This window comes from Magnolia sinica, chromosome 5 (genome assembly GCF_029962835.1).
Source record: "Magnolia sinica isolate HGM2019 chromosome 5, MsV1, whole genome shotgun sequence".
NCBI classification, from domain to species: domain Eukaryota; kingdom Viridiplantae; phylum Streptophyta; class Magnoliopsida; order Magnoliales; family Magnoliaceae; genus Magnolia; species Magnolia sinica.
In genome coordinates this window covers 99,653,150-99,797,328 of record NC_080577.1, presented here as the reverse complement: position 1 = coordinate 99,797,328, position 144,179 = coordinate 99,653,150, and the positions used below count along the sequence as shown (strand labels likewise).

At 42.1% G+C, this 144,179-nt stretch overlaps 1 protein-coding gene across 2 annotated transcripts; it reads right to left on the bottom strand.

The window, feature by feature from the left end:
* Positions 1 to 77,277: 77,277 nt before the first annotated feature.
* LOC131246421 (isopentenyl-diphosphate Delta-isomerase I) lies at positions 77,278 to 140,406 on the bottom strand. Of its 2 annotated transcripts, XM_058246532.1 has the most exons (6): positions 140,110 to 140,406; positions 108,449 to 108,504; positions 87,215 to 87,306; positions 80,725 to 80,827; positions 79,892 to 80,029; positions 77,278 to 77,831 (listed from the first exon to the last, which is right to left on the bottom strand). In XM_058246532.1, exons 1-6 carry the CDS (start codon positions 140,169 to 140,171, stop codon positions 77,578 to 77,580), a joined length of 705 nt encoding a protein of 234 aa, XP_058102515.1. In that variant the 5' UTR covers positions 140,172 to 140,406; the 3' UTR covers positions 77,278 to 77,577. The 2 variants fall into 2 exon arrangements, with proteins under 2 accessions (XP_058102515.1, XP_058102514.1); XM_058246531.1 differs by lacking the exons at positions 87,215 to 87,306; positions 108,449 to 108,504; positions 140,110 to 140,406 and adding an exon at positions 82,557 to 82,642.
* Between the last annotated feature and the right edge of the window lie 3,773 nt (positions 140,407 to 144,179).

The following is a 144,179-nucleotide window of genomic DNA, read 5'->3' as shown; positions in this document are numbered from 1 at the left end:
CTGTCACGCCCCAAATTCGGAAAACGGGCTCACAAAATTCCCGATCGCCGAATCCGGTGCCGACAGCCTCCGTAGCATCCCATTCTCGGCTCCCAGCGCCCATACGCCAGATTCCGATCCTGGAATCCTACAAGGAGGATTTTCAGTATGATTTTTTTTTTGTAATGGAGCATAACCACAAGCATAACCAAGTCACACAAAATAACAACACCACATATCCACTATAACAAAAACTTTAAGTACAAAGCGTAAGAAAGGGAAATACAATATAATGAAAGTAAAAGAAACTCCAGAAGCTCGGCTGCACGCTCCAAGCTCAACGCTGCTGCAACCTAACGCCACCTGCACGCATCTATCGTGCATAAGCTTATAGAAAGCTTAGAGGGTGGTGAAAGTGTGTGTAAGGCGAGTGCCAAGTGTATAATATCAGAGTAATGCGGAAATATGCGGTAAGTCCATGAATGCTATCATCTATATCAAAGCTATGTGATGCAAGGCATGAATGCTATCGGCCATACCAAGGCCATGCGATGCAAGGCCTATGTAGCCAAATGTCATATGCGAGATGCAAAACAAGCGTGCGAGTACTCATCAAGTACCCATATCAATACAGTTCCTCTCTGGATATCACCGGGGTCTAATACACCTCACACTGACTGCCTCCTCCCTAGCTGCACAGTCAAGCAAGTGGAAGAGACCACACTATCCGCCTAACCAGTAGTCTGCCAATACCTACCCGGCTCGTCGATAGCGGACTCATTTACGAGCTGGTCAAACTCAGCCTAGCTTATAGCCCCCTCACTCGGGCGGATAAGGCCACACCCCCTTCCAACCGACCACGAAACAGTGGGAGACGCGGCCTCTCGGTATTCGGCACTCGGGCGCTCGTGTATCCACTCGGCCTAGACGTTAGAGCATCTCCCGGTACCAAAAGGTTACGGGACTTTCACCCAAGGACATCCTAAGTGCCCACAGTGCTAGAACCAAGCATTTCCGGTATCCGATACGGCCATCCACGATGTGTCTGTGGAGCTACGGCCCTGATGTCGCTAGGGCGTGCAGTGATCAAGTCACACATATGCAAGATGCATGAGTCACACCGTACAATCATGCAGCAATCTCATGCGTACCACGCAATCATGTGGGGCACTCCGTCTCATAAGGAGTCCCGTAAATGTCTCAGCCCAACGGCTTATATTATGATCAAGCATTCCTCATATCAAGCATACATATGATGCATATGGGCATGTATCATGGAGCTATACTAAGCATGTTATAAAGTCAGGACTATCAACAAGTATGGGCCTATCAATGGGCCTTAAGGAGAGTTACAATGCGGACATTTAACCAACATTGTATTTACAATGTGGACGTCAAACCAACATCGCTCCCAAGGCATGGCTCGCCATAAAATACCATTACACAAACCATATGGAATCACACATTGCAATGGACCCTAAGGACATCCCATTGGGCCTCGACCCATGGGCCTTAGACACATTAAATGGGCCGTATCACATGGGCCTTACATTCGTCAAATGGGCCGCATTAATGGGCCTTACCAACGGGCCTTATGTACATTGCAAGGGGTTATAACCCACGTGCCTTAGAATATATCAGAATGGGCCTAATTACATGGGTTTTACATTCATCAAATGAGCCACATTAATGGGCCTTACTAACGGGCCTTATGTACATTGCAATGGGCTATATCCCACGGGCCTTAGAATATATCACAATGGGCCTTGTAACATGGGCCTCAAATACATTGAATGGGCCCCATCACATGGGCCGTACATGTATACCAAGGTGGGCCATACCAAAACACAAGCGGTGATGATGATTCCCACCATTAAAATCCCTAAGGCCCACCAAAAAAATGTATATAATATAATATAATATATAATGTATACAATATAACATATATAATACAATATATATATATATATATATAAATATATATATATATACATATATATATATATATACATAGATAATAATATATATATTAATATACACACACCACACGCACGCACGCACACAGCACGCACGCACACACACGCACGCACGCACGCGCACAGGGGGGGTCCCACCGTCCAGGGAGGACGGTGCGGACGAACACATACAACAAGGTAGGCCCCACCGTCTGTCTGGACGGTGGCTACAACACATACATCACTGTGGGTCCCATGTGGGGCCCACCATAATATTTATATGGCATCCAATCCGTCCATAAGGTCACTGAGACCTATATGAAGAGTATAAACAAATTTCAGCTTGATCCGAAAACTGCCGTGGACCCAAAAAGGGTTTTAATGGTATACATTCAATCCACTGTTTCCTTTGGTGTGGGCCAACTAAGTCTTGGATCTGGCTGATTTTTGGAGGGGACCCACCTCAAGGGGTGGTCCACCTCATGGACGGCGTGGATACAAAAACATGAGGGGCCGTGGGTCCCTGCACGGACGCTGCTACGCGCAGGCAGCGCCTGCGCCTCTGGCGCTGTCAGCGGCAGCAGGGCTGCTGCCCTTAATATATATTTTTTTTTTTTTTTTTTTTTTGAAAACTGGTTTTTCAATGGTTTTTCATACATGGGGCCCGCATCAGGTAGATCTACCCCAGCCATTGGTCTCTACAGACCATAACAAATCCATCGAGTCCAATGTTGGATATTTTTTGGCATGAAACAAAGGTTCAAGTTAATTTAAACGGTGAAAACCACTGTTTTGAAAGGTATGGCCCACCAGCTGCTTGGATCGGCTTCATCTTTTAGCTCAATGCCTAAAATGATTTGAGAAATGAAATGGACGGTGTGGATTAGTCCCAAACATCAAGGTGGGGCCTAAACAAGTGGGCCACCAAGAAGCTTGTGAACCAAGCTTATATTTGCTGATATTTGTGCTTTCATTTCAGTCCAGGGACGGCCTGTGCACACGGCATGCACAAGGTGGGCCTTGCTCCTGTGGGCCACCAAATGGATGAATGGTAAGGGTAAAACATATATTAAGGTGGGGCCCATCCAAGTGGGTCACATGGCCACCCCATCACACACAAGGATAAATAAATAAATAAATAAAAGAGAATGAGAGAGAGAGATAGAGAGAGAAATGGGACACGCATGATGGAGGGCTCCGCCACTATGAGCCCTCCCTTACAAGCAATCATACATTGAGTGGGTCCCATTGCATGTGGGCCCACCAAATCAAGGATCAACGGTGGAGATCCCTTCTCCACCAAAATGAAAGGTCTAGATGACCCTTTTCAAGCTAGAAAATAAACATCATGATGGGGTTCATAGAGAATGGCCCCATCACGGAATGATCATGAAGATCAAGGTGGGCCATCGACCACATCTTAAGGTCCCAAGTGAGATCCATACCATTGATCGGTAGGCCTCACTTGGTCCATCATGAAAACCTATCCTATAAGGCACCCACCGGTCGATCTTCTCGGTCCGTTGGAATGCCGGCCTCCTTGAGCTTCACTTTAACGGTGGAAGATGGTGAATGAAAGGCTAGGATGGAGGGTTTGGGATGGGAAAGTGGACCACACACATGCACTCTCTCACATGGAGAAGCTTGGACGAGAGCTCTCTCCTTGGTTGCTTGGAGTTGAGTTGAGAAATGAGAAAGAGAGAGGGAGAGATGGGATGTAAAGAGAGAGAGTGATGGATGTGAGTGATGGGTGAGGTGATGTGTACTTGACTAGCATGGGTATGTAAGAGAGAGGGTGAGAAAGGGTTGACTTTGGAGAGAGAAAGCATGGGTTGCTTGTACTTGACATGAGGTGATGGATGGGATTGATTGATGGGATTGATTTGACATATTGTAGAGATTCTCTTGGGATTGCAAACGCGCGGCGTTTTCTTCGAAATAAACGCCGGCTCACATCTTCCTGCCAGGGTATCGGATCGGTGCGAGAGACGCGGCGTCGGAACCGCGGCGACGGTGCGGTCGCAAAGGTACAAGTCTTGAATTAAGCCGACTCAAATCTACAACATACGACTTAGGGTCGATCGCAACGTTGATTATACGTCACAGGATGCCGAAATTCGACAGGAAGGATCGCGGGATTTGACGGAACAGTATAGACTAGGATACGGGTCTTACAATTCCCTTCACTTCATGGTCATTTCCTCGCATTTCACGGTCAATTCGCTTCACTTCACAGTCATTTCCTGCATTTCAGGGTCATTCTTAGCATGGAAATGACCGTGAATTAACATAGAATCGCCGGGAATAACTGTGAAATGTATGAAAATGACCGTGAAATTCGTGGAAATGACCGTGAAGTGAAGGGAATTGACCGTGAAATGCATATAAATGACCGTGAATCAACACAGAATCACCGGGAATGACCGTGAAATGCATGGAAATGACTATGAAGTGAAGCGAATTGACCGTGAAATTCGTGGAAATGACTGTGAAGTGAAGGGAATTGACCGTGAAATGCATGGAAATGACCCTGAAGTGAAGGGAATTGACCGTGAAATGCCTAGAAATGACCGTGAATCAATACGGAATCGACGGGAATGACCATGAAATGCATGAAAATGACCGTGATGTGAAGTGAATTGACCGTGAAATGCGTGGAAATCATCATGAATCAACACGGAATCACCGAGAATGACCTTGAAATGCATAGAAATAACCGTGAAGTGAAGCGAATTGACCTTGAAATGCATGGAAATGACCGTGAAGTGAAGGGAATTGACCGTGAAATGCTTGGAAATGACTATGAATCAACACGGAATCACTGGGAATGACCGTGAAGTGAAGCGAATTGACCGTGAAATGCGTGGAAATGACCGTGAAGTGAAGGGAATTGACCGTGAAATGCATAGAAATGGCCGTGAAGTGTAGGGAAATGACTGTGAAATGCATAAAAATGACCGTGAAGTGAAGGGAATTGACCGTGAAATGCATGGAATTGATCACCAAGTACATGAAATGAATGAAATTGACCTCTAAGTGAATGAAATGGATTTTCGACCATCGACCTGATGAAATCTTGGAAAATAACAAGGTTGGTTGGTTAAAGTAGCTTCTCCTACCCCAAAATCATATAGGGTAGATCAAGTAACTAATTTTAGTTTAGAAGTTATTCTTGTTAAATTAATAAAGAAAGAAAATGAGAAAAGAGAGAAATTTTTTTAATATGCTTATATATACATATTTATATAAATATGTGTTAAAGAAATTTATAGGTAGAATAAAGTTCTATATGTAAAAAAAAATAATAATAATAAATAAATATGCACATACTGTCATCACGGTAGTCCGTTTATGGCTACGGTTATAATCCATAGCCATAGCGGCCACAGATGGGTGTGGCCCCGCCGGATAGGCTAGCAACTGGCGCGGGGGCCGCTAGTTCGGCGAGCCCACCCCGGATAGGCTTCTATGGCTACAGATTAGGGTATCTATGGCTACGGTTATAAACCATAAAAGGATTTCAACCATTTCCGATGTGGGACAAAGCACACACCGCACTTTTGGATTTGAAATTTTCGGAAAAGTGTTTTGGCGGCAAAATCCTGAAATTTTGAAAATTTAGACTTTTCTCTTTTTATTTTTGAAAAACCACTAATTTTCAACAATTCTGACCACCTATACGCACCTACGAGGACTTTTCCTCATGATGAAATGGGTCTCTAGAACCAAGGGTGAAGGAAAAGGGGGTATTCAAGTCTCAAAGCAAAAATGAACGTAAACTTGTCTCAAGAATACCATTTTTCTTGCTTTCAAATATTTTCTCAAACATCTCTCTCTCTCTCTCTCTCTCTCTCTCTCTCTTATAGATGTACATGAACCAAGCTAGCTCGGTTAGCTCGCTCGACTAGACTTAAAAAAGCTCGATTCCACTCGGATCGAAGTTGAGTTCGAGTTAGCCCTAGCTCGACTCAACTCGGATCGAATCCAGCTCGAATCGAACTCAAATTGAACCAGTTCGGTGAAACAAATATCCTTTTTTCTGGGTTTTATGTTGCTTAGAAGGTGTTTGATAAAATACCTGTAAAACCATTGTTCTGTTTTATATATAGTGGGATTTTAAAGATGCATTCCAGGTGTTTGTGGAAATGCTGTACAAGGGAACTCGGCTCGATCTTGGCTCGAACTCGGCTCGAACCGGCCCGAGCAGCTGACCGAACCGAGCTGAGCTAGCCAGTCAAGCTCGAGGACCGAACCGAGCCGAGTTTGAGCTGAGGTTAGCTAGTGGCCGAATCGAGTCGAGCTGAGGCCAGCTCGACTCGATGTACACCCCTAATCTCTCTCTCTCTCTCTCTCTCTCCTCATCTTTGATTTTTTTTTCTTTCTTTTCTTTCCCTTTTCTTATCCTTGTTATAAAATTACTTCTTTTATTTTATTTTTTTCTTCGAGACAACTCTTGGGACAAGGGGATTTAGGCCATCTAACCATTTAAAAAAAAAATAAAAAAAAATCAAGTCCTAGGCACCTAAAAGTGGGCTAAACACTGCTTTTTAAGGAATGCTTGCTTCAAGCTCAAAATATTGGCGCAAGGGATTTCAATGGTGGTTAAGTGCGTTCAGTGGCCTCCCATTTTTGGTACCCTCTAGTAATCAGCTAGCCCTACTTTAAATGTTTGTGGGTTAATTGGTAATCATGTGACTTAGATTAACCATGAAAAATCTTAACATACTTGACATTGATAGGCTCATAGAATTCTAACCCACCCCTCTTGTCACAACTAAGGGTGTTGTATAAAAAATACATGTAATAGTATATATTGAAATTGTGGATATCACACCGATACTATTAAGATAGGGGTTTAGGATTATGACTAAGTCTTTAGGGGGGGGGGGGGGGAGGGGGTAGGATCATTTAAAATATTTACCAATGTAATCAAGTTAAGCCACAAGGTGAAATGGGTAAATAATCATAAACTATTAAAAATACAATTATATATGCAAATTATTGTATCATGTGAAATAAAGATATCTAGTGTGTGCAATGAAATAAACACCTAGCATACAATCTATTCATGCATTAATTCATAAAATAAACAAGTCAAATCACAAGTATAAATAAAATTGCATACACATATCAATAATTTCAAACAAAATGATATATACTGGTTCGGCTACTTGGCTACTCTACTCCCAAAGGATGAACTCAAACTTGAGTTTTTTTTTTTTAAATAATTTAATATCTCACATAGTTTTAAGATTCACCACTAATCTTTACAATCCCACACAAGGACCCACGTACACACCTGTTGGTGGCTTATACAATGTCTTACTCGATTAGTCTTACACAAGAACTAATGTACATACACACTCGCTGGTGGTCTACACAAGGACTTACACATATGCACTCGTTGGCAGCCTACACAAGGACTTACACGTTTACACTCGTCGGTGGCCTACACAAGGACTTAATTAAGTTTGGGTCTCAAAGTCTCAAATGGTTCTACACCAGAACCAAACACATACACGCTTGTCGATGGCCTATACAAGGACTTGACTTTAAATAAATGGACTCTAAATAAAAACGCTTAAAAGTTTGGATGAGCCACTTGAAGAACACAAATCTTGAGATGCTCCTACACTCTTGATGCAACTTCTCTTTAACTCCCACAATCTTAACCATAATCTTCTTCAGCTTTACGATCAACTACCTTACATTGAACCTTCCTATGAGTGTGCCAAGATAAATGAGAGAGTAGGATGTTAGTCGAATCTACTAAAACTAGGGTATAGTTGGTTCTAAAAGGGGATTCACCTATATGGATATTCCAGAGGGTATTAGATAATGGATTTTCCTGTGGAACAAGGTCTGACCTCTAGAGAATGCAAGAGAACATGCTTTTCTTCAAATGGAGCTTGGAATGCTCAAAGAGTAATCAAACACAAGGAAGATAGCATGAACTCATTGGATTAGATCCTAAGTAGAGAATTAAAGAATTGTTTGTCTAAAGGCTCTCTCACCTTAGAAAAAATTTCATCACATTTGTAAAGGTCCGAATGCCCAATTTATAGAAAATCTACTCCAACGGATAGAAAATGGCCAGTCTTCGATCGAACAGATGAGTCTGTTGATTCGATCAATTCGAATTGATAAAATTGTTGATTCGATTAGCAGGTCTTGATTTCTGTCATTTTGGTTGATGGACACTTTTCAGCACTTTCGATTGAATCAACATGAGTTGTCGATTGGATCAACTCGAATCGACTTAAGTCGATGAATTTGTCAATTCAATCGATGAGCCTCTGATTTATGCTGATTCGATTTCTAACCATTAGAGGCTCTGAACCTTTATAAGCCTTATAATATGTCGAGCCCAATAGAAATCTGAAGGTCTTGGATGATTAACCATTGATTTTCTTATGAATATGGATCATTTAGAGGTAAATTATTTTGAAACTAAAGGGGTTTAGGGCTAGGTTCACCAAGGCACATTAATTTACCTGAATCTTTGCGCCTTGATGTTGCAAATGTTTAAGTCTCCTAACATCTTTTTCTTTCAATGGGGCTCAACTGACTCAAAGACACACAAACACATGTTATTAAAAAAGCGAGGTACTTACACATATAGCCCAACCCATTCTCATGGATCTGGGGCTAGTCAGGGGTGGGTTTGCATACTTTTGGGGCTTCCCTTGTTAATCTGTTTCATATATGTGGGTTCCCTTGTGCGAACACCCAGGGTTACTACTTCTCCTTGTCTGTTCCTTCATTAGCTGTCATGATATCATCGCACAATGGTTTGAAATGAATCTTTTAGATTTATAAATTTATGTCATCATTTCAATTAACCTCGGTCATCTAGGATGTTATACATATGATTAAAAAAAAACATCATCACAAGGAAACAACAGTCCTATCATGAACATTCAATAAAAACCATTAAAACATTTAATTTTCATCATAGCCATTCAAAATCACATCATCAACCATTAGATCCAAACCCATTAAATATCGAAGATCAATATCGCTTATCATACATGAATTTCACTTTGATTAACACGTATCCATATTAGTCATGATCAAGAGTGTGTTCAAATTGACTGTAGGTGATGCATCAATTTAAATGGATCAAATCTCCTAATCCGAATACCCGTTTGTGCTCAACTTTTAGGTGGTGGTTCCTCGTTGAGTATATTACCATCTGTATGGTCAGAATGATGAACAAACAATGGTAATATCACATCAAATTTAGAAATTAATATTTATTGAGAAATGGCACTACTTGTTATATTTTTAATGAAAATGCAACAGAATTTAAAAGTATTTTAAAATTTTCATTTTCTAATTAACCATAAGATCTTCCATCCTTGATAACATTAGATTTCTATACTTCTAAAAAACTATATGAGGAATAGTTCATATCACACCTTGGCTAGATGGAATCATAGTGAAGCTTTTTCTAATTTGTCGACAATGCAGATCCTCTAACCTAGGAGGTCTCTCCCCTTGGGATTCAACGGTTGGCTAGGATGGCAAAATTTGGCATGAATCCAAGGCTTTAACAACACTACGCCTCGAACACGACTTTCACTTAAATCCAGATAGTGCTATGGGAAGGGCTCCAAAACCCAAGCCAAGATGAGAAGCTACTAGCTGGTTGTGATCCGTAAAAGTTCATGAAATCTAAAGAAGCGAGATCTGGCTCCGATCTCCCACTCACAATCAATCTCTCTCTAAACCCTAAGTCTTGTAAGGAATGATAGAAAGAAAGGGCTGGGGTGTATTTATAACCCCAAATATTTTCCCAAAATCGCAACTTAATGTGAGTTGTCTGTCGGACCAACGATAGTTGTTGGTCAAACTGACAGATAATTGGTCGATCAGACTGACAAATGTTAAATCCGTCCTACTTTTGGGATAGTTAGGTTGTTTGAACTGACGGGACCCAAATTGTCCTGTATCGGAATAGTTTATTGATCTGAAGTCCTAAGGGTTTAGTAAGGTTCATCATTGATCCTAGACTTGGGAATTTTAGTCTTTGGTAAGATCGAGTGAATGTTCAACTGTTTGGACGTTGGATACCGATTGAATGTATTACATTAATCAATATTTGATTTAAATATTCAATTTGATGTGTTTTTGGGTAAGTTTTACCTAATCAAACATCTGGGCTAATGGACTAGAGATATGGGGATTAGGGTCCCACAACTAGTCCTGTACTTTCGGTGAGTTATGAGTGAACTTCACTTAAGTTCGGAGTCCTAGGTTTAGGATCAATGCTATGGCATGGGCTCTTGCTTGTGTGTGCTTGTGCACGTGCATGTGCGGACACTTCGCTAAATCGAAAGATTTTCTATGTAACACGCAATGATATCTAATACCCGAGTGTTGGAGGGTTAGGGTGTCACAAATCTGTTACCAATTTCAAATTAATGAAATTAAACTCAACTTTAATCATTTAGTCCTCTACTTTTTGGATATTATGAAAGATGTTACCAATGTTGTTAACAGATGTGTTAAATTTGAGGAAATTCGACTAGCCCGAGAAAGTTCGGCTGAAAGTCTAGTAACGATGTATTTTGAAACTTCAGAGAGATTTGACCAGTCAGAGGACATGTTCGACTAATCGAAGTGCCCTTCAACTATCCCGAGCTCTGGTTTGACTAGTCAGAGGTTACGCAGATTGTGCGCTTCGACTAGCCCAAGCTCTAGTTCGACTAGTAGGAGATTACACAGATTGTGCGCGGACTGCGTAAATTTGAGGCAGTTTCTGGATTATTCCAAGTCGATGTGAAAGTTGGAGTTTCCCAACTATAAATAGGAGTTCCTAGGGTGCTCCTAAGGTCATTTTAAGATATTCCAAGGGTTCTAGGGTTTGCAAAGGGTGTAACAAGGGTGAGATTCGAAGTTGTTCGAATTAATTAAGTCTTTTCTCTTTGTAATTTTTGCTTTTATAGTGAAGATTTGTCGCTTTGTGCCGTAGTTTTTTTCCGAAAGGGTTTTTCATGTTAAATATTTGTGTTTGCTTTGTTCTCTTGGATTGCTATCTTAGATCCATCTGTGTGATTCCGCAGAACAATTCCCAACAAGTGGTATCAAAGCAATCGTTGGGACACAGATTTGAATATGTAGGATTAGCATAAATGGAAAGCACTAGGTATGATATTGAAAAGTACTCAGGGAAAAATAACTTTGAGTTATAGAAGATCAAGATGATCAGTTCCTTAACCAAGCAAGGTGAGGATGATGCTCTTGAGGAGAGAAAGTCTACTACGACTAATGATGAATGGAATACTCTTGATAAGAGGGCCTTATCCTTGATCCATTTATGTCTCACGGATGAGGTCCTCTATAATGTCTTGAGGGAAAAAATTACAGCTGGTTTATGAGCGAAGTTGGAGGATATTTATGCTAAAAAATCTACTGAGAATCGCCTACACTTGAAGCTACAGTTGTTCACCTTCAGATTGACAGAGGATGGAGATGTGGAGGCCCACATCAGTAATTTTAATAAACTAATTTGCAAATTACTGGACATGGAGGAAGTAATCAAAGATGAAGATCAGGCATGTATATTGTTGAATACTCTACAGTCATCGTATGAGTCATTTAGAGACTCATTGTGCGCCAAAAATAAAATCCTAAGTGTGGACACCGTTATCTCAACCCTTTATGGGAAGGTCATGAGAAAGATGAACAGTGGCTTGGGGTCATCTTTTGATGTCATCTTCTGATGCACTATTTACAAGGGGAAGAAATACTAAGTGATCGAGGTACAGGATCTTCAAGACCTAGATCCAAATCTAAAGACAAGGGTAAAAGAAAACTAAAGTGTTAGAACCATGGGATGAATGGACACATAAAGAAGGATTGCACAAATCTTAAAGTGAAGAAAGAAAATTTGGAGGCTTCTTCTAAGGAGGCCAATGTTGTCACATCTGATGAAGAAACAAGTGGAGGTGATGTTCTGTTTGTGTCTATGGTCGGACACTTGCATAACAATCTTAGAGATGAGTGGATCCTTGAAACAGGAGTATCATATCATATGACTTCTCATCAGAGTTGGTTCGCTAGTTGTAAGAAATGTGATGGTGGACAGGTCTTTATGGGCAATGACAATGCCTGTAATCTTGTGGCTATTGGTACGGTAAGCATCAAGATGTTTAATGAGTGGAGCGTACCTTGACTGATGTCAGGCACTTTCTGATATGAAGAAAAGTTTGATTTCTCTCGGTGCACTCGAGGTTGTAGGGTGCAAGTTCACTGATATTGATGGTGTCCTTAAAGTTTCAAAAGGGACACTCATGGTTATGAGAGCACAAAGGTACAGAAACCTTTACAGGTTGATCGGGATAACTTCAGCAGGTGGAGTGGCAGCAGCTATTACAGATTCAATGTTTGTACGTATATATAACATGCTCGTCTGGGCCACATGAGCGAGTAGGGCGTGAAGGTACTATCTGATCGTTATTTGATTCCATCTTTTAAGAATTTTAATTTAGATATATGTGAGCATTGTATATATAGTAAACAATCTAGATTATCATTTAAATTTGAAAAAGATGAATGTAAGATATTCGCACCGGTGGTTAAACAAGTATCCATCAGATTCGTGTCGGTGCTGATTGCCCAATATGATCTCGAGATGGAAACTGATGGATGTCAAGATTGCATTCCTGCAAGGGGAGTTGGAAGAACAGATCTATATGAAGCAATTAAAGGGCTACGAAGTTAAATGAAAGAGAAAATTTTTTATAGGTTAATGAGGTCGTTGTACGGCCTGAAACAGTAGCCTAGGCAGTGGTATAAGAAATTTAATTATTTTATATTGAGTTAGAAGTTTACTCGGAGTGAATACGATCACTATGTCTATTACAAGACACTTAGGGATGGCAAGTTCATCATCCTAGTATTGTATGTTGATGATATATTGATCGCCAGTCATGATATGTCTGAAATCAACGTACTGAAGACTCGGTTATCAGGGACATTCGAGATGAAAGATCTAGAGGCTGCAAAGAGGGTTCTTGGCATAGATATTCATAGAGACAGGAAGAGTATCAGGCTTCGGTTATCACAGGCAAAATACATTGAAAATGTTTTGATCAAGTATGGGATGGACCAGGCAAAGCTGGTGAGCATTCCCCAAGCGGCTCACTTCAAGCTTTCCTCATAACAATGTCCTAAATCGAATGAGAAAAAGTAGGTTGTCTCATGTGCTTTATTCGAATGTAATTGACAGTTTAATGTATGCTATGGTTTGTACGAGACTAAATATTTCACAGGCAGTTGGTGTTGTAAGCAAATACATGTCAAACCCCAACAAGCAACATTGGGAAGCGGTGAAATGGCTACTTCGATATATTTGAGGTACAAAAGACTACGTCTTAACTTTTGAGAAGACAGAATTAAAGTTTATACGGTATGTGTATTCAGATTACGCAGGCAGTGTGGATTCTAGAAAGTCGACTTCTGGTTACTCGTTTATACCAGCGGGTGGAGCAATTAGCTGGATTATGAAGCTTCAATCCATGGTGGCTCTTTCCATGAATGGAAATGTTTAATGAAGGTATTTGGTTAAAAGGTATGATAAATCAGTTGAGACTTCAACAGGAGGCTGTGCTGGTTATTTGTGATAGCGAGAGCATTATTAATTTGGCTAAAAATATTGTTTATCACTCACATACTAAACACATTGATGTTCGTCACCATTTTATCCAACAGGTGCTTGAGGAAGGAAGTGTAACACTGGAGAAGATTCACACCAGTATGAATCCGGTAGACATGCTCACCAAGGTCGTTCCTATAGAGAAGTTCAAGTTCTGTGTAACTTTTCTAGGCTTGACGATGGTGTAAAAGAAGGATGGAGTGTGCACGAGAAGCATTGATTGAAGCTATGATATGATACAGAGAAAAGAAAAGAGGACAAGAAACTACACGTTTGAAGATTGAAGATATGGTGGAGATTGTTGTTAACAGGTGTCTTAAATCTGAGAAAATTCGACTAGCCCAAGAAAGTTCGGCTAAAAGTCCAGCAACAATGTATTTTGGAACTTTCAAGAAATTTGACCAGTCGAAGGACAGGTTTGACTAGTTAAAGTGCCATTTGACTAGCCCAAGCTCTAGTTTGACTAGTCGGAGGTTACGCAGATTGTGCGCTTTAACTAGCCCGAGCATTGGTTCGACTAGTCAGAGGTTACACAGATTGTGCACTTCGACTAGCCCAAGCTTTGGTTCGACTAGTCGGAGATTACGCAAATTGTGCATGGACTACGTAAATTTGAAGTGGTTTCCGGATTATTCTAAGTCGGTCCGAAAGTTAGAGTTTCCCGACTATAAATAGGAGTTCCTAGGGTGCTCCTAAGGTCATTCTAAGATATTCCAAGGGTTCTAGAGTTTGCAATAGCTAGGTGTAACAAGGGTAAGATTCGAGGTTGTTCAAATTGAGTAAGTCTTCTCTCTTTGTAATTTCTGCTTTCATAGTAAAGATGTGTCGCTTTGTGCCGTGGTTTTTTTTCCCGAAAGGGTTTTTCACGTTAAATCTTCGTGTTCTTTTATGTTTGTTTGGTGCTCTTGGATTGCTATCCTAGATCCATCTCTATTGGATTTCGCAGAACAATTCCCAACATCCAAATGTGGACTTGCTCTAAGCTCGTGGCACCACCTTCACAACTTCATCTTTAAAAATAACTTCAGCATAGGAGAAGCCACAATATCCATATGTTTTGCTGATGTGTAGTAGTGGGAACCAAGACTGGTATTTATATAAAAAGGCTTGAAGTAATTGATCCCATCACAACTACTCCCTTCTCTCCACATAGGGTAGAGTTCATGTGCACTTGAATATTGTCGATAGGTAACATGTTAATCCAAGCGTACCCAGCCCAGACCTTTATAGTGATCACAACTACTGTGGGGCCTACAGTTATCCATATAATTCAATGATTAGATCATCTAAATCCACGAGCATGTGGGTCCACCTAATAGAACTCTTACATCATTTCTCATACTTGAAAAAGAGTGAAATCGAGGACAATTCAGTTTCAGAAAATTACATGACCAACAACAAAATAGATTTTTCACTTACAATTTACATTCAATAAACTACATCTCTCTCTCTCTCTCTCTCTCTCTCTCTCTCTCTCTCTCTCAATCGGAGATCACTTCCGTTGGAAGCTCCACTTCCACTCCTTGTTCTTAAAAAATTCCCTCAAGCGGTCAGAAATGATGACCTTGGCAACTAACGATCTTGATGCAGGAGAAGCTTCAGGAGTGTTTGTTTCACCATCCTTGATCATGGGTCGAGATTTAAGCATGTCGAACCCCCCCTCGTTGTTCATCATCATTATATTTGATGGTATCCTCTCTGCGAAAAATTCTCTCTCCTTCCGGTGGTGTCTGCAATAACGCACGCAAGTTTATTATCTACATTCACTGCTACTTATCTGCCTTCACTTCTTTTTGCTTACATACACATGCATGGGAGCCCACATACGTACGTAGGTGAATGGATGATCACATGCATACATCTTCACAAGAGACCTTTTTGACTGTTTGCATTTGGCTTCAAGATCAATGGCGAGGATCATTTCATCAGCATGAGACGGTTCCAAGATTTTTTTCTCCACCATCTGGGATTACGCGTCCAATCAAACATAAAAACGGGACCATCCCAATAGTGTGGTCTAGGGTGGATTGATCATGTTGAGAAGATAACACTGATCAGATCATTCTAAACATCTGATCTGAATCAGCAGCCCAGATTCATTGGTTGAAATCAGATTGTAAGAGTTCAATCAGCTTGAACTTAGTTCTATGCTCCATTACACACAGTGGAGCCCATGATTTGGACGGTCTTGGTTGTCATGCATGCATCTTACGTGTACAGTGAAGGAAACATTGTACAAAATAGTGGTTAATCAGGGGTCGTTTGGATGCATGGACTAGGGTTTCCACAAAGATATCCTGGACATAGAGTCGAGATTTTGTGTTGGAAGGGTCCCTCCTTGATGTCCTTTTTCATTAATAGTGTAATCAAAGCATATATTGAAGAGGTGAGCTATGTGAAATATGTGATCACATCCAAACACACGTACATAGGATCCATATAACCCCATTATAAGTAGGTCCAAAAATGTGAATATCTCAAAATAAAATCCATTTACAGCTTGTTTGGATAGAATACAAATTGCAAAATGTAGTTAGTTTATTTCGAAAGAAGGGATGCTTTGACAAAGAGTTTCATTTGCTTTTCCCTCATCAATAAGTTCCAACCTTTCTTTCAAAAAGTTAAATGGCAAAGAAATGCATTGGCCATGGGTGTGAAGTTTTTGGTATGACAATTTGAAGGAAGAAAGGCTTTCCTTTGTGAAATTTGATCTAGACAATTGAAAATGCAAGGAAAACCGTTTTCCAAGTCTTTTTTGTGATAAAATAAACAGGTGGAGAGGGTTTACTTTCCTTAAAGCTGATGTCATTTTACTCTTATTTATGCCATATTTTTGTTTTTCCTTACTTTCCTTTTCCTTCAGGGGTGTTTGTTTTTCAACTCACCATGGCCAATACTCCTGGTAAATACGTTCATTTTACTCCTATGTAAGTCATGTCTTTGCTTTTCTTTATTTTTCTCCTAAGGTTGTTTGTTTTTCACTTCATCATGGTAAACACTTGTAAACATATAATAATTATTTACTAATGTAATTCTAACACTATTCTCAATGTGAGGTAAGGTTTTGCTTTTTTTAACATTAAAATGAAGAGGGGTGTGAATTTCGTGTGGGGCCCACCGTGATGTATATGTTTTATACATGTCGTCCATCCGTTCTACGATTTCATGACCCCCAAAATAAGGAAACTGATTGGCTGGTATACCACACACCAGCTATATAGCCGGTGCAGATACGTACGTGTTGTGCGAGAGCACGGACGCCAAGCTCTGAGTTGTACGAATGGTTTGAAGGAGATCAAAGTTACATGGGTCCCACAATGATGTATTTATTATATCCACACCCTTCATCCATTTTTCGAGATCGTTTTAGAGTATTAGACAAAAAATGAATCATATCCAAGCTCAATTGAACCACACCAAAAAGAGCAGCAAGGATAATGATTTTCACCCTTAAAAAATTCATAGGGCCCACCAAAACGTTTATTTTCCATTCTATCTGTTAATTATGTCAAAAATATATGAATGAAGAGGAAAAAAAAATTTCATATTGATCTGAAACTTCTGTGACCCCCAAAAGGGTTCGATTCCCTATTGCTTTTTGCAGTGTGGTCCAATTGATCTTTAGATCTGTCTTATTTTTTTGCTCAAGCATTAAGACAAGCTCACCAAATATGGATGGGCGGTTTGGATATAACACATACCTCATGATGAGACCCACATAGCTTGCTGATGTCAATACACCAGCTATATAGATGATGTGTAGTACACCAGCAAATCAGCTTCCCAAAAATAAGGCATATATAATGTTCAAGTGGACCACACCATAGGAAATAATGGGGATTGAATGCCTATCATTAAAAACCTAAGAGTTTTGGATCAAGCTGGTATTTGTGTTTTTCTCTTACCCTGTGTAACCGTATGAATGGATTTAGATGACAAATAAACAATCTTGTAAGCCTTGATGAAAATAACTTCCAATGGTGAAAGTTTTACTACCATTGTTTCCGGTGATGTAGTCCACTCAAGCCTTCAATCTAACTCAATTTTGTAGATAATGTCATAAAATTAACTGTCAAAATGGATAGAGGGCGTGGATAAAATGTATATATCATGGTGGGCCCCACAGCCCCTAGGTCCTAGTGGGAGTAAGTACCTAATCGGCGCCCGAGTTGTCCAGGCGTCCAAACGATCGACCCCTGTGTTTCTCCATACTCTCTCTCATCCGTCAAACTGGATTGGTGGCCTAACTACATATATCAAGCTGTAGGGTCCACGTACCTGTCAAACACCACCCACGTGGCATGGAGGCTAGTAGTGTGCTCCAGGACCACCAGCCGCAATGGGAAACCCATGGCAATCTTCATGTATGGCACCACCTGCATATCATTCATGTACGGCTCTTAAGAAGAGTGAGGAACCTTCCTATTCATATCATCTTCTTTAAGTCATGGTTTGTTGCAATTCTAAGTGCATGCATGCCGATGAATCCAGACCATCAAACTAGTGGGTCCTAGACCCAGTAATACAAAATCATTCCAATGGAATCATACTAGCATCTGATTGGTATATGTTCCCTTTTTGAATCTGGGCACTAGGGCCACCGGATGGACGGTCCATACTGGAAATTAGAAATGAGGAGTTGTGTAGAATTTACATTACCCCGAATTTGTCGCAAAGCTCGATTATCCCTCGAATTTTCTGGTATTTGGTGTCATTCTTCCACTCGCTCTGCTCCTTTAACTCGCTCAACGCAAACAAACCGTCGAGGTTGATCGTCCAAATATCCAACCATGTCTTGCATGAGACTGAAAATTCATGTAAAACAACCAAGCGGCTGAGTTTTCAATCCTACCTGCGTGTCTGTTTCTCATTTTGATACAAACACTCATGTATGCGTATGCTAATTAGGGCTGAAAGTCGGGCGGGTTTAACCCGACCGGCCCGTGACCGACCCGATCGACATTGGGTTAGGCTCGGGTAGGATGTATCAGGTTCAATCTCGGGCTTGGACTATACAAACACCAACCTGATCAAGAGCTTGGTAGCCCAACCCAACCCAAACCAGATTGATATATAAGTTATAAATTATTAATGAGAGTGGACCATCTGTGTAGAAGGTACAGAAAATTCCAGTGCCATCAAGTCTCATTGGTACATATCATTTAGGATGACTCAAGCTAACAAGATATGCTAGATTTCTCTCTCCTAAATAGTGTTACACAATACAACTTTTAAAGGAATAGTTGTCCTATATTTTAATTAACTTGTTTGTTTAGATTTTTAAAAAAAAGTTCTTTGCAATAAATTATATATATATATATATAATCATAAGTACAAAAAATAAGATGTGGAACTGACATATACATCATGATGGCATCCATATTGGAAGTTCCATATGTTAGCACCTCTGGTTTTCTTCTATCCACGGCATGGGCTGCACCAGACAGCTAATGGAATTTCTTGACGTATAAGATTTACGTGGGCCCTATCATGATGTATTTATCCAAACTGTCCATCCATTTTTTCCTTCTTGGGCTTACAGAACGCATTGATCAAGCTAATATTTGTGTTTCCTCTTCATTCAGGTCTTTGTGACACTATGCACAAATTAGATGGCAAATAAACCTCAAGGTTAGCCTTACGAAGGTTTCAATGGCAGTTCGATAAAATCCCCACTGATTTTTATGGTGTGATCCACTTGAGCTTTGGATGTATTTAGTTTTTGGGCTCATGCTTTGGATTAGAGCTGGGCATTGAGTTGAGTAGGACCAAGTTAGGATTCACCCGATTTGACCCGATTTTGAAATATTGACTCGGAAACCAGTCCAACATGCCTAACCTTATCTGAGTCCAGGTCTCGCCTGGACTAATCTAGACCAAGTCCACCTCGATCACGGGTACCGACTTGGGTCGAGTCAACATTGAGTCAGGTCGGTTGCGATAGGTATCCACGAGAAATCACATCTCAAAACCTAAGTGCACCTGCCGGAATTGTAGCCTCTCCATCAGATACATGGCATCTCAGATATGAAACGTTAAATCTGAAATCTTTTTTATGTACCAGTTGGGTTTCGGATCAAGTTGAGTCAAGTTACTGGGTGACTCCAACTCGACTCGGTTTGAGTTCGAATTGTACTTAGAATTCAGGTCGAATTATCGGTTTGGAAGAGTCGGATGAGTTGAGTCTACCAAGTCGAGTCGTGCCCAGCTCTACTCTAGACTCATCTGGAAAAACTAATGAACAGTATGGATATAACAAATAAATTATGATAGTCTCGTAAAGTTTCACACATTATGTGTGTGTGTGTGTGTTTGTGTAGACTAACGGAGATATGCATTGACAGGTCCGTTTCGGCCTCTTATGAAAAAACGGTGCAATTGCTGCACGACAGGTTTAGATGATATCATCAATGGTTGTGTTCCAGTTAATTTTTTGTGGGATGCGAAGAGGACATGACGGCTCTCACTGCCTGATCACCCAGCACTACGTAGCTCTGGACTCTGTGGGGTCCACCGTGATATATGTTTTAATCCATGCCGTTCATCTGTTTTGCAGCTCATTTTAGATTCTGAAGCATATCCAAAGCTCAAGAGGACTTGAACAAAGGAAACAATATGGATAAGGGATGAAAGGAAAACCCAACTATCAGCTTGATCCAAAACTTCCGTGGCCGTAAGAAGTTTTAATGGTAGGCGTTCAATCCCCACTGTTTTCTCTGGTGTGGTCCACTTGAGATTTGGATGTACTTCAGTTTTGACCTCATGCTCTAAAGCGAGTTAAAAAAAATGAATGGACGGTGTGGTAAAATATATACATAACGTTGGCTCCGCAGAATCCTGACAGCACGTAGCTAAGTCGCAGTATTGGGTCACCACACAATCCGCGTCCGACAGGAGTCTTCTCGTGCATAAATAGGGACGCGGCTTCGATGCATCTCTGAATGTGGGGCCCACTGTGATGTACGTATCTCTATCCTCCCTTTACATCGATTTTGTCAGATTATTTTAAGCTATTATCCAAAAAAAAATTTAAAAAATTTAAAAAATTGCAGTAGATCCAAATCTCAAGTGGACACGACAGAGAGCAGTGGTAATTGACTATTAAGAACTTCTTATGGGCCATAAAAGCTTTGGATCAATCTGATATTATGTTATCCCATCATCCAGGCCTTTGTGACCTTATCAAAAGGTTGGATGGAAATTAAACATTCCAATGGTCCCCAAGAAGTTCTTAACGGTGAGCATTCAATCACCACAGCTTCATGTGGTGTGGTTCACCTAATATTTGAATCTTCTGCGTTTTTTGTCTCATGCCCTAAAATAATCTGGCGAAATGGATGGACGGCGTGGATATAAGAAAAATACATCACCATGGACCCCACAGTCAGGGTAAGTTTGATGAGGCATATGAGATGCTTACGTGGAACATTGAGCCAGGGCATGACCCCAAGGAGCGTGACAACATATCCAGGTTTGATGACATTCAGCAAGGCCCACTCCAAAGGTTCCATGGAAAACTCTTCCATTGCATCCATGACTATTACTACATGTTTGGTAGGAGATGAAGAGCTTGGTGACTCTCTATAGGTCTGATCATCGATTAGTGAGCTCCTCCCGATTGGGAAGACCCGACCTTGCTGCCCTTCACAATCATCCTCTTCTTTCTTTGAACTGTTATCAATCATCTCATTAGGTAGCAGGCTACTGCCTGAATGATTATTGAGCCTTGTAAGACCTATGTTCTTGCGAAAGCTCATGCTCTTTAGAAGGCCCGTGTTCTTGCCAAGGTTAGGCCAGTATCGACTCCATGAATTCAACGTGTTAGCTGACATCTTTTTAGAGAGAGAGAGAGAGAGAGAGAGAGAGAGAGAGAGAGAGAGTATGAGGTTTGTAAGGAATTTGTTCGAGGCTCCCTTTGCTGCTTAAATAAAGACAGAGAGAGAGAGAAAGGAGAAAAGGATAAAATGGTATGACGAAAACAAGGTAAAACATAGTTAATTTGTTTGTCCCAAGGGTTTTGCAATCAAATGCGTCCAAAGTGTGGAAAAACTGATGACTCTTTGAGTTATATGACCAATGAACGGAGCCACCTAGACACTTTATCCTAAGAGGTTTCTAGCCATTGGATCTCGGTTCCATAACCCTTAAATCATAGGCCTCACCATCGAAGAGAATAATATCTTAGATCGGAATATTCCAACATTTTGATCATTATTTAGTAGCCTCTCTCTTGTCGGCCGTTGATAGGTTCTTCCAATCTTTAAGAGATTTTATATGTCGCCCATTAAAGTGGCCATTACTTAGAACTCTTTCGATCATTGAAATACGACCTAAACCATCATCAATCTAAGCTTCATGACAACTAATTGGGGTGGGCTACATAAATCTTTTTCCACCATTCTAACTTTAATTAGACCATAGGTCATTAAGTATTTTCTTATTATCTTTATAATCTATGCTCTTTTCAGCCTTTTCCTTATTTAGAGCCTTGAGCATGTACTATTGATGGGATCGATTTGGTCAAACTCGCACGTGATATCTGTTTTTCTCTAAGTCCAAATATGAAATCCTAACCCAAGATCTCCTGAATACGTTCGTTTACAATTTCTCGAATCAAACAACTAACTTGAGAAAGTCGTCAGATCATACTTTAATGTGACGATATCTGTTGATGCAATACTGATAATGGTCATCCAAACTAGGAGGCCTCTTCTCGATCTATTCTAGTACCAAAGATATCTAGACAGCCCAAGAAATATTATTTGGTAGGTGCCAATGAATCCCACAACCATGCATAAGGATGAACTACATAGATATGGAAAAAATTATGAAAAACTTCTCTCTCTCTCTTTCTAAATTTTTTTCTTTTTGTTACTCTCGGTTTCACACACCCAAGGGGAAAGTTGTCTAGGGCTTCTTGTATCTACTCATTTGAGATATGATCAATCAAATAAGAAGGAAGCAACGATTTTAGAGAAATACCAGTATGATACTCTACCACCCTACATGCAACTTTGTAACATACTGTGAGGGAAGTGCGTCAATTCACCTTATCTATGCATATGCTCATGATCTAATCCCTCCACTACCATGGTCATCCACTCATGACCATATCATACGCCAATCAGAAGTGGACCATTAAATTATTATTAAGTGTGATCAAAGTAATTTCAACGATTAAAATAAAACTTCACAATTAAAAACCTTTGAAAACTAGATTAAAACAATCAAAGTACTGGACCCAATAAAAAATCACTTGATGAGTTCTTGATATATCCATATCAAAGCCATAAACATATTCTTAATCAAACCAGCGAATCCTTTATTGTATTGTGTAAGAATCAACGGTTCCTGATGGAAGTACCTAGCTATATCTACTTTATTGATCCCTACATAGACTTCGTAAGAAGATCTAAAGTCGATTAATCAAGATTGTGACCCTTACACATTCTCAGTTCTAATGATTAATCATCTTCATGCATCATTAAGTCCTCATTTCATGATCATAGTCTGGGATAATGAACCCCTAGACTGTTGACTTGATCTCGATCTACCAATGTCAGTGACCAAGGGTCCAAACCTAAATCCTTTGTTTATGGCACACTCACACTTTTGTGTAGGGTAAGGGTAAGGCATACATCGACACCAATTCGGTTCCCGATGGTGGAGACTGTTTATCTTGACTCAAGTCAATCCCCTCACACAAGATGACCATACTTCTCATGAACTAATGTCCAAAAGTGTGTCTCATGCACTTATGATGGTTGTTGTAAACAGATGTCTAAAATCTTGTATCTTACTGCGCTGCTCGACCGATCGAGGTTCGCTCGACTCAAAGTCCAGCAACATTGTTTTTTGGAGTTCCGGGCCGCTCGACTAGTCAAGGGGCTAGCTCGACCAGTCAAGGGTGCCCATCGACCAGTCGAGGCCCTGACTCAACTAGTCAAAGGTTACACAGCCGGTGGGCGGATTGAGTAAATTTGAGGCGGTTTTCGGACTATTCCAAGACGCTGCGTAAGTGAAGTTTCCTAAACTATAAATAGGGGTCCCTAGGGCTATTCTAAGGTATGGTTAAGGCTTCTTAGAGGTATTCTAAAGGGTTTTAGGGTTATTAAAGAGTGTAGCAAGGGTGAGATTCGAGGTTGTTCGAATTAGGTAAGTCCTTTCTCTTGGTAATTTCTGTTTTCATAGTGGAATTCTATCGCTTTGTGCCGTGGTTTTTTCCCACAAAGATTTTCCACGTTAAATCTGTGTGTTCTCTTGTGTATGCTTGGTGTCGTTGGATTGCCATCTTAGATCCAGATCTGTGTGATTCCACAGAAAAAATCCCCAACAAGTGGTTCTCAAAGCAATCATTGGGGCACAAATCTGAATCTGAGGGATTAGCATCAATGGAAAGCACTAAGTATGAGATTGAGAAGTACTCAGGGAAAAATAATTTTGAGTTATGGAAGATCAAGATGATCAGTTCCTTAATAAAGCAAGGCGAAGATGGTACTCTTGAGGAGCAAAAGTCTACAATGACTGATAATGATTGGAATACTCTTAATAAAATGGCCTTATCTTCGATCCATTTATGTCTCACAAATGAGGTTCTCTACAATGTCATGAGAGAGAAAACTACGGCTAAATTATGGGCAAAGTTAGAGGATGTCTACGTGAAATAATTCTTTGAAAATTGCCTATACTTGAAACAGCAGTGGTATAACTTTAAGTTGGCAGAGGGTGGAGATTTGGAGGCTCAAATCGGCAACTTTAATAAATTGGTTTGCAAATTGCTGAATATGGAAGAAGTGATGAAAGATAAAGAACAAGCATGTATGTTGTTGAATTCTCTTCCAGCATCTTATGAGTCATTCAAGGACACAATGTGCTCCATGAATAAAGCCCTGAGTGTCGACACTGTTATCTCAGCCCTTCAAGCGAAGGCTATGAGAAAACTTAACGTCGACATGGGGATATCTTCTGATGCACTACTTACAAAGGGTAGGAATTCTGAAGAAGGTATAGGTTCTTCAGGTTCTAGGTCCAAATTCAATGGCAAGCAAAGGCAAAGGAAAGGTAAAGTGTTGGAACTGTGGGATGGAAGGACATGTGAAGAAGGATTGTACAAATCCTAAATCTAAGAGAGAAGGCTTTGAGGCTTCGTACAGGGAGGCCAATGCTTCCACGTTAGATGGATCGAGTGGATGTGATGGTGATATTTTGTTTGTGTCTATGATCAGATGCCCATACGATAATCGTAATGGCGAGTGGATTCTAGACACAGGGGTATCTTTTCACATGACTCCTCATCAGAGTTGGTTCACTAACTACAGGGAGTCCGATGGTGGATATGTGTTTATGGGTAATGGCAGTGCCTGTAATATTATGGCTATTGGTACGGTGCGTATCAAGGTATTTGATGGGACAGAGCGTACCCTGACTGGAGTGAGACATGTTCCTGACATGAAGAAGAGCCTAATTTCTCTCGGTGCACTCGAGGCTATAGGGTGCAGGTTCACAAGTATTGATGGTGTCCTTAAAGTATCTAAGGGGGCACAGGTGATTATGAAAGTGCAATGACTCGATAACATGTACAGGTTGATCGGGAGTACTTCAAAAGGTGGAGCTGCAATGGCTGTAGTGGATTCCACCTCTACACGTGTGTGGCATGAAGGGCATGGCCATGCACATGAGTGAGAAGGGCATGAAGGCTGAGACGCGCAGACAGAGATACAAATCAGGTGGAGCAGCCACCTGTAAGAAGAATCACACGGCATAATTGCAGGATATCGGCGAGGTACGTAGACGACTCTAATGTCGCAGGGGATTCGTCTTCCATTCAGATGGCTCTAGGTGAGTCTAGTGCTGAGAAGTGGAAGGTGACTATGGGTAATGTGATGGACTCATTGTACCAGATCGACACATGGGAGCCAGTGGAGCTTCCAGTGGGCCGAGAAGTGGTTGGATACAGGTGAATCTTCAGGAGGATACAACATAGATACAAAGCGAGGTTGGTAATGAAAGGTTACGCTCAGATAGAAGGGATCTACTTCTCAGAGATATTCGTACCGACGGTATAGCAGGTGTTTATTAGACCCATGATTGGCGCTGTTTGGCCAATACGGTCTTAAGCTGGAAGGATAGATGTGGAGCCTACACTTCTGTATGAAAAATTGGAAGAGCAGATATACATGAAGCAACTAGAGTGGTTTGAAGTTAAAGGGGCTGAGGAAAAAAAAAACTTTGCAGGAGGTCGTGGTATAGCCTGTCTCCTAGGCAGTAGTTTGATTCATTCATGTTGGGTCAGGTATTGTATATGTTGATGACATGTAGATCGTCAATTACATGGTGGGTAAAGTAGTATAGGTCTAACAAGGTATTGAAATCCATAGACTATGACTCTCTTAAGTCAATGACCATCATGTCCAATCTCAAGTTCCCAAGAACTATCAAATGAATCACTCCTCTATAAACCTATAATAAAGATTCAAGACAATATTATACACTGAGGATCAATGGGATGTTCACCAAGGACTCATGGTCATCATGATCTAAGGCTGGAATCGCCCTAACCACATCCACATGATTTATAGCTTAGAGCTCACATTGGTTTTCCATGGCATTGGCTCCAACACTAACTCACTCTTAATAGGCACAATTTTTTATCTTCATTGCATATGACTAACCATCTAAGTCTACTTTCCCTAATCTTATTACCCACTAGTGCTATTCCTAAATTTCCTTAAATAATTTCTAATTATCCTTCTTTGTCTTGTCACTCATCCATCTCAACATCCTCATTTTCGATACACTCATCTTATGAACATGTTGTTCCTTTTTTTTTTCTTTCAAAACTTCATTTCATATATCAAAAGGATTTACAAAAGATTACCACATTTATCAAAAGGATTTCCCTGAAAATGTTGTTCCTTAACTGTCCTACATTTTGTCTGTAAAGCATGACTAGTTTTGTAGTCATCCTATAAATCCCTTTCAATTTAAGTGGTATACAACTCTAGAGACATGTCTTCATTTTTCCACCCTACTTGAATTCTTACGGAATATTCTTCTCAATCTCTGCACTCTTATGAATTATCGGCTCAAGATATTAAATGTGGTAATCTTTTGGAAGCTTCTTGGTTAGCAATTTTTACTAATTCATCGTTTCCACTCATTTTGTTACTACACAATTGTATTCCAAACAATTTTTTTTTTATAATCCAACTAATTTTAAATCATTTAAGTTCTACAACACCTCTCTAAAAATTTAGTTTTGTTTTTACACCTTTCCTCGTTTTCTCAATCAAAACTATGTCATCTGCAAACAGCATACACTATGGTATCTCTTCCTGCAAAAGCCTTGCTAGCTCGTTCATAACTAATGTGAAAAGGTATGGGCTCAATATCGACCCTTGGTGCAATCATACAGTAATTGAAAACTCACTTGTTTCTCCGTCAGTAGTCATCACATTTGTCGTTGCTCCCTCATACATACCTTAATCTTGTTAATATATCCTCTTAAAAATCCTCTCTCCCAACGCTTACCTAATTAACTCTCTGAGGACCCTATCGTAAGCTTTCTCTAAGTTAATAAATATCATATGGTGATATTTCTTTATCTCCTTATATTTCTCTATCAATTTCAAAGTAAGAAAATAACTTCGATAGTAGACCTCCTAGTATGAAACCAAACTAATTTTTTTATGCATTCGTCACATACTGTGATCTTTGCTCGTCACGCCCTAAACTCGAAAACCAGGCTCACAAAATTTCTGATCACCGAATCCGGTGCCGATAACCTCCATAGTACCCAATTCTCGGCTCCCAGCGTCCATACGCTAGATTCTGATCCTCAGATCCTACGAGGATTTTTCAACGTACATTTAACTCGTAATAAGCATAACCACAAGTTTACCCAAATCACAAATGCAACATTATCATCACATATCCACTAATATAAACAGTTGAATACAATGCTAAAAGGGAAATACATATATCAAAAATCAAAGCTCCAGAAAATAGCTGCACGCTCCAAGCTCAACGCTACTGCAACCTAACGTCACCTACACACATCTATCGTGCATAAGCTTATAGAAAGCTTAGAGAGTGGTGTAAGTGTCTGCGCAAGGTAAGTGCCAAGTATGTAATATCAGAGCAATGCGGAAACATGCCGGTAAGTTCATAAATACCATCAGTGTTATCCAAGCTATGCAATGTAAAAATATAATAAGACAATATCATATACTAAGGAAGCAATATAGATCAACTATACAATGCGGAGACATAGTGTAACGCCCTAAAAATCGGGGGCCGAGTATAGACTCTACTCCCGAGTTCCAATGCATCACTTATGCAACATAGATAATAATGATTAAATGTTGTCTGTGTTAGTGCCTTAAACATGAATGAGATTATACCAAAACAGCAAATCATACTCCAGAGGTAATTAAAGTACGCTAGCGGAAGACTATGATATGTATATAAACTGTGCAAAAATAATAGCAAGCCCTCCGAGTATGAATGTCACTAGGTTAAATAATTGCAAGTTTAATTCAAAATATATAAAATCAGAATGTGTAATGTTCTCTATCCAAAACCTTGCAGCCCTGTCAACGCAACTCCAGGTCTACATAGACCCGCCAGAGAGTTGCATATAGGAGAACTCCTCCTCGTCATCGAAATAATCCGGTGCTACCTCATAAGCATCGCCATCACCTGCAGCTAAGACAAAGTCTAGTTGGTGTTTAAAACACCCTCCCAGAACGTGGGAGTGAGTGATCAACTCAGTGGAGCTATAAGGCAAAGGTTAATATGTTATTAATTCAATCAAGTAGTAATGATAAAGCAACACAATCAAGCATCCCTAAGTACTCTGGTTAATGCAAACATGATACGTATTAATGATGCATGCCCTCGCCTGCACTCCCTCTGCGATCTTCCTCTTACGGTCGTGGCATGCACCCCTTCTTCTGTGCACTTCCTCGTCAAAGCACCGTGCAATGCGATGCATGGTCGTGTTAGCCAAGTTCTTAATTAGACATATTCATATAGTAGGATTGGGAAGCTAAGACACCTCCCTTTACATCATAATCCAAACATTGATCCATCTAGGGTCGTCAATCCTAGTAGTCACATACGATAAATGGTTTCCAGGTCACTACGGAGAGGCTCGTCACCGTCAGCGTAGGCCTGGTTTATACTCTAGTTTACTATGAAAAGGCTCGTCACCTCAACGTAGTTTCTAGTGTATGCTCGAGGTCACTATAAGTTCGTCACCTGATTGTAGGCTGACAGCTTGAATACAGTGTCCCATACACCACCATATTCGGCTCATGAGTTTGGGTTGCTCATTGGTCACTACGGGGAGGCTCGTCACCCCAGCGTAGGCCGACAGCTCAACCACAGTGTCCCATACACCACCATGTCCGGCTCATGAGTCTTAGCGGATTGAGGTACCAAGGTTAAATGGGTTTGGCACTGGTAAGTTGGTACCTTAGATTCAAACAGTAATGTCCATACATAGTGAACATATATTGGGCCAATCGGGTTACTTGACAAGCTCGACTAGTACGAGCGTACGTCGACTTAATCGACATGAAATGCATAAGCATTCCACATGGCCTAACCACTGCCGTCAAACGACGTACGACTAGGATTCGTCGAACATATCCGTCATGACTAAATCAATTCGGCCACCGATCGTAAACCATTACCGATTGCCTGGGCTACATTGTAACCCTAATCACACTTCAAACATTAACATTCACATGTAACAACCAAAGCCAGCATGTAACAACCAAATCTGAATATAAATCTTATTTAAGCATTTCAACATAACACATACTACACATGTTACAATACATAGGCAGTTCATCCATCAATCACATAGTAGTAAGATAGGTTACATAAAGAAACTATAACCATAGATAAGGGGATTGAGAATCCTATCTCAACACCCTCATTACATACATTTAAACCAGTATTTTCTCATTCAGGCATTTTATCAAACACTTAGTCTACACATATTACATACATGTAATAAATCAGTTAAAACACATGTTATAGCAAATCCTCCTACATAGGAGTTTTCACATGCACAACGATCATGTATTAGCAATCAACAATCATAGCAAATACAAAACATAATTCTATATTCATTCAAACATTTTAACAAACACTTAAAACGCATTCGAAATAGCCTAACCTACATATATATGTAATATGTCGAAACATCATAACTACGCATATGTGATAGCACTCAAGTCAGTCATAAATTATTAACTGACATTGAAAGCCTTGAAATCCATAACCTAAACGTTTATAGTCTGCACCTTTCATTGATAGACTCATAACGAACTCAGTTTAAACACTAAGTCATCGCCTACGGCACAACGGCAACCTATATCATGGAATAGGTTAGCTACTTCAGCATTCCCTCTACTTGTATCCCTAAAACAGATTAGGGTTAGGATTCCTTACCTACAAACAGAGTCAGAATCGCTGGAATAGCGATACAGACGAGGTGGTAAAGCACGTGGAGCAGCAAGATTGAATCCCAGGAATAAACGCCAATTCTCTCTCACTTTCTCTCTCTTTCCTTCTCTTTTCTCTCTTAGGGTTTTCCAAATTCGTATGGAATGAGAGAGAGAGAGGGTTTAAGGGACTTATATAGGCCCAAAACTGAATTCAATGGCCCCAGGGCCATGGTATACTTAGGTTATAACCAAATAGTGGCCGTTTCGGTCCAACGGAGCTGTTCTAGAGGCCCATTTTCTACATAGGGTCGAACTTAAACTCCTTGACATTGGATCTAGGTCAGGCTAAGTTTTCAGTCCGATTGAATTTATGGATCGACAGTGGCAGACCAGTTTCAGTTCAACGGTCACCGGTACTCGATCAGGGTCACAAGTGCACTGACATGTGTTAGAAATTTTTCCTGATCCGAGCATGTATTTAGGTCAGAATCTGATGGTCTGAATCCTTAGATTCGGCCTGCAAGTGAACGGCTTAATTCACTTAAGTTCCAGTTTATTTCCTAGAGATATTTACATTTCTCACACACTTCGCTCCGGCTCATGTTATGCGTTTCTGGATACCTTTAGGACTTGATTTTCGAGATGGTTGCCAAGTCCAGCAAGGTGGTCATAACTGTATAGATTTGGGGAAATCGGACTTTCGACGCGTGGTCCAAGTTCGATACGGAGTTTCGATGCACTCCCAGGAGCTACTGGGTTTTGAGATGGATCCTAAGTTTTTAAGCAATGTAGCATTAACGGTTCTACTCGTTTTGGGTCTTACAGATCATATTTAAAGTGATTAGTGTTAATTTCATAGATAATCTAGTTTAGCACCTAATTAATCCACATCTAATTTCTAAAGGGATTTGGTCCTTAGTGATTTCTGCCTGAGGTAGTACTCAGTTCTTTGTACGAATTTTTTCGAGACGTTATAATCTGCCTCCTTGAAAGAAAAATTTTATCCTCGAAATTGGTACCTTTTCGTACTCCTCGAGAATCTGAGGGTAGTTCTTTCGGACCTCGGCTTCTGTTTCCTAAGTAACCTCTTCCTCAGTGTGGTGTGTCCACAGAACCTTCACAAGTGGAATCACCTTACTACGCAACACCTGCTCCTTCCTATCCAGAATACGCATCGGTTGCAGTATATAAGTAGCATCTTCACTCAACTGTACCTGCTCCTACTTGATAATGTGGGAAGGGTCAGGAACGTATTTCTTCAACATCGATACATGAAATACGTTGTGCACGCCTACGAGTGGTGTGGGCAAAGCCAGGCGGTACGCTACCACCCCCACTCGATCCAGTATCTAGAATGGGCCAATAAATCTCGGCGTAAGCTTTCCCTTCTTGCCAAATCGAAGAACTCCCTTCATCGGGGAAACTTTCAAGAATATGTGGTCCTTGACCTCGAACTCTAGCAGCAGCCGCCTCATATCGGCGTAGCTCTTCTGCCTACTTTGTGCTGCCAGGAGTTGACGCCTGATAATGTTAATATTATTTGAAGTCACCTGAACTAACTCTGGGCCAATCAAGCTCTTCTCACCAACCTCGAATTGTGAGCGGCTTTGAGGACTTCTTTTCTCAAGTCATAAAGATTTGGCACGTATAGGCGGCCACGATAACGTAAGCCTCCATCCATACCAACTCTGCACTCAGAGTCTTCTTCGTCACTAGCTCGCCTCCTCATCTTCACTAACCATTTATCCTCCCCCTGAGCCACTATGATTCGGTCATCGATAAGTGGCTGCGCACGAACATGAGCGACACCCTCGAACGGCTCATCAACAGTAAGCTTCAGCTCGAAGTCTCGCACAAATTTCACCATGTTCCACTCGCCTATCATCAGCGGAGCCACAAATGTTATAGCCTTCTTGCGGCTCAACGCGTCTGCCACAAGGTTAGCCTTACCAGGATGGTAGGAGACCTCGAACTTGAAGTCCCTCAAGATTTCCATCCATCGTTGTTGCCTCATATTCAGGTCCCTCTGTGTGAATATGTACTTGAGGCTCTTGTGGTCGCAAAAGAGCTCGAACTCCTCTCTATAAAGGTAATGTCTCCAGAGCTTCAATACAAAGATGACGGCCGCTAACTCTAGGTCTTGTGTAGGGTAGTTTTCCTCGTGTTTCCTTAACTGTCGCGATGTATAGGCAATAACTTTGTCCTTCTACATCAGAACGCAACCCAAACCAACATGAGAAGCATCAATGTATATTGTATACTTGACCCCTTACTCTAGCAATACTAGCACAGGGGCGAACGTCAACTTGTCCTTCAGCTCCTGAAAAGCTGCTTCTGCTTTCTCATTCCAGGCGAACTTAAGATCTTTCCAAGTCAGCTGAGACAACGGTCTGGCTATCTTGGAAAAATCCCTAATGAATCGTTGGTAGTAACTTACTAAGCCCAGAAAACTCCTCACCTCAGTAACTGAACCGGGCTGCTCCCAGTCCTGAACTGTGGCTACCTTAGCAAGGTCCACAGCCATGTGGACACCACATGTCCCAGGAACTTGACTTCTTCTTTCTAGAAGTCGCACTTCTTATACTGTGCAAACAACTGGTTCTTCCTGAGAGTATTGAAGACTGCTCGCAGGTGTTTCTCATGCTCCTCCCGACTTTTGGAGTATATCAAGATGTCATCTATAAATACGATGATAAATTGGTATGAGTACGGCTGAAACAACCTGTTCATCAGATCCATGAATACGGCTAGTGCATTCGTGAGTCCAAACGACATCACCAGGAACTCGTAATGCCTAAAACTGGTCTTGAAAGCTGTTTTCTGCACGTCCTCTTGCCTGGCGCACAACTGGTGGTACCCTGATTGCATATCAACCTTCAAAAAATATTGTTCTCCCCTCAACTGATTGAACAAATCATCAATCCTGGGCAAAGGGTACTTGTACTTCACCGTCACTTGTTTCAACCTGCGATAATTAATACACAATCGCAGAGATCCATCTTTCTTCTTTACAAACAACACAGGTGCTCCCCAAGGAGACACACTCGGACGTATGAAGCCCGCATCCAACAGATCATCGATTTGTTTCCTCAGCTCCTCCATCTCACATGGAGGCATGCGATAAGTCGGAAGAGATATAGGTGTCGCACTAGGCACTAGATCGATGGTAAAATCAATCTCGCGCTGAGGGGGAAATCCAGGTATCTTTATGAATACGTCTGAGAACTCTTGGACTATAGGGGTGTCCTCAAGTGCTCGACCATTAATGTCCTCTAGTAATGAAGCATAACAACTAATGCGATAGGGCCAACTGACCTGCACTGGAAATGTAAAGGTCATGCCCTCTGGTCCATGGGCTGTCACCACTCTAGTATCGCAGTCGATCTCTGCCTTCACCTCCGTGAGCCAATCCATACCAAGAATGATGTCATAATGGTGCAACGGAGAGACAATCAGGTCAATGCGCACTATTCTGCTCCCTAAGTCTATTGAACAACCTTTACACATCCTGGTATCGTCTAAGAAAGTCCCTGTAGCGGTAAAGATTCTCACTCCAACTATAGGACTAGTTTCCAACCCCAGTCACTTGACTACTGCGTATGATATTATAGAGATAGTGGACCTGGCGTCCACTAATAAGAAGACTACTGTACCTTGAATATGCGCAGTGACTTCAAAAGCCAGTGGTACTGCGGTTGATGTCGAAAATGCATGGGACCCACCTCGGATCCCATCGAAAGTTAGTGCATGGCCCCCCGCACTCGTTTGAGACACATTCGAGCCTCATCTTGTGAGTATTCACGCCTTTGGCGTGTTTTACGCGTGGGATTGACTGAATTGACGTCCATACTCATCAATTGACGGACTAGAAGGAGATTAGGATCGTTTTACACGGTCAAAGGTGCCTACGGGGTGAACTACGATAGTCCGTTTCATCTATGAATGATCAGTGACAGGAGAAACTTGGAAATCCTAGGACTGTTCATACGTTCATCATACCCTCCTAAGTCAAAGTACGTCAGTGGGCGTCGTGTGACTATAACCCAGGTCCAGTTTAATCCAAATCATGCTCCGATACCACTTGTAACGCCCTGAAAATCGAAAGTCGAGTATAGACTCAACTCCCGAGTTCCAATGCATCACTTATGCAACATAGATAATAATGATTAAATGTTGTCCATATTAGTGCCTTAAACATGAATGAGGTTATACCAAAACAGCATATCATACTCCAGAGGTAATTAAAGTACGCTAACGGAAGACTATGATATATATATAAACTGTGCAAAAATAATAGCAAGCCCTCCGAGTATGAATGTCACTAGGTTAAATAATTACAAGTTTAATTCAAAATATACAAAATCAGAATGTGTAATGTTCTCTATCCAAAATCCTGTAGCCCCATCAGCGCAACTCCAGGTCTACATAGACCCGCCAGAGAGTTGCATATAGGAGAACTCCTCATCATCGAAATACTCTAGCTCTGCCTCATAAGTATCGCCATTACCTGCAGCTAAAATAGAGTCTGGTTGGTGTTTAAAATACCGTCCCAGAACGTGGGAGTGAGTGATCAACTCAGTGAAGCTATAAGGCAAAGGTTGACATGTTATCAATTCAATTAAGCATAATGATAAAGCAACACAATCAAGCATCCATAAGTACTCTAGTTAATGCAAACATGATATGTATTAATGATGCATGCCCTCGCTTGCACTCCCTCTGCGATCTTCCTCTTACGGTCGCGGCATGCACCCCTTCCTCTGTGCACTTCCTCGCCAAAGCACCGTGCAATGCGATGCATGGTCGTGTTAGCCAAGTTCTTAATTAGACATATTCATACAGCAGTATTGGGAAGCTAAGACACCTCCCTTTACATCATAACCCAAACATTGATCCATCTAGTGTCGTCAATCCTAGTAGTCACATACGATAGATGGTTTTCAGGTCGCTACAGAGAGGCTCATCACTGTCAGTGTGTGCCTGGTTTATACTCTAGTTTACTACGGAAAGGCTCGTCACCTCATTGTAGTTTCTAGTGTATGCTCGAGGTCACTACGGGCTCGTCACCTGATCGTAGGCCGACAGCTCGAATACAGTATCTCATACAGTACCATATTCGGCTCATGAGTTTGGGTTGCTCACTGGTCACTACAGGGAGGCTCGTCACCCCAGCGTATTACCTGTCCATATGATTTGACTACCCCTTCAATAGCCACCGGGAACCAGGCGTGAGAGGGTATGTGTAACACCCCATACTTTCAGTACTCGAGTGTCACCACGTAGATCCAAATTAGCTTACATATATGCAATTACCCACATAATTTACCTTACATGTCACTATCCAACAACTCTCAATCTATATATCCATCTTAAACCCTTAGATTTTAGACTATGACAACTCACAACATCATAATAAGATTTGGAATCAATCTGTCCATTTGACTATCACAAGTTAAACTGTATTTAAATAAATGAAAATCTTATTTGTATAATCTTAAGTGTGATGACATCTCATCATACACCTATTTAGTACAATCGATCTGTATGAAACCAATGTAGGGATCAAAATCACAAGATCCACCATTCATCAGTTTACAACGCCCCGTAGAAAGATCCTTTCTATTCAACTCCCAAATCTCACCTAAAACATTCATTAGGACCCCTAGGGTTATCAATAATAAAATACTAGGCAATCCAATCGTTGGATTGGTTTATAATGGTCCTAACTCCTAATGACCTACAGTGTGGCCCACATCATGAATTATATATATAGTGTGCAGACAATAATAATAATAAATATAAAAATGATATAAATACATGTATACACATAACAAAATAAATGAAATAAAATAAAATTATAAGTATTATATGGGCAGTAAGAAATCTTGAAGAGGTAGACAACTCATAGGGCCACTTTAACTGTTGACGATTGATATGGGGTAAATCTGACCACCAGAACAATTATAATCATCCGTTAAGGGTCAAGATCTGGTTGGCACGGCCCACCTGGGTCTCACCATTGACCTGAAATAGGCCAGGGTCACTATGAAGGGTTCCCAATGAGAATGGACGGTATGGATTATTATACTGACATCTCAGCGGGCCCCTACATGGTGCATGTGCACTAAGGACGTTGGTACACGAGCCACACTGGGACCAAGCCCTTTTGCAAATAAGAAATATCTCCCGCCTTTCTCTCTCTGTTTTAAACCGACCTACTTCAACCCTATAAGTGGGCCACCCTGATCGCTTTCTGAGCTTTGTAAACCGTTCAAATCCTTCATGGGACCCACACAATTAAAACGGTATAGCCGTTTGACCATTTGTAAACGGACGAAGGAGATTGAATGCCACCGTCCATTTGAGCCTATAAATCGCCCGACCAAGAACCTGCAGTGAGAGAGAGAGAGAGAGAAACCGACTTCCCCTTTGGGAAGGGCTAAGCTCGGCCGTCCATGATAAGGACGATCACAGCCGTCCATCTCTCTCTCGCTGACTATAAAATAAGGTTAGTGTATCCCTTGAATTCGCACCAAGTGAGAAGGAGAGAGTGTAGGAGAAACAGGGAGTTGGGAGCTGAGAATGTGAGAAGGTGAGATAGGCTACAACCATTCCGGGGGGAAAACATTTTTGTCTTGTCCATTTCTCATTTCCTGATAGCTTTTCCTTAGGTTGTTTCTCATTTTTTTCTCCTTTGTAGCATTAGCTAGTAGTGGTGCACACCTGGAATCGAACGATGGCTGTAACTCGGGTCAGAGATTAGCCAAGTAATGGCTAAAATCATACCAAGAGATAGGCTAGAAGACAACCCAGTCTCAGACCCTGATATAACCAATCAATGGCTGTGTAACGGTCTGAGGAAATAGTGATGTTGGGTCTCTGTTTTGAACTAGGAACTGAGCTAACCCACGGCCCTGTTCCGGGCTGAAATCCAACCCAACTGAAACCCTGTTTCAAGCAGGAACTAGGCCAATCAATGGCCTTGGTTCTGAGCTAAAACCACGACCAAATGTTAGTCATGCGGAGCTCTGTTTTGGAACAGGAAGCGTGCTTCAAACAGGTCCATTTGGAGCTTTATTTTGAGCTCTCTGTAGAGCTTCGAAACTAGCTCGGGTTCGGGTTGGAGACCAGCCATTCAATGGTTGTGAAACAGTTAAGAAAAATAATAGGATTGGTCTCTGCTTTGGGCTGAAGACAGGCCTCATGGCGACCCTGTTCGGGAGCTGAAAACGGCCAAACAATGGTTGGGTTTCAGACAGACTACGGGCCTTGATGGCAGTGGAGAATGAAACCTAGCAAGAGCCCTGGTTGTGTGAAGACAAGCCAAGCAATGGTTGTCTTCCCAATTGAGCAATCATGGCTCGTCAATGGTGGTGAAGATGGACTAGAACCAGCTCTTTCAGCTGCTGTCGAGTTGCATTCCAGATAAGGTTTTCATCAGGCCCTGCTTGAGGTCGATCCACGACCCAAATGGTCCCAGCTTGGGATTAAATAACGGTCAAGATCGGACCACGTTCATGCTGAAAATCAGGGCTAGGAACCACTCCAACAACATGCAGTTGGAAGACAGTTTCCACGTTTGAAGGCTGTTGGGCTGTCTGGCGTTGGGCCCTGCAAATTGCAGGTGGGCCTCACCCAAAATGACAGTGGGCTGCACCAACCAGGGGCCCTATGCTGACTGTAGGCCCCACCAATGTATTGATGGCTTGCACTGGTCATAAACCCACCCTGAGGTCAGGATCCACCCCAACCGTCCATCAAGGGCATTGCAAAGATCCCTGGGCTGGACGTCCCTCAAAAAGCCCACCTGTGAAGTGCATAAGTGGTGTGCGTGCACCAGAACGTGGAAGCAGAGGACGCCGAACGCTCCTCTGCCAATCAGTTCACGTAAACTGATTTGCAAAAAGTTGAGATCTCATCAGCTATGATGAGTCTGGGAAATCCGAATGGTCCACATGAAGCAGCACCTCATAAAACCCCTTGGTTTCAAAATTTATTTTAAACCGAAACTTCGGTGGGCCACAAGGAATGAAAACAGTTTCTTCCTTTAAATTGAAATTATTCTTGCTATGGCCCACCAGAATCTTGGGTCATGGTGAAAACTCACGCCCTGAGGTTTCTTGGGATTCTACATCTTATGGACCGTTCGGATTTGACACCCATGTTTACGCAGTACCCACACGTGAAGTGAATTGGCTGTGCATGCATGCGCCAGGGAGTGAAGATACGTAAGTTCACGTAAGCCACTGCAAAATTTCGAGATCTCCCCATGGCTGATGAATCTGGAAAATCTGAATGGTCCACTTGGAGCAGAACCTCATAAAACCCCCTGGTTCCCATTTTTACGTTGAACCGAAACTTAGGTGGGCCATGGTTAATGCAAACAGTTTCTTCCCTTGAAAGTGCATTTATCTTTGCTATGGCCCACCAGAATCTTAGATCAGGATGAAAATTTACCTCCCAGGGTTTCTTGGGATTCCACATCTTATGGACCGTTCGGATTCAGAACCCATGTCACAAGTGTGAAGGAACGCACGTATATTTATATTTGCATGGTGAGTCTTACATGTGTGGGACCCACTTTTATGCACGCTGGATACAGACCATCCCGGGGTCTGAATGTGGTGTGCCTGGACACACATCCACACCGTCCACATAGAACTCGTGTGATACATGTATAATACACATATATATGTACGTACGTACTGTAGGTTTCAATATCAAATACATAACGGATATAGGGATACATCGTGTGATGCATATGTACTGTATACAGTGTGTACATGTATACCACGTGAGATGTTATGTATGTGGTGTATACATTATATGCCATCGATACATACCTCGGATATATAAGGTATGTATATATATATATATATATATATGTATATATATGCTATGTGCTACGTATGTAATGTATACATGTATACTGCATGATGCAAATATATTGTACATAATGTATACACAGATATACTATGGGATGTATATAGTGGGCAAGCTCATCTATATGGCAGTGGGCCACATATGGGGGTCCCTCCATGATATAAATGCTTATCTGCCCGTCTTGAAATGGACCCCACCAACTAGGTAACTGTATCTTGTGCCCACTTATTGGGACAAGTATTATTAGGCTTGTACCCTCCCAAATAAAACACCAAACCATCATGATTTGGGCCATTCGACCAACTAGGGCGTCCTAGAATCTTAGAACTTATTAGCTAATGCAAGGGATTTCTCTAGGAATCTGTTCAAGTGACGCAGAGACGCTAGCTTCTCGAGAGGGCTCACACCAAAGGATGCCCTACAACTTGTCTGGTGATGATTCTTCCCTTTGAGCTTTCCATCTTCTCATTAGCTTAAGTTATAGTTGTTATTTAAGTTCATAATTAATATCTCTCTTTATAATCACATGTGTTAACTAGTGAAAATTGAATTGTTGTATTATATACTTTATGATTATCCTGTATAATTGTTCATGCTTGTGGATTGCTTATGGAACTTAAACTGGTACATTAGTGGGAAATTCCCACATATGAATGTACACCCATACTTGGGATGTAACTTGACAAGTTGTGATCGTAATGGACCTTCGACTTGGTGGTTATTGAGCGGTGGTCTAGATGGACCATTGATGTGGGCCTACCATCTAAGGTTGTTGTGTCCAATGGCTTTCAAGGATGGTCTTTTATCGCACAGTTCTAATACTCGCCCTATGTGGCCTACTTTGATATCGCCCTATGTGGCTTTGTTCTAGTATTTCCCTATATGGGTTCGATGTTTTATTCTGTGCAACCATGCGATGGTAAGCCCCATATATTGTAATGTGATTGGTCACTAGTCGATGGGGTTCCATTAAACATCCTAAGGTGGTAGTCTTATGGGTCGGGGATGGTGGCAATGGGACACTATGCCCGAGCCGTCGGCCTACGCTGGGCCATGTGCTCCCCATAGTGACCTTTGAGCTTACCTAAATTGGCTGGTTGTAAATGGATTAATAATGACTTGGCTAATCATGCATACATGGCATATTTCGATGACTTGGATCACTCTGCCCTGCGATTACGCTGAATGTTGCGCTTATGACCAGTCATTCGATGACGATATTGACTTGGATCACTTTGCCCTGCGATTACGCTGAATGTTGCGCTTATGACCAATCATTCGTTGATGATATTGACTCGGATTATCATGCCCTGCGATTACGCTGAATGTTGCGCTGATGACCAGTCTTATCCCTTGGTGACGACCCCAATGTCCGTCCGGATGTTTTTCCCGGGACATTGCCTGTCTGGATGTGACCCCAATGTCCGTCCGGATGTTTTTCCCGGGACATTGCCTGTCTGGATGTTTTACCCAGGGCACAGACCGTCTGGATGTTTTACCCGAGTCGATCATTACATTCATGCATCCATGCATCTAACAAGACTGCATTTACTCTATTTTGGTTGTCTGTATGTTTTATACTATTTCTTACCTAATGCGGTGGTGTGTAATCTTGAGGGGAATTCACACTGAGTTGGCCACTCATCCATCAAATATAAAACCGTACAGGTAGTACAGGTGGCTTAAGTGATATGCATGTTCAGACTTGATAAGGAGCAGGGTACGATCACCAGGAATGCGTGACTGTATGCTTGGAGGAGTTGTGTGATCTTGCGGGTTATATTTATATGCTTACTATTATTTCTCATGTATTAGATCATGTAATTCTTGTATTTGTTAATTTTGGAGACATTGGTTTGTATAAGTCATTTTGGGCAGCACTTGTATATTCTAAATGAAATTTGAAATTTCCCTTTATGCTACTTGTCCACTCTACGCTCATCTGCTTACTCTGATAAAAGAAAAATATTATACCTGACCATCCTTTAAGGTTAACACTCGGGTTTTCGGGACACGGGTCATGTACTCGGGTCTTGAAAAGTCGGGGCGTTACACAAGGTTAAACGGGTTTGGCACTGGTAAGTTGGTACCTTAGATTCAAACAGTAACGTCCATACATGGTGAACATACATCGGGCCAATCGGGTTACTTGACAAGCTCAACTAGTATGAGCGTACGTCGACTTAATCGACATGAAATGATAAGCATTCCGCGTGGCCTAACCACTGCCGTCAAATAACGTACGACTCAGATTCGTCAAATGTATCCGTCGTGGCTAAATCAATTTGGCCACTGATCGTAAACCGTTGCCGATTGCCTGGGCTACGTTGTAGCCCCAATTATACTTCAAACATTAACATTCATGTGTAACAACCAAAGCCAGCATATGACAACCAAATCTGAATATAAATCTTATCTGAGCATTTCAACATAATAAATACTACACATGTTACAATACATAGGCAGTTCATCCATCAATCACATAGTAGTAAGGTAGGTTACATAAAGAAACTGTAACCATAGATAAGGGAATTGAGAATCTTATCTCAGCACCCTCATTTCATACATTTAAACCAGCATTTTCTCATTCAAGCATTTTATCAAACACTTAGTCTACACATATTACATACATGTAATAAATCAGTTAAAACGCGTGTTATAGCAAATCCTCCTACATAGGAGTTTCCACACGCACAACGATCATCATGTATTAGCAATCAACAATCATAGCAAGTACAAAACATAATTCTATATTCATTTAAACATTTTAACAAACACTTAGAATGCATTTGAAATAGCCTAACCTATATATATATGTAATATGTTGAAACATCCTAACTACGTATATGTGATATCACTCAAGTCAGTCATAAATCATCAACTGACATTAAAAGCCTTAAAATCCATAACCGAAACATTTTTAGTCCGCACCTTTCGCCAGTAGACTCGTAACAAACTCAGTTTAAACACTAAGTCCTTGCCTACGGCACAACGGCAACCTATATCATGGAATAGGTTAGCTACTTTAGCATTCCCTCTACTTGTATCCCTAAAACAGATTAGGGTTAGGATTCCTTACCTACGAACGGAGTCAGAATTGCCAAAATAGCGATACATATGAGGTGGTAAAGCACGTGGAGCGACAGGATTGAATCCCAGGAACAAACGTCAATTCTCTCTCTCACTTTCTCTCTCTTTCCTTCTCTTTTCTCTCTTAGGGTTTTCCAAATTCGTATGAAATGAGAGAGAGAGAGAGAGGGTTTAAGGGACTTATATAAGCCCAAAACTGAACTCAATGGCCCCAGGGCCATGTATACTTAGGTTATAACCAAATAGTGGCCGTTTCGATCCAATAGATCTGTTCTGGAAGCCCCTTTTCTACATACGGTCGAACTTAAGCTCCCTAACATTGGATCTAGGTCAGGCTAAGTTTTCAGTTTGATCGAATTTATGGATCGACAGTTGTAACGCCCTAAAAATCAGGGGTCGAGTAGAAGTCCAACTCCCGAGTTCCAACGCATCACTTATGCAACATATTTAATGATGATTAAATGTTGTCTGTATTAGTGCATAAAACATGAATAAGATTAAGCCAAATCAGCAATACATAATCCAGGGACAGTTGTAATACGCAAGTGGAAGACTTACTCAAATATGTATAGCGTTATAACTCAGTATAGGTCCCCAAAGTATGTATGCATTGCCAGGTCAATAATTACATGTATTGTTTCAAGTTACAAAATGTCAAAATATAATACTCCACTATAAGTATAACCCTGAAGCCCCGCCGATCAAAACGGTCTATACGAACCCGCTTGAAAACTACATATATGAGAAGGCATCCTCATCATCGACAAAGTCCGCCTCCGCCTCCTCAGTCGGGTCTCCATCTGCAGCTAAGACAGAGTCTGATTGATGTGTACAACATCATCCCGTAATGTAGGAGTGAGTGATCAACTCAGTGGAACAATAAAGCAAAGGTTAACATATTATCAATTCAGTCAAGCAGTAATGATAAGGCAATACAATCAAATATTCCTAAGTACTCTGATTAATGCAAGAATGGTATGAATAAATGATGCATGCCCTCGCCTACACTCCCTCTGCGATCTTCATCTAACGGTCGCGCATGTCAGTCACTTCCTCGGTGCTTTGCCCAATGCCAAACGACACATGTAGTGTGGTGCATGAACGTGATTACCAAGTTCTTATTAGTCATTTTCATACAGCAGGATTGGGAAGCTAAGGTACCTCCCTTATATCAATTCCCAAACGATGATCCAATCTAGGGTCGTCAATCCTAGTAAATCTCATACGATGATATGGTTCTAGGTCGCTGCAAAGGGCCTGTCACCTTATTAATGCAGGCCTAGTGTACTCCTGTTGCTACGTAAGGGCTCATCGCCTCTACGCAGTCTTAGCGTATGCTCGAGGTCACTACAAAAGACTCGTCACCTTATCAGTGTAGGCCGATAGCTCAAATACAATGTCCCATACCACCGTATTCGGCTCACGAGTCTGGGTTGCTCACTGGTCACTACGGGGAGGCTCATCACCCCAGCGTAGGCCGACAACTCGACCACGGTGTCCCATACCACCATGCCCGGCTCATGAGTCTTAGCGGATCGAGGTACCAAGGTTTAAAGGTGTTTTCATTGGTGAGTTTGGTACCTTAGATTCAAGCAGTAGCGTCCAAACATGGTGAACATATATCGGGTTAATCGGGTTACTTGACGAGCTTGACTAGTACGAGCGCACGTTGAGTTAATCGACATGAAGTATGTAAGCACTCCATGTGGCTTAACCACTGCCAACATCCCAAGTACGGCTCAGATTCATCGATCACGTCCTATGTGACGAAACAACCTCAGCCACCTATTCAGTGCCTATTACCGATTACCTGGACTATTTCGTAGTCCCAAACACATTTAATTATAACAGATAATCATACAAGCTAATCAGAACAGTGATGGATCAACAATTCCAATCATACAAACATGTGAGCATGTGATGGATTTCAACTTAAACATGAATTTACACATATGCAGTGTCTAAGTAAAACAGACAAAGAATATAAGTTACATGGAGGAAATCATACACATTGTGAAGGTATTTGAGAATCTCTTCTCAACGCCCATATAAAGTACAATTTATTACACGTTTGTTCATTCAGACATTTCTACAAATACTTAGATTACATATTCCAACATACATGATGTATGTTGGTGATAGCATGCCTTAGGGCAAATTCTTTCACCAAGGAGTTGTTACACATACAACTAGCATAACCACATGACAATTAATCATGGCAAACACACGTTCAAATTCCATATGTATACGACCCTTTATACAAATACATGAAATACCCTAAACTCCATATAGTTCATATATATCTGAAACGCGAAACAAACATCGCATTTGGCATGTGAAATAGCACCCACATCAGTAATGAACCATTAACCGGCATTAAAAGCCTTGAAAACCATAACCTATACGTTTATAGTCCGCACCTTTCACCGGTAGACTCGTAACGAACTTAGTTTTAAAGCTAAGTCTTTGTCTATAGCAGATTGGCAACCTACAGCATAAATTAGGTTAGTTATTTCATAACTTACACTATCTGAAACCCTAAAACAGATTAGGATTAGATTTTCTTACCTAAGAACGGAATCGGAATCGCCTGTATAGCGATACAGGAGTGGCGGTTGAATGCGTGGAGTAGTGGGATCGAATCCCAGGAAGTATCTCCAACTCTCACTCTCACTTTCTCTCTTTTCTCTTCTCTCTCTCCTAGGGTTTCTCAAATTCGTATGAGGTGAGAGAGTGAGGGTTTAAGGTCCTTATATAGGCCCAAGTTTGATGGTAATGGCCCCAGGGCCAAGGTATACTTAGGTTATATCAAATACGGACCGTTCCGGTCCAATGGAGCACTTCTGGTGGCCCCTTTTCCACTTGCGGTCAGACTTAAGCTCCCTGACTATGGATCTAGGTCAGGCTGAGTTTTCATTCCAATCGAATTTACAGATCGACCGTGGCGGACCAGTTTCAGTTCAACGGTCACGGTCACTCGATCAAGGTCACAAGTACACCGACATGTGTGGGACATTTCTCCTGATCCGAGGGTGTATTTGGGTCAAATTCTGACGGTCTAAATCCTTATATTTGACCCGCAAGGGACACGACTCAGATTACTTAAATTTAGATTTTATTTCTAAATATTTTCACGTTTCTCACATACTTTACTCCGGGCTCAAGTTGTGCATTTCTAGACATAATTAGGACTTGATTTCTGAAGGGGTTGTCAAGTCCAGTAATGTGGTCATATCCGTATAGTTTCGGGGTAATCGGACTTTCGACGTGCGGTCTAGGTCCGATACGGAGTTTCGGTGTGCTCCCGAGAGCAACCGGGTTTAGGGATGGATTCTAGATTTCAGGATAATGTAGCGTCAATGATTCTGCACGTTTTGGGTCTTGCAGATCATATTTAAAGTGATTAGTGCTAATTTCATAAGCACTCTAGTTTAGCACTTGCTAATATTAACTTAATTTCTAAAGGATTTAGTCCTGGGTGATTTCTGCCTGAGGTGGTACTCGGGTCCTTGTACGGATTTTTCCAAGACATTACAATCTACCCCCCTTAAAGAAAAATTTCATCCTCGAAATTAGTACCTTTTCGTACTCCTCGAGAATCTGAGGGTAGTTCTTTTAAACCTCGGCTTCCGTCTCCCAAGTAGCCTCTTCTTCCGTGTGATGTGTCCACAGCATTTTCACAAGTGGAATAACTTTGCTACGCAGCACTTGCTCCCTCCTGTCTAGGATACGCGTCGGTCGCAGTACATAAGTAGCGTCCTCGCTTAACTGCACCTGCTCCCATTTGATAATGTGGGAAGGATCAGGAACGTATTTCTTCAGCATAGAAACATGAAATACGTTATGCACACCCGTAAGTGGAGTGGGCAAAGCAAGGCGGTACGCTACCGCACCCACTCGATCAAGTATCTGCAATGAGCTAATGAATCAAGGCGTAAGCTTCCCCTTCTTGTCAAACCGAATGACTCCCTTCATAGGGAAAACCTGGAGGAACACATGGTCTCCGACCTCGAACTCTAGTGGTCGGCGCCTCGTATTGGTGTAGCTCTTCTGTTTGCTCTGCGCTGTCAGAAGTCGGTGCCTGATAATGTCGACCTTCTCTGAAGTCGCCTGAACTAACTCCGAGCTAATCAAGCTCTTCTCGCCAACCTCTGCCCAGTAATGTGGTGCCCTTCACGGACGCCCATACAGTGCCTCGTAAGGAGCCATGCCAATACTTGCCTGGAAGCTGTTGTCATAGGCGAACTCTGCATAAGGAAGACACTCATCCCAACTGTCCTTGAAATCCACCACATAGGCCCGCAACATATCTTCCAGAATCTGATTCACTCGTTCCGTCTGCCCATCAGTCTGTGGGTGGAACGCGGTACTGAACTTCAACTTCACACCCATTGCTTCTTGGATGCGAGTCCAAAAAATAGATGTAAATCGCGTGTCTCGGTCCGACACGATCTCCAAAGGAACCCCATGCAGACGTATGATCTCCTTGATGTACAGCCTGGCCAACTCGTCTGCAGAGTTTGAAACTCTGATAGGGAGGAAATTAGCCAATTTCATCAATCGGTCCATGATCACCCAAATGGAATCATGCCCCTTCCTCGTCTTCGGTAGACCTGATATGAAATCCATAGAGATGAAGTCTCACTTCCATTCAGCTATGGGCATGGGCTGAAGCAAACCAGGAGGTCGGCGATGCTCTGCCTTGACCTGCTGGCACGTGAGACAACAGGATACATAATCTGCTACGTGAGCCTTCATATTGTCCCACCAGTACGACCTCTTCATGTCACGATACATCTCCGTACTGCCTGAATGCATAGCCATCTGAAAATTGTGAGCGGCCTCAAGAACTTCTTTCCTCAAGTCAGGGAGGTTCAGGACGCATATGCGGCCACGGTAACGTAAGCCGCCATCCGTACTAACGCTCCACTCTGAATCTTCATCTGCACTAACCTGCCCTCTCATCTTCGCCAATTGCTCATCGTCTGCCTGAGCTGCGATAATCCTGTCATCAATGAGGAGCTGTACTCGAATATGTACGATGCCCTCACACGGCTCATCCACCGTGAGTTTCTGCTCAAAGTCTCGCACAAACTCTACCATGTCCCACTCTGATATCATCAACGGAGCCACAAACGCCAATGCCTTCTTACAGCTCAGCGCATCTGCCACAAGGTTGGCCTTACCGGGATGGTAAGAGACCTCGAACTTGAAGTCCTTCAAGGTTTCCATCCATCACCGCTGCCTCATATTCAGGTCCCGCTAAGTGAATATGTATCTGAGGCTCTTGTGGTCGCAAAAGAGCTCGAACTCCTCTCCGTAGAGGTAATGTCTCCAGAGCTTCAGTGCGAAGATGACGGCTGCCAACTTCAGGTCGTGCGTCGGGTAATTCTCCTCGTGTTTCCTCAACTGTCTCGAGGCATATGCAATCACCCTGTCCTTTTGCATAAGGACACAACCCAAACAGACACGAGACATGTCTGTATATATAACATACTTGACCCCTTGCTCTGGCAATACTAGCACAGGGGCGGACGTCAACCTGTCCTTCAGCTCTTGAAAAGATGCTTCTGCCTTTTCATTCCAAGTGAACTTCAGGTCTTTCCGCGTCAACTGAGACAAAGGTCTGGCTATCTTCAAAAAATTCTAAATGAATCGTCGATAGTAACCTGTTAGACCAAGAAAACTTCTCACCTTGGTAATCGAACCGGGCTGCTCCCAGTCTTGAACTGCGGCTACCTTAGCAAGGTCCACAGTTATCCCTTCCTTGGACACCACATGTCCCAGGAACTTAACTTTTTCTTTCTAGAAGTCGCACTTCTTGTACTGTGCAAACAACTGGTTCTTCCTCAGAGTATCCAAGACTACTCGCAGGTGTCCCTCGTGCTCTTCTCGACTCTTGGAGTATATCAGGATGTCATTAATAAACACAATGACGAATCGGTAAAGGAACGGCCGAAATACCCTGTTCATCAAGTCCATGAACACAGCCGGAGCGTTCGTAAGGCCGAACGACATCACGAGAAACTCGTAGTGCCCAAAACTGGTCCTGAAAGTCGTCTTCTACACGTCCTCATCCTTGACGCGTAACTGATGATACCCTAACTGTAGATCGATCTTCGAAAAATACTGCGCCCCTTTCAACTGATCAAACAGATCATCTATCCTGGGCAAGGGATACTTGTTCTTCACCATCACTTGGTTCAACCTGCGATAATCAATACACAATCGCAGTGAACCGTCCTTCTTCTTCACAAATAATACGGGTGCTTCCCAAGGAGACACACTCGGCCGTATAAAGCTAGCATCTAATAGATCGTCAATCTGGTTCCTCAGTTCCTCCATCTCACATGGAGCCATGCGATAAGTCAGAAGAGATATTGGTGTCGCATCAGGCACAAGGTCGATTGTGAAGTCGATCTCGCGCCGAGGAGGTAGTCCAAGTATCTTACTGAACACATCCTCAAACTCTCGAACCACTAGTGTGCTTTCAAGTACCGGGCCGTCAACATTCTTCAGTAAGGAAGCATAACAAAGGACTTGAAAAGGGCAACTGACCTGCACGGGGAACGTAAAGGGCGTGCCCTCAGGCCCATGAGTTGTCACCAATTGGGTCTCGCAGTCAATCTCGGCCCTCACTTTAGTCAGCCAATCTATACCAAGGATGATGTCAAAATGGTATATCGTAGTGACAATCAAGTCAATGCATATCGTCTTGCTCCCTAGATCTATCAAGCAACCCTTACACATTTTCGTGGCATCTGTAAAAGTCCCTGGTGCTGCGATAACTCACACCCCAACCATCAGAGTCATCTTCAGCTCTAAGCACTGGACTGCAGAACATGATATCACAGATATAGTGGATCTCGTATCCACTAATAAAAATATAGGGGTACCTTCAATGTGGGCGGTGAGCTCGAAGGCCAAAGGTACGGTAGCCGTAGAATAAAGCGCCTTCACTGTAAGTGCACAGACGCGCGCTTGTTGAGACCGGTTGGGCTGAGGAGCCATAGGTCGCTGGGGTAGCGTAGATCGAGGTACATGTGGCCGAAAAGATGGATGGGCTGGTGCCGTGCGTAGAGGTGGTGCCGATATAACCTGGGAAAGCGGGCGGTTGACCCTTTAGGACGGTGAGAAACCGCTATCCCTCATCCTGGTGAAGCAATTCACCTCTGTGTGGCCCGGCCTCTTGCAGTAGGCACACCACACGTCAGGTCACCTCACAGGGGCAGGTGAAGCCGTCAGCCTCGGCGATGAATCTGCCCGTGGCCTCTTCCCGAGGAATGGTCTGCTCTAAATCTCTGGTCGCAGCCTAGGAGCCATCGGTGTTCACATACGAGACTGTCTGTCCTCGTCCTGCTCAGCTCTCATGGGCATGCGCTCACTAGCTCAGAATAGCTAGGCATGCTAGTGCAGCACATCTTCGAGCAGATATCTGGTTACAAGCCCTCAAAAAAATGCCGCATATGCATCGGCTCATCTGCCAGAATCAACGGGGGGTACCTGCCCAACTCGGTAAACCTGTTCTCATACTCTGCCACTGACATCCCTCCTGTCGAAGGCGAAGGAACTCACTGTCCTTCTCATGGCGATAGGTGATAGGATAGTATTTCTTATGGAAGTGGATCTCAAAATCTGCCCACGTCCATACATGTCCAACCGCAATAGTACGGAGGACACTATCCCACCATAAGCTGGCCTCCTTCTCGAACATGAAGGTGACCAACTCCACCTACTCGGGCTCTATGCAGTGCAGCAGCTTTAGCATCTTAGAGATGCAGTCAAGCCAATACTCGGCCTCCTCGGGTCTATGAGTACCCGCAAAGGTAGGGGGCCGTAAGCGCTGGAATCGCTCAAAATGGTCGCTGGCACCTCCATTCCCAGTAAGGGGTGTAAATGGAGCAGGCGAAGCCACACCCATGCTCTGGGCAAAATTCTCCCCATGGTGGCCAAAAACTGCTGCTACTACTATGCTTGTTGCTGTTACTGCTGCTGCTGTACCTGCTGCTGCTGCATCAACAACATCATCTGCTCCAACCTATCAGTAGGGGGAGTCGACGGAGGTACAGATGGCGTCAAGGAGGACGAGCGGTTCTGCTCTGGAACCGGTGGCACAACAGGTGTAGGCCCATTGATGGGGCCAGTGGCGGGCTGAGAGTCCGGCATGGTGTCAGAGGGAGACGGGCCCGAACTGGGGTGCCCTATTAAATGAATCGCCAAGAGTGAGACGTACCGTACTCCGTGTGGCCTTAGGTGGCATTCCCTATATACAACATAGGGTGCAACCCAGGTCAGATTCAACATGCCCACAACCTCAACCACACAGCATTTACCACAGTTTAAAGAAACTTCATGCATTTCATTTACCAAAATTGTCACAATACATGAAATATGACATTACATGAACCATGACAGGAAACGCATATGAGCCATTATAAGTAAAGCTGCAAACATTAAGACAACTAACAAACACAAACACACCATTTACCTACGATACTACTAAACCCTTAAACATTGAAACACAGACATTCTAAGACAGCAATAAAGCAAACTACTGGGCAATGACATGGATGACTAGACATCCGAGTCTAGAGACGGAGGAGGGGCACCCTTATCCTGCAGGCAACACAGGATAGTTTTCAAGGTGCGGGTCACCTTCTTAAACTTGTGCTTCACAAGGGCCCGGACATCGATAATCTCCTATCGCAAGGCAGCCTGGCCCTCCTCAAGTCGAGCTAAGCGGGCTTCCCTAGCAGCCCGATCAAGGTCATGCTCCGTTGTCATAGGAGGGGAGCTCTCATCCGTGTCCTGAGTCTCCATTTCTTCCTCCTGTTGTTCTTCTATTTCCTCTCTGCTTTCCTCTTCGCTATCATACTCTTCACTAGCCGTCTCATCCTCACTGTCATCGAGGCGGGCTTGTCGCTGCCGTGGCCCAATTTTCATCTGGTTAAGAGTAGTCTCGTTGATGTAATGGGTCGGCACCGGCACTTCCGCCCTAAGTCTATAGCCAAACTCCCGTGTAATCTTGTATATGAGTCGGCCAAATGGGAGCGAATCAGACGCTCTAGTGGAGCGTGCGGTAAGGACTATTTGTTATAGAACGTGCGTAGGTACGCACAATTTCTCTTCCTGCCCTACTTGGTATAGGAAATCTACCATCAGACGGCTGCACTCGCTGCGGTTGCTCCACCTAGGGTACACGTTGTACGTGAAGATGTGGTGGAGTAGGCAGAAGTTATCAGTTATGTTAGTTGCTAGGAGATTGTTGTTCAGATTCCAGCGAGCTAGTTGTCCACAAAGGAATCACGTGCGGTGATCCCTTTCACGTGCACTCCTCAAGTTCTTCTAGCTTGCATGCACTTCCCCAAGCGACATCTTCATAAGCCGAGCTATCAGCCCAGCATCAATTGTGGCCTCCCGTTCTCTACCAACGGGGATCTTGAACTACAAGGGCTCTAACATAGGCTCTCGAATGTGGGCGTAGAAGGCTCAGACTGTGCTCGCATTTGCGTGGTACTCACCCTCGAACACAGGACCCCACCCGGCTTCGACCAGGCGGTCCATTACCAGATATTGCCCGAAGAGCTTCTCATCCACATGAGCTTCAAAGAGGACCCTGCGACCTTGAAATCTCCCATGAGACATATCCGTCACGAGGATCCATTCGAAGGGAGCCTAGGGATCAAGCTCCCGCTTGGTCGGTATCTCCTGATCAACATTGACACTTGTAGTAGCACCTCTAGGCCTCCTTGAACGAGTAGGGCGACTAGGCTCGGCCTCATCCGTAGGAGTCCTCTTCTTCCTCATGAGAGAAAGAAGCATGAAAATCGAGAAAATGACCATCACAAGCTCGAACAAGGCCATGAAAAAGAGAAGATATGTGGAAAAAGGAGGGGTTGTTGAACTTGAAGGTATGTGGGACGCAAATGAGGGATTTGTACTCTCAAATCAAAGGAAAAGAGAGAGATAAGAGAGGGTTTTGATGAAAAACGGTGGGAGGGTGTATGTGTTGAAGAAAAATGATGAAATGGGTGAATAGAAGAGAGATTTGAGAGAGAACCAAAGAGTTTTGAAGAAAAAGTGAAGCTTGGAGGGGTAGATTATGAAGGGGAGGTATGTTTGGGGGATTTTAAATTGACCCAACATGCATCAGTGGGCCACACAGCACCCTAGGGGCGTTGGCCCGAATCGGCCTACCCGGCCAGGCCCGCCAGCCGACGAGGCCTAGCGGAACCGGCGAGGTCCTCGCCGACCTCTGGACTGTCCGGCGATGCCTCACCGGTGGGGCGAGGTCCTCCTGTCCCCTGGACCCTAAACATGTGTGGGACCCACCCTGGGTCCCCCTGAAAATATTCTGTTTGGCCCCCAACTCCGTTTTGAGTCGTTTCGGATCATTTCGAGTAATTTCTGATGTAACCTCGTACTTTCTCGATTGTTGAAGGCTGGGATTGGGTAAATCATGGTCTAAACTCATCGATTGATGGTCTAGGGATGATCCGGGGTCGTCTCAAGCGATCACGGACGTGTACGAACCCGATCTCAGCGATCGTTTTCGGTAAATTTTGCCAATTGGCGAAACTGGACAACCTAAGTTTGTTTCTACACTTTTCTCGTACCCACCTAGGTCTAAATGCGTCAGCATATGTTGTATGACCATAACCCAGGTCCGGTTTAATCCAAATCAAGCTCTGATACCAACTTGTAACGCCCTGAAAATCGGGGGTCAAATAGAAGTCCAACTCCCAAGTTCCAATGCATCACTTATGCAACATATTTAATGATGATTAAATGTTGTCTGTATTAGTGCATAAAACATGAATAAGATTAAGTCAAATCAGCAATACATAATCCAGGGACAGTTGTAATACGCAAGTGGAAGACTTACTCAAATATGTATAGCGTTATAACTCAGTATAGGTCCCCAAAGTATGTATGCATTGCTAGGTCAATAATTACATGTATTGTTTCAAGTTACAAAATGTTAAAATATAATACTCCACTATAAGTATAACCCTGAAGCCCCGCCAATTAGAACGGTCTATACGAACCCGCCTGAAAACTACATATATGAGAAGGCATGCTCATCATCGAAAAAGTCTACCTCCGCCTCCTTAGTTGGGTCTCCATCTGCAGCTAAGACAGAGTCTGATTGATGTGTACAACATCATCCCGTAATGTAGGAGTGAGTGATCAGCTCAGTGGAACAATAAAATAAAGGTTAAAATGTTATCAATTCAGTCAAGCAGTAATGATAAGGCAATACAATCAAACATTCCTAAGTACTCTGATTAATGCAAGAATGGTATGAATAAATGATGCATGCCCTCGCCAGTACTCCCTCTACGATCTTTATCTAACGGTCACGCATGTCAGTCACTTCCTCAGTGCTCTGCCTAACGCCAAACGGCACATGCAGTGCGGTGCATGAACGTGATTACCAAGTTCTTATTAGTCCTTTTTCATATAGCAGGATTGGGAAGCTAAGGTACCTCATATCAATTCTCAAATGATGATCCAATCTAGGGTCGTCAATCCTATTAAATCTCATACAATGATATGGTTTTAGGTCGCTGCAAAGGGCTCGTCACCTTATCAATGTAGGCCCAGTGTACTCCTGTTGCTACGTAAGGGCTCGTCGCCTCTACGCAGTCTTAGCATACACTCGAAGTCACTACAAAGGGCTCGTCACCTTATCAGTGTAGGCCGACAGCTCGAATATAGTGTCCCATACCACCATATTCGGCTCACGAGTCTGGGTTGCTCACTGGTCACTATGGGGAGGCTCGTCACCCCAGCGTAGGCCGACAACTCGACCACGGTGTCCCATACCACCATGCCCAGCTCATGAGTCTTAGCGGATCAAGGTACCAAGGTTTAAAGGAGTTTTCACTGGTGAGTTTGGTACCTTAGATTCAAGCAGAGCGTCCAAACATGGTGAACATATATCGGGTCAATCAGGTTACTTGACGAGCTCGACTAGTACGAGCGCACGTTGAGTTAATCAACATGAAGTACGTAAGCACTCTGTGTGGCCTAACCACTGCCAACATCCCAAGTACGGATCGGATTCATCGATCACGTCATATGTGGTGAAACAACCTCAACCACCTATTCAGTGCCTGTTACCGATTGCCTGGACTATTCCGTAGTCCCAAACACATTCAATTATAACAGATAATCATACAAGCTAATCAAAACAGTGATGAATCAACAATTCCAATCATACAAACATGTGAGCTTGTGATGGATTTCAAATTAAACATGAATTTACACATATGCAGTGTCTAAGTAAAACAGACAAAGAATATAAGTTACATGGAGGAAATCATACACATCATTAAGGTAGTTGAGAATCTCTTCTCAACGCCCATATAAAGTACAATTTATTACACATTTTTTCATTCAGATATTTCTACAAACACTTAAACTACATATTTCAACATACATGATGTATGTTGGTGATAGCACGTCTTAGGACAAATCCTTTCGCCAAGGAGTTGTTACACATACAACTAGCATAACCACACGACAATTAATCATGGCAAATATATGTTCAAATTCCATACATATACGACCCTTTCTACAAATACATGGAATACCCTAAACTCCATATAGTTCATATATATCTGAAACGCGAAACAAACATCGCATTTGGCATGTGAAATAGCACCCACATCAGTAATAAACTATTAACCGGCATTGAAAGCCTTAAAAACCATAACCTATACATTTATAGTCCGCACCTTTCACCGGTTGACTCGTAATGAACTTAGTTTTAAAGCTAAGTCTTTGTCTACAGCAAATTGGCAACCTATAGCATAAATTAGGTTAGTTATTTCATAACTTATACTATCTGAAACCCTAAAACAGATTAAGGTTAGGTTTTCTTACCTAAGAATGAAATCGAAATCGCCTATATAGTGATACAGGAGTGGCAGTTGAATGCGTGGAGTAGCGGGATCAAATCCCAGGAAGTATCTCCAACTCTCACTCTCACTTTCTCTCTTTTCTCTTCTCTCTCTCCTAGGGTTTCTCAAATTCGTATGAGGTGAGAGAGTGAGGGTTTAAGGTCCTTATATAGGCCCAGGTTTGATGGAAATGGCCCCAGGGCCAAGGTATACTTAGGTTATATCCAAATACAAACCGTTCCGGTCCAACGGAGCACTTCTGGTGGCCCCTTTTTCACATGCTGTCGGACTTAAGCTCCCTGACCATGGATCTAGGTCAGGCTGAGTTTTTGTTCTGATCGAATTTACAGATCGACCGTGGCGGACCAGTTTCAGTTCAACGGTCACGGTTACTCGATCAGAGTCACAAGTACACCGACATGTGTGGGACATTTCTCTTGATTCGAGGGTGTATTTGGGTCAGATTCTGACGGTCTAAATCTTTATATTTGACCCGCAAGCGACACGACTCAGATTACTTAAATTTGAATTTTATTTCTAAATATTTTCACGTTTCTCACACACTTTGCTCCGGGCTCAAGTTGTGCATTTCTAGACACAATTAGGACTTGATTTTCGAAGGGGTTGTCAAGTCCAGTAATGCGGTCATATCCGTATAGTTTCGGGGTAATCGGACTTTCGACGTGCGGTCCAGGTCTGATATAGAGTTTCGGTGTGCTCCCGAGAGCAACCGGGTTTATGGATGGATTCTAGATTTCAGGGTAATGTAGCGTCAATGATTCTGCACGTTTTGGGTCTTACAGATCATATTTAAAGTGATTAGTGCTAATTTCATAAGCACTCTAGTTTAGCACTTACTAATATTAACCTAATTTCTAAAGGATTTGGTCCTGGGTGATTTCTGCCTGAGGTGGTACTCGGGTCCTTGTATGGATTTTTTCGAGACGTTACAACAGTGGCGAACCAGTTTCAGTTCAACGGTCATCGGTACTCGATCAGGGTCACAAGTGTACTGACATGTGTGGAAATTTTTTTCTGATCCGAGGGTGTATTTGGGTCAGAATATGATGGTCTAAATCCTTAGATTTGGCCTACAAGTGAACGGCTCAATTCACTTAAGTTCCAGTTCATTTCATAGAGATATTCGCGTTTCTCACACACTTCGCTCCGGCTCATGTTATGCATTTCTGGATACCTTTAGGACTTGATTTGTACTCGATCAGGGTCACAAGTGTACTGACATGTGTTGAAAATTTTTCCTGATCCGAGGGTGTATTTGGGTCAGAATATGATGGTCTGAATCCTTAGATTCGACCTACAAGCGAATGGCTTAATTCACTTAAGTTCCAGTTCATTTCACAGAGATATTCGCATTTCTCACACACTTCGCTCCGACTCATGTTATGCGCTTCTAGATACTTTTAGGACTTGATTTCCGAGATGGTTGCCAAGTCCAGCAAGGCGGTCATAACTGTATAGATTTGGGAAAATCGGACTTTCGACGCACGGTCCAAGTCCGATACGGAGTTTCGATGCGCTCCTAAGAGCAACTGGTTTTTGAGATGGATCCTAATTTTTTAGGCAAGATAGCGTTAACTGTTTTACTCGTTTTGGGTCTTGCAGATCGTATTTAAAGTGATTTGTGCTAATTTCACAGATAATCTAGTTTAACACCTAATTAATCCACATCTGATTTCTAAAGAGATTTGGTCCTTAGTGATTTCTGCCTGAGGTGGTACTCGGTTCTTTGTACGAATTTTTTCGAAACGTTACACATAGTAAGTCAAATATCATATACCGAGGATACAACGCAACATGTAAATCCTGACAAGTCCACAAATACCGTCAACTTTATTAAGGCCATATAAATGCAGAAATATAGCGACCCAAAATGTCGTATGCCGCAGATGTAATGCAATATGCGGTGCAAATGAAATGACCAAGCTGAAGTGTGAAGTCGAAATGATAGTACGTAGTATTGCAGGCTACGGGGTCCATCACAAGCGACTTCTATCCAAACCAGTCTCATACCTAAATTTAGATAGATATACTTAATGTGGTAAACTCCTGGTCTCAGGTTGGTCACGCGCCTCAACCAAAATCCTGACCATTGTAAAGGTACACATAATAATTAGCTGCGCACCATCAGCCCAAGTGGGTAGTGAATGAATGAATGAATGAGAAAAATGTTGAATATGAAACTCATACTCAATAAGTTCACATATTAGTACCGTACATCTCTGGGATCATCACCGGGGTTTATTACACTCTACGCCAGCTTGCCGCCCCTATCCGAACGCACAACTAGGTAAGTGGAAGAGACCTCATTATCCACCTGCCAATATCACACCTCGCTCGTCGATAGCGAACTCATTCCTCAAACTGGTCAAACTCAACCTAGATATTACCTCCTCACTCAGGTGGGTAAGGTCACACCCCTTTCCAACCGACTACGACAGAGTGGGGGACGCGACCTACTAGTATACGACCCTCGTGCATTCATGTATCCACTCGGTCTTGACGTTGGAGCGTCCCTTGGCCTCAGGGGTTTAGGAATTTTCACCCAGGAACATATATGGCGCCCGTATGCTAGAACCAAACATTTTTGATGTCCCATCTGGCCATTCACGACATGCCTATGGGGGTCACGACCCTAATGTCGCTAGGGCGTATAATGGTCATATCACAAAATGCAAGATGCAAGAGTCATACCATCTAGTCATACAACAATCCTGCACATACTGTGCGCTCATGTGGGCAACTCCTCCTATCAGGGAGTCCCACAATAATCCACCCTATGACATATACAGTAGTCAACCACATCTCATAACAAACATGCAGATGATGCGTATGGGCATGTATCATGATACTATGCTGTCACATACTCATATATAATCGGTATCGATAACTGGCACTGATAATCGGCATCGAGAATTGGTCTTAATAATCGACATCGATAATCGGCATATATGCAAGATGGGGTCCGTAGATGAACAGTCGATCTAAACCATAATATAAGGATCGGCCCTCGGCTGTGGATATGCCAAATTTAGTAGCACGGAGTCATCCATCTACGGCGATGATGGACCATGCAACATCAATGGGGCCCACATATTTGGGTTAACCCATTTAGAGAATGATGAGAATGGACCTAACAAGGCCTAAGGGAAGGTCACAATGTGGACATTTAACCATCATTGTCCATCAATGTGGAAATTTAACCAACATTGCTCCCAATGAGTGGCCCACATAGAGCCTAACATATAGTGGGCCCATGGCCTCATATACAATCACAATGGGCCTCATCACATCACAATTGGGCCACATTACATAGGCCTCATTACATGGGCCTTACACATCGCAATGGGCCGCATCTCATGAGCCTCTTACATCGCAATGGGCGGCATTACATGGTCCTCATATACATCAAGTGGGCCACAGCCCATAGGCCTCAAATACATCACAATGGGCCACAACCCATGGGCCTCAAACACAGGCCGCATATACATCACAATGGGCCGCAACAATGGGCCTCATATACATCAAGATGGGCCGCATAAATGGGCCTCATATACGTCAAGATAGGCCACAATAATGGGCCTCATATACATCAAGTGGGCCACAACAATGGGCCTACATATACATCAAGATGGGCCGCAACAATGGGCCTCATATACGTCAAGATAGGCCACAACAATGGGCCTCATATACATCTAGTGGGCCACAATAATGGGCCTACATATACATCAAGTGGGTCACATCACATGGGTCTAATACATATCACAATGGGCTCATTACATCACATCGGGCCTTGCCAAATGAGCCTTATACACATTAGATTGGGTCGTTTGGATTAGACATATACATCGTGGGGGCCCATGTCCCATGTGGACAATGTGGATATGCATCATATGACCTCACGGATGCATGGTGTGGATTTAACTCATATATCACGGTGGGCCACGGACGTACAACGTATATATAAAATACATATATCGAGGTGGACCACACACAGATGGAAGGTGTGGTATACAACACATCATCTAGGTAGGGGCCCACACAGCCCAAAACGGACGGACAGTGTGGATGTAAGCCGCATACATCAGGGTCGGTTCCATAGAACAACAGATGGACGGCGTGGCTATAGAATACATATATCAAGGTAGGCCCCACCCCACACATGTGGGTGGGTCCCACTGTCCTGCAGGAATGGGCGGACGGCATGGAGAAACACATACATCACGGTGCATCCCACAGCACCGTCCAGAGATGGACGGTGGGGATATAACTCATACAATCAAGGTGGGACCCACCAAATGGACGACAGGGATGAAACATATACATCAAGGCATGCTCCACTCATGTGGATGCGCGGCCTCTCCAGCAACGTGGATGAACGGTTGGATATAACTCAACAGACCCATAGCCTGCTGACGTCATTTACAGCAGTTATATAGCTATGTGAGGAACACTAGCCAATCCGTTATCCACACCAGGTGGGTCCCATGTGGGGCCCACCATAATATAATATTATATTATATAATAACATATTATATTTATATGAAATGCATCATGTGGGCTACACCTACCACCGTCCAAGTACAGACGGTGTGGATATAAAACACTTATATCAAGGTGGGTCCCGCTGTTTGGACGAATGGTGTGGGCATACAACACATATAGCTGGTGGTCCCCACGTATCAGGGTAGGCCACACCATCCACACATCTGGACGGTGGGTGGATGATTTGGATACAACACATACCTGTGATCAGACTCAGAGAACTTGCAGACGTCATTGCAGTAGCTATATAGCTGTTGTACACCAGCCAATCCGTTGCACAGTGGGTCCCACGTGGGGCCCACCATAACGTTTATTTTCCATCCCGTCTGTTTATAAGGTCACAAAGACTTGAATTAAAACAAATTTCATATTTATCCAAAACTTCTATGACCCAAAAGGGTTTCAATGGTAGACGTTCAATCCCCTGCTGCTTTGTAATGTGGACCACCTGAGTTCCGTGTACGGCTGATTTTTTAGGGTGACCCATTTCTAAAGGGGACCCATCAAATGCACGGTGTAGATGACCGACTTACATCATGGTGGGGCCTATGGTGGGGCCCACGGTCCCAGCCATGTCCAGCATTAGGATGTTGTAGCGTCCTCTGGACGCTGAACGTCAGCATCAATGGGCTTCCAGCCCCTCTACTACATACATACATAGATATATATATATATATAGTTTTATGATGGTTTTTCATAGGTGGGGGCCACGTCAAGAGGATCCACTCCTTTGGTTGGATTCCCGGGCTCGGGACAGTTCCAATGAGTCCAATATTGGACATGTTCTGATACACAGAAACATCACAGCGAGCCCTAACAATTTATATCACCCAAAACTACTACTTTCTACAATATGGCTTGCCAAAGATTCAGATTGGCTTCATTTTTTAGCTCAACACCTAAAATGAGCTGGGAAATAGGGTGGACGGTGTGGGTCGGATACATACATCAAAGGAGGGGGCTTGCTGTGGTCCCACAACCCCTCTCTATACTACCACAAGCTGGACGTGGCTTGCTGTAGAGTTCTCTGGACGCTGGCAGCAGCGTCCACCACAAACCATCAACACTCACGCTGTAGTGGGATTTCACCACCTATGTAGGCCCACTTGGTGGATGGCCTAGATGGACAGCGTGGATCAAGTACATATGTCAAGGGTGGACCATCGTTAGGGAAAAAGAGAGATAGAGAGGAAGAGAGGAAAAATGAGTGATGGAGGGCTCCGCCACTATGAGTCATCCTAGCATAATATATACATCAAGATGGGTCCCAAATGGGATCCATACCATCAATCGGTAGGCCCCACTTGGTTCATCACAAAAATTGTAATCTAAACCTATAAAACACCCACCTATATCACTCTTTCTTTAGCTCCTTGGAATCCTTGGCCCCTAAGCTCTCTCTTCAAGGGTTGATGATGAAGTTTTGATGGTTGGATGGGAAGATTAGGTGGTAGGGAGTGGGCCACACCTAGCTTCTTCTCTCCCTTGGACGTTTCCTCTCTTGGTAGCTTGAAATGCAGTGAGAAATGAGAGAGAGAGAGAGAGGAGTGGTGTTGTAAGGAGGGATGACATGGAGGGTATTGTGCTTATTGACTTGTTGGTAAGAAAGGAATGGGATAGGTATGGGTGTTGTTGACTTTTGGGTGAGAGAGGGATGGGTGAGTGATGGATTGTGATGGGATCTACTTGACTTGATTGATTTGATGTTGGGTAGAGATTCCCTCAGAATTCACAATGCGTGGCATTTTTCTTGAGATAAACGCGAGCCCACAACTCCTAGCCTGGGTATCGCATCGGTGCGCAAGACGCGGCATTGCAACCGCGGTCGTAATGGTACAAGTCTCGGGTCGAGTCGACTGAGATCGACAGGATGCGACTCAGGGTCGTGTGCAAATGCTATATATGCGTCGCGGGTCATCGAAATTCGACCAAGAGAATCACAGGAGTCTAAGAAACAGTACGAACTAGGATACGGGCCTCACAACTCTCCCCTCCTAATAAAAATTTCATCTTCAAAATTTGCACCATTACGTATCTAGACATAACTCATAAGGGATGGGAGGAGAAATCATAGCATCATACATATATTGGAAACAAAATACGATCGAATAGTACTTGCGAATCTCAAGCTCTTGCTCCCAAGACGCCTCACCTACACTATGATGACCCTACTGATCCTCGGATCCCAATCAGAAACTCGAGACTGGAATAGTATATAACCTCACAATTTCAACGGTAGGGAGCTATATCAAAAAATCTCTAAGTTATTCGAACTCGGGAATCTAATCATTCTAAGTTCTCAACAATCATAGGGTGTAGGGTAGTTATCGGCAAATATGTGATGTTATCCTCAGGTATTCCCAAGTTATACTCTGATACCAACTTCTATCATGCCACAAACTCGGAAATCGAGCCCACAAAAATTCTGATCTCCGAATTCGGTGCCGATAGCCTCCGTAGTACCCCATTCTCTGCTCCCAACCAGATTTCATTCCTGCGATCCTACAAGAAGGATTTTCCAACGTACATTTAACTCGTAATAAACATAACTACAAGTTTACCCAAATCACAAATGCAGCATCATCATCACATATCCACTAATATAAACAGTTGAATACAGTGCTAAAAGGGAAATACATATATTAAAAATCAAAGCTCCAAAAGACAGTTGCATGCTCCAAGCTCAATGCTGCTACAACCTAACGCTACCTACAAGCATCTATCGTGCATAAGCTTATAGAAAGCTTAGAGGGTGGTGTAAGTGTGTGTGCAAGGTAAGTGTCAAGTATGCAATATTAGAGTAATGTGGAAACATGCCGGTAAGTCCATAAATACCATTAGTGTTATCCAGGCTACGTGATACAAAAATATAATATCATATATTGAGAAAATAATGTAGATCAACTATACAATGCGGAGACATAGTAAGCCAAATATCATATACTGAGAATACAATGCAACATGCAAATCCTAACGAGTCCACGAATACCGTCAACCTCATCAAGGCCATATAAATGCAGAAACATAGCAACCCAAAATGTTGTATGCCATAGATGTAATGTAATATGCAGTGCAAATAAAATGACCAAGTTAAAGTGTGAAGTCGGGATGATAGTACGTAGTATCACAGGCTACGGGGTCCATCACAAGGGACTTCTATCCAAACCAGTCTCATACCTAAATTTGGAAAGATAGACTCATTATGGTAAACTCCTAGTCTCAAGTTGGTCACGCGCCCCAACTGAAATCCTGGCCATTGCGAAGGTACATATAATAATTAGTTGCGCATCACCAGCCCGAGTGGGTAGAGAATGAATGAATAAATGAGAAAAATGCTGAGTATGCAACTCTTACTCAATAAGTCCACATATCAGTACCATATATCTCTAGAATCATCACCGGGGTCTATTACACTCTATACCAGCTTGCCGCCCCTATCCGAACGCATAACTGGGTAAGTGGGAGGACCTCATTATCCGCCTGCTAATATCGGGTCCGGCTCGTCGATAGCAAACCCATTCCTCAAGCTGGTCAAACTCAACCTAGATATTGCCCCCTCACTAAGGCGGGTAAGGTCACACCCCTTTCCAACTGACCATGAGACAGTAGGAGACACAGCCTACTGGTATACGGCCCTCGTGTGCTCATGTATCCACTCGGTCTCGACGTTGGAGTGTCCCCTGACCTCGGGGGTTTAGGGACACCCAGGGACATCTATGGCGCCCGTATGCTAGAATCAAATATTTTCAATGTCCCATCTGGCCATCTACGACATGCCTATGGAGGTCACGGCTCTGATGTCTTTAAGGCTTACGGTGGTCATATCACAAAATACGAGATGCATGAATCATACCATCTAGTCATGCAGTAATCCTACGCATATCGTGCGCTCATGTGGGCAACTTCTCCTATCATGGAGTCCCATAATAATCTGTCATATGGCATATGCAATGGTCAACCACATCTCATAACAAACATGCAGATGATACGTATAGGCATGTATATGATGCTATGCTTTCACATACTCATAATCGGTATCAATAACCGACACTAATAATCGGCATTGATAATCGGCATCGATAATCGGCATTGATAATTGGCCTCGATAATCGGCCTATATGCAAGGCAGGGTCCGTAGATGAACAGCCGATCTAAACCATAATATAAAGATCGGCCCTCGACTGTGGATATGTCAAATCCGATAGCACGGAGACATCTATCCACGGCCATGATGGACCATGTAACATCAATGGGGCCCATAGATTTGAGTTAACCCACTTAGAGAATGATGAGAATGGGCCTAACAAGGTCTAAGGGAAGGTCACAATGTGGACATTTAACCAACATTACTCCCAAGGAGTGGCCCACATAGAGCCTAACATATAGTGGGCCCATGGCCTCACATAAGGGCCTCACAATCACAATGGGCCTTATCACATGAGCCTCATCACATCACAATTGGGCCACATTACATGGGCCTCATCACATGGGCCTTACACATCGCAATGGGCCGCATCTCATAAGCCTCTTACATCGCAATGGGCCGCATTACATGGTCCTCATATACATCAAGTGGGCCACAGCCCATGGGCCTCGAATACATCACAATGGGCCGCAACAATGGGCCTCATATACATCAAGATGGGCCGCAACAATGGGCCTCATATACGTCAAGATGGGCCACAACAATGGGCCTCATATACATCAAGATGGGCCATAACAATGGGCCTACATATACATCAAGATGGGCCGCAACAATAGGCCTCATATACGTCAAGATGGGCCACAACAATGGGCCTCATATACATCAAATGGGCTGCAATAATGGGCCTATATATATCAAGTGGGTCGCATCACATGAGCCTAATACATATCACAATGGGTTCATTACATCACATCAAGCCTTGCCAAATGAGCCTTATATATACACATTAGATTGGGCCGTTTGGATCAAACATGTACATCACGTGGGGGCCCACGTCCCATGTGGACGGTGTGGATATACATCATATGACCTCACGGATGCACAGTGTGGATTTAACTCATATATCATGGTGGGCCACGAACGTACAGCGTATATATAAAATACATATATCGAGGTGGACCACACACAGATGGAAGGCGTGGTATACAACACATCATCTAGGTAGGGGCCCACACAGCCCAAAACGGACGAACAGCGTGGATGTAAGCTACATACATCAGGGTCAGTTCCATACAGCAGCAGATGAACGGAGTGGCTATAGAATACATATATCAGGGTAGGCCCCACCCCACATGTGCAGCACATCATGGGTGGACGGCATGGAGAAACACATACGTCACGGTGCATCCCACAGCACCGTCCAGAGATTGACGGTGGGGATATAACTCATACAATCAAGGTGGGACCCACTAAATGGTCGGTAGGGATGAAACATATACATCAAGGCATGCTCCAACCGTGTGGATGCACTGTCTCTCCAGCAGTGTGGATGAACGATTGGATATAACTCAACAGACCCCCCCACAGCCTAATGACATCATTTACAGCAGTTATATACTGTGTGATGAACACTAGCCAATACATTATCCACATCGGGTGGGTCCCATGTGGGGCCCACCATAATATAATATTATATTATATTATAACATATTATATTTTTATGAAATGCATCATGTGGGCTACACCTACCACCATCCAAGTATGGACAGTGTGGATATAAAACACTTACATCAAGGTGGGTCCCGTTGTCTGGACGAATGGCGTGGGCATACAACACATATAGTTAGTGGTCTCCACGTATCAGGGTAGGCCCCACCATCCACGCATCTGGACGGTGGGTGGATGATTTGGATACAACACATACCTATGATCAGACTCAGAGAACTTGCAGACGTCATTGCAGCAGCTATATAACTATTGTACACTAGCCAATCCGTTGCACAGTGGGTCCCACGTGGGGCCCACCATAACGTTTATTTTCCATCCCGTCTGTTTATAAGGTCACAAAGACTTGAATTTTCATATTTATCCAAAACTTCTATGACCCAAAAGGGTTTCAATGGTAGACGTTCAATCCCCTGCTGCTTTGTAATGTGGACCACCTGAGTTCCGTGTACGGCTGATTTTTTAGGGTGACCCATTTCTAAAGGGGACCCATCAAATGCACGGTGTAGATGACCGACTTACATCATGGTGGGGCCTATGGTGGGGCCCATGATCCCAGCCATGTCCAGCATCAGGATATTGTAGCGTCCTCTGGACGCTGGACTTCAGCATCAATGGGCTTCCAGCCCCTCTACTACATACATACATAGATATATATATATATATATATATATATATATATATATATATATATATATATATATATATATAGTTTTATGATGGTTTTTCATAGGTGGGGGCCACGTCAAAAGGATCCACTCCTTTGGTTGGATTCCCGGGCTCGGGACAGTTCCAATGAGTCCAATATTGGACATGTTTTGACGGACAGAAACATCACAGCGGGCCCTAACAATTTATATCACCCAAAACTACTACTTTCTACAATATGACCCGCCAGAGATTCAGATTGGCTTCATTTTTTAGCTCAATGCCTAAAATGAGCTGGGAAATAGGGTGGACGATGTGGGTCGGATACATACATCAAGAGAGGGGGCCTGCTATGGTCCCACAGCCCCTCTCTACTACAACAAGCTGGACGCTGCTTGCTGTAGCGTTCTTTGGACGCTGGCAGCAGCATCCACCACACACCATCAACACTCACGCTGTAGTGGGATTTCACCACCTATGTGGGCCCACTTGGTGGATGGCTTGGATGGTCCACTGGATGGACAACGTGGATCAAATACATATGTCAAGGGTGGGCCATCGTTAGGGACAAAGAGAGATAGAGAGGAAGAGAGGAAAAACGAGTAATGGAGGGCTCTGCCACTATGAGCCCTCCTAGCATAATACATACATCAAGTTGGGTCCTAAATGGGATCCATACCATCATTCGGTAGGCCCCACTTGGTTCATCACAAAAATTGTAATCTAAACCTACAAAACACCCACCTATATCACTCCTTCTTTAGCTCCTTGGAATCCTTGGCCCCTAAGCTCTCTCTTCAAGGGTTGATGATGAAGTTTTGATGGTTGGATGGGAAGATTGGGTGGTAGGGTGTAGGCCACACCCAGCTTCTCCTCTCCCTTAGACATTTCCTCTCTCGGTAGCTTGGAATGCAGTGAGAAATGAGAGAGAGAGAGAGAGAGAGAGGAGTGGTGTTGTAAGGAGGGATGACATGGAGGGTATGGTGCTTGTTGACTTATTGGTAAGAAAGGAATGTGATAGGTATGGGTGTTGTTGACTTTTGGGTGAGAGAGGGATGGGTGAGTGATGGGTTGTGATGGGATCTACTTGACTTGATTGATTTGATGTTGGGTAGAGATTTCCTCAGAATTCACAATGCCCGGTGTTTTCCTCGAGATAAACGCGGGCCCACAACTCCTAGCCTGGGTATCGCATTGGTGCGTAAGACGCGGCGTTGCAACCGCGGCGACGGCGCAGTCGCAATGGTACAAGTATCGGGTCGAGTCGACTCAGATCGAGAGGATGTGACTCAGGGTTATGCGCAAATGTTTTCTACGCGTCACGGGTCGCCGGAATTCGACCGAGAGGACCGCGAAAGTCTAAGGAACGGTACGGACTAGGATACATGCCTCACACTGCTCAATCATTATTTCCTAAAGTTTCATAGTTTGGCTCTTAAATTTAATTTCATAATAGTTATTGCAGCTACGTATGTCTCTTTTATTGTCATAAATACTATGGTATTTTCATCCATTTTTTGGTATTTTCTTCAATCTTACAATCTTATTATAATTAGGCAATTTTATCATCCAAAATAACCCAATATCTCCATTCACTTCCAAACCTTTATTGGTATACCACCCAGTCGGAGGACCTTTTCATTTTTGTCTTTCTCAAAGCTTCTTTCACTTTAAATGCCCTAGTCTTACGGAAATATTATGGATTCCAACATTATTTAAGTTTATGATTCCTTCTACCTTTATGCTCATAGGGTGATTGTCATTTAGCAAATTCTAAAAATAGCTTTTCCGCCTTTCATTGATGTCGTTGTCATTGACTAGTACCATTAGTCAAAACCCTTAATCTATCCAACATAATATAAGTCTCTAATCTTCCTCTTTCTCATTTTTGCAAGTTTTAAGACATTTTATCACTTCTCTAATCTCTAATATATTATAAAGATCATTATAAAAAAATTTAGTTTATCCTTACATTTTTTTTGGCATTTATATATTGTTCAAGATTTTCATTGTTTGTAGTCTCTTGTTAGGCTTTGAAATATGCACGTTTCTTGTTAATAGCTTTTTGTACATCATTATTTCACCATGACGTTTTCCCATATGATTGGCTTTTTCCTTTAAAGCCTATATGATTTTCTAAATCCTTAGTAAATACCTGGTAAATAACTAATTGTTACATTTTCACTTTGTTTGAAAATACACTAGTATTTATGCTTTGAAAATTGGTCCAAAATGACTAGTTTGAATTTGTGGGCCCCACCGTGATATATATGATATAGCTGCACCATCCATCCTTTTTAGCAAAACATTTTGAGCCTTGAGCCAAAAAAGAAGAAGAAGAAGAAGAAGAAGAAGAAGAAGAGACAAATCCAACAATGAAGTGGCCCACACTAAAGGAAACAGTAACCCTAAGAAGTTTTTAATGATAGGTGTTCAATTACCTTTTTTATGTGATGTGGTCCACTTCAGCTTTGGATCTGTCTCATTTTTTGGCTTATGCCCTAAATTCAGCTGGGATAACAGATGGGCGGTGTGTATAAGCCACATACATCACGATGGGCCCCACATATATTTCGCACCTTCTCGATTTTAGTTTTAAAAAAGTAGGCCCGCTAAATCAAGCATGGGAACCATGCTATAATTACTCAAGGAAATAATCATTACCATTTGCAAGGTATTTACGGCCTCTTAGAAAATCAAAAAGGGCCTTAGTTATTCCTAAAGCATATTTTGTCACTTTTCAAATGCACTTAGCTATCTAACTCCCCTTTAGTTCTCCCGTCAATTTATTTATTTTTGAATAACACTATTTTTTCGATATTTATTAATTTCATTCCATTTCTTCCATCTCTTAACGTAAATATCCATGACGGTCATTGACCTATGTTGTGTGGTGAATTCTCTTCAAGTATAACGCAGGGAAGGGCGTGGAAAAATGAAGAGGAAGAACAATGTGTCCTCTAAAGGTATGGACCTTGAATCCGCAACGTGCAATGGCTCTTGAATCTAAAGAAAAATTCGAAGTATTTTATTAAACACAAACTCTAATTAAGAGTCCAAACTCAACTAAGGAAATCTATTTGACTAGTAAATCTACTTTTGAAACATTACACAGTCGCACGTTTAAAAAAAAAAAAAAAGATAATTAGTGGAAATGTATGGCAGTGAGTTTTCATGGTATTATGTTTGGAGCCCTACTAAGTGCACTCCAGCAGGAACTTGCTGTTCACACTAATAAGGTGGCACACGTGTGAGAGATCCAAGCTGCAGGCTTATCATGTTCCAACTGGCAAGATATCTTAGTACAAAAATCAGGTCGTTCTGCTCGATATATGATCCGCAGATGCAGTGAAAGAAACTGACCAATGGCCTACATTCAACATGCATATGTGGCCTACCAGATCATGAAAGGACCAATCTTGTTTCTATTTTATTTTGGAGCCGGAAAGGTGGCAGGCCTGATTTTCAACTGCTTTTACCGGGCGTACCAGTCAGCCAGCCCTATTCAAAATCTAACTTTTTATCAGTTGGAGGGACCCACCCTTTGCCAGCCTTTCTGGGTCCCGCCTGATGAGTGACGTGTCACAACTGTTCTCCTAGGGAGCCTATGCCACAAAAAAATCCATACGGCCCACTGTAATGTATGTGCGCTCCCATACCATCAGGGTGATATATACACACACACACACAAAAGGTTATACGGCTGATTTTTTAAATATCCCATAAACTAAAGGGGATCATCAAATGCACGGTGTTGATGTTCAACACATATCACGGTGGGCCCCACACAGCTCGACCTCATGGGAACTACCTCATAGTGATATGTGTTGAACATCAACACCATGCATTTGATGTATTCAAGATTCAAATGGGCCACGCGATAGAAAACAACGGGAATTGAACAACTACCCCTGAAGCAACGCCCGTGTCGGTAGCAAATTACGTGCGGCCCCACCCAAGTCGGTGTAGCTTTACCATGGGCCCACCTAGATGTATGTATTCTATATCCACACTCCCCATCCGGTGTTATATATCATTTTAGGATATGAATCTGAAACTAAAATAGATCCAATTCTCAGGTGGACCGTATCATGGGAAACCGTAGTGATGAACAATTAATGGGTCATGTAAGTTTTGATCAAGCTGATATTTATTTTTTCAGTTCATCCAAGTTTTTATGACCTTATCAAATAAGCGTTAACTAAACATTATTATGAGCCTAGGAAGTTTTTAATGGTAAAGCATTCAATCACCACTGTTTCCGTATAGTCCACCTGAGCTTTAGATCTTCATCATTTTTGGGCTCATGTCCTGAAATGATCTTCCAAAATGGATGGATGGCATGAATATAAAATACATAAATCAAGTTGAGCCTCGCTATAACGGCCAGTCAGTGTCCAAAGCCGAATGTCTGTGTGTGGTACAGTTACCAAGTTTTGTGGACCATAACATGATGTAAATGTCAAATCCACACCATCCATTCATTTGGCAAGATAATTTTAGGGCTGCCTAAAATTATATAGATTCAAACCTAAAGTGGACTACAACATAGAAAGCAGTAGGGATTAATTGCTTATCATCAAGAATTTTTTGGGGCCCACAAAAGTTTTGGATCAAGCTGATATTTGTTTTACCCCTTCGTACAGATATGTGTGACATTATGAACAGGTTGTATGGATGAAAAAAAAAAAAACCATCATGGTGGGCCCTCGGAATGTTTCAATGGTGGGCATCATTGTCCCCACTACTTTCTCAGGTGTGGTGCATTTAAGCCGTGGATCTGCCTAAAGTTTTGGGCTCATGTCCTAAAATGATTTTTCCAAATGGATAAATGGTATAGATACAACATATACACATCTTGGTGAGTTCACAGAACTTGGTAACATAATCTTGGTAGAGCTCACAGAACTTGGTAATCGCAGTATCCATTTTGCCTTTTTCTAAAGCGGTGGAACTATGGAATATAAGACACGTCTCAACCTTATATTTGTGCCATCTCTTCATCTACCCATTTGTAACCTTTTCAATAGGTTGGATGACAAATAAACATTTCAATGAAATTTATGGAGTTTTTAAATGTAGGGATTCAATCACAATTGTTTCATATGAATAAATGTGTCAAATTAATATATTTCAAACATCTAAGACGTTAGTTAACAAATAAGTTATTCTAAATTCATTATTAGTTTTCCTACTTCATATTCAGATTTCAGATTCAGACTTTAGATTAGGCTTCAGATTTCAAATTTAACACACGGGCTTCATCTTGGTGGGGTTTGCGTTATGAACAGGTTGGATGGTATATAAACATTGCAATGGGCCCCAGAATATTTCAATAATGAGTGTCCCCATCCACACTGTTAACTATGGTGCGGCCCATTGTGAGTTTGGAATCAGCCTTGTTTGAGTTGTGTCCTTAATTATATGAACTAGCGTATGTAAATGATGATGGATGGAGTCGATGTGACACAAACATAACCTTGGGCACAATATGGATTGGCCCAAGGATTCTCCAAATATGGATCATTTTTCTCTTCCTTGGGAACAACCCCAGTCTGAGGCAATCAAGCCATCATTCAGCTGTTGCAGATAATCAGCCAGGGTCATGTCCAACCAACCGCCCAAACTCTATGCCCATTGCCTAACTCTTCTATCTCGGAAGTGGACTTCTGATGGGTTTGGTTACAAACACTTTGGGCCTGATACAATGGTATTGTTGAGTATATATGATTGTGTGCTGTTATTGGTGGGTGAATGTGACGATTTGCAGGTGCCTTGTGTTGTGATTTGTCTGATGCAGTCCGGATGATTTCCACTTAGGTCATTTTACCTTATTTACTTCCAAATGATACCCTCCTAGGGCCCACAATGACGTTTATTTGTCATCCAACCTGTTCATAAGGTCACACAAACATGGATGGAGGGAAAAACAAATATCATCTTGAACTAAAACTTTTATGACCCCTATGAAGTTTTCAATAGAGGTTCAATTTTTATTGTTTCTGGTGGTGTGGTCTACTTGAGCTTTTGATATGCTTCAATTTGGGGCTCATGGCCTAAAATGAGCTGGTAGAACAGATGAATGGCATAGATAAGACACATAAATGGTGGGCCAGACAATGTTTACTTAGCATGCAATGCGCTTCCGTCTAATGCACAAGTACACTTTCCTAATTTGGGATCAACCCTTTTTTTTTTAACAAAATAAGAAACAAATCATAACCAATTATAAAAACACAAAGCTCATCTTTTTCAAAAAAAAAAAAGGATTTGAACTTTTGAACTCACAATGCAATAGAGAAGGGAGAGAAAAGAGGAAAGTGGAGAAAACCAAAGACAACTAGGAGGTTGTATACAACATGCGTGCCCCTTAAGCATGCCTATGGCTAGAAGTGGGCACTGGACGACCCGATCCGGCTAACTCGACTTGTCCAACTCGGTCCAATCCGAATCAACCCGAACCAAATGGATGAGTCGGTCTGAACCGAGTAAGCTTCGCCCAATCCGAACTCAAATCGAGTCGAGTCGAGTTCGAGTTACCCAGTAACTCAATCCGACTCGACCCAAAACTCGATCCAGTTAGACTTGACTCAATCCGAAACTTGACTCGACCCAACTCTGTAACTCTACTCCGACCCAATCCCAACCTCTCTCTCCCTCCCTCATCCTCCTCCTCTTCCAAGCCCAACAACCACCCACCACCATCACCCTCCTCCTCCTCCTCCTCCTCCTCTATCTCCTCTCCCCTCCCTCATCCTCCTGCTCTTCCTCTTCCAAGCCCGGCAACCACCTCCTCCTCTTCCTCTTCCTCTTCCAAGCCTGGCGACCACCCACCACCATCACCCTCCTCCTCCTCTTCCTCCTCCTCCTCCTCCTCTCTCCTCTCCTCTCCACTCAATTCCCTCATCTGTCAATCCGACTCGGTGCCAACTCGACCTGACTCAGTACTTCTAACCAGATCAGACTCGGTCAAGATCGGTCTAGGCCAAACCGAACTCAGATCGAGTCAGGCATGCTAGACTCGATATCAAGTCAGATCGAGTTCAGGACAGGCCTATTTCAAAACCGGATCGAGTTCAGGTCAGGCCTATTTCAAAACCAGATCGAGTTGAGTCAGCCCCAACTCAGTCCGACTCGACTCAATGCCCAACTCTACCTATGGCTACCATGCGGGCGCTTCACTTGGCCCCACTTTGATGATCCACTCCATCCTTTGATTCTCCTCATCCCATTACCTCCAATTGGCATCTCCTCTTCATGAATAATGCATCGGCCATCTATGATGCTATACATGAAAAAGTCTAACAGAAAAAAGAAAATTGTAACCCTTTAAGCATGGAATACAATCAAATTGATCATTTCCTTACAACCATACAAGCTTACAATTCTTAATAAATAATTAAATCAATGCCACCCATTAGATCGAAAACCATGAAACAAAAATATACATCATGCCACATAATTCACAAATAAGAAAAACCATAAAATAGCCTTGTGTGTCCAGATTAATCATGAATTCAACATACACCGACGACGATATGGTAAATTGAATAGTTTGGATCTTTCAATCTGTATGTCTATTTGTGCTCCATTTAATAACAAAATTCTGTGGGTTAGAGTGCAAAATTGGACCTACCCATTGGACCCAAAAAAAAAAAAATGGCACTAATAATCATCCACAAGGGGATTATTTCAATACCAATTGCTAGAGGCAATTTTTTGAAAGACAATGAAAGCATAAAACTTAGAAATTCCAGATTTTATAAATCTAATTAGGATTTTCATTTGGATAATATAAAGTTCCAAAAATATAAATCAATAAACAAAATCTCACCTTTGATTAATGTCGTATGATTAATATCAAAGTAGGAAGTCTCTCTCCAATCCATCCTAAGGAAGAGAGTCGCATCACACCTAGGGTAGGGCTTGTTGTGCGCACTTGAGAACCGGTCGCTCCCCATATGTGTAACATGTGATGGAAGGAGGAGAGGGTGGCATCCTCTCTCTCTCTCTCTCTCTCTCTCTCTCTCTCTCTCTCTCTCTCTCTCTCTCTTCTCTCCTTCTTTTCTTCTCTTTTTCTTCTTTCCTCATACGAAGAGTCCCAAGGGGGTTGTGAAAGTTGGGGAGGAAGAGTGAGCCCTCAGGATCCAACGGTCTACACAATATGCGACCTGCACAAAGTTGTGGATGAATGATACAAGTCCAACGGTCCACCTAACCACTACTGGAGCAGATGAGTCTAATCACCCCTCTTATTCTTCAATGTAGATGGTCCCGGATTTTGATATATAGCTTGGATCATTTAAGAAACGGGTCAGATGGATACAAACTCACTATCTCTTCTTCTCTCCTTAAGGTCTCCCGTATTCGAATTTCTTGATCTCATCAAATAGTATTTTTCTCTATTTATAAAACAAGGGATTGAGAAATAACAGATGAGATTGGATAGGATAAAGTTTATCCTTATTTAATAAAATTTCTTTCGTATCTCTCCCTCATTGAAATTTTAAATTCTCTTTGAATTGCAAAGTCTCGGAAGAGAGAACAAGCGGAAAAGGTATGTGGGACCCATCCACTAGTGGTTGCCCACAAGCGGGCCCCACAAGCCCATGTCCAACGGGTTGGGGATATCCAAGGCTCTCTCTCACTCTCTTGGATAATGTCTATTTATGAGGACCAAGAGTTTCATAGAAAAACACTAGTTATAATGACCCTCACCCTTAACATTCTAGTAAAGCCTAACACTATCAAAAGTCTATACACCTGCCTTTCCATGAACCCAAACTAACAAAATTCCTCTACTAACCAATAGCATCCACTCTTGAATAAAATCATATGCCACTAGATCTCAACCATCAAATGTCCATCAAGCACGATAAAATACTTTTAACGATTAAAACAAAAATCAATAGTTAAAAATATTTGATTAAACATTTAAAAAAATTAAAAAAAAAAAAACAAAAAATAAAATTTTAAATTTTAAATTAAAAAAAAAAAAACTTTTTAAGCGTTAGCCAACTAGAAAACTAGTGAAGGATCTAGGTGCAAATTGTCTCATACTCAGGATTAATGAAACCTTTGCTTAATTGCAAGGAATGATGGTCGACTCTCGAATTTACATTACTTATCTCAATCATTCAAGTACAATTCTACCATTTGGTATCAAAGATAAATTTGAGTATACCCAAACACAAGATGGAAGACAAAGTAGCGATCATCAAGAAGGATATGGGAGAATTGAAGTCTATCATGCGAAAACTCAAAGAATCTATGGAAGCTCTCATAATTCAGAATGAGGTCTGTCGAAATCAGAACAGCCACAACCATATTGTATGAAGAATCAAAGGTTTTAAGTGGCAACAAAATCAGCAATGGAGGATCTATTTGAGGGCAATGTGCTCAAATTGGCTTTCCAAAATTTACTAGGCCAAACCCAATGAAATGGGTGCATGGTATGGAACAATTCTTCAAATTTCAGGGTACACCAAAGGAGGATAAGATGCTACTTGCATCTTTTCACTTAAAAGGTGAAGTGAACCGTTAGTTCCAATGATACGAATGCATCAATCCTACGATGAAATGGGTTACATTCATCAAGGCCTTGTTTGTGTAATTTAGACTATTGGATTACGAAGACCATGATGAGGCATTGTTGAAGCTGCACCAAACGAAGACAGTTCACAAGTATCAAATGCAGATCGAGAAGTTGGCGGGTCGCATAGAAGGGTGGCCTGAAAAAGTGTTGGTTGGATGCTTCATCATAGACTTGAAGGAGGAGATTCATGTGAACATTAAGCTTTTCTGTCCAACCATGATGTTGACAACAATGGGTTTGGCTGGAATGCAAGAAGACCGATTATGAAAGTTGTGAGACTAAAGCCATTTTTGAAGAGGAAAAGATAGAAGTTTCCTGGATCGACCAAGATTATCATTTACAACAATTTTCCAATGCCAACTTTGAGAACAAGGTTGTTGCTCAATGGGTGAGGAATGTTAGAGTATATGAATTAACTACTGGGCTAAACCATTATGAGTTAGTAGAGTAGCTTAAGTCCATATGTCAACTAATGGGCCAAACCATTCCGGACAGCATAGTGAGCCTAGTCACTTGACATCTATTATTATCTTTGAATTTTGAATAAGAAACAATAGCCCAATAATTAAGTAGTTGGCTTGATTGTAAAAAAGTGGATTAATCTTGAATTAGAATTAGAATTAGAATTAGAATTAGAATTAAAATTAGAATTTGAGTATTGAATTTGAATTTTTGTGGAAAGCCACAAGGATTATATAGTTCTCAGCCATGAAAAGAAGAGAATTTTCAAACAATCTCTGGCTTAGTTGTAAGAAGGATGGTCCATCCTCCAATTTGGATTGGTTATCTTCATCATCCGAGTACGGTTCTATTAAAAGAAACCCTATAAAAATAGTACATAGAACACTGAATTACATCCCTTTTTAAGAATTTTCTATTTTAAGCAAAACACTACCAATACTTGCTAACAAATCATGAAAAAACCATCATAATTATTTTAAAATCATTCTCTTCCAGATCCTGTACTTTTCCGCTTCATGTCACTAGCCATCTGTACATTGCTATTGTCGCTCGTACGGTCTGATGACATTAACAATGGCCTCACTAAAGAAAGCTCCAATAATCACACCAATGACCTCTCTGATACCAAGTAGAAAGGGATAAAGGAGAAAGGGAGAAGAAAAGAAAGGAGAAGTGAAAGGGAGAATAGTGAGAAAGGGAGAAGAAAAGAAAAGAGAAGTGAAAGGGAGAAGAGTGAGAAAGAGAAAGAAGGGGGAAGTGAGAGAAAATTACAAATATTCCAATTAGGCCCTAATAAAAACTAACAATGAAATGAAATGACGCAAATAACTCCACAAAAGTTCATAGTTACAACTAGAAATCCCGCCAAAATAGATCTGACCGTGTATAGCCGTTCCTCTCAATCTCAGCCCTCCAGATAAGTGGGACCCATGCCAACTGCATCACCCATGTCAAGATCAACGATGAGCGTGGTCAAATTCTCAACTGTCAATGAATCAAACATCTTACTACCCATCCGACCATGAGATTTTTCTTAGTTTCGGCATAAAAAATGCTAAACTTGTATGGGGAAACATGCCCTAGGTATGTGTGGAAACCACCACTCACTTTATATGGCCCACCTACCATATCTAAGCCCCTTATAAGATGCACTCACCATATAGATGCCTAATTTATTTATTTTAAAAAAAAAAAAATCAGGTATAATATCTGCTGATTAAGTCAACCTGAGCTTTAGATAAAGAATGCATGGGATGGGAATCAAATGGTGCACCCTGCTTTACTAGAACTTGGCAGTTTTTGCTCTGACGTCCTCACAAAATTCCATGATGGTCCAATCAATAGAATCTTTACATGTGCAACTGTTCTATCCATTGTGGAGCCCACAAATGAATGCCGCCCATTATGGTGAAGTTCACAATGGACTAGTAAACAGATCTATATTTTATTAGGCTATTATGTATTACAATGACAATCGTTTAACCTCACAAAAGCCTATCCAGATAACAAGATTACAATCCTGATAACAAACCAACCAAACCAGAAATCACTCCAGCCTCAAGTTTCAACTTTTTTTTTTATACTTTTCTTTTTCTCCAGAGATATTTTTCCAAATCAAACACAAAGCAATACAATTAATGAGACAGGAAACTGGCAACAGCTGCAGCAGCTGTTGAACCCGACTTATTAAAACTCAAATCCTGCAGCAGCATCAAAACCGCTCTAAATCAATTTGTGAATGGTTTTCATGTCGATGGCTTCTGCAAGGGTTCCACGTTCAAGATGGTCCCACCACTTCAGCAGGAAATTATCCACAACCAGTTTGAACCACGGAGACAGCTTGACACCCTCTTCACCAGCATCCGCTTTCCTCAACAGCTCTTTCAATTGATCCCGGTTCACATACTTCACATCAGCAACTTCTTCGGGGTTGGGATGCAAATGAACATCTCGGACAATGAAGAGCAGATAATCCACTGAATACAGAGAAGAAATCAGATCAGCTATGGTTAATGTTAATCAAAATGGAGTTGGACATTTATAATAGAGATACCACATAATGCACCTCCCAAGCATCTTCCAATTTGGGGTGTTTTCAGAGCATGGGCTATTGATGGTGGGGCCATATCGACAGCTTGGACCACTTAAAATTCATCTAGTCCTTGAATCTTCAAGCCTTTTGATGTAGTCCTCATCACCTTTCTTCGTCAAATATGGACATTGGCTGTATTTTCTTTCTTAATCATCTATTTGTTAGCCACCAATCGAAGGGTTTCAATTTCTCACATTAGCAACAGCTTTGGTTCATGGGCCACACAGAGTAAGGCTAATCATACCAACATTTTCAATCACTAAATCATGAAGGCCACTTGTACAAAATGAAAGCCAGAGTGTACTGTGGTAACTCTGTCCAACCATTATAATATCCCTCGCTTAAATTTAGCTAGGTGGCAATGGGTTGGGTGGGGGTTCCAAGTCTGACCTGTTTACTGAACCAGCCAAGATTTGTGATCTGAACCTGATACACGGCCCACTGCCTTGTGGCCCAACGCAACCCACTTAAAATTCATCAAGCCCAAGCCCGACCTGACCCCACCCGACCCATTTAATTGCCTTGTGGCCCAACCTGACCGACTTAAAATTCATCAAGCCCATGCCTGACCCGACCCCATCCGACCCACATTTAATTGCCTTGTGGCCCAACCTAACCCACTTAAAATTCATCTAGCCCAAGCCCGACCTGACACATTTACTTCGCTTGTGGCCCCTGACCCACTAAAATTCATCGAGCCCAAGCTTGGACAGACCCAATCCATTTAATTGTAAGCAGATCTTACTCGACTAACCCAGCCCGACCAAATAAGGTTCAGGAATGGAATATGGGAGAAGGTATGCCAAGCCTGGCCCAATTAGTGGATACATACATTCATCACATGTATATCTACTCTATTATTTTGTTTGGGGTTTTGGGCAGGTTTGTGTCAGAGCATCTAGTCTATCCCATTGATAACACCTATATGGGTGTGTCCATGGCAAAACTCAGTTTTAACCTCCATATTAAAAATATAATAATAATAATAATAATAAAATTTATTTATTTATTATTTAAAAAAAAAAAAAAGAAGAAGAAGAAGAAGAAGAAGGATAATTGACACAATGTCTACAATTCTGTATATTTCAGAAGATAGGAAGGAAAAAAAAAACTCAAATTGTTTTTTCGACAAAGTGAATTAAACACATTCTTTAAAAAACATGCTTTAGTTTTTTTAATTAAAAAATAAAATAAAATAAAAAATAAAAAATAAAAATAAAAAACTTTGGAGGTGATTTAAAAGATAGAGATTGGCAGTCATCACCATTGACATAATTATAATTGGTGAAAGATTTTAGTAGAGAGGGATGGATTTATATGGGAAATAATTGAAATGGAAGGATTAAGGAAAGGCAAAGAATAGTAAACCCACTATTTGATTTACCTATTTACGTTCTTGTTTATGCATGGAGAAATTTTATTTATTTTGGTTGAAGTTTTCTATTTTAACCTAATGCAGATATAGTATAACATACTAAGTGCACATATAGCTGTTTTTTTAAAGGTCATATATAGCCATTTTTCATTCCATATTATTGAATTGGAACCATAATAAACTCGAACTCCTAATTCTCTAAAATTGTCATTTCTGTTTTTTGTCCAAACTCTTTACTGTCTGTTTAATGATCCCGAACATTTACCATACCGGTTTTTTGCCGTATGGCGTTTTGCTAACTATGGGTGGGTTGGTTCGGGTCAGGTCAGGTTGGGTAGAGTTCAACCTGACCCACTCCCATTTACTTAAATGGATGAGAGATTATCTAGCCAGACCTTGACTCTGTTACCAATTTATCTTGGCCTGAACCTGTCTCAGAAGCAGGTCAACTGGTTGACCCACAGGCTGACCTCAACCCATTGCCATCGAAACATGTTAGCCAGTTTGAATGAACCTAGCTGGATTTAAGGTATAAAAATAAAAACAAAAATAAAAAAGCAGGAACATACATTCGTGCTCTCCCCATTTGCCATCGGATGGGGCCTTGTACAGCATACGACCAACGGGGACAAATTGATCAATTGGTAAATCTTCAGCAGGGATCCCCAACTCATCGAAAAGCTTCCTTTGTGCAGCATTCTTTACCCCTGCAGAAGAAATTAAAATTTTAAGACCATATTGCATGTGGAAGTAAACCAAAACTCAAAAAAGGAACTTTAGGGTGCTGCTCATCATCAAACATGATGTTCGGGATTCCATACATGTGAGACCCACGGTTTGGGGATCCAAATAGTTCATCTGATGGGCCCCACCATGGAATACTGTGTGTTCCAGAAACATTCCAGATTGGGAGATCCCAACGGTTGGAAATGGTGGCCAACAAACCATCATCATCATCATCACAGCCTTGTCCCAGCTATTCTTGGTCGGATTTATGAATCCAATGATCAAGATTCAAAATAGGAATTTGCACGGTTGCTTGGAAAATTTGGTGACTGGTTTACCAACTGAAATCAACCCTCCTATATCGGGGCCGGGGACCAACTGGGACATTACTACAGTCAGAGTTTCCATAAGGTGGCCTACAATTAGACAGCTACAAAAAGCATACTGCAACAGTCTACACTCAATGGGAAAAAGGAAAAATACCGAGAGTCAGTAAGTTCTAATCTGGAAGACTTCTGGGGTATCCACCACCACAGATGGCCCATCAGACAGTTTGGATTACCAAACCATTGGCCCCAAGTATAGAATCGTGCATGTCAGCAGACCATATATTTGCTGATAAGCAGGACCCCTATAATTCCTCAACATGAGAAGTGATGCTGGAACAGGAAGATACCAAGGAAGTTTTCATCTATTAGCTCAGAATCACGATAAAGTGGATGGCTGCAACAGGTATTGGTCCACACTTTAGGAAATGTTACTTTTGTTGCAGAACGTTGCTGTACAGGAGAAACAGAGACGAATATGTAAATAAATGAACCGAACAAAACCAACATCTTGAGAAGAATCACATCAGCTCAATATGGGCCAAAGCTATTTAAAGAACATGGCATGAAATTTGGAAATTTATGGCCATTGTTGATCAAACTAAGTTGAGGTAAAAAAAGATATTGGCATGAAAGAGATAAAACCAACTGAGCTGACAAAATAGAAACTTAGTCAGAAGCATGAAAATATCCTAGGCAATTGATCCTCTGGGCCCTTTGGTGATCTCACCTAAGGGCCTAGGTAATTACAAGGAATATGACATGAACCACTCGACAATCAAAAGTCTTGAATTCCACACCAATAAAAAAAAAAATTTCATAATTCACAATTCCAACCATAAATCAAGAGCGCATTTTGCCAACCACTCAGGGCTAGAATAGTCATCTGATTCATTCTGTGCCCTAGGTTTTGAATGCATTCATTTCCAATTATATCCTTCCTCCTCTTGGTACCCATCCATCTGAACATCCACATTTCAACTACACTCATCCTATGAACATTTTGTTCCTTAACTACCCAACATTCTGTCCATAAAGCACAGCCGTTATTATAGTTACAGCTATCCCATCACAAACATCCAGTAGAAAAAAATATCTCTAATGCACAAAGAATTTGTTGATAATAATATGAAAACCTCAGGAATCTGGCAGAAAGGTCATGGAAGAAGATGCCAATACGGTCAATGTGTCATAGACTCCTCCAAATGCATTAAATGCCAAGCTCAAAATTGGAACAAGTCAAATAAAGTCCTCTTCAGCAATAGGAATGTGTTTGAGCTGCCATATCATCATCCAAGCCTTATCCCAATTAAATGTGGTTGGCTACATGAATCCTGCTCCACCATTCCACTCTACGGCAACAGGGATGTGTAGGTACTGCCACAACGTAAGGATAATCGGATTTCCATGCAACTTTGATGATTAGCAACCCAAAAATCCTCAAGTCTTCAGGTGTCATCAAGAAATAGGAGTGAAGCAAAGATGGAATATCACAATATCAAATATATGGATATTTAAGTGAGCTATATAGGAAATATTATTTTCTAGGAGATATAAAGGTCCTAATAGTTTAAAAACGGCAGGATGTACATAATTTAAGTATGTATTATCTGGAAAAAAAAAAAACAAACAAACAAACAAACAAAAACAAAAAAAAAAAAAAAAAAAAAAAAATGCACATCCTGTAGATGCTCCAAAGAAACTGTGCATTGAAAACAGTATGGATACTGGTTGCTAGTAGTTTTAGTATTGCAACCTTTGCTTCAACATTGAGGTCTCAAGCTTGAGCCAATATTACATAACCAAAAAGCATTTGAAAGTGGTATTTTATTATGAATTTTGGTTCATGAAAAAATAATAATAATACTTACTGCCAGAGAAATAACCAAGCATAGAAAGAACCATCTGTTGAATGTCAAACAGTGAAAAATAGTTGCAGAAGAAACAAAGCTTCTGGTGCTACAATTCAGTTTATCAGGGATTATGGATGCTAGCATCATTGGAAGCATTGCTCTGATAAGCATGCTATTCAAAACAAGTGCAGTCTCCATCAATAGGATCGGAGTTCTTTCAAAATGATTTAAAATAATAATATTACTCACATTCTTCACTCCTTTCTATGAACGACATAGAGGCATTCTAGTACACTTCCATCTTGAAAAGCATAAAAATGTGAACATACCTGAAGAAGCAACTCATTTTTTGAGTTGAATAGGAAAACACTAAAAGCTCTATGTAGCAGATTCTCAGATTCTATTTTTTCCATCAAATGACCTGCATGATTGTAAAACAGCCATGATATACATAACAAGCAGATTGTTTGTATAGTGACTGGTAAAACCATACTCATGTTATCCCCTCACGAAAAGTGAGAAATCATCTGAAGAGAACAAAATATTGAAAGGGAGAACTACATGCACCAGTAAAATAAGTGTGATATCAATAAAGGAAAATATGTTTGCGCACCCAAGTATGGACAGAAGAAACAACAAAGATGGTATTGTATGAACCCTTCAACTAGTAAAGAGAACACAATAATGGCATCAAAATTGAACATTAAAAGCACATGCACAGACGCCAACAGAAGGAAAAAAAAAAGAGGCTCAGTTGAAAACCCGTGCACACTGTTGAAAGGTGCAGACGGTGTATCACAGAATTCAACTTGTCCTATCTGTTTAAATTCTTAACCTTCTACATTTGTTGTTGAGCTCGGTCAATTTTTTTTTTCCCTTTTTCTACATTACAAACAGGTGATTTTTGCTCAAGCAGGTTGGCGTGTTTTTCTTCAAGCGGTTATTAATTTGAGCATGACTATTATATCAATTTTTTTGTTGCTTCAAACGTTAATGTTTCATCAAACATAACTCTTTTTCTACTGATCAATATGTCAATAGTGTATTATAGTGTTTAGTTAGATTTTATGATAAGTTTTTCCCTTTGCAAACATGTTCTCATCAAGTTGGACGTTACATTCATGCAACGTGCATGTTGTTGACTAGTGCCTGTGTGCATGTGTTGGCGTGTCTTCTAGCCAACTATTGGCAGCCACTACAAAAATATCACACTGTTTGGATGATATTTGACCTCGAAATGCTGGTCATCTTTGTTGTAACCACCCATTTTAGAAGCCACAGATTGAATGGCTAGCATCATCTAACAAAAGTATTTCTTTAGAAGTACAAGCAATCCAAACCAGGTTTCATTGAATAGACAATTCAAATTTATGCTTGGACCTATACATATATGGATTGTTTTGTATGTTGTTGCTTGGATGCTTGGGATCTTCTTATCGGTGTGATTCTTGCATCACTACTTACAAAGACTTGGCTAGAATAAATTACTAGTCCAGACAGATGTTTGGATGGTCTAACATGTCAAAAGAAACTAATTGCATGGTAAGGCTTGATGCAGGACATGAAAATTAAATATGATATACGATTTCAGGCTTAAGATCACGTTAGTTCAGAAACAATTACACAAATTCCATATCCCGCATGAAAGTCCAAACATTCAATTAAGGGGAATCTATGCAGGTCCAGGCCTACACATGATAGGGTTGGATCAATAAAAATTATAAACCAAACGATACTAAAAAATAAGAAATAATCATCCACACATGCATGGTAATCAGTCCCTAATCCAAGGGATTTACCAATTTCAAATCAAGAAACCCTAGGGTGAGAAAAGGGGCATAAAATTGGAGATTTGAATAATTTAGGGTTAGGTTTAGAGATTTTGGGTGAAAGCGGAGTAAAAGAGAGGAGAGAGACGAACCAGAGAAGTACCGCACCCATGGATAACAACAATGGTCCAGACGCACGTGCGTGTGATCTCGGCCGCATGTGCGTGTGATCTCGGCTGCACGTGTGTGGGGCCCACTATTCAGAAAAAAGGCCACCTTGGCCCTAGTCGGTCAGGGATGGACTCCAAAATCCCCAAATCTCAGCTCGATCCGATGTACGGTTTGTGCGTCGTGCTCCGCCGAAGTTTCAGCCCTCCTATAGGGCCAGATTCTGAAATTCTAATGTGGGGAGGAGAATTGCTGCAATAGATGATTGAGTTGAAGTGTAGATGATGGGATGAGATGAGAAGAAGGGATGGTAGAAGATGGGTAGTAGAGATGGCGATGGTTGGGGGCGAATCGGGATAGATGTGGCTTCGCACCACGGTAGTTAACCCTTCGATAAAGGGATGACTTCGCACCCAATTAGGCTTCACAACTAAGACAGTAGGAAAACGCAGAATTTTTATTAATCTTCAATGAATGAAAAAAAGCTACAAGGGGTGCCTATTTATAAGAAAACCCTATACCCTAAAACTCGCGTCATGTGCGCAACCTATTACTTGGTGATGAAGTAAACCAAAATAAAAACTAATCAAAGAAATCTAAAGCGTCCATGATGTTCTAAATAACATTAATAAGCAAAACCTAAAATATGAAATCAATCTGACTAGTGGGCCACGATCATGAGATCCCATGATGGGCTTTTCTTGACTAACAGGCCCACTCTTTTGAATCAAAACTTCGTCTTCTAGCTAGGAGGCCCTCCCTAGACGTCGTCATCGATCCAGATCGACGATGGGGCCCTCCTGGCGTACGTGCGTAGGGGGGGCGACGTGAGTGCGCGTGTGCGCGTGATGTCCCCATCAAGGCTATAATCCAACTAGTGGTATATGGGGAAGGATCCAATACAATAGTTTTACCATAGCCTCCCTTTTGAGGGTCACGGAAGTTTTGGATCAATATGATATTTATTTTTCCTCTTCATTCGGGTCCTGTGTGACCTAATTAATAGATTGGATAGAAAATAAACATTATCGTGGGCCCTACGACCCAAGGAGGTTTCAACAATAGGAATTTTCCTACCCACCTTTTCCTTTAGTGCGGCCCACTTTAGTCTTGGATTCTGCTCACTTTTGCTCTCAAGTGCTAAAATGATCTCAAAAAATGAATGGACGAGGTGGATTTCTTACAAACATCATAGTGGACCCCACATAGGTTTTGAGCGAAGGAACTTGGTAGCAGCACCCCACCCCCAGTGTCGTGGGAAGTGGATCCCCTAATGAGTAGTGTACTTTGTAAACTTTGTGGGCCAACTATAATTCATGTATTTTATCCACTCCGTCCATCCATTTTACCAGATAAATTTATGGTTTGAATGAAGAGAAAAAACTATTATTAGCCTGAACCAAAACTTTTGTGGCCCACTAATGGTCAATCACCATTGTTTCCTATGGTATGGTCTACCTAATTATTGGATCTGTTTTATTTTTTAGATAATGTCTTGAAATGATATGGAAAAACGGATGAACGGGGTTGATACTGAATATAGTTGTTTTAGTTCAATCGGACAGCGCACAGCTTGGGACCTTATACAAAGGAAATTTATTATGTACACTTCTTTTTTGAAACTTTATGATTTAAAAGTGTGTATTAAGGGCTTTTTTAATAATCCCCAAAGTTTCATTAAAAAATTCAACCATTTTCCCAATGTTTCCCCATGTTTCCCAAAAAGTGCGACAAACTATGCGATACAAACGATATATCCCGTGCGATAACCGATACGTATCTGTATCCCAAGGGTGCGATACATTGTGCGATACCGATATTTCGAACACTGCTTGGTACCCATCCATCTGAACATCCTCATTTCTACTACACTCATCCTATGAACATTTTGTTCCTTAACTACCCAACATTCTGTCCATAAAGCACGGCCGTTATTATAGTTACAGCTATCCCATCACAAACATCCAGTAGAAAAAAATATCTCTAATGCACGAAGAATTTGTTGATAATAATATGAAAACCTCAGGAATCTGGCAGAAAGGTCATGGAAGAAGATGCCAATACGGCCAATGTGTCATAGACTCCTCCAAATGCATTAAATACCAAGCTCAAAATTGGAACAAGTCAAATAAAGTCCTCTTCAGCAATAGGAATGTGTATGAGCTGCCATATCATCATCCAAGCCTTATCCCAATTAAATGTGGTTGGCTACATGAATCCTGCTCCACCATTCCACTCTATGGCAACAGGGATGCGTAGGTACTGCCACAACGTAAGGATGATCGGATTTCCATGCAACTTTGATGATTAGCAACCCAAAAATTCTCAAGTCTTCAGGTGTCATCAAGAAATAGGAGTGAAGCAAAGATGGAATATCACAATATCAAATATATGGATATTTAAGTGAGCTATATAGGAAATATTATTTTCTAGGAGATATAAAGGTCCTAATAGTTTAAAAACAGCAGGATGTACATAATTTAAGTATGTATTATCTGGAAAAAAAAAACAAACAAACAAAAACAAAAACAAAAAAAAAAAATGCACATCCTGTAGATGCTCCAAAGAAACTGTGCATTGAAAACAGTATGGATACTGGTTGCTAGTAGTTTTAGTATTGCAACCTTTGCTTCAACATTGAGGTCTCAAGCTTGAGCCAATATTACATAACCAAAAAGCATTTGAAAGTGGTATTTTATTATGAATTTTGGTTCATGAAAAAATAATAATAATACTTACTGCCAGAGAAATAACCAAGCATAAAAAGAACCATCTGTTGAATGTCAAACAGTGAAAAATAGTTGCAGAAGAAACAAAGCTTCGGGTGCTACAATTCAGTTTATCAGGGATTATGGATGCTAGCATCATTGGAAGCATTGCTCTGATAAGCATGCTATTCAAAACAAGTGCAGTCTCCATCAATAGGATCGGAGTTCTTTCAAAATGATTTAAAATAATAATATTACTCACATTCTTCACTCCTTTCTATGAACGACATAGAGGCATTCTAGTACACTTCCATCTTGAAAAGCATAAAAATGTGAACATACCTGAAGAAGCAACTCATTTTTTGAGTTGAATAGGAAAACACTAAAAGCTCTATGTAGCAGATTCTCAGATTCTATTTTTTCCATCAAATGACCTGCATGATTGTAAAACAGCCATGATAAACATAACAAGCAGATTGTCTGTATGGTGACTGGTAAAACCATACTCATGTTATCCCCTCACGAAAAGTGAGAAATCATCTGAAGAGAACAAAATATTGAAAGGGAGAACTACATGCACCAGTAAAATAAGTGTGATATCAATAAAGGAAAATATGTTTGCGCACCCAAGAATGGACAGAAGAAACAACAAAGATGGTATTGTATGAACCCTTCAACTAGTAAAGAGAACACAATAATGGCATCAAAATTGAACATTAAAAGCACATGCACAGACGCCAACAGAAGGAAAAAAAAAAAGAGGCTCAGTTGAAAACCCGTGCACACTGTTGAAAGGTGCAGACCGTGTATCACAGAATTCAACTTGTCCTATCTGTTTAAATTCTTAACCTTCTACATTTGTTGCTGAGCTCGGTCAATTTTTTTTCCCTTTTTCTACATTTCAAACGGGTGATTTTTGCTCAAGCAGGTTGGCATGTTTTTCTTCAAGCGGTTATTAATTTGCGCATGACTATTATATCAATTTTTTTGTTGCTTCAAACGTTAATGTTTCATCAAACATAACTCTTTTTCTACTGATCAATATGTCAGTAGTGTATTATAGTGTTTAGTTAGATTTTATGGTTAAGTTTTTCCCTTTGCAAACATGTTCTCATCAAGTTGGACGTTGCATTCACGCAACGTGCATGTTGTTGACTAGTGCCTGTGCGCATGTGTTGGCGTGTCTTCTAGCCAACTATTGGCAGCCACTACAAAAATATCACACTGTTTGGATGATATTTGACCTCGAAATGCTGGTCATTTTTGTTGTAATCACCCATTTTAGAAGCCACAGATTGAATGGCTAGCATCATCTAGCAAAAGTATTTCTTTAGAAGTACAAGCAATCCAAAGCAGGTTTCATTGAATAGACAATTCAAATTTATGCTTGGACCTATACATATATGGATTGTTTTGTATGTTGTTGCTTGGATGCTTGGGATCTTCTTATCGGTGTGATTCTTGCATCATTACCTGCAAAGACTTGGCTAGAATAAATTAATAGTCTAGACTGATGTTTGGATGGTCTAACATGTCAAAAGAAACTAATTGCATGGTAAGGCTATAATCCAACTAGTGGTATATGGGGAAGGATCTAATACAATAGTTTTACCATAGCCTTATGATACAACTAGTTTCTTTGGAAGAGTCCAATCATTGTCTAAACTGTCCATCACTCCACAGCATAGTTCTAAAACTAAATGACTTGACTCGAAACTTGGTTGAGTGACCTGAGTCTTGCTGAGTCTGACTCAATTATGACTCAGCTTGACTCATCAAGTTGGCTCGCCTACTCAGTCGACTCAACGCCACTCGGAATGACTCGAACCAAGTCACACGGTTGAGTCAAGAGACTTTTAATTAGAAAAGAAAATGTGCAAGTGAAGTGATTTGAACTCACAACCTCAACCAAGCCAGTCACCAGCATTTACCAGCTGACCAAGCAGTTGTTTGTGTTAAACATTGCAAATTTTTATATTCATACTATTTTAAGTGTTTATTATTAGTGCAATTAAATTCCTAGTTTAATTATTAAAAATCAAGTCTAGTCGAGTCGAGTCTTCTAGTCAACCCAACCTAGCTACATATAGAGTTGAGTCGAGTTTAAAGTTTTTAAACTATACTCCATAGCACTATTGGGAGGCCATGACGAGAAAATTGCACTGATTGAATGATCCTAACCCTTTGAATGTTGGTCAATTTTTATCATAACCCTCCATCTTACAAGTTGTTGATAGATTAGACGATTAACATGATTAGAAGTGTTTCTTTTATAACTTTTTTATGGTTGTTTCTTTAAAAAATGTGACATCATTTAGAATGATAGCCTTATCCCAACTATTTGGGTTCTGCACTCGTGATTTTCTTGGCAAAGTTTGAAGACCAAATTCCTACCTACTATCAACCTTCCTCCTTCACTTTGGCTGGAGATCATCATTGTCATCGTCGTCGTCATAGCCTCTCTTACAGCCATTTGGGTCAGCTTTTAAATGATAAGTTGGTGGAAGTTATATGATTAACTGCATGTTGAACATCAATATCCCTCTTTCACATAGTCTCTAGAACCAGCCATGGCAAAGGCTAGAATTGACAACACGTGTATGCTAGACAATCCCACCCAGTACTCATCCCCATCCCAACTAATACAAGCACACCTCCAAATGGCAAGCATGAAAAGGAGGATCACGAGAGCAAACATGTGAGACCCGTGTTCTGCTGGAACCTTCCATACGCTTGTTTCCGACGCCGAGATCGACCAGATTGATGATCATCGATCGCGAACCTATTTTAGTACTGCAACAACCCAAGAGCTATACCCTAGCGACTGTGTTAGCACTGCAACTCCAACACCGCGCGGCACACCCCTTTGCGATACCCTGTTACTAAGATACACGTGTGTGTGCATAAATTGAGGTGGGCGCGCATTACAATTGTGTACGCATGGTAGGTGGGGCCCACTTGCAAAGAATCTCATAAAGGCAACTTTTCGTAATCCCTAAACTACCATGCCCATTTTTCCAACCACCCCCTTCCAAAAGGCCTAAACTAACCCTATAAAGTACCCCTACACCCCCCTACTTTCCCAAACTACCCCTACTACCCATCCCCTCACAACACAAAACTCCACACACCCCATACCCCTCTCATCCCAAAGTCAAGCTAGCCCATGCCCTCTCCCATGCTAGCTCATTCCCTTCTCTCTTTCCTTCTCCCCATTCTACCCTTCTTTCCTCTCTTCCCTCTCTATCCCACTCCGTCCAAAGCTACAAGCCCCTGTTGATTGAGTGCCTTCAATCTGATGCTGAAACAGGGGTTTCAATCGAATCGACCAAACTATCGATCAATCGAGAAAATCCTGAAAATATGAGTTTATTCTCTAGACACTTTTGGGCATGTTCAATTCGATCGAACATGGGGTGTCGATCAATCAAAGGTCATCAATCAGAATCGAGCGATCGATGGTTCAATCGACAGTTTGCGCAATGCATAGGTGCATTGTTTTATTTCTAATTCTGTATGCGGGTTATATAAACTATGTAACACGAGATCAAGGTTAATCTCTAAGAGGAATAGAGAAATGTGAGAGCTCGAGAGCAAAAGGGATTTGAAATGAGAAAACTAGGGTTTTTGGATTTGTAAGTTGTTCCATCACCTATAACTTTCTGTTCATAGTGGATTGTTTGTCGCTTAGTGCCAGTTGGTTTTTTCACGTAAGGGTTTTTCCACATAAAATTCATGTGTTCTCTATAGTTGCTTGAATTTTTCTTTCCCTATTGTGTTGTGTTATTCCGTCTAAGGTTGCTTCTACGTCGAACAAGTCATGTTAAGCCTTGTTGCATCCCCAACAAGTCGTATCAGAGCGAACGTTGGGTTTTCCGATCGAATCTGAGACATGGCATCGAGGGGATTGAATGTGAAGTTCGAGACAGAGAAATTCACAAGTAAAAACAATTTTAAATTATGGAGGTTGAAAATGAAAGCCCTCCTAATTTAGCAAGGGTTGCAACAAGCACTCATTGGCAAAGCGAAATGTCCTGAATTGATGAAAGAAAATGATTAGGATGAACTTGATTAGAGGGAAATTAGCACAATTCAATTGTGCTTGACCAACGAAATCCTTTATAATGTTATTAATGAGACGACTACCGTGGGCCTATGGGCAAAGTTGGAAAGCATCAACATGATGAAGTCGCTCTCCAATCATCTATATTTGAAGAGACAATTGTACACTCTGAAGATGGCGAAGGGGTCGGATCTCTCTGAGCACATCAACATCTTCAACAAACTAGTTTGCAAACTAATAAGTGTGGAGGTAAAGATCGATGAAAAAGACAAAGCCCTAATTTTTTTAACATCCAGATTCCTATGAGAATCTGGTGGATACTCTGTGCAATGATAAGGATACCTTGGGCCATGATACTATTATCTCAGCCCTTCAGTCAAAGCAATAGAGAAGGAATAACGGTGGGGAAGGTATTTATATGACGGCACTGGTTGTTAGGGGGTGATCGTTTGAGCCAAAAAAGGGAAAGTCACGATTGACGTAAAGTCGAAGGGCAAAGGGAAATTAAAGTGTTGGAATTATGGCAGGACGGGACATATGAAGGACTGTACAAATCCTAACATCTAGAAGGAAAAGAAATCAGATTATTCGTCGAAGAAGGCCAATTCGGTGGAATTGAGCGAGGGGATAAGTGACGGCGACGTATTGTCTGTGTCCAAGGTCGGACGCTTGTGTAACAAGTGAATTTTGGATATGGGGGCAGTGTACTACATGTGTCCTCATCGGAGTTAGTTCACCATGTACAACAAGTATGATGGTGGCATGGTTCTTATGGGCAATGATCATGCCTTTAAGATGATCGAAAATGGTTCGGTGCACATCAGAATGTATGATCGGGTGGAAGTCACTGGAGCATACTCTGATAGATGTGAGACACATTCCAGACTAAAAGAAGAATCTGATATCTTTAGGAGCTCTTGAGGCGCTCGGATGTAAATTCACCGGTTATGAAGGTGTCCAAAAAGTTTTAAAAGGAGCACTCACTATTATGAAAGCACGGCAAAGCGAAAACCTTTACAGTTGGATCGAGAGCACGATATTGGGTGGAGTTGCAGAATTCATGTCAGCACGTGTGTGGTATGCACGCCTAGGCCACATGAGCGAGCGCGGTATGAAGGTACTTCTCAATCGTGGTTTGATTCCTAGCTTTAAAAGTTTTAATTTAGATATATGTGAGCATTGCATATACAAAAAACAATCAAGGTTATCTTTTAAAACTGGAAAACATGTTAGTAAAGTTCAACTTGATTATGTGCACTCAAATGTATGAAGGTTGTCGCCCGTTGTTTCTGGAATAGGGTCATCATACTTTGTCACATTCATTGACGACTTCTCTAGAAAGATGTGGGTTTTTTTCATGAAAAATAAATCCGATGTTTTCGCCACTTTCAAAGTATAGAAGGCAATAGTCGAAAAGCAGACATGGCGGAAGTTGAAAATTCTAAGGACTGATAATGGCGGAGAATTTACTTCAAAGGAATTTAATCAATTTTGTAAGAATGAGGAGATCATGAAGCGTAACACGGTAAGGCATATACCAGAGTAGAATGGTGTGGTGGAACGTATAAATCAAACTCTTTTGGAAAGATCTCGAAGTATGCTAAGCAATGTTGGGTTAGACAATAAGTTATGGGCTGAGGCTATTAACACAGCTTGTTATTTAGTTAATCTATCTCCGTCTACGCTGATTGATTGTAAAATTCCAGAAGTATGGAGTGGTCAGCAAGTTGACTACTCGGGGCTACAGATATTTGGTTGCAATGCTTACTCTCACGTATTGTCAGTTGAGAGAGAAAAGCTAGACCAAATGGCGAAAAAGTATACTTTCATCGGCTATGGTGATGGTGTGAAAGATACAGACTGTATGATCAGGTTTCACGCAAGATCATATTTAGCCGAGACATCAAGTTTGATGAGGGTTCCTTGTTCTGCAAGGATAAACACAAGAAAATAGAAAATCGGTTATTGACATTGAAACAAATAAAGTTGAAACACTTGAAGAAGATGAGTCGTAGGAAGAGGTGAAGCAACCACATGTCAGGAGAAATCCACTAAGAAATCACAAACTACGGTTGATTTATAGAGATGACTCAAATGTTGTGTTCGCCCTCACTACGGATGAGGTGGATCCATTTACTTTTCTGGAAGCATTAAATGATCGAAATATTAAGAAGAGGAGGGCAGCGATGCATGATAAGATAGATTCTCTATACAAGAACGAAACGTGGGAGCTGGTGGAGCTACCCGTTCGGCGAAAAGCGATTGGGTGCAAGTGGATTTTCCACAAGAAACTGAAAAGGTACAAGGTGAGACTGGTTGCAAAGGGTTATACGCTCAAAAAGAAGGTATCGGCTTTAGTGAGATATTCATTGCCGTTGGTTGCCCAATACAAGCTAGAATTAGAACAATTGAATGTGAAGACTGTTTTTCTATACGGGGAATTAGAAGAGAAGACTTACATGAAGCAACCTGAAGGGTTCGAGGTGCAATGAGTAGAAAATGAGGTTTGTAGGTTAAAGAGGTCGTTATATGGCATGAAATAGTCACATAAGCAGTGGTATGAGAAATTTGATTCTTTCATGTTGAGCAAGTGGTTTATTAGAAGTGAGCAGTGTTCGAAATATCGATACTATCGGCCGATATATCGGCCGATATTATCGGTATCGCACCACTGCGAGACGATATACTCGCGATAACCTCCGGAAGATACCAAAAAATCCCAAATCCAGATATCGGCCGATATTATCGGCGATATCGCACGATATATCGACAATATCGCGCCATTTCCTCTCCATTATTGTCGGACATCAACGCACGGACAGTCACGGGTAGATTGCAGGGGACTCACGAGTCCCACTGTAGCTAACCACCCACACACACCATAAAAGTCGGATCCGAGCAATGGAAAATCAAAAAAAAAAATTGAATCAGAAAAAAAGAGAGAAAGAAATCGAAGGGTACCTGTTGTAGCGGTGATCGGAGGTGAGCCATTCGACAGGTAAGTGCCTTTTCTTCCCATTTTCTTCATCTTCCCTTTTTCTCGGAGATTCCGGCGAGGAATCAGGCCGGATCGACTCACCGTTCCGGGCCGAGATTTGAGGGGACGAATCGGACTGCGTTGATGGCGGCATGGAGGTGAAAATGAAGAGGGAAGATGAAAAGAGGGCGGAGGGGGAAATCGGGTTGCGTACTGAGTAACGTACGCTCTTATCGTACTGACTAAACTCTGTAGGCCCCGCTGTTAAGCATTTAGTTCATCCATGCCGTCCATCCGTTTTTCCAGATCATTTTATGGGTGGGGCCCAAAAATAAAGTATATCAAACTCTCAAGTAGACCATACCAAAGGAAACAGTGGAAGTATTGATTTCCACCGTTGAAATATTTATAAGGCCCCCAATGATGTTTATTTGTCATCCAAACCGTTCATAATATCACAAAGACATGGATGAATGGAAAAAAAAAATATCATCTTGATCTAAAACTTCTGTGGGCCCCCAAGAACTTTTCAATGGTAGACTCCAATTCAAACTGTTTCAGGTGGTGTGGTCCACTTGAGCTTTGGATATGATTAATTTTTCTTTCAAAGACATGAAATTATATAATAAAATGGATGGACGGATTTGATAAAATGTATAAATGACAGTGGACCCCACAGAGTTTACTTCGTACACAGTTCCCAATCCGCTTCAGCGGATGGAAATCGGATTGCATACTCGTTACTCAGTACGCGTTTATTGTACTGAGTAAACTCAGTTGTGGTCCACCTTGAATGTGTGCAGTTTATCCAATCCGTCCATACGTTTTTTCACTTAATTTTATCCGTTGAGCCTAAAATTGAGGCATATACAAAGCTTATGTGAACCATACCACTGGAAACAGTGGGAATAGTGATTTCGACCGTTGAAATATTTCTAGTGCCCAAAGTGATATTTATTTCTCATCCACCATGTTCATAAGATAAAAAAGACTTGGATGAAGTGAAATAAAAAATATCAGCTTGATCCAAAACTTCGGTGGCCCCTAGAAATTTTCAATGGTAGACACTCATTTCACACTCTTTCCTTTGGTGTGGTCTATTGATATTTAGATTTTTTTTTTTTTTTTTTTTTGGTATATGAACTGAAATTAACTTTTAAAATGGATGAACGGTGTGGATCAAATAGATAAATCACAGTGGATCCCACAGAGTTTACTCCGTACACTTAGCATACTGAGTTACTCAGTACGCAATCCGCTTCCCCGTCAGATGGGGTAAATGCTTTCCACCGTTGAAATATTTCTCCACTGATTTCTATGGTGGGGTCCACTTGAGCTCTGGATCTGAGCCATTTTTTAGCTCATGCTATAAAATGATCTCTTCAAATGTATAGACGGTGCAGATCTAAAAAATACATCATGGTGGGACCCACGTAACTTGGTGATGCATCGTGCGGGCGGCATTCCTGGATTGCGTACTCAGTACGCTATTATCTTACTGAGTAAACTCTGTTGGGCCCACCGTGATTACACGTGTTTTATCCACGCCGTCCATCCGTTTTTACTGATCATTTTAGGCGTTGAGCCCTAAATTAAACCATATCCACGACTCAAGTGGGCCACATTACAGGAAACAGTGTTGAATGAACGTTGACCATTAAAAACATTGTGGGAGCCATAAAAGCTTTGGAACAACCTGATATTTATTTTTTCCCTTCATCTGGGTCTTTAGGACCCAATCAACAGATTGGATGTCAAATAAACAGTACAGTGGGCCTTAGGAGGATTTTAATGGTGGATATCCAATCATTATTGTTTTCCTTTTGTGTGGTCCACCTTCAATTTACATCTTATGATTTATTGTATCAATCCCTAAAATGATCCATAGAAATGGATGAACGGAATGGATGAAACAAATACATTATGGTGGGGCCCACAAAGCACCGTCCACCAGCCATGAGGCCAGTGATGTGTTGATGTAATCAAGTTATGTGGGCCCACCATGATGCATGCGCGTTATATCCATCCTGTCCATCCATTTTGTGAGATCATTTTACAGGCATGGGTTAAAAAATGAAGCAGATCCGAACCTCAAGTGGATCTGTTACGCCTTCTCATGTCCCAACACAGCTGCAACCTATTGGAATTCCCGTAGGTTCGGATGCATAGGATCATTCCGTAAAGGGCAAAGAGAACATGAGGCTCTACGGACGCGGATTGCTAAGTGGGTCCTCCGTGATCTTTGTGAGCAATCCACCCCGTTCATCCGTTTTGCCACCTCATGATAGGAGGTGAGCCCAAAAATGAGGCAGATACAAGACTCGAGTGGACCGCTCCGCATGAAAAAAGTGAGCAACGAAATGCCTTCCGTTGAAACCTCCCTGGGTCCACCCTGATGTTTACATGCCATCTAAACCGTTCATAAGGTCACTCCTACTGTGATGAATTGAGAACATGAAACTATTAGCTCGATAGAAAACTTTTGTGGCGCCACGAGTGTTTCAACGGTGAAACTTCAATCCTCGCCTTTTCCTATCGTGTGGCCACTTGAGTTTTGGATCTTTCTCGTCAGGGGGAGTAGCCAATGGAGATTGGTTTCACCAGTCCAACTTAAATCGATCCTTGTGTTTTTAAATATGACCGGTTTGGATTTCAGCAAAAAGTTGGAAAAAAAAAATGGGTGTTTGCATGAGAAAAAAAAATCGGGATGCAAATGTGAGTTCTCTGTAAAATAATGGTGCAGATTATTATGTTAGTTCTGCACCATTTAAAAAACGGTGGTGACTTTTCAAACGTACACATGGCATATCTGTACAGCAATCTCTGATTTTGCCCTTCGAATTTGGACCGTTTGCAGTTTACTTTTAAGCATCCATTTGATATCTATTAAACGGATGGTTAGGATTACCTCATCAGGAAATTAAAGTCAGGAATAACGGTTGAAAGAAAATTAAAGTCGGGAGATGACACCATCCTCCACAGGACACGTGGCAGTGTGAGTCATCGTCAGGGCCCACCAATATATTAGGCCGTATAATGGATGGTTGATATTTCACAAACACACGAAGTGGACCCATCCACTACTTCTCTTTTCAAAATTTCCCCAATGAATATGTGACCGTTAACATTGTTGTTTTCTACCATCGGTTCTTGATCTACTGTGAGATGGATAGAACCGCCCATTCCATGTGGGTTTTCAACCATTTATGATCCTAAGTAGGGGTAACTAGATGGACGGATCAGATTGATTTATTATCCTGTTACGTGTACTGTGAAGAAATGTCTCTACGTTCTTTCATCTACATCAGATTCTACACACGTGATATGTTGGCAGGAAAAGAGTAGCAGTACCTGAACTTCTAATTATGCTGCTGTATGTGATAGTTCGTATTTTTTTAATATTTACGTTTGAAAAGGTTCACAAGAAAAGAGAGAATCATGGAACCGGTGTCTATATCATGCTCTGATTTCATAGCCAATCCGTCTCCTCGCGCACTGACGGGTCGTGTAGCCAGATTGCTCAAGTGACGCACCAAGTACTTCTAGTTGCACCATGATACTTGAATAGTCCAATCTATTGATCTGTACCATCCATTAGATGCACAATACATGTCATGGAGAACCATGTAAAAATCACACCAATCGGGCAAATCTAAGCGTCCAATGCCATGTACATGTGGATGGTGCTCTATGGACTATTCCTTAAAATAATCTAACAAAATGGATGAGTGTCATGGATATACAGCACATGCCCCAAGGTGGGCCCTAACAAGTACTAATATAATATTATTTTACAGATAAAATATGTCGGGAGGAAGAGGAGGTAGGCAACCTGATATAGGGTGGACGTACGGTCGGCCCATTCCCGATAATCGATTCGGGAGTATATGTAATTTGTGTGGTCATGTATCGAGGAGTGGTGGGGTAACCCGCTTAAAGGAGCATTTAGCGGGAGGGTATCGCAATGTTGTGGATTGCCCGAAGTGCCCACAGGATGTGCGAGAACAGATGAGGACCATATTGAAAAAAAATGTGAAGACAAAAGATGAACGACATGCACGGGAGAGGGAGATTAGGGAGGAATTGGGGCGGCCACCATATGCAGGTGAGGATGATGTAGTGGATCTCGATAATGATGATGATCCCGAATACAGACGTGCAATTCAAGAGTCCATACGGGATCAGTGGGAGAGGGATCAGGATAGGAGATGGGACACAAGTAGGCCTAGATTTGAGGGGTCTATCCATGAGCGTGGTGGGGGAGTGGAGCAGGGGAGAGCAAGGGGGAGTGGAGCAAGGGAGAGTGTTAAGGGTGGATCGGGAGGGTAGTAGGCGGGGAGGAATATGGGGCATGGGCAGTAGTAGCATGCGGTATCGGATCTACCTTTCGATCCGAGGATGTACAAAGAGGCGGGAGGGACACAAAAGAAAATAAAAGAGATGTTTAGTGGAGGATGTGAGGAAAAAGTTGAAAAATTTATAGCAAAATTTTTATATACGATCAAATCCCCGCAAATGCCGCTCGCACTAAAAAAATATGATAAGTGAAGTGCGGCGTGGGGGTGAGGGTGTGCCCTCCCACACCCGCCCAGATCATGGGAAAATACTTGGATGATGAACATGCAGAGAAATGAAAACATACGTTGATTCGTATCGGCAGTCATGGGAGGTACGGTTGCCCCGTCATGTGTGACGGTTGGACGAGAAAGATGTCGATTATAAATTTTATGGTCTATTCAAGGGACGGGCGGTGTTCCTAAAGAGTATAGATGCGAGTAGTAAGATCAAGGATTTTAACTACATTTACAAACTAATGCACAACGTCATGCAAGATGTTGGGAGGAGAAATATTGTGCAGTTTGTTACGGATAATGGAAGTGCATTTGTCAAGGCGGGGAAGGATATTCAGAGCAAGTATCATATGTATTGGACCCCCTGCGCAGCCCATTGCATCGATCTCATGCTGGAGGCGATCGGGGATAGGCCATCGGTGAAGACTGTAATTACTGATGCACGGCTTATCACAAACTTTGTATACAACCACAGCTGGTTATTAGCCGCAATGCGCGAGAGGTGTGGTGGGGATATAGTGCGCCCCGGAGCGACGCGGTTCGCCACAAATTATATTGCCTTAAGTAGCCTTCTCAAACACAAACAGGGGTTACGAGAGCTTTTCGCCTCTCATGATTATGTAGAATGGAAAAAGAGGTTGACAAAAGTAACCTATAGAATTGAAGAGTTGGTGCTGGGAAATTCATTTTGGGATAAAGTGCGTGGTGTTGTGGGTATTATAGAGCCTATTTATGTGGTGTTGAGGATGGTGGATAATGAGACAAATCCGTCGATGGGGTCGTTGTATCCGTCTATACAGCTGATGAAAGAGGCTATCATGGTTAAAGCTCCCAATGCATATAAGTGGGTGCATGCAATAATAGACGATCGTTGGGAAAGGACGCTTTCTCACCCACTACATCAGGCCGGTAAGTACCTATATGGAATTTTTTTCCCATATGCAATAATAAATGAGAGTTGTATTGATGTGTATATATTGGTTTTCAGCATATTTCCTAAATCCCAAATACCACTACAGCCGGAACCTCTTCGATGATAATTCATTAAAAAGGGCTGTGCATGAAGTGTACGATCACTTATTCCCCGACTGTCCAAGGAAAGGCACCTTTGGTAGTGAGGTAAATATGTTCCGCACTTACATTATCCTTATCTTCATCTCAATCATTAAACACTTATTCTAGTTGCTATACACCATCAACAGATTGTTAAATTCCGCGACGCAGTTGGGATGTTTGGGTGTCACCCTGCAGTGAAGTCAAGGAACACCATGATGCCATGTGAGTCACTGTAGTAAACTTAACTTTTATATTATTTTGAAAAATCTAGGATAATGAAAGAATCTTATGATATGCAGGCGAATGGTGGTCCATGTATGGGACTGACTGTGAGGTTTTACAACGACTGGCTGTCCGTGTGCTTGCACAGACGGTGTCCTCGTCACCCTATGAAAGGAATTGGAGTACATTCTCTCTCATACATACAAATAAACGTAATAGAATAGGGTATGAGAGGCTTCAGAAGCTAGTGTATTGTCACTACAATATAAAGTTACGAGAGAGAAAAAGCACAGGAAGACCCACTGGACCTGATGATGGTCGGACAACATGTATATGCTGAGGATGCGGAGGATGACCTAGTTTACCGGTGGGTTTGGTTGGATGACTTAGATACCTCGGATGGGCGACCAGATATGGCGGAAGCAGAGACACAAGGGATTAATGTTGACAAACATGTGGAGCAGCAGAGGCTCCTGATGAAGCATTCGACCCATTAACGAGGAGTCCGAAGGGCAGCCCGCGACAGTCACTATCACGGGGACACGTGGCGGGGAAACATTATCTGACACCCCGAGTCAGAGAGTGATGCAGGAAATGAGTCCGATGATGATGGGCGGCGATAAGGGTGATGATGACTAATGAAGAGTTTGAATGATGATGATGGTGGTGGCAACGGAGATGGTGGCGACACAGGTGGGAGTCAGGATAAGAGGCCTCTTAGCCCTTTTACCAGGGAGGAGAATTTTGATCATTCCACGCAGGACCCTGACCATGGTTCTCGTCCAGGAGAACCACGACCTCGTCTTGTTTACAATAAAACATACACGCGTCAAAAGCTACTGCAGAAAAAGAAGACTCATAAACTTTCAGATTTTGAGGAGGAACTGCTAGCAAAATGCATGAGGGACACAAGCGTTCGTGGCAAGCGAGGTGGCTCTAGATTTGGATCACGGACGAGGGAGGGGAGCTCGAGTTACAGGCCACAACATGAATCTGGATCACAAACACTGGAGTGTAGCTCGAGTTCTGTGTCACAGTATGGGCATGGATATGGACCTAGTGGATATGCGACGAGTGACTCCAGCAGTTACGACACATCATTTTTCAACCCTGGTCAAGAGTTCACTTCTACATATGGGCAAGGATATGAGCAGCAGTATGGATATGGCCAACAATATGGATACCAAGGAGCTTCATATGTGCCCTTCCCAGATCCATATCAGTTACAGACTGTGACGATTACACAGTACCCACGAATGGGCGTATTGATTCAGTTTGGAGAAGATGAGTACCAGCGTTATGTAAGGGAGTATCTTAACTGGTACCACTCTACTATGACTTGGGCACAATATTGTCGAATTGTGGAGCAGCAGTACTATGCCCAGCCCCGTCGAGATGGAGATGATGATTACGAGCCACCACGCAACTCTATGTGGGTCTAGACCACAACTAGTCCCCATCATTGATATGTATATTTATCAAATTTTACTTCTTCAGTTCTTATTTTGCTTTTCAATGAATTGGTTGTGTTTTCATACATGACTATGATATATTTATAAATATCATTCATTCAATTTAAATATAGTTGCATTAGTTCAGTTAAACACCGCATAACTTAGGACCCTATACAAAGGAAATTTATTATGTGAATCTTTTTTTTGAGATGTTATGATTTAAAAGTGTGTATTAAGGGCCTTTTTAACAATCCCCAAAGTTTCATTAAAAAATTCAACCATTTTCCCAATGTTTCCCCATGTTTCCCAAAAAGTGCGATAAACTATGCGATACAAACGATATATCCCGTGCGATAACCGATACGTATCTGTATCTCAAGGGTGCGATACATTGTGCGATACCGATATTTCGAACATTGGAAGTGAGTTCGATCATTGTGTCCACTTCAGATCACTGAGTAATTGGGAATTCATTATTCTGGTATTGTATGTTAATGATATGCTTATCACCAGCCATAGCATGTCTGAAATCAACATACTGAAGGCTCAGTTATCCAAGACATTCAAGATAAAAGATCTGGGGGCTGCAAAAAGGAATCTCAGCATCGACTTACTTAGAGACAGGGAAAGGAGCAAGCTATGGTTATCTCAAGAAGAGAATCTTAAGAAGATCTTGGTCAAGTTCGGACTTGATAAGGCTAAACCGGTTAGCACACCCCACGCTTTTCACTTTCAGCTTTCTTTGGAATAATTTTCTGCGTCAGATGACGAAAAGCAGTATGTCGCATGTGCCTTAATCATGGTTAGCGGTCTTATATATGTCATGGTCTGTACTAGACCAGATATTTCACATGCAATGGGTGTTGTGAGCAAATATATGTCAAACCCCGACAAGCAACACTGGGAGGCAGTGAAATGGCTAGTTCGTTACATACGAGGTATGGTGGACTATATCTTGATATTCGGTAATTCTAAGAAGAGACTAGTAGGCTATGTGGATACAAATTATGCTGGAAACATAGATAATAGAAGGTCCACTTTAAGTTACTCATTTGTGCTAGCAGGTAGAGCGATCAGTTGGATGTTGAAGCTTCAGTCTGTGGTTGTTCTTTCCACAACTGAAGTTGAATATATGGCAATGATGGTAGCATTCAAGGATATTTTTTGGTTGAAAGGAATGATGAATGAGTTGGTGCTTCAACAGGAAGTCGTGCCTGCATACTATGACAGCAAAATCACAATCGATTTGGCAAAGAACTCGGTATACCATTCCTGAACTAAACACATTGATGCTCGTCAACATTTTATCCAACAGATCCTAGAGGAAGGCAGTGTTACTGTTGAGAAGACTCACACCAGTGAAAATCCGGCAGACATGCTTTAAAAGGTGGTTCTTGCAAAAAAGTTCAAGTTTTTCTCAACTTCTCTGGGCTTAGTGAAGAAGGAATGAAGACGAGGGTGTGCACGAAAAGCGACGATGATGGTGCTATTATGAAGGAGAGAATAGATGGTGATAACAACTTGGAATAGTAAAGATACAAGATTGAAGCCACAGTGGAGATTTTTTATTGAGTGTCTTCAATCTGATGCTGAAATAGGGGTTTCAATTGATCGAGAAAATCCCAAAAATATGAGTTTACTCTCTGGACACTTTTGGGCATGTATGATTCGATTGAAAATGGGGTGTCGATTGAGTGAAGGTCATCGATCGGAGTTCATCAATCGATGGTTCAATCAACGATTTGTGCGACTTCTGCGTAAGTGCGCTTTTTTGTTTCTAACTCTGTATGCGGATTATATAAACCATGTTAATACGGGATTATGGTTAATCTCTGAGAGGAAGAGGGAAACGTGAGAGCTTCAAAGCCAAAGGGTTTTAAAGGGAGAAAACTAGGGTTTTCGGATCTGTAAGTTATTTCATCTCTTGTAACTTTCTGTTCATAATGGATTGTTTGTTGCTTTGTGCCATGGTTTTTTCCCGCACGGGTTTTTCCACGTAAAATTCGTGTGTTCTTTGTGGTTGCTTGAATTTTTCTTTCCCTATTGCATTGTGTGATTCCGTTTGAGGTTGCTTCCATGCCGAACAAGTTGTGTTAAGGCTTGTTGCATCTCCAACAGCCCCCAAATGTCCCCACCATTTGTAGCAAAGAGAGAGAGAGAGAGAGAGAGAGAGAGAGAGAGAGAGAGAGTGGGAGAGAAAGAGAGAAAAGAAAGAGAGATTGGAAGAAAAGAAAGAAAGAATAGGACCAGGGAAAGATTTAAAGAGGATTAGAGGAGATTAGGATTGGAGCTTGAGATCAGAGTCGTCCGATCCAACCGTTGAAGTGGGTGCACAAGTCGATCAACCTGTTGGTTGCCTTCTCTTTTGATAGTGGATCCAATGGTGTGGGACCCATTTGCATATATGTGTTAGATCCATGTCGTCCCTCCATTTTGGTTGAGGGTGGAACCGACCTGTCCACACTATCTTGCATGCGATTCACCTGTATGCGTGTTTCTTCTCGTGGGCCCCATAGTGGCGGGGGCCCACCATTCTCTCCACATCCCCTTTTCCCCTCTCCTTCTCTTTCCTTGACTTAAGTGGAGTCCACCCGGGGTGGACCACACTGTTGAGACTACGTGCACAAGCACACTGTCCCATCAACGTGGACACTGGACATGTTGTGGTGGCCCACCATGATGTTTATTTCCTATACAACCTGTTGATAAGGTTAGTTAGACCTAGATAGAGGTAAAATACAAATATCGACTTGCTCTAAAACTTCCTGGGGCCCACCGAGACCTAGCCAAACAGATGGACAGAGTGGATCATCCTATGGTGGACCCCATCTAGAATTATTTCAATTAATAAATAAATAATACAAAAAAGATATATACTACAACTACTATTGTAGGCTACAAGCAGTGTCCAGGGACACTACCAGCGCCAATAGTTGGGCGCTGCTATGCTAGGGGTTCATGAGGTGGGGCCCACTGTTGGCCCCACCACGGTGTATGTGTTCCATCCACACTATCCATCCACTTTGGCAGATCATTTTAGGTCACGGGCCCAAAGATGAATCAGATCCAAATCTTAGTTAGATCACACCGCAAGAAACAGTGGGTGTTGATGTCCAAGGTTGAAACCTTCTTGGGCTCACTGTGATGTTTGTTTAATGCCTAACTAGGGGCTATGGGACCCACTGTAGTGTCCCAACAGGATGTGCGTGTTACACCCAGGTGGCCCACCCGAGTTGGCCATCGGAAACGGCTATGAGCCCTAGTGGGCCTACCAAAAGTGAGACAGATCAAGGTTGTGAACGGAATGCAAAGGAACTTGGCCTGCCATGATTTTTATTTGCCATCCAGTTGGAGGCTGTAGGGCCCATCGTGGACTTCTGCCACGATGTGCATGTGTTATACAAGTGGCCCACCCGTTTTGGCCACGACAGTGGGCCACGAGCCCCTATCAACCATCCTAGGATGCAACAGACCCAAATCTCTAGTGGGTGACACTGCCAGAAAACACTGTTGTCTAGTGCATTTTCCCATGTTGTGGGATCCCACCTTGATGTATTTGTTTTATCCACATTGCCCATCCATTAGTCAGATCATTTTAGGGCGCGGGGCTCTGATTTAGGTGGACCACACTAGGGAAATAGGTTACTGAACACCTACCTTAAAAACTTCCTAAGGCACACTGGGCCTCCCTCGATGCATATGTTGCATACTCAATGTTGCTTATCCATTTCTCCAGACCATTTTAGGCCTGAACCCACACATGGGGCAAATCCTAGTGAGACACACCATGATGCACATTGTAAGGTTCAAGTGGACCACACCATAGGAAAACAATATTGATGAACATCCACCATTAGAAACTTCATAGGGCACACATGGTGGATAGGCTAATGGCCTAGCTATACATCCTTTTTGGCCAGTCATGTGGGACATGGGTCCCAAAAATGTAACAGATCCAGCATCTCAGGTGGACCCCACCATTAAGACCAGTCATGAGCTAGGATGCCCACCGTTAAAACCTTAAGGTATGAGTTGCATATCTATACCGCCCCATTAGTTTTCCCGCCCATTTTAGGACATGGGCCGGCTGTTGAAGTAGATACAAGTTCAGGTGGGCCATAATATAGTTCACCGTTTTTATAGATCACGTTTGGGCCGCATGGCCCATCATGATGTATGTATTTTGAATCCCCCATCTTTAGGCCATCCATATTAGATTATTGGCCATCCTTTTGGGCCTTGGGGATCATCGTAAGGTCCACTTTGATGTCTGTCCCATGTTTACCGTGATCGCTTGTTGACCCTACGATTGTTGCCCCATTTGGATGCCAATAGCAGTATGTTTTCGCCGCTTGTGTGCGGGCTTGTTGAGTGGGCCTATTGACTTGAAAGCCCACTTAAGTAGAACCCTTGTGGGGCCCGTTAGACTTGGATTCCAAGCAGGCACCACCTCTTTTGAATGGTCTGTTTACTTTAAAGTGAGTTGATACCACATTTCCTTTATGCTAGATATAGCATTACTCCTATGCTCAATTTAGCATTACTTTTTATTGATTTAGTACTGCTTATATGCTTGATGCGGCATTATACACCTCATGCATAGTGGTTATATGATTGTACAATATCATATCTCATTCGCATCATGTGCGCATGACTTAGATGATGGTTTGATCATGGTCAAGTACAACCGTATTTGGGACGCTAACCAACAGGTGGCGCCCCTGATGGCCAGTGGACTGCAGTTGGTACTCATGGCATGGTTTTACCTTGCCTATGTGTGGCAAGGTTGCATTGATGACCATGCGATTTAGGGCATTACAAGGGACCCTATGAGATGGAGCGGCTTGCATGGCATGGTTGCATGACTCGGATGATGGACTCGTGCATTCACGTGTTTGTATAATTCACTTTGCATCTACACCCTAGCAGCATCAGGGTTGTAGTATACACCCTAGCGACATCAAGTTTGTAGCCTCTACGGCTTTGCCATGGTTGGCGTATATAATTATGGACATTGAAATTTTGGTTACTATTTACTGGATACTATGGATGTCCCTGGGTGAAAATCCCTAAACCCTTGTGGGCCGCAGGATACTTCAATGTCTAGACTAAGTGGATCCATGAGCACCCGTGTGCGAATGCCAATAGGCCGTCTCTTCCACTGTGTCGTGGTCGGTTGAAAATGGGTACGATCTCACCTGCTCAAAGTATGTGGTGGCGATTAAGACTTAGTCTGACCAGCTTGGAAACGGATCCGCTACAGGCGAGCCGGGTGGGCATTGGCATACCACTAACGAGGCAAGTCGTGAGGTCCCTTATGCTTGCATGTTTGCACGTTGCGGTTTGATGCATGTGTACTAGAACCTGGTAATTCCATATGCGGACTATACTAAGATGTGGATTAGACCTCAGGATTAGCATGCTTGCATCGCATGGCTGCATACGACGTTCGGCCTATCTGGCCCTCGCATAGCATATATGCATAGCCTTGTCATGGCTGGTTACACGCATGGACATTGGCATGATTGGCCCTCCATCTTTGCTACTTACCATAATATTGGTATTGATATTAATACAATATATCTGTCATATGCCACTCTACTGAGATTCAGAGGATGCTTATGCGCATTTGTTTACACTGTAGGTTATGCTAGGGCACATCAGCACTAAGGCTGGAGCATGGGCCTAATCTTTTGGATTTTTTGTTATACCATGTATTTCCTTTTCCAGTATTGTATATAACCTTTTGTTTAGTGAGGATGAATGTTGCTTCTGGAGTTCTTTTAGTTATACTCGGTTATTGAAGTTTCCCATAAATCCTCCTTGGGGAACGCTACCTTTAGGACTTGGTGTGTGGATGTTGAGTGTCAAAATCAGGGTTCTATGAAGGTTGTCAGCGAATTCAGGTTACAGCGAATTGCGCTAGGAACCGGATTTGTGGGGCGTGACAAGACATAGTCAAGCACAGGAACACAAACATGGAGTTCCCTTGTATCTATAACAAACACATACACATGGTAATGTACAAATCAATATTTGTATGTTGTGGGTGGGGTCTAGGTGGGTGGGTGGATCATCATCATTAGCATAGGCGTTCTCCCAACAATTAGGTGTTGTCTTTTACATGGTAGATTGACAAAGGTCGTCATCATCATTATCGCCTTTCTACCAAAGATTTGGTGTTGGATTTTAAATGGTGGATTGGCAAAAGTCTTAAGATCAGCTGCCCACCAGATGACAACCTTCTTCGTATACATGCATAAATGAAGAACACCCCAGTGGTACAAGGGCCACCATAAGTAACAGTGGTAGTAGGTTGTTGTGGATAGCCATGTGGTGTGTCATGTGTGTATGAAATCCAACCTGTCTAAAAGTTGTGTACCAACATGATGTGCACCTGGTTCAAAATCAGGCCAATGCAATCATCAAGTGGGCACCACCACTCTTGAGGGTTTTGGGTGTTTCACTGCTTTCCATGGTGCATACCACCTGATGGTTGGATCAGCTTGACTTTTGGGGAATCTATCATGGTGGGGTGCATCTTTCACACAGGTTGGATGCCATACACCCACAACGTGGTCCCACAACATCCTGTTACGACTGTTATTTACATTGGTGCTAGTACCACACCTGTGGTACTGGGCTGTTGTGGATAGCCATGTGGTGTGTCATGTGCGTATGAAATCCAACCTGTCTAAAAGTTGTGTACCAACATGATGTGCACCTGGTTCAAAATCAGGCCAATGCAATCATCAAGTGGGCACCACCACTCTTGAGGGTTTTGGGTGTTTGTGTTTCACTACTTTCCATGATGCATACCACCTGATGGTTGGATCAACTTGACTTTTGGGGAATCTATCATGGTGGGGTGCATCTTTCACACAGGTTGGATGCCATAAACCCACAACGTGGTCCCGCAACATCCTGTTACGACTGTTATTTACGTTGGTGCCGGTACCACTAGAGCACACCTGTGCATACTTATATTTACACATGATAAAAATGCAGATTTTACAGAACTATTAAAATAATAAGAGTTTAATGTGCATGACTGCCATGTTAAATAAACCATTCCTCAAGTAATCGCAAATAAAATAGCAAGTGGTGTAAAAAGCCATTTATTTCAAAAATATAAAGTAAAGGTAAATGCATTGGTATCTATCAAAAGAAAGTAAGATTCTTTGAGTGATTGAGAAGGATCAAATTCATCTGCCATAAAAAACTCCCACTTACAATTGTATTTGGAGTCATGACCAACTACACGATCTTCTTCATCCACTAAAATACATCTACATAAAGTGAGGATAACCAAGGTTATTGTTTCTGCGCATACTAGTGATATAGATAAATAGTGACAAACACAACCAAAAATGTGGATATGTGTCTTACATAGACATTAAATAAATAAATAAAAGAGAGAATAACATTAACAAATAAAGATTGTAAGGAATTGAATGGAAAGAACTCTTTGCAAGCCTTGTGGTCCCAGATGACAAATTTGCTTTGTATTCAAAAGATACTTTTATAAAATTCGGTACTTGCTAATTACAATATGACACTAAAAGGTACAAAATTCAGTACGTGCCAATAACAATATGACACTAAAAGGTTCACAATGCAACTTATGATACTTTACCATTTTATTCAATCATTGAAATTATTAGAACAAAATTAACTACAAAATTGAGCAAAAATGCATGATGAATCTAATACTAATCGTTGAGAAAGAATGAACTATAACCACATGGCTAACAAAAAAGATTGAATATTAAATAGCAGTGTTAGTACACAGAAAATTAAAAAATTGACATATTACTAAGCTTAAAGTTGCTTCTAGGAGTACAAATTACAATGTAATCTTTGTGATACAACTTGGGTGCTTAAACCCATTAAATAAACATTTAGGCTAACATAAATTTCGGAATTGTGAAATAATGTGGTGTGCTGCCAATTTATAATTTTATTCATAAATATTTTACCAAAGCCATCAGACATCTCAAACATATTCCAATTCAATTGACAACAAATAACTAGTTCACTATTATGGAACTTTGGTTCTATAAATAACCTAGGTGCTTCAAGATCAACAGCCTATGACATGTATCATAAAAAATAGAGTTCAATCAGCTTCTAATTTTGTTACAAAATGCTAATGCAAATGCATCTTCACCGCTACAAATGCCTGAACTGTGTCTAGAGCAGCAACTTAAAAATCCTAATTTACCATCCATAATTAAAAACCCAACAGTCGAATAGTTAACTGAATGTAACTCTCTTCCTTGTCCGACCAAAGATGGATTGAGATTTGCACCCAAGTGGTCATGACTAATGTGTTCCAATGGTAACATCATGTATAAAATTTGATCTTACCGTTATAAAACAACACAGAAAAGGAAAGAAAGAAAGAAAGAAATCATAATAGCCCTGTCCCAATGATGGAATGTAAAATCTGAATTAAAAGTGGTGTGCACAAGATTTCAAGAAGTTAACATGTGTGAAAAACTTCAGAAAGAAAGGTCAGAGGAAAAGAAATGTGCGGGTAATGAAGCGTACACAATGTATTTTGTATTCACTGATGACTTTCATATTATAGCTACATGTATCTAATCATATACATTCAAGGTTTTTTATTATTTATTTTTCGGAAAGATGGGGGGGGAGTAGAGGGGTAGTAGTGTTGTGTGGTCGAGCGTTGGAGCTTTTGAAAGCCCTCTTTGGAATAGCTTTATTTTATAAAAGCTACATTCCAATGTTGGTTTTACACCATTTAAAATGGTTGTTTACTCTTCAGCCCTACACATGGCATACATGTACTATAATGCCACATGTCAATGTAGATGTGATTCTAAAGATATGCTCCATCCCCAATCGGACCCAAAGTTTGGATGGTCTGGATGCCTGTACTTTAGTACCACGTGTTACGAGGATCACTACCATTATTAGATTAGGTGCTGACCTAACACCACAAGATACTTGAGTCTTTTAGCTTGAAAACCAAAATATACTACAGTGGATGCTATGTATGCTACACACTACACAGTGTATAACATATGCTACATAGCAAATAGCGTAATCTACATGCCACTTACCTCTTTGCATGCGTTTCGAAGTGCTATAGCTACGTTACAGTACATGCTAGATGCTACACTACGAACGTTATTCAAAGCACTGGTGTGATGAGTGTCCAAGTGTCCCTATGTGTGTGCCATGACAGAAATGTAGAAGCTTTCAGGTAAATTGGTTTTGGTAGTTCTTTCTTTAGCTGAGTGCAGTTAGAAGTTTGGAGAGCACTGACCTAGTCGAACTTGTTATTATGAACGATAAATCCAATCTGACCACTAAAGAAAATTGAGTATGAGTGTACATTGAGATATGTGATCCAACCACAATTGGGCAAGGGAAACTAGTTCACCTCAAAGTTAATGGAGATGATGCATAACCTACGATCAATGGTAGCAATTGGAGGATTTCACAAGTGGAGACATTTTCTTTTTCTTCTGTTCTAACTAGGTATTTTCTTCTCTCGTTTGTCTTTCCTCCTCTCTTCTTTGTAGTCTGTAGCACCGCTATTCTCTCCAAGATTTTTCTGTTTGTAGATGTTTCCTATAACTCATAGAGCTGGCATTCTTGACTAATTTATACTTGGGTACTGATCTTCAAAGCATATCAAGTCATGGGGTTCAAACTCAGGAAAACACCAGTATCGTCGTATACAAGAACCCACCATTGAGTGCATACCTCTCTATATACTCTATGAATTTCTTCTCGATTTTGCTCCTTCTAAGGGGAGAATTAGTACATGAGCTAGCAAGGCTACCAAGAGGTTTTATACCATCCAAAGCTCATAAGTAGTCTCTGGAGTAGACTTGAATGTTGCTGAAAATGTAAATATCCCTCCAAAACGTCATATATAAATTTCAGTGCGCTATCATTGACCTCACCATATTCATCAGTTCTGTCTTCCTTGTTTAGCATCTACATTCTATTGAGGTGTGTAGGCTACAATATATCAATGAACAATCTCCACACTCATTAAACACTCTAAAGATCTTTTAACTTGTATTCCTGCTTATGTAAGTCCGCGTGACTTATATTTTTCCATCCTTTGGAAAAAAAAAAAAAACTTCAATTTAAACTTCTTGATAAAATAAAAAATCAGAGATCCAATTCCCTCAATTTGGACAACCATTCAAGATGATATTAGAGGGGATCGATTGGTCCGATGAGACAATCCATGATTAGGATTTTTTTTGTTAATTTAAAGCTAAAAAGAGGTATTTTCTTACTCTTAATCTCAATTAATGAATATTATTTTATTTTGATTGGTTTTGAAAATTGATTTAGGGTATCTTTTAACATTTTTTCATTTGTTTCCCTTTTGGGAAGGCCAATTCATATTCAACATTGCTGATGCGGACATCAGTGGTGCACCCTTTAGAGTGTACCAAAGGAGGAGGCATCGCCGATAGAGTACCGGAGCGGAGGAGTTGATGTGGATGGACGTTGGGCCCATTGGACCCATTTTCTGACATGCTACGAGTGCAGGAGCAGCATGACTGCACCTTGACCATAGATCCATGGGTCGGATTTCACACCCTACCACACGGGTGTTTTGGTTTTAGGCGTTTTTGTTCTTTTCCCTATTTCAGGGGCTTTATTGCACTTTCTTTACTTTTCGTCTTTTTTTGTTATTTTTCTTGTTTCCAGGAGCTTTAGTGCACTTTTACTTTTCCATAGCTTATTTATACGTTGTGAGAAACCCTATTTTGGATTATTATTGAATGAATAGAAATTCGTCGCTTTTCTTCCTCTTTATTCAAGAGATAAGGGTTTCAGGATTGGCCCTTGGGTGTTGAGGATTCCACCCCGATTTCAAGTTTCCTTCTTTCTAAGATCTTCAATGTGCAGGAAAGGGTAAGAATCATCCTTCTTCTTTTCTTTTGACGACAAAAGGACCTATACCTTCTTCATCTCGAACCCCTCATCCTTCACCCCTTTCGTTCCTCTCTGGATATCCCATTTCTAGTTCGAACGAAAATGAGGAAAGGTTAGTTAGTAGAATCAGATCCAAGCTTAATCGTGGACTGACTTATGCTAGATCTGGGATATCCACATATCCCGAGGTCTTCCCTTTTTACTGTTTACGTGATCTTATGCTAAGGGCATGATCCTGACGGAATGACCTTAACTTTGTGTTGAGATTTACCTAATCCCTTTGATTGGAAACGGTTAGTTACTTGGTATATTTATTTGAATATTCTTTAACTTGATTATATATGCATCTAAGGTTAGGTCATCACATGTCCTTGCATCAAATTTGGTATCAAAGCTCAGTTTTAACGTAGGTCAGTTTATTGTTAATCCGTATTTGTAGTAAAAAATTTCTACATAAACCATTTACCCAAATTTTTAAAATCCGCATGACCGCTCTATTTAGGGGGCATATTTTGTTGACTTTAGTCGGTCCTTTTTTCCTAGGTTTTGTTGAGTCCCATATAGATCTAGGCCATATAGAGTATTTGTATTGCATTGGTATCATCATTTTTACCCCTTTCTGGCACATAGATCTAGGACCATTCACTTGTCATTCCTGGTGTATGCCCACGCGCACTGGTCGTGAGTTCGGTCTCTATTACACCATGGACTCCGATCAATTTACTAAGGCTATGGAGGGAGGGCCTAACTAAGAGAATGGATCAACAGTTTCGAACCTTAAGGGATAATATCGCGCAGCAGTTTGCACATTAGGAAGGTAGGTTCACGCGTCTAAATGAAAGAGTTGTGCGTCTAGAGGCTGGTATTCCAACTGCTACTGTAAGTGGAGCCCAGGCAACCCCGACACTGGGGATATCGATCAGTCCCAAGCTGTGGGCCCTGATCCGCCTAGGGATGGTTTGGGCACAGACCAAGCCCGTAGGCCTGGCAACAGACACGATGGGATGTATCCATTACCACTCATACACAATCGTGATCCTGTTTTTCCCACCCAATGGGAGGGCCATGATGGTGTGCGTCGTCAGCACCCCCAAAGATATCATGAGCACGAGGACCCTGTTTCTAGGGTCATGAAGGGCATCAAGGTTGACACCCCCAGTTTTGATGAGAGATTGGACCCCAAAGTTTTTTCTAACTGGTTACCAGACATGGACCACTTCTTTGAGTGGCATGGTCTGCCAAACCCACGACGAGTTGAGTTCGCCAATATGAAATTGGTGGCAAAACTATATTGGAGGAATGTGGAGCATCGCCGTGGGCGATCTAAAGAAGGGCCAGTTCTCTTTTGGATTGAGATGAAAGATTTGTTGCAAGAGAAGTATGTTCCCATTTCTTACAGGCAGAAGTTGTTGGATCAATGGCACATTTTACGCCAAGGATCCATGACGGTGACGGAATACATCGCCAAATTCGATGAATATATGATGAGGTGCGATGTGGATGAGGACCCTGCTATGGTTCTCTCCCGTTTCCGTATGGGCCTCAGGTCTGAGTTTCAGTGGGAGCTCGCGCTTCACATGGTCACCAGTCTAGAACATGCTTACCAGGTGGTGCAGGAATTGGAGCACTATGTGTGCCAGTCCAATGTGAGAGGGATTGATTTTCGACCTACAATGCCTAAAGTAGGTCCGCAGGGAGCGAGACCCCAGGTCGGAATTCAACCCATAACTCAACCTAGTACCCAGCCAGTCAACAGAAAACAAAGTAATAATATGGCTGAACCAAGTACTAGGTCCAAGATGCCAGGGCAGTGCTACCGCTTTAGTGGCATGGGTCACATCGTTGCCGAGTTTTCGAATAAGGGTGGGCGCATTGCATTTGTTTCCGAACACCCCACAGAAGAAGTGGCAGACAAAGTTGATGGTGACCAGGGTGATGAGGAGATCATTACCCCCTCCCTTGACCCGGCTAGTGATGCCGAGGATGATACTGTGGAGACTATCCCACTCATAGTGGTGAGGTGCGCCTTGACGCAGGTGAAGGAAAGCGAAGAATGTTGCACAACCACCATGTTCCACACTTACGCCAAGTGAGGAGAAAAGAGCTGCAAAGTGATCATAGACAATGGGAGCTATGAGAATGTAGTTTCCCCAGTTATTTTGAGTCGCCTGGGGTTGAAACTAGTCCCTCACCCCAACCCATAGAGAGTTTCTTGGGTGGATGCGACATCCCTCCCTGTGACCCAGTGATGCCTTGTTCCAATTGAGTTTGGACCATACAAGGACAAGTGGTGTGATGTGGTCATGATGGACGTTGGCCATATCATCTTGGGAAGGCCATGACTCTATGACAAAGATGTCACAATATTCCGGCATACGAATAATTGTGTATTTAAGCACGAAGGAAAGAAGCTTGTCTTGAGCCCGCTCCCTTCCAAATCTTCAACAGGAGCGAAAGATGTTGCATCCCCAGGCAGTCCTAAGAGTCAAAGGGTGCTTCAATCGAAGTCTCTCCACATCATAGATGATAAGGAGTTTGAGAGAGACTAAGGCGGGGACTATGGTATACGACCTACTGGCTAGGGAGAGTACACCTGAGGTTGCTATGAGGATACGCCAGGAGGCTCGTCCGGTCCTAAAGGAGTTTCAGGATGTCTTCCCTAAGGACCTTCTAGACGAGCTTCCACCAATGCGAGACATTCAGCATGCGATAGATCTCGTCCCAGGGGCGACCCTACCAAACCTCCCTCACTACAGAATGAACCCTACCGAGCATGCCGAGTTAAAGAGGCAAGTAGATGAATTGCTTAAAAAGGGATTCATTCGTGAAGTCTGAGCCCATGTGTCGTGCCCGCGCTTCTTACGCCCAAGAAAGATGGCACGTGGCGCATGTATGTTGATAGTAGAGCCATAAACAAGATCATTATCAAGTATCGGTTTCCCATCCCGAGGCTTGATGACATGATGGCCACCTCTACTATCTTTTCGAAAATTAACCTCAAGAGTGGTTATCACCAAATTCGTATTTGCCCGAGAGATGAATGGAAAACTGTCTTCAAGACGAATGATGGGTTGTACGAGTGGCTGGTTATGCCCTTCGGGTTAACCAATTCACCAAGTATGTTTATGAGGGTGATGACCCAAGTGCTACGACCCTTTATGGGCAAGTTTTTAGTTGTGTACTTTGATGATATCATCATCTATAGTATGTCCCCTAGCCAGCACATCGAGCACTTGAGGCAGGTCTGCAACGCCATGCGCAGAAAAGCTCTATGCGAACCTCAAGAAGTGTTCCTTCTTGACCTCCCGTGTTATCTTCCTAGGGTTCGTTGTATCGTCAGATGGTATGTCTACATACCCCAAGAAAGGCAAGGCCATTGTCAATTGGCCTGAGCCACGTACCATACACGACGTGTGAAGCTTTCACGGCCTAGCTACGTTCTATCAGCGATTCATCCATGGATTTAGCTCAATTATAGCCCCCATCACAGATTGCATATGAAAAAGGGAGTTTCAATGGACTAGAGCCATGGCACAGGCTTTCTCGGAAATTAAAAAGAAGATGACGAAAGCACCAGTCATGCGTCTACCTAACTTTACCAAAGCCTTTGAGGTAGCATTTGACGCGTCAAGAATTGCCATAGGCAGAGTGTTAAGCCAAGAGGGACATCCTACGGCCTTTTTTAGTGAGAAGCTGAACGAGGTTAAACAACGCTACTCCACTTATGACAGAGTTCTATGCAATTGTGCAATCATTCCGCCATTGGCGGCATTATTTATTACCGCAAGAATTCGTCATGTTCTCTGATCATGAGGCCTGAAAATATTTGAGCTCTCAAAAGAAGTTGAGCCCCAAGCATGCCAAGTGGGCACAATTTCTTCAAGAGTACACATTTGTGCTTAAGCACAAGGCTGAAAAAGAGAATAAGGTTGCTGACGCGCTTAGCCATCGTATCATGATGCTGCGATCCATGAGTATTGAAGTTACAGGCTTTGAGCAACTCAAGGGTGAGTACTCAAACTGTCCTGATTTTGAGATCATTTACATATCATTGTCTAGTGACCCGCCCTCAAGGAGTGCAGAGTTTGTCCTTACAAATGGATATCTTTTTAGAGGGGACAAGCTCTGTATCCCACGAACATCCCTCCGCGATTTTCTAGTTTGGGAGCTGCATGCTGGAGGAATGGCAAGTCACTTTGGTCAAGATAAAATAGCTGCCCTCGTGTCTGATCATTTCTATTGGCCTAATCTCCAGCGAGATGTGGCTAAGATTGTAGGGCAGTGTCGGACACGTCAATTGGCAAAGCAGAGGAAGCAAAATACGGGTTTATATACTTCATTGCCAGTTCTACATGCCTCGTGGCAAGATGCCAGTATGGACTACGTGCTTGGGCTTCCCAATACTATTCGTAAGCACGATTCCATACTTGTGGCTGTTGATCGATTTTCTAAGATAGCCCATTTCCTACCCTATTATAAGACCTCAAATGCCTCCCATGTTGCTAAGTTATTCTTTCAGGAGGTTGTGCGACTCCATGGAATACCTAGATCCATCGTGTTTGACAGAGATACTAGGTTTACTAGTTATTTTTGAAAGACTCTCTGGCATCTTTTGGGTACGAGGCTCCAGTTTTCTTCAGCATATCATCCCCAGTCAGATTGCCAAATAGAGGTAGTGAACCGTAGCCTAAGGAATTTGTTAAGATGTCTGGTTGGAGACCACCACAAGACCTGGGACATTGTTCTTCCCACAGCAGAGTTCGCGTATAATTCTTCAGTGAACAGGTCCACAAGAATGAGCCCGTTTGAAATTGTTTCATGGCTACCCCACAGCTTCCTTTGGAGTTAGGAGGGTCCTTCGCCCAGCAGATACATGCATTGCATAATGAGATCAGGAGGAAGATTAATTCAAGTAATGAACATTATAAATTTTCTGCTGACACTCACAGGAGATTTAGGGAATTTCAACCTGGAGATGACGTCATGGTTCGTATTAGGTCTGATCGGTTTCCACCTGAATCCGTGAATAAGCTTCATTCCCGTAGCATAAGCCCACATAAAATTGTGAAAAGGTTGGGGTCTAATGCTTATGTTGTTGATATCCCTGCTACCATGGGCATCAGTTCCACATTTAATGTGGAAGATCTAATTCCTTTTCACTAGCCATTACCTCTATCCACTGGTCCCCCTGTTTCCTCCCAGACCCTCCCTATATATGGACCTTGGCCATAGCCTGATCTTCCTGTACCCATCTTACCTTCTCTTCCACCTGCACCGAGAAGAGACGAGATAGAGGAATTTTGAAATCTGAGGCAGTTTCCACTCGCTCCAAGAGTTTCCAGAAATTCCTAGTCAAATAAAGGAACAGGCCCATAACAGATTACTCTTGGATCACAAAGGCAGAGCTGTAGCGCATCGACCCCGATTTACTCAAGAGATACAAGAGTTCACTTTCGCCAGTGGCAAATTCTTCCTACCCAAGGAGAATTGATGCGGACATCAGTGGTGCACTCTTTAGAGTGTACTAAAGGAGGAGGCGTCGCCGACAGAGTACCGAAGCGAGGGAGTTGATGTGGATGGACGTTGGGTCCATCGGACCCATTTTCTGACACGCTATGAGTGCAGGAGCAGCATGACCGCACTCTGACCATAGATCCATGGGTTGGATTTCACACCCTACCACACGGGTGTTTTGGTTTTAGGCGTTTTTGTTCTTTTCCCCATTTCAGAGACTTTATTGCACTTTCTTTACTTTTCGTCTTTTTTTTGTTATTTTTCTTGTTTCTAGGAGCTTTAGTGCACTTTTACTTTTCCATAGCTTATTTATACGTTGTAAGAAACCCTATTTTAGATTATTATTGAATGAATAGAAATTCGTCTCTTTTCTTCCTCTTTATTCAAGAGATTAGGGTTTCAGGATTGGCCCTTGGGTGTCGAGGATTCCACCCCGATTTCAAGTTTCCTTCTTTCTACGATCTTTGATGTGCAGGAAAAGGTAAGAATCATCCTTCTTCTTTTCTTTTAACGACGAAAGGACCTATACCTTCTTCATCTCGAACCCCTCATCCTTCACCCCTTTCGTTCCTCTCTGGATATCCTCTTTCTAGTTCGAACAAAAAAGAGGGATGGCTAGTCAGTAGAATTATATCCAAGCTTAATCGTGGACTAACTTATACTAGATCTAGGATATCCTCAAATCCCAAGGTCCTCCCTTTTTACTGTTTACGTGATCTTATGCTAAGGGGCATGATCCTGACGGAATAACCTCATCTTTGTGTTGAGATTTACCTAATCCCTTTGATTGGAAACGGTTAGTTAATTGGTGTATTTATTTTAATATTCTTTAACCTGATTATACATGCATCTAGGGTTAGGTCATCACATGTCCCTGCATCAATTGCAGAATAAGCTAGTTCTATAACCATTTATTATGTGGGGCCTACTACGGTGTGTATGGCATGGCTAGCATCCAACCTGCCCAGTCTATCATGTGTGCCACCACACTACAGTGGTGGTTTTTTAGTGGATGTGCATTGGTTTCTATAATGTGGCCCACGTGATGATTGGATATGCTTGATGTCTTCTTCTCTATGGTGACTATCCATTGTTTTCTATCTTGTAGCTTGGCATCCAACTCGTCTAATCTAGCAGGGATGATCCAACTAGGGTAGTTTTCTTAGAAACTTGTTGATGTCATTAGTTCTGGCCTGAATGTAATTTGGGTTAGCTTTTGATAACTTGTTATTGAACATGCTTTTACTTAAAAATTAAAGCATATTTTTTTCTACGCCTTCTTTTTACTTTTATTTTTTCTAATTTTATATTTATGTTCAGTATCTACTATTTTTTCCTATTATTGTACTTTTAAAATAGAAGTATCATGTAGCATACACAATACACTATTGAGGGGTGAACACTACGTTATATGCTACATGCTATTTACAAAACTACTGAACACAACACAACAGTCAAAATCGTTATCATATCGGATATTGTAAATCACCATAAGGGTTGGGGAAGAGAAGAATTTAAGAAAGAAGAAAAAGCACTTAAAGAGAGAAAAGAGGGCAAAAGAGATAAAGAGAAACAATCTAAAGGTCCACAACCCAAAGGCCCAAGAGGCGCATACGAATACCAAGTCACTGCTATAATCAAATATAGCTAGAAGTATGACAAGCAAAGCTCTCAAAAAAGAATATCCAAAAGAGCTCCAAACCAGTCCACAAAAGAAGAGAAATGGATCTTAGTTATGACTAACATAGCTTGATAGTCTTCACAAATGTTGACAATCTTCGAGTAGAAAAACAAGACTTAATTACCTAATTGTTGCCCTCAAACAGATTGCTGAAAAATTAGGGCGAAAAGAACCCAAAAACTTTGCCCTAACAGGAAATTCCAGCAAACCCTAGCCAATCCAAACTAGTTTTTCAAAGGAAAAAAAATAAAAATGGAAGAACCCTTGAAGAAAATCTGACCAAACCTGTAAATTCAGCAAACCTTACCTGCCACAACCTTTCTTTCTTTTCTTTTCTTTTCTTTTTTTTTTCTTTTTTTTTTCTTTTTTTTTTCTGTTTGAGAAAACTAGAAGAAAAATGCTCTGAAAAATATTATTTAAAAAAAAAAAAAAAAAAACACCTAAAAGGCAGCAACCCATTACAAATTCCAAAGCAAACACAAGATCCCTCCTAAAAATATCAGATCATATTGCCAAATAGGCAGCAACGACTCTCAAACCAAACTCCAGAGAGAGAGAGAGACAGGAGGAAAAAAAAAAAAATTTGGAAGAAGAAGAAAAATTCTAGGAAAAGAAGAGAGATCAATGAGAGAGCTTTCCATGCTTTGATATCACGTTAGAAAAAAGTATTTGAGAAATAAGAAAAGGCACCTAAAGAGAGAAGGTGGCAAAAGTGGAAAACATAAATAACTTAAAGAGAAATACTCCAAAGGCCCACAACCTAAAGGCCCAACAGGTCCATATGCAGAGATGTCTACACTATCAAATTGCAAATCATATCATAAGTCGTAAGATTTTTTATAATTTTCTTGAAAATTCTGAAGAATATAAATTAAAAATTAAAAACTCATCAAACATCTTTCCCCTTCACCATGCACCAAGTAGCACCATATCATGATAGTGTTAAAAGATTCTTATCTTTCCTTTATTTTTTATCGTTTAAGAAATTTCTCTTAAAAAACATACAAGAAACCTTTAATAATTTATGCTCCTTTACCTTTCTTGGGAGTAGAATCATGTTGGAAAAAAGCAGCATTTGATTCTGTAGACGATAGAAAAATGATATTTTGATTTCTAACCACCATTATCACACTACATATGGGTCAACATGATTGCAACCATCCATTAAAATACACACACACACACACACACACACACACAAGATAAGTCAAAGATCATTTTTGTGTCATGACCAGTTAAGTAAAAAATCAAAAGAAAAATGATGGGGACATCATGTGCACGCGCACGCCCCCCACCCTACGCACGTACTGAAGGAGGAGGAGGGCCCCACTGTCGATCTGGATCGACGACAGCATCTGTGGAGGACCTCTTAGCTAGGGGGTTCTGCTATGGAGCATTGGAGTGGACCCGATCATCATGTAGATTCCACCATTGGATCTCATGATCATGGCCCACTACCCTAGATGATCTAGGATTTTGAGTTTTGATTGTTATCATTATTAGAAACATCATGAACGGTTTTGATTGCGTAGATTAGTTGTTATTTTTGTTACTTCATCTCTTAAGTATTAGTGTGCACACATTGCACGGCTTTTGGAGTTTAGGGTTTTCTTATAAATAGGCAACCCCATGTAGGTATTTTCAATAAAGTTTTATCAATAAAAATCTTGCGTTTTCTCTTCTTCTATATCTCTTTGAGTTGAAGAATCTAATTGGGTGCGAAACCCTCCCTTCCTCGAAGGGCTAACTACCGTGGTGCGAAGCCACAACCATCCCAAATCATCTTCACCCCTACACCCCACATCCATCATCTTCCGCAACCTTCTCATCTTCAGATTCACCCCTTTTTGCACTTAGGTTCTCCTCCACAACAGATTTTCAGATTCTGGCCCACCAGAGGGGCTGAAACTTCGATGGAGCACCATGCACAAACCGAGCAGCAGATCGACACGAGGTTTGGTGTGTGAGTGGGCCACCCTTGGCCAATCCCACCCTAGGTGGCCTTTTCCGGTTCCGTGGGTCCCACACACGTGCGGAGAGGGATTCACGCAAGTGCCCCTGGGCCGGGTTGTTGTCCACACGTGTGGATCATCTCAAGTTCCTTCTCTCTTCTATTTCTCTACTCTCTCGCCTTAAATCCCCAACCCTAACCTTAGATAATCCCAAGTTCTAAGTATTTCCAACTTTTGCAAACCCTAGATTTCCCCTTTATTGAAACATGGTGAATCTCTTGAATTGGGGAACAATCCTTTGCAAGAGTGGATGAATCTTACACTCCTTTGGGCATTGTTTGGTTTATAATTTTACTTGATCCAGCCCTAAACTTGTGTAAGCTTGGACCCCCATAGATTCCCCTTGATTGAATGTTTGATTGTATGTAGGACGTGGAATTTTGTGATTGTTTAAAATTGGTATGATCTAAAGCTTGAAATCTTGCATGTCATATTTAATTTCATGTCCTGCATCAAATTTGGTATCAGAGCTTAGGTTTTTATAGGGGAATGCATTGCATGATTAGTGTTCAGTTTATTTATATCCATTTTGCATCAAGTCGTCTCATATAGGATTGTTTAGGACCCATAATTCACAATATGGGCTGCCGAATTTTCTGTTGTGAGAAAATCCTCAAATTTCATGGCTGAATTTTCTGTTAACAAATTATTTGGGCAGTTATATTGCTGGAATTTTCGTAGCATTGTGTAGTTTCCTTCACATAGAGTCCTATAGGATCATTCAGTCCCATTTAGACGCATATAATTATATTAGAAGGTCTTTGAATTGAGTGAGTGGTTGTATGCCCACACGTACTGGTCGTGGTTTTGGTTTGCACCCTACGCTAAACATGGAGCAATTGCAAGAGTCAATGAACAACATAACCCGGCAGTTTGAGTCTTTGGGCAGGCGCTTGGAACAACGTATTGACCAATGCTTGGATCAGCTTAATGTTTGTGTTACCCAACTAGAGACCTCCACCCGGGCAAACCCCACCATTAGGGAAGATGCCCAATCTCAGGCAGGTGGTCAGGAGGATAGACAAGGGAATGGGGGAGGCCAAAGAAACGGTCATGGGCACGCACCTATGCACCCACCCCACGAGGGGCATCATGATCATTATGACCCAAATGCGCAACTCCTCAAGGGAGTTAGAGTAGAGGCCCCTACGTTTAATGGCCACTTGGACCCTAAAGCTTTTTTAGATTGGTTGGCGGATATGGACCACTATTTCGAGTGGTACGGCATGCCGAATGCTCGTCGAGTCCAATTTGCCAAGATGAAGCTTGTGGGCCAAGCAAAGAGGCTTTGGGCTACTGTAGAGCGAAAGAAAGAAAGGTTGAGGGAGCCCCCAACAGTCCATTGGAGATAAATGAAAGAAACTCTAAAGGAGAAGTACCTCCCTTTCTCTTATCACTTGAGGTTAGTTGAAGATTGGCAGTCTCTTCGATAAGTTTCCATGAGTGTGGCTGAATACATTGAGAAGTTGGAAGCGTACTTGACCCGGTGTGAAGTTGAAAAGGATCCCGTACTCACTCTAGCTCGATTTAAGACGGGCCTCCGTTCTGACATTAGGAGAGAGTTGCTCGCCAAGGACATAGACACTCTTAAACAGATGTATCAAGTAGTGCTGGAGGTCAAGTAATATCTCAAATCATTTATGGGAAGGCGGTTTGAGTTTCGTGATTCTGGCGCCAAGGCCAACCTTTCTGGGGCTAAGCCTGGCACTGGATATCAATACAAGCCTTCCAATAGTTCTTAGTCTAGGCCCAAGGATGATAAGGGTAAAGGAGTTGTCAGGTCTAGCTTGCGCAAAAGTGATGCAACTAGGTGTTTTAGGTGTTAGGGGTTTGGTCACTTTGCCCACCAGTGTGACACGAAAGAGGGCACGAAGGTGTTCCTTATTGATGGGCAAGTAGAAGTAATACCCCCAGAAAGTAACAGTGAGGAGGAAGAATATGAGCCAGCATAAACCCCTAGTGATGAGGAAGAGGGAGCGCAAGAGTCTGCGACCCTTGCAGTTGTGCGTTGCACCTTTACACAAGCAAAGAATACCGACAATTGGTGCCGCAACACGATCTTCTATACTTACGCAAAATATGGTGATAAGAGCTGGAAGATGATCGTGGATGGTGGTAGTTGCGCCAACGTGGCATCAACTGGCACTGTAAGCCGTTTGGGCTTGAAGCTTGAAGTCCATCCTCAACCTTATAGAGTGTCTTGAGTTGATGAAACTTCCATTCCAGTCTCGCACCGTTGTCTTGTTCCTATTCAGTTTAGATCAGATAAAGACACTTTGGTATGATGTTGTTCCCATGGATGTTGGCCATATCATTTTGGGTAGACCCTGGCTCTATGACAGGGAACTCACCATATTTGGTCGTTCGAATGTGTGTACATTCTGGTTTGAGGGCAAGAAAGTAAAGCTAACTCCACTTCCACCCAAGAAAAGACTGGAAAGGAGTCCACCACAAAGAGTGGTGCGAGCGGCTCAAAAGAATTGAAGGAATCAAAGTCCAAGTCTAAGCCTCTCTATATTCTAAATGCCAAAGACTTTGAATGAGAGACTGAGTCAGACTCAATGGTGCAAGCCCCTGTGGCTAGAGAAAGTGCACCAGAGGCTAGTGTAGAGTTACCGACTGAGGCCATTCCGATAGTGGATAAGTTTCATGATGTCTTTCCTGATGAACTTCCCCCTATGAGGGATATACAGCACGCCATTTATTTAGTCACAGGGACAACTCTACCAAACCTCCCTCATTACAGAATGAACCCAAAGGAGCATGCAGAGTTAAAGAGACAGATTGATGAGCTCCAAGAAAAGGGTTTCATTCGAGGGAGCATGAGCCCGTGTACCGTGCCCGAATGACACATGGAGGATGTGTGTTGATAGTAGAGCCATCAATAAAATCACAGTCAAGTATTGGTTTCCCATACTGCGTCTTGATGACATGTTGGATATGATGGCCAACGCTACTATCTTCTCGAAAATTGACTTCAAAAGTGGTTATCACCAAATCCGTGTACACCCTGGGGATGAGTGGAAGATGGCCTTCAAGATGAAGGATGGGCTATGAGAGTGGCTAGTAATGCCTTTTGGGCTGACTAATGCCCCAAGTACCTTCATGCGTGCGATGACCCAAGTGTTGAGGCCCTTCATGGGGAAGTTCCTGGTCGTCTACTTTGATTATATCCTGATTTATAACATGACCAAGGAACAACACCTCAACCATTTGAGGCAAGTTTGTGGGATCCTTAGAGCCGAAAAATTATACATCAACCTAAAGAAGTATGTGTTTATGTCCAGCAGTGTCATCTTCTTAGGTTTTGTTATGTCAGCTGAGGGTGTGTCCGCGGATCCCGAGAAGGTCAAGGCTATCATCAATTGGCCTAAACCGCGCAGTATTCACGAGGTGCGCAGCTTTCACAGCTTGGCCACCTTCTATAGACGGTTCATTTGAGGCTTCAGTTCCATTATGGCTCCCATCACGGATTGCATAAAAAAATGAGAGTTTCAATGGACGAAGGCAGCCTCGAAGGCCTTCAAGGAGATAAAGGTTAAGATGACCGAAGCTCCAGTCACGCGACTTCCGAATTTTTTGAAAGTTTTGTAAGTCGCCTGCGACGCGTCAGGAGTCGGCATAGGAGGAGTACTTAGTCAGGAAGAGCACCCTGTCACCTTCTTTAGTGAGAAACTGAATGAGGCAAAACAAAAATACTCCACCTATGACAAAGAGTTCTATACGGTAGTGCAATCATTACGCCACTGGCGTCATTATCTATTGCTGCAAGAATTCGTCTTGTTCTCAGATCACGAGGCCTTGAGATATCTAAACTCTTAGAAGAAATCAAACCCTAGGCACACCAAGTGGGTCCAGTTCCTTCAAGAGTATACTTTTGTACTTAAGCACAAGGCCGGTGTAGAGAATAAGCATGCCGACGCGTTAAGTCATCGAGTCGCGTTACTCAATTCCATAAGTGTCGAAGTCACAGGGCTAGAGCGTTTCAGAGAGGATTATTCTAAGTGCATGGATTTTGGAGTTGTGTATGCATCGTTGTTAGAGAGTCCGTCAAAGGCTAGCAGTGATTATTTGATATTGGACGGATATTTGTTTAGGAGTGACCGCTTGTGCATACCCTGCACCTCCTTCCGCAATTTTCTTATCTGGGAATTACATTTAGGAGGGGTCGTAGGTCATTTTGGTCGAGACAAGACCATTGCCCTAGTGGAGGATAGATTCTATTGGCCAAGCCTCAAGCAAGACGTGGCCAAAATTATAGGGCAGTGTCGTACTTGTCAACTAGCAAAGCAGAAAAAACAGAATACAAGGCTATACACACCTTTGCCAGTTCCATTCGCCCCCTTGGCAGGACATCAGTATGGACTTCGTGCTTGGACTCCCCAAGACTATTCGGAAACACGGTTCCATATTTGTTGTTGTGGACCATTTTTCTAAAATGGCCCACTTCATTCCTTGTTCGAAGACCTCTGACGCATCTCATGTTATCAAGTTGTTCTTTAGTAAGGTTGTCAAACTTCATGGGTTACCCAAAACCATAGTATCTAACCGTGACGTGCGATTCATGAGTTATTTTTGGAAGACACTATGGCATATGATGAATACTAGGCTCCAATTTTCTTCTACCTACCACCCTCAGACTGAGGTGGTCAATAGGAGCCTAGGAAATTTGCTCAGGTGTTTAGTAGAGAGCACACCAAGACGTGGGACACTGCACTACCTATCGCCAAGTTTGCATTTAATAGTTTTGTCAATAAATCCACAGGTTTAAGTCCTTTTAAAGTCGCTACTGGTTATAAACCTAAGAAGTCAATTGATCTTGTCCCTATGTCCTTATCCCATAGGTCATCAGAGTCTGCAGAGTCCTTTGCACATCACATTCATTCATTGTATCAAGAAATCAGGCGAAAGTTCAATACTAGTAATGAACATTACAAAATTTCTTCAGACCAACATAAACGATTCAAGGATTTCAATGTAAGGGACTCTATGATGGTCTGCATCAGGCCAGAGCGGTACCCTCAAGGAGTCGTTCATAAATTACACGCGCGTAGCGCTGAACCATTCAAAATTATAAAACAAAACGGTCTCAATGCGTGTGTGGTAGATCTTCCACCTTCCATGGGAATTAGTCCCACATTCAATGTGGAGGATCTAGTTACATTTCAGGGGACCACTGATACATTGTCCAGCCTTTCACCTAATCATCCTGGTTCCTCAAACCTTTCCCTTAACTCATGACCCCTTCCCAACCCATCTTCCCAGCCTTTACCTCCCATACCTACCCTTCCCACACCCAGAGACAGGATATTCTGGACTATCAAATAGTATCGACGTCGGACAGCGGCTTTCAAAAGTTTCTGGTCAAGTGGAAGTCACGCCCATACGTGGCTCACTAAGGAGGAGCTTCAGAGACTTGATCCTGACATCTTGGAGCGGTTCAGGAGTTTTGTTTCGCCATTGGCGAAACCTTCGCAGCCGGGGAGAGTTAATGGGGACATCATGCGCATGCGCACGCCCCCCACCCTACGCACGTACTCAAGGAGGAGGGCCCCACTATTGGTCTGGATCGACGACGGCATTTATAGAGGACCTCTTAGTTAGGGAGTTGTGCTATGGAGCATTGGAGTGGACCCGATCATGTGGATTCCACCATTGGATCTCATGATCGCGGCCCACTGCCCTAGACGATCTAAGATTTTGAGTTTTGGTTATTATCATTATTAGAAACAGACCGCGACCATGAGAGCGTGAGACGGCGAGAAACCATGAGAGCGCGAGACCGCGAGACGGGCAAGACCGCGACCATGAGAGCACGAGAAACCAAGAGAGCACGAGAAACCGAGAGATGAGAGACAACGTGACGCTTCCAAGCGTCTTTGGGGAGATACATCAACAGAAGAAAGCAATCAGTCGCAAAGAGTTTGAAATGCGGGGAGAAGCAGAGATCGGAAGAATATAGAAGGAACAGAACTTCCTTTGGAGGAAGTTAAATATGTGAGTCAGCAAGACATGGACTGGCAGGAGGTACATCGCCGGAAAAGTGCTACCGTGGCTTCAGCTGGCAGGAATCGGGTTGCATACCCCACTTTATTTGTTAAGGGATTCCTGACTGGATGGTTCCCTCTCAATGTTGAAAGGGTTTTTGGCCGGGCTGGTGCAGTTATGGACGTAGTTATGCCAAGAGATTGGAACAGTGGTGCCTACAGAGGATTCGCTTTAGTTCGTATGTTTTCCGAGGCAGAACTAGCAAGAGTCGTAAGAGTGAGGCTTGCAGGGTGTCCGCTGCTCGTTCAGCGAGCTAGATTTGGGCCTCTCATACCCTGACCTCAGAAGTCTCGCCCTACAGTCCCCAAGGTGTATCGACCTAAGCTTGTCCGACCCCCTCCCCCTCCCCCTCCTCTGTCCCCACCTACCGAGTCAGTGGCCCCAGCATCAACCGCAGACTTCCCCCCCCCGGTCACCCGATCGTCCTACACCCTCCATTCCCTTTCCCGCTAATTCCCTTCCTTCTAGCTATAAGATGGGCGTTCCCATCACCGTGAATACGGTGAACTTTCATAAGGCCAAGGAAGATCTAAAAGACTCAGTGGTGATAGTATGTAAAGGACCATCGATATCGCAGGTGAAGGACTGTATAGCAGAAACAACGAGATTTAACCCAGGGAATTACAAGATCAAACCGTTGGGTTACAATGAGCTATGGCTCAAGGTGTGCCCCGAGATCAACTCGGAAATGTTGATTATGGCAGGTCATCTTCATTCCAAAGGACCGGTGGCTATGGTTATGAGGTGGGAAGAATTCTCGATCTTTGGCATGGAGAATGCCTAGTTCCAAGTCTGGGGAATTCCGTTAGAACTATGGTTTGATGAGTTCTTTATTTCAGTGGCTGCTTATCTAGGTTCGTATGTTGAATTGGATACGAAGACGAAGCTCGGGGAGGATATCGGCGTAATCAGAATCAGAGTTAGAAGAAAGAAGGGTGTTGATCCACCATCATCGGTGAAGGTGATCGTGGAGGATCGTTGCCTCAACTTCCCGGTGATCAAGGAAGCGTTGGACGATCCGCTTCCTCGATGGGGCGATCTATGGGGAATCAGAGAAGGTCCCTCGCCGGAGCAGCCGGTGGCTTCCCAACCATTGCTGAAAGAAGGTACACAAACTCCATGCTCTAGTGGAGCACCGTCACAGAAGCCTGTTAACCCCCTCTCCGCCAGCAGACGCTACGACCATCCCGTAGCCATCACGGCGACACGTGGAGCTGATCAGTCCTCTCAGCCACCTTCCTCAGCTCCTACACACCCTCGTCTGGCATGCACTCTGACGACGGGCTCCAATATGGCGATGCGTGGCGTGCTTGGTGAGACACGGAGGTCCAATGAGAGGCATTCAGCCGATTACCCAACGGAAAGTTTGGAGAGACCCCATGATGTTCAGATTCGTCAGTCCTTTACCCAGAAAAGACTGTATCCGGTGTCAGGGACAATTATGAAATCTCCCTCCTTGATACGCAATATGGGATGCGTGGGGCGCGCAGAGGGAGGACACGTGGTGCGCGTGGAGATTGGGGAGATCGTTGTGACTGCTTTCTCGCAAAGCAAGGTGTTCTGCGAGGGACACGTGGAGGGTGCAGAGGGCAATTTACGCCTTGATCAAGGACAGGTGGCAGACACCCAGGCTATTCCTCCTCTTTCGCTTCTAATGTCAAGCGGGTCCACTTCGGATCCGGACCCAACCGTAGACAACTCCCTATCTGTCGTCCAACCTCCATTGCTTCTCCCTTTAGCCATTACCTCCTCTAGCTATCACACACCCATGCCTCCTCACAACCCAAGTCTATTTTCTGGCTCTGATGATCTTTCAGATACTCGAGTTCTATCTAACTACAGTATGTCTGAGATTCAATCTTGGACGTCTTCGTCCCTTTCTCTATCTACTTCCTCCCGTCTGTTGACGTGTTGGACATGGGTCCGATCACTCTCTTTCAAGATAATATGTCTACTGAGTTTCTTATGGCGGAACCGCTGCAGATGATAGCTGATCCTCAAATTGAACCATCAACATTGGAAATGAACAGATCTGGTTTGTTGGCCAAGATTTAGAAGAAACGGTGGATACGAGAGGCTATTGGAAAGGTGGGGAGGTCCCTCGGTTTGTCTTTCGGGGATAGGCTGGAAGATTACATCGCCTTATTTCAATGCATTGAAAATAGAGGTAGACACTTAGTCAAGCTCCCAGGAGAAGAGAACAACTCCAGCTAAACACTTAGTCAAGATTTCAAGCTCCCACGAGTTGCAACGGCTTGAAGCCAGCCCAGGGTTTATCTCAGCTTCTGTTTCCAAATCAAGGAGACAAGGTAATCGGGGAAGTGTAGTGATCCAATGAAGATAATCTCTTGGAACGTAAGGGGGGTAGGCTCCAAGCATAAAAGGAGTCTCATTAAGGCAACCAATAGTAGAAAAAATCCAAACGTCTTGTGTCTCCAGGAGACTAAGGTTTCCCATTTCAAAGATAATCTCTTGGCAACGTTGTGGAAGGCAAATGATGCGAAGTGGCTAACTGTAGATGCAGTGGGGAGTTCAGGTGGCATTCTCGTCGCTTGGAAATCTTCTAAATGGGACCTCATCTCTTCTTCTACAGGCACCTTTTCGTTGACAGTTACTCTTCAAGATAAATCTTCCTCTGTTCAATGTCTTGTGTCTGTTATTTATGGGCCTAACAGTCATTCCCTCAGGGCAGATTTCTGGGATGAGCTTTCGTAGGTTAGACAGTCCTTCTTTGGACCGTCATGCGTGGTTGATCATTTCAATGTTACATGCTTTCCGGAGGATCACTCCAGAAGCAGAAGGCCCTCCGCTGCCATGGTTCACATCTCCGACTGGATTCAGCAAGAGTAGCTTATCGACTTGCCGCTCCTGGGTTCGAGATTCACCTGGACTAACGGTCGGGCGTCTCCTATTCAATCCCGTCTGGATAGATTCCTCGTCTCTCCTGAATGGCTCGAGACATTACCGACTATTAAGCAAATTGCCATGCCGTGCACCACTTCTCATCATTGCCCGATTCTTTTAAGTGTTGACGACGACAATTGGGGTCCGAAACCTTTCAGGTTCAATTCCTCTTAGCTCCACTCAGAGGGTCTCCGATAGAAGATCATAGACTGGTGGTCATCTTTTCAGGTAAAGGGCTTTGCTAGCCATAAGTTACTTTGCAAACTCACGCTTCTTAAGGAGAAGCAGAAGGAATGGCGCAAGGAGGAAGTTCAGAAGACAGAGGCAGATATCGAAGCTCTCCTGTCCGAGCTTCAGAGAATTAATTTCGAGTCCAAAGAAGCTCCGATGTCGAAAGAGGTCTTGGTTAGGCGCATCTCCATCACTCAGGACCTCTCTAATAAAGCTCTGGAAGAAGAAGCGTCCTGGAGGATTAAAGCCAGAGTCAAATGGATTGCAAAAGGGGATAAAAACACTAAGTTCTTTCATCAAATGGCCAATATGCATTCTCAAGCTAAGGCAATTCTCAGTATTTTTGATAAAGACAACAGAGTCAAGGATAGAAAGGAGATAGAAGATGATGGGGACATCACGCGCACTCACGCCGCCCCCCATACGCACGTACGTATGTAGAAGGAGGACCCCACCATCGATCTGGCTCGATGACGATGTCCAGGGAGGGCCTCCTAGCTAGAAATCAATTTTTGGTTCAAAAAAGTGGCCCGATAGTCAAGAAAAGCCCACCATGGGATCTCATGATCGTGGCCCACTCGTCGGATTGGTTTTATACTTTAGGTTTTGCTTATTGTTATTATTTAGAACATCGTGAACGCTTTAGATTTCCTTGTTTGGTTTTTATTTTAGTTTACTTCATCGCCAAGTAATAGGTGTCGCACATGGTGTGAGTTTTTGGGTATAGGGTTCTCCCTATAAATAGGCACCCCTTGTAATTCTTTTCATTCATTGAAGTTAATAAAAAATTCCTGCTTTATTTTTCTGTTCTCTTCATGAGTTGTGGAAGAATTCACAAGTGGGTCCCTCCCTTTTCGAAGGGCTAACTACCGTGGTGCGAAGCCACATCGATCCCAATTCACCCCCATCTTCCATCATCTTTTTTTCCATCTTCCCCCACCATCCATACTTCGAATCTGTCCTTTTGTTGCATCAGATTTCTTTATTACAGCAGGTTTCTAGATTTCAACCCACAGGCGAGCTGAAATTTCGGCGGAGCACCACGCACAAACCGTACATCGAATCGAGCTGAGATTTAGGGGTTTTGGAGTCCATCCTTGGCCAACCAGGGCCAAGGTGGCCTTTTTCTGAATAGTGGGCCCCGCACATGTGCGGCCGGGATCACATGCTCGTCCGTCTGGGCCATTGTTGTTGTCCACACCCAGGATCATCTTTTGGCTCAGGTTTTTATCCTCTCATAGCCGTTTTTTATAAATCCTAACCCTAGATTACATGATCCCTAATTGATTTGCCCATTTTTATCACCTTAGGGTTCCTTGAATTGAAATTAGGGAATCCCTTGGATTAGGGACTGATTTTTATGCATGAGTAGTTGATTTTATTTCCCTTTGACATCGTTTGGTTTATAATTTCTATTGGTCCAGTCCAAGCCTGTGTCGGCTTGGACCCGCATAGATTCCCCTTTTTAATTGAATGTTTGGATTTTCATGTGGGACGTGGAATTTGTGTGATTGTTTCTGAATTGGTAGGATCTAAGCCTGAAATCTTACATTTCATATTTAATTTTCCATGTCCTGCATCAGAAGATCTCGCCATTTCTCATTTTAAAGAGCTTATGTCGTCCGATAACTGGGTCAGACCAACATTAGACTATTTCGTTTAATAGGTTGCAGGCAGCTGATGCTGATCTATTGGAATCCCAATTCACTGAAGAAGAGGTTAAGGCTGTCGTGGATGCTTTGGGAGGGGACAAATCTCCAGGACCAGATGGATTCCCGATCAGTTTTTATCACACTTTCTGGGAATTAGTGCGTCATGACGTTCTTCAGTTTGTCCAGGAATTCTACACAAGAGGAAGATTGTCGAAAGGGCTTGGAGCCACCTTTATCTCTCTTATCCCTAAGGTGGCGGGTGCTTCCTCATTTGCTGAATTCAGGCTGATTAGTATGATAGGGAGTCCTTACAAAATTCTGGCGAAAGTCTTATCTGTTCGGTTGTCGAAAGTCATTGGGAGCCTCATATCCAGCAATCAGAATGCCTTCATCAGAGGCAGACAGATCATGGATGGTGCTCTTATTGCCAATGAAATTTTGCACACCTGCCATAAGTCCAGGTATAAAGGTGTCTTCTGTAAGCTGGATGTTGCCAAGGCCCATGACCATGTGGACTGGGATTTCCTGTCGTATTGCTATCTCAGATGGGCTTTGGGGCCAAGTGGAGAAGATGGATCGCTGCTTGCATTGGATCGGCCCACTTCTCCATTATTCTAAATGGTTCGCCTAGAGGTTTTTTCAGAACCTCGAGAGGATTGCGGCAGGGGGACCCTCTCTCCCCTTTCCTATTTCTTATTGTGGGAGAGGCGTTGTCCCAAATGTTGAAGAAAGGACAGAAGCAAGGTCTCCTTCGTGGTATTGCGATGCCAGGACTGACAGACCCCCTAACTCATATACAGTTCGCAGATGATACTCTTATATTCTCTGAAGCTTCGGACGAGAAAATCAAGCACCTCCTCATTGCTCTACGCTGTTTCGAAGCAGTATCGAGTCTAAGGATCAATCTAAACAAATCGAAGTTACTCGGAGTTCATGTCCCGTAGAAGTCTCTCCAGAAGTTTGCTTCCATCTACCGTATCGAGTCCTTCCCAACATATTTTGTTAGTTTGCCCCTATCAGTGGGATCCCAGCCGAAGAGCATGTGGGATGGGGTCACCAGTAAATTTCAAAAGTATCTGGCACCCTGAAAATGCCGGTATCTGTCTTTGGGTGGTCGGTTGACACCAATCAAAGCAGTCCTCTCTAGTCTTCCCCTCTATTTCATGTCGTTGTTCAGATGCCCGGGGTCAGTTATTAAGAGTATGGAGAAAATTCGAAAGAGTTCCTGTGGTTTGGCAAGGAAAATCAAAGGACGATTCATCTGCTTGAATGGAAACAAGTGTGCAAAGTTTTCATCGAGGGAGGTGCAAATGTCAAGATTCTGAAGTTAATGAATTCGGCGCTATTGGGGAAATGGGCTTGGCGATTTGCGTCGGAAAAAGATGCCCTTTGGACTTCGATAGTTAAAGGTAAGTATGGTGCATCTCATGGGAATTGGTGGCCTAAAGAAACTTCGTATTACAAGGCTTCCCACATCTGGAAAGGAATTCTTAAAGCCAAAAACCCTGTTATTGCTAACAGTAGGTATGTGTTGGGCAATGGTTCAGCTACTCGATTCTGGGAAGATCTATGGGTTGGGGAAAAGCCTCTTAAATTCTTATTCTCGCAAATCTATCGGCTCTCTCCTGACAGAGAGATTCTTATTAATAGATGTGGCTATTTCACTTCCGTCCACTTTGTTTGGGACATAAAATGCATCAGAAATCTCAATAACAGCGAGGCTGGCGAATGCACGGCTCTTCACGATTGCATCTCCAAATCAAAGGTCATCTCCTCTCAGCCTGACAATATTGAGTGGCTGCTGGAAAAGTTCACGGTCTTCTCAGTTAGGTCCCTCTATGCTGCTATCTACCCTGCGGACCGGTCTCACTGTGATGCGACTCCTTTCATTTGGAACTATCAAGCTCCTCCTAAGATCAGATGTTTCGGGTGGCTAGCGGCTCGTAATAGAATTCTTACTATTGATAATCTGGCCAAGAGAGGCATGCAAATTGTCAACATTTGCCTGTGTTGTATGCGTCAGGCGCAATCCGTGAACCATTTGCTGGTACACTGCTCCTTTATCTCGTCCATTTTGACTGATTTCTGCCAGCTATTTTCAGTTTCCTGGTGCGTTCTGGAGTTGGCCGCGAAGATGTTGATTGCGTGGAATGGGCTCAAGCTTGGAAAAATCAAATCGACAATCTGGCGCATGGCCATTCTTGCCATTTGGTGGGCTGTTTGGGAAGAAAGAAACGAAAGATGTTTCAATGATACATCGTCTTCTGCGAAGGGGGTGGGGGCTAGGGCTAAAAAGATGGTATTAGAATGGGCGATTAATGTAAAGGATTTGAATAGTGTTGATCTTAGCTTTTTAGGTGGTTAGGAGCCTTCTGCTATCTCAGCAGTTCTACTTCTCTAGTTTCTCTTTTGCTTTTCTCTTTTGTTTTTGTTCCCCTCTTGAAATGCATTTTCAGTTCGTTGCCTCCAAAAAAAAAAAAAACCATCATAAACGGTTTTGATTGCGTAGATTAGTTGTTATTTTTGTTACTTCATCTCTAAGTATTAGTGTGCGCACATGGCGCGACTTTTGGGGTTTAGAGTTTTCTTATAAATAAGCAACCCCATGAAGGTATTTTTCAATGAAGTTTTATCAATAAAAAACCTGCGTTTTCTCTTCTTCTCTATCTCTCTGAGTTGAAGAATCTAATTGGGTGCGAAACCCTCCCTTCCTTGAAGGGCTAATTACCATGGTGCGAAGCCACAACCATCCCAAATCATCTTCACCCCTACACCCCACATCCATCATCTTCCGCTTCTCATCTTCAGATTCACCCCTTTTTGTACTCAGGTTCTCCTCCATAGCATATTTTCAGATTCTGGCACACCAGAGGGGCTGAAACTTCGACGGAGCACCATGCACAAACCGGTCAGCGGATCGACACAAGGTTTTGTGTGTGAGTGGGCCAGCCCTGGCCGATCCCACCCTAGGTAACCTTTTCCGGATCCGGTTCCGCACGTGCCCCTGGGCCGAGTTATTGTCCACACACGTGGATCATCTCAGGTTCCTTCTCTCTTCTATTTCTCTCCTCTCTCGCCTTAAATCCTCAACCCTAACCCTAGATAGTCCCAAATTCCAAGTATTTCCAACTTTTACAAACCCTAGATTTTACCCTAATTGAAACATGGTGAATCTCTTGAATTGGGGAACAATCCTTTGCAAGAGTGGATGAATCTTACATTCCTTTGGGTATTGTTTGGTTTATAATTTTACTTGATTCAGCCCTAAACTTGTGTAGGCTTAGACCCCCGTAGATTTCCCTTGATTGAATGTTTGATCATACATGGGACGTAGAATTTTGTGATTGTTTAAATTTTGTATGATCTTAAGCTTGAAATCTTGCATGTCATATTTAATTTCATGTCCTGCATCAAAAAGGCTCCATGATTTAATGTTGAAGAGAATATTATATCATTTAATCTCTTATATAAAACAAAATAAATAGTGGACTTTTTCTAAACGATTATTAAAGCCCCCAAGAATTTAAAAACATAAAATGAAAACCAAGTAAAGCTTAAAATAGAAGAGAACAAGTACAATTTCAATCATAAATCAAGATTTGAATCGTAAATCGTAGGATTCAAATCATAGAATCATAGGATTCATCTAAAAAGAGATTCAAGATGGGATTCAAATCGTTTTGCTTAAGATTCAACTCAAATCGTAAATCGTAAATTGTAGGATTTTGACGATCACGCAACACAAAACTTGAAACTCTATACTGATAAGTTTACTAGTAATGTCAATAGGAGCATCACATTTTGGACACTTAATATCTCTCCACATTCAATAAAGTTTTCTTTTCAACTTTCTCAAATTTTTTCTATTATGGAAATTTCTTTTAGCAAGCCAAATATCAATTGGTCATTACCCTCAAGCTTGCCCTTATTCAAAGAAACTATTCATAGGGAATTCCTCTCACACTTTAGTTTTTAATTCACTTCTACTAAAGGTACCATGGCCCACATAACAAAAAATCATTATTCTTGTTCCTATTTCTGTTTTTGTTCTTTTGCTGGGGTTCCTTTTTGCTGTTTTCTATTCTTTTGTTGGGCTTCTCTAAATTTTTTAGGTAGGGAGTGACATTTATTGTAACGTCAATTGAGATGTTTATTACATCATTTTAATGCTTGTTAATTGACAATTTTTAATGCTTGCTGGTTTTCATTAGAACAATGTGAATATTCGCTTTAAATTTCCTTTGACATTTATGTTTACATTGGTTTCTTTTATTTTTATTTTATCTATGAATTTTTTAATTAAAAAGATAATTACTTTGTCTATGCAGGTGTCCTTGGGCCTAGAGTTTTGGACTGTGATGTGCTAGGCACTTAAGCGATGTTTGAAGTATTGGTATTACACTATGTATTAACCCCCTTAGATACAAAAATAACCAGTGAAACATAGGATATATTACATGTATCACATAATGTATAGCAGTGTAAGGGAAGCATTAGGGAAACTTTAGGAAAATGGTGGAATTTTCCAGTGAAACTTCAGACGATGTTAAAACACGCATCATTACACACTTAGAACTCAAAACATTAACCCAAAAAAAAAAAAAAAAGCAGCTACATAGGAGACAAAAATGTGTTGCTAGCCATAAGTGATGCAGTTGTATCCAAAATGAGTTACCTCATTCACATGCATATAGCGCAACCAATAAAACACCAACAGTACAACAACAACAACAACAACAACAACAACAACAACAAAAAACAAAACAAAACAAAAACAAAAACAAAAACAAAAAAAAAAAAAAAACATCCTTGGTGTGAAATCCACATGGAGTTACACTTACCCAGTCATGGAGATTTTCTGTTATGTTACACAAAATATGGGATTTAGCTTCAAGGACAAACATTTCATTTGCCCATGTTGAGAGGTCAAATGTAATCACCAATGCCCTTGCTAAAGAGGATATCAGAATTAATTTCCAGCGCTCTTAGGGGGTGTTTGAATTGTAAGTTACTTAAGCTACTTATGCCTTAAATAACTCATCTTGATTTCTACTTATTAAACTGAAGTGATTAAGTAACTTCAAATAAAAAAGCTGCTTATAATTGATCATAAACCAAACTTATCTCAAATAAGTTACTTATCTACTGCTGTAAGTAGAGAAAGTAACTTATTTGATGGTATCCAAACGGGCCCTCATGGTTTATTCGACTAGAAACAAAAGGAAGAAATCCCTCCTATAGAATGAAGTATTGAACTCTGGGTCCTAGCTGGCATGTTCACAGGAAATATCGCAGATATTGTGATATATATAGCCAACATCAATGACGAAAATGTCTATTCTATAAAGACATCATATTGCACTTGTGGGAATCCTGATATCATCCAAACATAGAACACTGCAATGAAGACAGTTTGAAACTTGCCACTCGTGCCATGCGTTCAAGTAACACTGCACCAGCCCCATCTTCAGCATGGTTCAGCCACAACATAAGCTTCACCCGCAGTAAAAGAAAGTGAAATGTCTATCGCCGAAAAGACTCTAGTCTTCATGAAAATAAAGGAATGACTGCACAGCCTTGTGGACTTGTTCATCTTCTGAGGTATTGAACACAATACAAAATGGCTATGTTACCCACAAAATTGAAGCGTAGGGCACGATGAAGTGTGGATAAGTTAGCTATGTTGAAGTACTTGTGGATCATAGACTGGAGAGAGCAGGTTCAAAAAACTCAAGACCAAAAAAAAAATGGTTGGAAGAAGATTTTATGAACAATGAAAGGAAGATATGAAAAAGTCTACAATTAGATGGGATCAACGGTCAACTTAAATTGTGAAGCCTATGACATCAATCTTATGGTCATCAATTTCATAGGCTTTATTTATTTAATCAATGTTTGGGATGAGATTGAGTCATGATTAGTTAATAAATTCTCTTTTGTATTTCTGTCAATTTCTTGGCAGGCCCCTTGCACCAAATGATGACAAAATGACACAAAATTGGTCCCGTTTGATAGCCTGTTGAGTAAGCTTTCAAACAAACCCAACATCATGCAATTCCAAGGCCGTTTAGGTGAGATATTACCCATTTACATAAGGCCCATATGCTAGTGACGGGATTTAAGAGTAGTTTGGTCATTTTCTATTATTAGGGATTCTCCTTTTTTGTTTTAAGCCGACATAAGGCTATGCTATGGAGGTGTAATGCATTACTATGATGATTTGAATAAAACTTCTTTGGTTGATTGTTTGTTTATTCAGTAGAAGACTTGGAGAGGGAGGTTTTCACAGTCTTAAGCACTCGGCTAGAGAATTGTTGGGTTCTTTCCCATAATCTCATTCTTTTCTTTGATCTATTTGCATCCCCTTTTAGGTTTGCATGAATCTCCTGGGCCCTAGCAAGTTTGTGGAGGCCCCAAAAACCCCCCACACTAGTAAGACGATCCCAACCCAGATTGGAGATTTTGGGGAATTATAAATAAGGATTAAAAATCATTTTGACACATCATATCATTCACCACCAATATAGGGCCATTTCATTCATCGATGATAAACCTCGATTATAAAGGGAGAATCAGAAAAGAACAACAACAAATCAGCAGAATGGGATCAGCGAACAATTCCAAACAATGCAATTTTTGGGGTGTGGCCTGGACATATCAAATCCCAACAGCTGAAAATTTCCAATCCAATACGGGGCTGTTTCATTCATCAATGATAAACCTCGATTATAAAGGGAGAATCAGAAAAGAACGACAACAAATCAGCAGAATGGGATCAACAAGCAATTCCAAACGATGCGATTTTTGGGGCATGACCCGGACATATCAAATCCCAGTAGCTGAAAATTTCCAATCCTGAATACATGCGAGGAGATAGACTGCTACATGACTAAACTCATTCTGCTAATCAACAATGGAGGAATAGTACAAAATATATAGGTGAATGATCTTAGCCAACTAATTGTAGATTGCATTCTATGGGCAGGATGGTCCAACCATCGATTTGGTCTCCATCCATTCATTCCGGCCCATGATAGGCAGGGAACGATGCAAAAATCAATTGATCGAATGATCCAGGCCATAGGAATGTTGACCACTTCTGTTATAACCTTCAGCAAAAGATCAGATGGTTATCATCACCTGACCAAAGTTGATGATTGGGCCTACTCCTCACCACTCAATCCTGACCGTCCAACTCGCATGACATTAATGGATCGTTAAGATCACTGGCGCAATTCACTCGTAATGCATGAAATCAATGGACTTTGGGTAGCGACCCCTCCACTACCCAAAATCAGTGGTGATCAGTAGTGGAAAAGCTGTGTGGACCCCACCATGATGTATGTGTTTTATCCACTCCATCCATCCGTTTCGCCAGCTCATTTTAGAGCACGATCCCAAAAATCCATGGAACGGAGGATTCAAGGTGATGACTGGGCCTAATCCTCACAACTCGATCCTGACCGTCCAATTCGCATGACATTAATGGATGGTCAAGATCATTGGCGCAATTCACTCGTAATGCATGAAATCAATGGACTTGGTGCAGTGACCCCTCCAATACCCAAACTTGGTGGTGGTCAATGATGTAAAAGCTCCGTGGACCCTACCATGATGAATGTGTTTTATCCACACCATCCATCCGTTTCGCCAGCTCATTTTAGGGCATGTTCCCAAAAATCCAAGGAATGGAGGATTCAAGTTGATAGCTAGGCCTAATCCTCACAAATCGATCCTGACCGTCCATTTTGCATTACATTAATGGATGGTTAAAATCGTTGGCGCGTTTCACTTGTAATGCATGAAATCAATTGAAATCAATGGTAACGAAGAAAGAAAGTAAATGATGAGTAGAGAGAGAGAGAGAGAGAGAGAGAGAGAGAGAGAGAAATGGAAATGGGGTATCTGCGAACTTACTCGTCTTCGAACATGAGACGTCTCTGGACAGCGTCCATGCTCACTTCTTCTTTTTCAGCCATGGCGTTGGTGGTGCTGCTGGCGGTGGTAGGAGAAACGCCCTTTATATCAGAGAAAGGTGGTAGCTGCTTTGATTGTTGTGAGTAGGGAAGTGAACAACGTGAAACGAACGCGGATTTCCTGCGACCCGGATTTAGCCAGGTAGGAGACCGTGGAACCCACCTCGATGTATGTGTTGTATATCCACACCGTCCATCCGTTTTTCCAGCTTATTTTAGGGATTGCTCTTAAATATGTATTAGATATGAATCTCAGGTTGACCACACAGTAGGGATTGAATTTCCACCACTAAAAGCTTCTTGGGGGCCACTAAAGTTTTGGATCAAGCTGCTATTTGTTTTTCCCTTCATCTAGGTCTTTCTGACCTTATCAAGTGTTTGGATGGTAAATAAGCATTATTGTGGACCTTAGGAAGCTTTTAATGGTAGGTGTTTAATGATCATTGTTTCCTGTTGTGTGGTCCACCTGAGAGTTTTATATACTTCATTTTTGGAATCATCCCTTAAAATAATATGGTAAAACGGATGGACGGCGTGGATATAAAACTCATACATCGAGGTGGGACCATGGTCAGGGGCGCACTCAACTCGCTGGATACGGGTCGCTGCTTATCTGGGTCCACGTGAAACAGCGCACGTTGGAAGATTATTTATTAATGAGAAGGATAGTATGCCACGCAAGCGGATAAGGTGAGACCCCGGATCCACCCATGTGGGTGGGTCCCCTGACTTTGGGGCTCACAGTGATGAATGAACCTTGAATCCACACCGTTCAACCATTTTGAATTATCATTTTAGAGCATAACCCCAAAAACGAAGCTGACTCAAATCTTAGGTGGACCACACCACTCGTGATTGAATCCCTACCATTAAATTTTTTAAGGATTCCGCAGGAATGTTTGTTTGCCGCACAAATATCATCTTGATCCAAAGCTTTCGTGACTCAAATCTTTTCTTTCCTGTACTATGGTACACCTGAGATTTGGAACTGCTTCATTTTTTGAATCATGCCCTAAAAACAGCTTTCAATACAGATGGATGGCGTAGATGTAGTCACATACATCACAATGGGCCCTACAGTCAGGGGTCCACCCACCTCAGTGGATGCTTCCTCTCTACAAGTACTTGAGCAATAAGCTTACTGTAACATGTTATTCACATGTTTATACAGTATATAGAAGGAAGGGTTGTCAATGTGCTGGGCCTGACCCAGGCAAATCGAAATCCTGAACCGACCCGGCCTGGTCAGTTCAAAATCCGAGCCCAGGCCAACCCTCACCCGACCCATGGACAGCCCTAACATGCAGCCTGCGTGCAACCAACTGGCTATGTATACGCCATCCAAGCCATGTTGATCGGTGGTCCGACAAGTTAGGGGACCCGGATTGTATGCTGACCCTTGCTACTGATCGGTGCTATGTGGACTAGCATTGTACATGAGTTGAGTTAGCTCGGTCAGCTCATGTAGACATAAATCGAAAAAGTTGGACACGTTTTGGCTCAAAAGTGGATTCAGATCGAGTTGAGTTGGTTTTTAGAGCTTGAAAAAATTTCGAGCCAAGTAAATATGATATATGTGTTTAAGAAAATGCTGTGTATGCTCGAGCTTATCTTGAGCTAGCCCAAGCTGATGACCAAACTAAGCCGAGTTGGCCAATTAAGCTCGAGGATGAGTTGAGCCCAATTCGGGTTAGGGTTGGTTGCTGGCCGGCGGCGAGCCAAACTATGCCAAGCTTGACTCAATTTGACTCGTGTACAGCTCTCGTACCATGATACATTATGTTTTATCAATGTCCTACATCTTTGCTGGCTCATTCTAGGGCATGAGCCCAAAAAATGAGGTTGATACAAATCTTAGGTGGACCACACCACTATAAAACAAAGTTGAGGGCCTACTGCAATATTTATTTTCCATCCCACCTGTTGATTATGTTATTCAGACATGAATAAAAAGAATTCATTCATAAGTACATATCAATTTGATCCAAAACTTCTGTGGCCTTTGAGAATCTTTTAATGGTGGCCATATGATCACCATTGTTTCCTATGGTGTGGTTCACCTTAGATTTAGACCTACCTCGTTTTTTGTGCTCATGCCCTAAAATGAGCTGGCAAAATGGATGGACTGCGCGGATAAAATACACACAATATAGTGAGGCCCACGGAACACCAACCAATAGCGACTGAGGGTCCGCATGCAATCCCATGGTCAGGCCGAGAACGGATTGGCTACTGCCCCTTCCACCAGCCCAGTGGCTGATGTCGGTGCTCTGTGGGCCCCACCATGATGTATGTGTTTCATCCAATCTGTTCATCCATTTTTACGGATCATTTTATATTTTGATCCCAAAATGAGAGGAAATAAATCTCATATGGACCACACCACAGGAAAACAACAGTGATTAAAATCCTCCTAAAGCCCACTGTATTGTTTATTTGACATCCAATATGTTTATTAGATCATACATTCCCAGATGAAGGGAAAAAACAAATATCAGCTTGATCCATAAACGCATGGTCGAAGTTCATTCAACATTGTTTCCTATAACACTGTACATTTCAGATTGGGATATACCTCATTTTTTAATTCATACCATAAAATGATCTAAAAAAATAGATGGACAGCATGGATGAAACACATACATCATTCCAGGGCCCACGGAACACAGACCATCAGCCATTGGTTGGTGGCAGAGGGTGTAGCCAATTACCCAATCCGTTTCCGTGTGGTACACCATCTAATCCGCTTCCGTACTAAGCAATGTACCACCGGCCAAAACCTGTAATTCACGTGAAGGTACACGTGATGGTTGGACTGGCATGTCCAACTCTCACATTGGGGCGACTGTTGCAGACGGGTCGGATGCCCTACGCACCATGGAGAGATTCATAGGGGAGCCTTCTGGGTGGATCTCCGGATCCACCGAGGTTGGGGATCCTAACGATGGGGCCCACCTTACATCCACACCGTCCATTCATTTTGACAGCTCATTTTAGAGCAAGATCCCAAAAATTAAGCAAATCCATATCTTCGGTGGACCCTATCACTGGAAATAGTACTGATTGAATCTCTACCATTAAGAACTTCATAAGGCCACCCGAATGTTTATTTTCCATCCAACATGTTACTGAGGTCACAAAGAGACAAATGAAGAGACCATAAATATCAGCTTGATCCAAAACTTTTGTAGCTCACTATAAGTTTTTAATAATCGATTACCGCTGTTTCCTATATTATGGTCTACCTGAAATTTTGATCTGCTTCATTTTTCTTTATCATGCCCTAAAATGAGTTTTCAAAACCGATGGACATCATACATATGTATAGGGAAAAGGTACTATGCACTCGACCTCGCGAGTCCTTCCCATGAGGTCAACTATGTGGGCCCCACCGTGATGCGTTTTGAACATCTACCCCACCAGTCAGATGCACCATTCCATCGTGGGCCTAGGTCTCAAAAGTCAAGTCAATTAGTGACTTGTGTGGGCCACACCACATACAGAAGCAGGGAGGGGCCGTGCACCATTAAAACATTCATAATCATTTTTGGGCCCACCGAGACGTGGTTTGCAAATCCAGCCCATCCATTATGTGTGTCCCACTTCGATGAGGGTTCAAACCAAGTTTCAGCTGCACTAAAAACTAAGGTGGGCCCCACCAAGTGCTTTTATATGTTTTAACGATGTCTTCACATGATTTTAGATGGTATGGCCCACCTGAGTTCCGTATACGGCTGATTTTTGGGATATCCCATAATTTAGAGGGGACCCTTCAAATGCACGGTGTTGATGGTCGACACGCATCATGGTGGGGCCCACATAGCTCGAACTCACGGGAGCTTATCGTGAGGTCGAGTGCATAGTGTGTGTATATATATATATATATAAGGCACATACATCAAGGTGGGCCCCATGGTCAGGGATTCCACCCACACAGTCACATGAAACATTTAAAAGGCTCGTAAAAACTACATGATTTTCCGTCCCACCCAAGTGGAAGGGTAGAGACTT

Bases quoted from the DNA above. Each gene is read 5' to 3' on its own strand.
- LOC131246421 (XM_058246532.1), bottom strand. From the start codon at position 140,171: ATGGCTGAAAAAGAAGAAGTGAGCATGGACGCTGTCCAGAGACGTCTC. The intron at 80,828-87,214 runs GTATGTTCACAT...TCTCCTGTACAG, and splicing joins AAAATGAGTTGCTTCTTCAG to CAACGTTCTGCAACAAAAGT. The intron at 77,832-79,891 runs GTATGTTCCTGC...CTCTGTATTCAG, and splicing joins CAAATGGGGAGAGCACGAAT to TGGATTATCTGCTCTTCATT.